The sequence below is a fragment of the Oryzias latipes genome, chromosome 8, assembly GCF_002234675.1.
Source record: "Oryzias latipes chromosome 8, ASM223467v1".
Classification (NCBI taxonomy): Eukaryota; Metazoa; Chordata; class Actinopteri; order Beloniformes; family Adrianichthyidae; genus Oryzias; species Oryzias latipes.
Window position 1 is genome coordinate 7142678 of NC_019866.2, and position 144179 is coordinate 7286856.

Genomic DNA, 144179 nt, shown 5'->3' on the forward strand with positions numbered 1-144179 from the left:
GGTTATCGGTTGAAGAATTCCTAGAGTCCACAGCGGAGCTAATGCTTTGGTGTGAAAGGGTTCAAACAAAAAGGTCACGTGATCAGTCAGAATATATGATGTTGGAATAAAAAATCTGATGTCACATTCCCATAAATTATACATCCTCAGGAAAGAAAAAAGGGTTAATCTCTCTTCTTTTTCTGAAAAAACAAAACGCTTAACACGAAGCATCTATTAACTCGTAAGGCAATACTAAAACTCCTCGCAAACCTCCTGCAGGCTAATGTTTTCATCAGCGTGTGCTCTCTTCCTTAAAGCAGCACTGACCTTTATCATCACACCTTCATTCTGCCCAAAGAACCTGTATTTCCGTGAGTGCTTTGGACAAATTAGCAGCTCTACTGGAGCGGTAGACTTAGTCTTCTATTGCTCAAGGGCACTTCAACGATAAACACAGAAAAAGTAAATCCTATCTGCCAGATAGATTTTTTTTGTGTGTGTGAGTATAATCCTGCGTTTGAAGGCTGTCAGAATTCAGATTTGCAACATAATTGTTTGTGTCTCTGTAACTTTTCTGCCACTTTTAACTATTTAACTTTTTAACTTTTGAGTAGCATGTCAGGTACAGAGAATGCAAATTGAAAGTTTTTATTTCTAAAAGTTGAACACTGAAATCCCCAAAGGCTTCCGGAAAACAAAATCTTCAACAAAAGTGCCTAAAAATCAGAGCAGATTCATTTGTTCAGAGAGAAATTGACTCAAGTACAATTAGGGTGAAAGTCTGAGATTTTAAAGCATATTTTTGGAGGCATGCTTTGACCGTTTCTCTTTCCATCTTGTCAAAAAGGTTTATGCCAGCAGATTTGACAGAAAGAGTAAGTAGGGCTTCTAAAGCTGTCATTTCAGGGAGAGAAATTACTGCGGTGTGCCAGTTGTTGATGGTTAAATCTGCCCTGCTGGAGCACACTTGCAAAATTAACTTGGTCAAATCTATTTCACTAAGAAAGAAAAGAAAAAATCTTCAGGTGCATAAACATAAAATATAATTATTTTTCTTCTATAGAAAAACATTAAATAAAATATCAATATTTTTAGATGTCTTTTATTTATTCACTTTTTCCCATATTTTCTACCTATGCATGATCAGTGTTGTGCATCTTACTTCCAAACTGTACCAGATTACAGATTACTTTATACTTTGTGAGAGGCTGAGCAGAAGGACTAGGCTGAAAATTGGTTTTAAATGAATATTTGATCAATTTCTGATTAGCAAAATCAGAGGTGACAATTACATTGTCAAAAAAAAAAAAAGATGGATTCATGTTTATCCTGTTATGTGGCTTGACCAAGGATTTGTATTTATTGCTGTCGAGTAAAGATTTTTCAAAATGAAGTATTATAAAGTATAAACTTTAATGGATGTAATGTAAATGTATTGACTGCATATGCTAACTGGACTAAGAAACATCTCCAGCTGGCTCCAATAAGCCAAAATCCCATAGACGTCTTTTGATAAATACACAGCCATTATTCAGTCATTCTATTTGTTAGATTAGAATAACTTTTTTTAACATGTTCTTACTAGTCCTATTTTTTTTTACCCGCAGTGCAAGTTATAAATGGGCCAATCAGATACCTCAACAACAGTATGTGGTGCCTGCTGGCCCCCTCGTCCAACAGATTCCCCAGAGCCCGCTTTCAAGTGGGAGGGGAGTGGACTTGCAACACGCTCACTCCCGATTGGCAAGAGGGGTTGCCATAGAAACATTGACTCAGGCCAACTCAGAACAATCACTACTGATAACATCTGGGTCCAACATGGCGGCGTCCGTATCGTGACAAAATAGCGACTTAATTGACTTGATTTCGCTGGAATCCATGGGTGATGTCACACTCACTCGATCCAGTTCTCAAATTCTGTTAATGTGTAAACTTGAAAAATACACTGACAAACAGTGTTGCATTAAGCTGAATTTTTGAATTTCTGATTTATTACTGAATTGTGATATAGTCTTCCCAGACTTGTGCAGGTCAACAATTTTGTCTCTGGTTTCCTCAGACAGCTCTTTGGTCTTGGTCATAGTTTGGAGTGTGACTGTTTGAGGCTGTGGACAGGTGTCTTTAATATAGATAACCCGTTCAAACAGGTGCCATTAATACAGGTAACGAGTAGAGGACAGAGGATCCTCTTACAGAAGAACTTACAGGTCTGTGACAGCCAGAAATCTTACTTGTTTGTAGGTGACCAAATACTTATTTTCCATCATAATTTACAAATAAATTCTTTAACAGTCAGACAATTTGATTTTCTGGATTTTTTTCTCCTTTTGTCTCTCATTGTTGAGGTTTACATTTAGTTTTACATTTAGTTTAGTTTATTTTTCCACAATGTGTCAAAATCAACAAATCCCCTCATAATACAAAATGTGGAAAAAATGGACATCCCTGAAGCAGCTGCTTATTATTAGGGGTCCAGCATTGAAACCAGCATAAAAGTACAGAAGATGAGTGGCGTAAGAAAAAAAAAAGAAAATAAAAGAAAAAGAAAATAATTACAAAAATAAAATACAATAATAATATGAGAAAATAATGGTAATATAATGGAAAGTGTTATACAATAGGGACAATGGATTTGAACAACATAAACTTTGGCGTGTGGCCATATAAGTGTCAACAAACAGAGAGAAATCACAAAACATTAATAGGTGGTTTCGGTCGGAGCAGCATTTGTACAGTATGATGACAATAGTAGTAATTTTAGTTCCCTTTTAAACATGTATATTGTAGCAGACTGTTTAATGTCATTGTCTAATGTATTCCAAATTTTCGGACCTCTAGTACAGACAGAGAAGCTTGTACATTGCAACTTTCTGTTTTTGCCTTTTAGCATATGCTTTCCCCTGGTGTCATGGTGATAAGAGGGCGAGGAAAGTGGTATGAGGTCACACAAACGACTGTTTAGTTTATGAACAACACTGTACATTGTGCATGCGTTATGATACGTGTTAAGTTCCGGTAACTTAAGGAGGCTGTATCTGTGAAAGAGTGGATCTGTAGGAGAATTTGGCGTGGACCAGGTTATTGCTCTTATTGCTTTTTTTTGTGTAATCAGGAGTTTTGCGGTGTAGGTAGAGTATGAGTTATTCCATATGATGTTACAGTAATTCAGGTGAGGCTCAAACAGGGATCTGTACAATGTTAGCAATGCATCTGATGGGAGCATGTGTCGAATCTTGTAGAATAAACCAACAAATTTGGATAATTTTTTTACAAGTTCATCTATGTGTTTTTTAAAATTTATAAATTGATCTATATGGATTCCAAGAAATTTTATTGAGTCCACCTGTTGTAGAGATCGTCCATCTATATTTATGTTTAACTTCCTGTAGGTGGATTTGTGTCTGGATGTGTGGAATATGATAAAAAAAGGTTTTGCTAGTGTTTAATGACAATTTATTGCATTTGAACCAAGTATCTACTTTTACTAGTTGTTCATTTAAGAGTTTTTCTAATAGGTCTATATTTCTATGTGCCAGAAATAAACTAGTATCTTCTGCAAAAAGTATTTTGTGGATGGCGCCGGAACAGTAAACAAAATCATTTTTCACCGTTTACCGATAATTCAAACTACACGCACAGGCAAAGGCCCAGCAGAGGATGTACTTTCTGCGGCAGTTGAAGAAAGCCAAGCTGCCGGCCCAGATGAGGGTGCAGTTCTACAAGGCCATCATAGAATCCATCATCACCTCCTCCATCACAGTGTGGTACGCCGAAGCTACAACCAGGGACAGAACTGACTGCACAGACTGCAGCGTGTTGTGCGCTCAGCTGAGAAGGTGATTGGCTGCAGCCTTCCATCTGTCCAGGACCTATACGCCTCCAGAACCCGGGGACATGCAGGTTGGATAGTGGCCGACCCTTCTCACCCTGGACATGGTCTACTTGAACGACTCCCTTCGGACAGGAGGCTAAGGTCCATCAGGACCAGAACCTCACGACACAAGAAAAGTTTCTTTCCCTCTGCAGTCCTACTCATGAACACTTTTTAACTCCTCCCCCCTTAAACCTTTTCACCTATATGTCCATTTACCAGTCACCTGCACCTTGATCATCCTCAGTTTGCACTGTTTGCACAATTTATTTCTATTTATTGTACTGAACATTGTCATTTTTTTCCTTACTGTTGTTTTTATGTCACACATTAGCACCGCAGCAAATTCCTATTCTGTGAAACTGCTCTGTTCACTAAAAATGGCAATAAATACTCCTTGAATCCTTGTATCTTTTTAAGTAGAAGAACTTGCACAATTGGTGGCTGACTTATTACTGTTTTTGCCCCACTGAAGAGTTTGATCATAGTTTTTCTAGATTTTTCCTTTTTCAGTTCTCCGCCACCTCTGGGGTGTTTGCCATTTTCCGAAATTTAAACTTGACTGTTGTCGTTGGACACAGTTGGAGAGGCAGACTGGGCTTCAGTGTATTTCTGAGATTTTTTAAAAATCTGTATGTTGAGGCTGTTTTTGGCAGCTGATTTTTCCTCACATTTTATGCCAAACTTTGGGCAGATCAGTGTATTGTGTTTGACAAACAAACGTGCTTTGAATCATGCAATGTGGGGAGGGCAGAGAATGGGAGAAGAACTTGATTCCAGGCCAAAAGCTTTTATCATTTAAATTTGCGTATTGTTGATTCTCACAAGATTTTACATAAAAAAAGTCTGTTAATTAGGAGCATAAATTTATGAGAATTTCAACTCATCATTTTTTTAGGGTTGTTTCTTTAAATGATGCATTTGCACCTTTTTTCCTTCACCTGAGAACATACAGAGTAACATACAGAATGATCAATCTGCTGGTCCTCAGGAGAACAGAAGCACTAAAGAAAATAAGAACTCATACACCGTATCATAAATCTTAGGATGCATTTGTCTCAAATCAAATCCTGTTTACAGCTCATCCACCACTTCCTTCATATATCCAGTTATTCCCCTCCTGAGCTGGTGTTACAGTGGGTGTTAGATTATAGTACACAAGCGCAAGGGACATGTGGGAAGTTGCCACAAAGCACAAGTGAGAATCAAATTAAAGCAGAAAAAGTGAAAACTGCGCTCCATCTCAACTGTTTTTTTGTGTTGGACAAATAACATTTTTTTTTCAAACCATCTGTAAATGTCACATAGAAGGGAAAAAAACATTAGTTTCCAGCTTTAAACTATAATTTTTGAACCTGTTTGTCAGAAAATACGTAAAAAAAAATGTGTGTTGTTCAGCTGACATAAATTTCTGTCAGTCACAAAAGAATTTTACACATTTATATTTTGCACAGTTTTTTGTTACAATTGTGCACAGAGTGATGAGTAAAATTCATCATAGTTGCACAATTTGTAAGCACATGTCATTTTTTCCTTGCTCCAACTGAGGGGTACAGTACAGTCAAATGGAATTGACTCGACTTGGTAGAAGCTAGCTTGTGATTGGAAGTCTTTTTGACTGCATCATAAAAAGGCAAACATAAGAGAGCACAAAAGGAAAAGAAAATAACAAAGTTTGCCAGACATTGGTCATTTACTACCCCAGTGGTTCTCAAACTTTTTCTCTTGTTCCCCCCTTTGGAGGAGGAAAAATGTTCATTCCCCCCACCACGAGAAAACTGACAAAATAAGCCAAATATGTTAAACTTTAATAATATATCAAAATCTTAAACATTCCTGCTGCTATTAAAGTTGATATCAAATCAATTTTTATTTCTTTATTTTAAAATAATAATCAATCAGGCAAATAATCAAGAAAATGGTACAGTTCAATTTGAAGCTACACAGGTGCTGAGAGGCAGAAAAAAATGAAGACGTCCAAACATTAACCCCCCCCCCCCCCCCCCCCAACACACACTGTACCACTGAACCACTGTCCCCGATGAAATTAATGTCTTTTTACCAAGATAATCTGTGGTTTTTAACCATGTTACTGTTACTCCCAGTACTATATCAATTTTTGATACTTACCTGCGTCCTGTATCCCTAGTATTTCAGAAAAGAAAACAATCAAATTAGTTAAAGTATGGCGATTTGTAAACATTTTGTGCAATTTTGAAAGTCATTAGTTTTATTTATTTGTTATATATTTATAATGTATCATCATGTATTATTCATTTATTATATTTATGTATTTTTTTTTAATTCAGATGATTGTCATTAAGCTATAAGTTGTTGAGTAAGTTACCAATCTATTTCCTCATTTATGGTTAGGGATAAAATGACATCATTGAAGGCCTTGTCTGATCAACTCTGATTTCTGCCTTTGAAGACGTGACAATGTGCTTTTGCTTTCATAAGATCCTGCTGACAGCAATGTCCCAGATTGTTAGAAATTATTTAATTTAGATACCACCACTTGAAATTATCGGTGTCATGCCCTTCACTGCTACAACCTTAGTAAACACAAATCCATGTCCAAAACATATTTGTTTTTCATTTATTTTGTTTTTTTTTAATCGTTTAACACTGGAGATGTCTGTAATGAGACCTACTAAGACACGCTCTTTGATGTACTGCAACTCTTTGACTCTTTAAGCAATTATTGTAAATCTTCAGATTTTTTAAAAGGGAGAAAAGCGTCTTTGTATAATGACTTTGTGCCTACTTACACACAATAGCGAAAAGCAGTTTATTTGAGACAGAATCAGCTGACGCAGGATGATTGCGTAAGCATTTCACTACTTTAATGTGTTGCATATCAGCGCATAGCTGCTTTTCTCTGCTACAGAATCCGCTGGAATTACATCAATTGCGTAAACATTCGGAAAGTTACACTAGTCAATATATCCAGTATTATAGAGTTAACTAAGAGGTACCATAATTTAGCATAAAATGAAAGTTTAATCTCTTTAGCCAAGTAGAAACGTACACATTTGCAGCCATTATGTCTGTTGCAGCATGACCAAAAAGGAATACAGGACAGCTTGTGATTATTACCACTGGTTTCTGTGTGCTCATTTCCAAGACAGAAGACTGTGTTTATAGGTGCCCAACAGGGCTTGAAATTAGCACCTGCCCATCCTCTGTGGCAAAAAATAATAATAATTGCACAGAAGAGTGTCATCAAGTTACCTGCCAACTTGGCAAGTAATCAATTACACAAATTAGAAATGTGTACAGTTTGATTGGCGATGCTGTCCGAACAGATTCTGCAAGTGTTTTGCTGGAAAAGCTATGTATTCCCGGCTTTTATGTCAGTCCAGAGTGCTGCGAAAGCAGCAGGTGATGGCTTCACAGCATGATTACAATGTAGTGGCGCATGAAAATGTATGCATCCCTCATACAGCACCTTCAGGTCATTTGAAATGGAGAATTCTCTGCAGCCACGGTATGAAAGTCTAATGAAATTGATTAGATCTAAAAAGGGCGTGACTGTGTGAGAATAAAACCAGTTATTGAGTTTTTTTTTTTTTTTTGCTCCTCTCAAGGAATAGAAGTGTCTTTTTTCCCTTTCTATTTGGCTATTGGACTACAGGCTCAGATTTCAGATGTAATTACTCATTGGTTTCCTGGTGCAACCTTGAAGAAATAACTCAGCGCTTGTTCTATGTTTCAACCCGCAGGTCTGAATAGGTAGTCAGTAATGCATGTGTCATATCATGAAACATACTATTTCTCTCTTGTTGGTTTTATGTTCAAATGTAAAAAGGACACATATAAAAACTATAATTAAAACAGGATCTGTTCTTTTCCCAGACAGAAGCAGCTGAGTCTTATTTTCTCAGCACGCTGACCTGAAACCACAACTTAACTGCCCAATGATGTTCCATTCATATCGTTTTGTGGAGGGTCAACTTCAACAAGGTCCCTTGAACAGTTAGGTTTGTTGTTGATAATTAACACAAACACTTTGACTGAAGTCATCCCTTGCTGGTTCAGGTCCACGGGGATCTTCTTACTGATTGTCAGAATAAAAACTGGCCAGTTATCCCTAATTATTCTCTGTAATTATAGTAAAAAATGTCCTGAAGTGTTCTACATTTAATTTTGAACTAAAAACTTAAAAACCTTTGCTCTTGCTTGAGTTTTTTACTTCAACAATTTGGAGATTAAAAACAGTGTTCGGAAATGTGAATTCACACCTTTTGCCCCCTTTTTTCCACAGAGTTCAGTGAACCCTCGACAGCTTTCTTAGTAGTAAAGTGAACATAAAAGTTGCCATCTTGTTATTTTTAAGTCAAGTTCTTGTTTGGATTGGATTCAAGGGCAATAACATAGTTGTTTAATTTTCTAATAGGAGACACAAAAGCTGTTTTGTTCGACAAGAAAGAAAAAAAAAGTTCACCTCTTGTAAAATGCTCGGAAGGATTTTTGTCTTCCATTGATAAGAAATTGTTCAGCTTTGTCTCCAGACAGTCCTAAAACACTTTGAAAACTATAAAAAGGTTGCTACAAGAGTTTTAATAATTAGCTGTATTTTCTTCCAGGTATGATTTCTTTTCTTTCAACATATAACAAAAAACAAAAGTTAATGTTCCCATGTAGGGCCTTCATGAGAGGTTTCTTTCTCCTTGAAGCTTATAGTTTTCTGTTGTTAGTATTTTTCACTCAGACTGCAACTGTCCTCATGGTTCATCTTCATTTTAGAGATAGAATGAGAGACTAAGTCTTCAACTATTAGACTACTTTTTTGGTGGTTTTCTTTGTATTCTTTGAGTTGCAGGCCTTCTCTCTACCTTAAAGACTAGACCTAAAGCCAGCTCATAGTTCCTACACAGACCCAAGTAACCCTGAGCAAAATCTTAATTTATCTTGTGATGGACCAGAATTTTTGAGGAATGACCCGAGGTGCACTTTTCACGTCTCCTTACTCTGGCCTTTGTGCTCTTGATATATGAGCATGTATATGCCATCATTCCTGCCTCTTTTTGGTTCACATAGAAAGTATTTCTAGCATAATGCCTTTTCCGTCTTGCCCTCTAACTCCCCAACTGTCCAAGACAGACGCCTCCCTAAGTCACAAGTCACCCTGGGATGAAATTGGATTAAAGTGTCGATCCCTCTGCTGGTTTCCTTAGGTAAGCCGTTTTTCTAATAAATGACACATTATGAATTTAATTATAGTTGACTGAATTGAACTACATGGATTTTCAGCAGTTTGATTTGGACCACATTTCATTGGACTTGTATTGAGCTTGTTTACTATGGCTGTAAAGTACCCAGAGCTAAATTAATTGAATCGAATCAAACTTAATTAAACTTCCTAATGTCTTTTAGCCAAGAAGGCAATTGCAAAGGGGAACACAAACTGTACTTTGTGAAAAATAAAAAAAACAAAAATTAAACTTTGGTGTGACAGGCATCGTTTTCTACTTCAACCAATTACTTCTTTTTGAGATACAGTCAAGAACTACTGAATATTTGTCTGTTCTGATTAACGAATTTAAAATCAAGTCACTGCTGACTTTGCCTAGCCCTGAAGCAAAGGAAAAGAAACATTCCTTAAAGAATCCAAAGGAGGTGGCAATGTCATACTCTAGGAAATGTCTAAAGAAATGTAAAAACGCCCAAAAAGTTCCAAAAGTAAACATGTAAAGAACATAAGGAAATAAGGACCAAACACATATGTAATGTACTAATGAAGGAAAACCAAAAGGCAGCAGGTGTGGTTAAGAACCATGGGCAGGTGTGAGCAATTATCCGAGATTAACAGAATCCAATTAACTAACATGGATGACCTTTTATGGCATACACAGAAATATCAAAATAAACAAAAACCAGAATGAAAAAAAAAAATCAAAGCAGAACCAATCATTTTGCAGTAACAAGACAGTAGTTTAAAAGTCTATGCAAAAATAAGCTTTATTTTACAAAAGAATAGAACAAAACAAAACAAAGAGACTAGCATCTCTCCATTTGAAATATTTTTAATTTAGTTCAAATTTATTTACATTGTATGTTAAAAAAAATGCTGTCACCAAGTGATGCACAAAAACTGAATTCATAGCACAATGATTAAAGAAAACAGTCCAAAAAAAATGTTATACTGTTGTATATTTAAGTTTATATTTAAATATATGTGTTGTATTATTACATACATTTTCATGTTGCATTAGACTGTCAGAGTTAAAGTTAAGTGATTACTGTATTTAATGTTTTCAGAAGTTTCTATGTTTCTGATTTTCCATGTTTCTTGTGTGGTAGATGAGGCAGGACGCAAATGCGATTGGCAAGATGCTGATGCACAAGAACCCATTAGTGTTTGAATTGACATTGTTTATACAGATTTAAAAATACAAAAAACACACACACTGAAGGGTGGAGCGCACTGTGGTGTGGTGGTCTGACCTCACCACGAGAAGATTGAATTCCTGTGTGGAGTTTGCTTGTTTTCCGTGCGTGTGGGTTTCTCCAGGTAGAATAAAAACATGGTTGATCGATGACTTAAAACTGACCCTTGGGAGTGACTGCATGGTTATTTGTCTTGTTACACAGCTGGTCCAGGTTGTAAATTTGCAGGGATAGGCTCCAGCAACCCTCTTGACCCTACACAGGACAAAGCGGCTATTTTCAAATCCAAGTGAAACAAACAGAAATAAAATCGACTCAGTCTCCAATATTTTAAAGCTTGTTTTTCTTTTTAAATAAATAAATCATGGATAGGTTAACACAGCTGATTAAAACTTCCTGATGGGTATTCAATTAATTACCTAATCGTTTCAGGGATGTATTCATAGATGCATGAAAGTGCATGCAAATGTGCCAATTAGCTTATAAGCATCCCCAGGCCTAGAGCTGAAAGGGAAATTACACGAATAATTAAAATGGAAGAAATCAATTCTTTTAATGACAAGATAAAGGATTAGAATGATAAAACCAAAGCAGATGCCATTACAGAAGCAAATAAATACATACACTGAAACCAACATCTTTACCAAGAATTCGTAAATGATTGAAAAATACGAACTTTTCTGGACTGGAATTGATTTTTTCTCAGTGTGGATGTTCAGTTGGACACGACTTTATCTGTTTCTAAAGAGAATATGACCATAGTATCGATAAAGTCAACACAATTCTCATATTTAAAAAGAAAAAGAAATCTTTAAGGATACATTCAAAGACAAACCGTGGATATTTGACACTCTTGGACTGTTGAACATATCTGAGTAGATATTTGTGGGGGGGAAACAACGTCTTTCACATGAGCAGTCCTCTGTTCAGTTAGAAACTGTTTTGATGCTATCCTCTGATTACGCAGCTTGGTTCCGCTGAGGAACAACTGGGTCGCAGGGGAAAAGCGAGAACAGGTGGATCTAATTGCCTTAATCACATCCTGTTTTTGCTGCAAGGAACCACAATGAACAGTTTGAATGTTCACTATAATCTTTTTTAACATTTCTGCCAGAAAGAGTGATGTTTATCCATATAAAAAACAAATTGATCTCATATCTGGAGCTGAAGCCTATTATTACAGTATCAATGATGCCATTTAGGTGTCCCTGTATGCAAGCATGTTCAATTCCAGGAAATTTTCACGGTGGTTGCTATGAAACCAAACTTTAATGACGTTAATTAGTGTCACCAAAGACGCATATTCCTTCAGATGCTGCTTTTTCAACAGTTTTGAAATAGCAGGGAAGTTGCCAAAAAACATGGAGACCATTAACTTCCTGATTTCAAAAATGAAACTCTGTCACTAAAACCAAAATAAGTCCAATACGTTTGTCTTGTGAGCCAACATATTAGCCCAGTAAATTTAATTTTGAGCAACAAATATGCACTTTCTTGAAATTAAAGAAATTAAAAAGTCAGGTCCACTAAGCTGGCAAAACATCCTGAAGAAGAAAGGGAAGCTTTCTGCTCACTTAGCTGTTTCCCAAATATTTGGTGGATGTTTAGAGGAATTGAAGTTGATTTGGGTACTGAATGGATTAATGGGCATGAAGGAATGTACAATTCTTGTGTGTGAGATAGTGTGTTGTGAAGTATTCATAGGCTAATGTAAGTTGCATGCACTCATAACGTACGGATCATGCAGTCACACGGTACTCCATACTCTGATCAGTAAGGTACTGGCTACTTTCTGACCATGAGAAATCAGAATCAGAATCCTTTAGTATTATTGTACACAAGAGGCTTGTTACAGCGAAATTACTGGTGCTCTCCAGCTGCTAGAGCAAAATAAAATAAAGTTACATGCATGTTAGAATAAAATAGATAATAGAAAATATGTGGAACTATGGATATATACATTTTTACAACTTACCGGTACATACATGTATGGCACGTAACGTTTATTGCACTTGCATACTGTTACATATTGCGCATGATTGGTATACAGATGTTACCGTGTTTTTATTTTTGATGTTAACATTTTGTTCAGGATGTCTTTTAGTCTATTGTTGGGTGCCTTGTGTGATCTGTACCGCCGTCCTGACGGTAGCAATGCTAGATGCATTGTGTGACCCTCCATTGAGACATCTGACATTTGGGTTGTTTGGGGGGGGGTGCTGCTGTCCTGGAGAGGATCCAACATGCACTTCTGGATTTTAGGGCTGAAGTTCTTTTAATTAAGGATGTTGCAGCATAATCATATGATACAAAATTATTGATGTTTAATTACTATTACGAGTAAAATCAGATTGTGTTGGACTTACAGAAAGTGAGTGGCTTACAGGTGGATTTACTAATAATGACATCATGAGACACATTTACCTGCAGCTGTTGTGATTCCTAAAAATCCAGACAATTCAGTGGTTTCACTGCGATATAAAAATGTATTCCCCTAAGAGCTAAATATGGCTTTTCTTAGGTCTGCTTCATATATAAATCATCACAAATGATTGCATAGGCTAACTATTTTAAGCATTTTACTACAATGTGTAATGCGGTAAGAGCTTCTGGAAAGGCTGGCCTTGGACTCATAATTTATTTACACAAAGTGCTCCTTCTTTGTAAGAAAGCTTTTCTAGTAAGGAAGGCACAACGTATCCAAATATAAATAAAAAGAGACATAAAAAAAAGCCATACGTGAGTGTAAAATGTATGTGTTTGAGGTTGGGTGATTGTATAACCAATTGTTAAAAATGACTAATGCTGGCTGGCTTTATAAAGACATAATAATAATAATAATAAAAATAATAATAATAATAATAAGTAAGGTAAAATTGAAATAGAGGCTAATTATTGCTATTTAGCCACAAAACAAACAGGAGAACAATAAAAATCTAGTGTTTAACTTTTGTAGTTTAGCAATGAAATAAAGTAAATTTTATAATTAAATAAATAATCATTAACCTACACAGTGTTGTTAGTTTTATTTGTCCATGTTTTCATTAATTAGGTGAATTGATGTTTTTTTTATTCCTTGACCCTAACCATAAACCGCCCTGTTGCATAATCACTTAGCTTTTGGACATTATCGGGACATTTGACCTGTAATTGTGGTCGAGTTCAGTTTGCATGTCTAATGAGCCTCTGTCTGTTTGCTTGTGCTGCCCCCCTCCCCCCATCAATTAGGTTTTTGCCTTTTTTGCTCTTAATATACTGTTACTTTTCTACCTTTTTGTGTCTCTGTGGTAGGCCGTGAGCCATAACAGTGGGTTTCTGATTTGGTTAAATGGTTGAGTATGGTAAAAGTTGTGTGTGTTTTTTTAGGTTTGTTTTGGTAAAGCCTTAAGCTATGTTCACACCGCCCTCAGAGACGCACATTCACACAACCACTTCCAATGAAAAGTCTATGTAAATGCGCGTTTTGGCCTTCTGTGTTCAAAGCTCTGGTTACAACGCAAGTTTCTACTGGCTCTATGTACAACACACGCAGCCACTGAGTGTGCGTTGAAAATGATTTGACCGCACGCAAATGTGTAAAGACCTACTGGATGCCTGTTGAATGCCCACACAAACTCTGATTATCCAACTTCCTCATTTCTAACTGTCAAGCTTGAACATGAAAGGAAAAATCTGTATGACATTCATGCATCTAATCTACTTCATTCTTACTTACTCGTGCATGTTGTATAAGTGTTTGCAATAACCTTTCTCCGGCAGCATGCCCGAAGAAAAAATGCACATTTTCACCCTTTGGGCTCACAGAGCAGTCTACGACCTTGATGTTTCCTGCAGGCCACCTCCATACCCCATACGGGTCATGGGTTTGCCCATTTTTTGCCCAGACAACCCATTTCTGTCCAGGGCAGTTTGGGCTAAGGCTTTAGGTATTAACTCCTTAAGGGTTCAGGTCCAAAATTCTAAAACAAACTCAATGAAAGTCTATTGGGAGTTTCTAATGAAGGTAACTGTCTAATTGTGTGTCCGTTCAGTTTTATCTGCGCAAATTTTCAAGAGTCTTTGAAGTGTGAATTAAAAATGTCTGAAAGTCATAAAAAACACTAAAGCCGTTCAACTTGTTATTTTGATCAGGGTTTTTCTTGCATATTCAGATCTGCATCCAATCTTCTAAATATCCATATTATCTCACAGCTGACACATTCACAGACAGTTTAAATTATTTTCATCCTCTTCCAGCTCTATCCCGCTTAGTAGACATTTGGGCCTTAGCTTATCCCAGTGTGCATTCAGCAAAAGGTGAGGTTTAGCGCTTCAGAGGTCACCAAACCATTACGGAACTAATACATACAGACACACAAACACCTTCACACTCACACCCTTGCCTACAGGCAATTTGAAGATTCTTTAACCTGAATTGAGTCTCTTCAGACTGTGGTTGGAAACCAAAGAACACACAGGACATAAAAGCTGTTTGTCTCATGCAAGAACAAATGAAACTCGATGTATTCTTTCACTCTAACACTTGGTATCTCATCCATTACACATTGATTGAGGAAAAACGGTTCTGTAGGTAATAACATTTTCCCTGCATCGATTCTCTGAATTGTGCATTTTTGAATTTTATAGCTGAATGGAAACTCTGTCCTCTATTATTAAAAAAAGATGAACCAAATGTTGGGATCCCTGGCAAAGAAGATGCATGAGGTAATGAATTTATTCACAGCAACCAATAGAAACTATATCCGTGTAATTCAGATGTCTCTGCATAGCAAGGAAGTAAAATGAAAAAAGCTTAATTTCAGTCACAATGCATACTAAAACACCATTTTTTGGTCTGATGCATCTCATTCTCTATTCAGCGTGAATACTGTTGTCAAGTAGAATGCAGAGGTGACTCAGTCCAAATGATCTTTTCTTGCCTCACATAATTCCTCAAAATGACTCGTCGTTGCAGGATAAGCATATTCTCTGAGCCCATTGTGGAGATGCAGAGAGAACAGTGTCTTAAATGTCAAATGATTATCTGAGTCAGTTTTTATACCAGTGCAGAAAAGAATGTGCTCAGTCACATTACTGTGCATGTCAGCTTTTGTTTTTTTTTTTGTTTGTCTGTGGAGTTCTCCTGTTAAAACAGCCCAGTTAGAGGCAGGAGGGATATGCATGGGCATGCAAAGCAACAACGATGGAGAAAAAAATAAAATGCATGTTCGCAGATGCAACATTTGCAGTTGTCTTGCATCCCTGAGTCTTATTTTGAATGTTGATATTTTAAATGTTAGCCTACAAAACGTTGTTAGGTCCAAAACTGGCCATGCCTGCAGGGAGTTTCCCCTAAAAAATGGCTGAATAAGACTGATTTAGAAAATTAAAAAAAACTATATTGATATTTAGAAAGAACAGAAAAACAAAGAGCAGTCACTTTAACATTGCAAGGACAAAGTAGTGTTTTTTTTAAATAGTTTTATCCAATATTTTTTATTGTTAAAATGTTCTCTAAACCTTTGACCTGCTGTCATCAAAAAGAATGAAGAGGAATTTGTTTATGGAACTCAGCTTCATCAACAGCTGCATCATGGATCAAATCAAATAATGGTACGATTCCAAAGATGGCATCTATGTTGATCTGTGCAGCTGCTTTATTCATGCATTTTTTTATTTATATTCACATCCCTACTACTGTGAAATGACCACATATGGAACTTTGCATGCTAAAATACAAGAAAAAAAGGAGCTGTTACTATAAACATCTTGTAGTTGATCTATCTTTTTTGGAGCCAACAAATATCATTGGAATCAAACAGACAAAACCCCATTCAGTCTTGGAAACAAAAAAAAAAAAAAAAAAATATATATATATATATATATTTATTTTTTTTTTCAACATCCCCTCAGAAAGCATGTAACTAGCAGGGCAATCAGGGGCCCCCATCCACTTTTTACTCTCTGAGCGCAGTAGAGTGTGGTGGTACACATCCGCGCCTCATCCAGAAAACCAGAAGTGTCTCTGCAATCAGAAACTCGCCTCTTTGTAAAATGGAAAAAAAAAAAAAAAGATTGTAGGGCCTTTAAGAACATTGTTGCGGTCAATTCCCCTCCTGGACAAAAGCACAAACAAAGTGTGACAGAAGACAACATCACTTTGTGTGACGTTATCATTTGAGATATTTAAGTGAGGCAAACAAAACAGCCATGGGACATTGTAGATGATCAGTTCTCACTCTGAATAAAATCTGGATCATTGCAGATTCAGGGTTCATTTGGCCTCGCATTTTACATGATAAAAAAGATTGTTTTTGTAAAAAAATAAACTTTTCAATCAATAAATGTATCAGTGATGGTTTAAAAACACATTTTAGTGTGTTTCTAACCCACAACTACACAGGAGGAGATATATTTTTTTATCACTATAAGTAATGTTTTTTATATGGCATAGCTCCAGCTTTTATCCTGAATCAGCATGGCGACACTAAAAAGAATTGAACTTCCATGACTGTGCAGAAAAGAAAAAGTGGGAATTAAAGCATTGCTCTGCAACGTAACAAAGTCCACAATATATTCTACACTTTTAATACGATATATTCATATTATAAAAATCAATAAAGTTGCCAGATGAATAATTTATTGTTAGTACTTTAATAAAGCACACCCACGCATCTTATGGAGAAGGGAAGCTTTCAGAGCTTTTGAACAGACTCATACAAAAGATTATTTTCAGATAAGGAATTAGATCATCTCCAACATTCTCTTCAGCCAATTTGGATCATGACAGAACGTTACACAATTATAAACTGAATTAATTGCTTTAAATATTTTATGTTAAGTATGCTTATGTATTTTTTTGAGACATCCAGACGCCAGTTTTTCTTTCACCCCTGTTCTGTGGTTTTTATGTTAAGTATTTGGCAGTGTCTTTAAAAAAAAATTTCTTTCTTATCCACTATGACTTGGATTTTATTGGTATATCATAAACATTTTTATATGGTAGAAGCTGTTTGGGCCAGGGTTTCAGTGTTCATTTTCCTGTGGTCACATAGTCCTAATTAAATCACTATACCTGTTGCTTGTTAAGACATTTCCTGTCTGTATTTAAGCCTCTGAACTTCATTTAACTGTTTCGATTCGGTATTATTTTCCTGTTGTTCATTTTTACGTTTCACCAAATCTTCTTTTGCTTAACTTGATTTATAGGATCTGATTTTTTTTTTCCTCCCACAAGATTCTGCTTGTTTGTTTTTTTTTTATCTACCAGCTTGTAATTTCCTGTCTTGGGTTCTTGTAGGTTTTAAAATCCCACAAAAAGCACAAAAGTACCTCATCCATAAAGGAAAAATATTGAAATGTGAAGAAAATCCAAAGATTATTTATTCTTGTGTTGTTTATAATTGCCTTAATTGCTTTTTTATCTTCTGTTCTTTCTGTTATCTTGAGATAGCCACAGCTAACATACCTTCCTGGTTAGCTGGTAAGCCCTTTCTATCCCATTGTAAAGACAAGTCACATTAAGGTGAATCCTTTCTGAGCAAGGCTTAACTTATTTTCTTAACCTGGACCTCTTTCACCATTTCAGCATCAAGGCGTGACTATGACGGATTTCAAACTCCCTCAGACAGCTCGAACAGATACACCTGTTAAGGGGATGAGAGATGTCAAGCTAGTTCCTCAGACTTTATGCTTGGAACCACCTGAGCATTACACCAAAAGAAATAGGACCTGATGCCAACAAGACTGAGATGAATTGCTTTGTGCAAGGAACTGATTTGAGTAGAATCTAGAGCTTGGCCTTACAGTTTCTAATGCCTCTGAAATCATTTTATGGGCCTGCCATAGTAGCTGTTGTCCAGAATCCAAGTCAAATGACCAATTTGGACCTCCGCTTTCATTTTTAGCATGTGACGTCGTATTTTTCTAGTTTGACTTGAGCTACATCCTTACTCAGCTATCGTACTTGAAAAAACACCTTATGGCAATATTATGTCTCCATGGCAACTATTGAATGAACTACCTTGAACTGCCTGGTATTACCAAGTGATGGCAACAACAGGATGAAAGAACGTGAGAAACTGGAGAAATACCAAGGACTCAAGGAGGAACTAAAGGAAGCCAGGAAAGTGAGATCGGAGCAGTAACTGCTCCAAACTGGAGGAGTGGCAACAGGAGATCTCTGAGAAAAAAACGCAGAAATCTCATCCCAGAAATGCACAGTTATAAGAACAGCAAAGATGGTGCCCAAGACCCTCAACCTGCAGGCATTTGGCAAAGGACCAAAGCTTGTGTGAGAAACACCAGCAGAGGGTGAGAAAATTATATTGTTTTATAATGATGATAAATCAAAAGGAAGTAGGGGTGATAGAAATAGTGACTAATTGTAATTATTGATTGAAATAAGATTAATTAATTGAAAAACGTTTAAGAGCACATTTGATTGAGAAGCTTTATTTTTTATCAGGTAGCAGAGTTGCCTGTTTTTTCTCTCCTGTATGCATTAGCAATAAGTTGATTAAAGACATTGATTCAATTGATTTTTATATATTTTAATAAATATCAAGGAGGTCAAAACATTAACTTTATTTGCTATTTTATTAATTAACAAAATCCCCCTCCAATTTACTCTTGATCTATAGTAAAAGCTTTCACAGTGGTATCTTAATTATGATTCTGCCATTTTTAGGCAAAAAAAAAAAAAATTAAAAAAAAAATAAAATTGTTTCTAGGACATAGTTTCTGCAGAGCAGCAGGAGTTCATCAGAAATTTGCCTCTGAGTTGTAGGTGGGACAATTGGTGCAGAGCAACATCGCCTACACTTCCTATTATCTATTTATTTTTGTGCTCGCCCACTAGTTTACAGTCCCCCAAACGCCCAACTGCATGTTTTTGTCTGCTCCTGATTCACCATGATTTAAATACAGAAGTACTCAGAAATGCAGTTTTAATCCTAGTTTTCTTTATGTATGCCCAATGCTACAAGAACATGTTAAAAGTATTTTCATTTTTCATTGGAATGGATCTTCAGGACCTATTGGATCAACTTGTTGTATAACAATTTTACAACAAAAGCTTATCGGTACACAAAGAATCAAGTTGTTTTCAGGGAAACTGCTATCTGTTTCTTATCTGATTTTTCTCAGGTCAGAGAGAAACTTTAAAGCACAGTCAAAGGTCAGACCTATATTTACTGTCTACAGCTTGAAGCGATGAAATGCTGACAGACATTTATTGAAGGTCAAGCTTCTCCCCTTCAGGTTAAATGTTGTTATGGAAAGTGATGTGACTGATACCACAAGGTTCAGCATTGATGACAAGTGCAAAAATGTTTTGAGGTGCAAAGTTTGTGGTGTTAAACCTGTCTTTTCTTGCTTTAGCCTTAAACTGGGTTCTTCTATGCTTAGCCTTAAACTGGGTTCTTCTATGCTTTCTTTTTTTCCTATGTGCTTTGTTTTCATTTTGGAATGTTAAGCGTCATCAGAAGACATGATCAAATGTTTCCCTGATGCATCTCTTTTCTATCTTTTTTTCCTTTTCTTTAAAAATAAGTCAGAGGGATGGATAATGGACCCAAATCCTTCTAGGTAGCCAACATGTAATTCACAGTTCTACAGAAACTAAAATAAAGTTGCAAAACAAATTTAATAGATCAGTAAATGAACATATTTTTTCAGATACATTTGTATTTATTTACTTGCACAACATTTTGGAAGGGATTAATGTTATTCATCCTTAAAAATAAACTAAAGAGGACTTGAATATCTTATATAACCTATATACAAATTTCCTTTCTCTGCAAATTCTTCTTTTATCACTCGGAACCTCATTTGCATTTTTAAAGGAAATGCACTGATCCAGCCTGTTGCCTGTTCAAGAGAGTCCTCACCTCTGATTTGAATCGTAAGCAAATTCATAAAAGGACAAGGGGAGAGTAATTAAAGCCGAAGAGCTTTTTATCTTCCAACAGAATATGAGCAGTGCACTTTTCTTCTTCAGCGAGTTCCCATTTGTACTCACCCATGATCAAGAAGGAAACAGGCTGGCTCGTTTGAGCTAGAAGCAAAAGTTTTGTGAACAAGTCATATGGAATGTGTTTGCACGTCTTTTGTTTTCTGGTGTATGCAGACTCTTTGATTTGCTCTCACTTTTACATCCTAATGAGCTGTGGAGTTTTCCCGCTCTCCAAGTGGAATGCTGAGCAGTTCCTTCTTTCTTCACTGGCAGCAGTGTTGACTAGTGGTCCCTGTGACCTGCGTCTGCACATCATTCATTTGAAGGATCATTCACTTACCCTGCATTGGCAATCACCGGGGCTTTCCTCTTGAGCTCCCTGGCTGCTTATTAATGAGCTGGTTCTGGGTCTCTTTGGTTCCAGAATCATCAATCAGCAAAAATCTCCTTTAACAAGTGTAAGGAGTCTCAGCCCATCAACCGAGGGGCTCCCACAGATCACAGGCTCCAACACACTCAGAAATCATGATGGATGGACTGTAGCTGCATGGCGGTTTATACATGGGAATAAATGTCCATTTAAACAAGTTGGAGAGAGCTTTTGAATTGGAGCCTCAAGTGGTCTGAAGGGCAGCAAAACTGATTTAGATCCTATTTGTTTTTTTATAACATAACAGATCATATTTAAGCTTAACCTGAAAGATACGCAGCCCCTGAAGGGACATAGAAGTAAGAAAAAAGAAATTTCTGGCTTCTCGTGCGCACGAGAAGATATCTGGTGCATAACAGAAAGTGAGCATGTGCACAAGAACTCATCCGCAGTGCACCAGTTTGCAGCAGAGGATATGGACTTTATTACCTTTCTGAAAATGTATAATACTTTTGACAATGTCAAGGATAAGCTGCAGAAATCTTCTCTTGAAGCTCCAAAGTCTCAGCTTTATCTTGCGATTACAATCCTGCTACTGTTAAAATCACCCTCATCTTTATTTATAAAGCGCTTGAACACAAATAAACGTTGAAACGAAGGGCTGTGCGTTAAGGCTAAGCATAATAAAAACAAACCTAATAAATAAGTGAATACAATTTTAAAAGAATTAAAGGTAAAACATAAAACTTAACATTTAAAATAATAAAGCAAAATGTCATGTGTGACCAAATGGTTGGCAATAAAAATTAGTCTCGAGATAAGTTTTAGAAGACGCTTTTCCATCACACAAATCCCGCTTTAAAAACCACTGATTTGACTTCAGAAATGCAAACGGTGGCTCGCTTGAGAGCAGTAAAACAAACCACATCACTTTAGACCTTGTCTTATGTGACGCAGGGTAAGCAAAGCTGCAATGTCTTTGTAGGCGAGTCCGCACCAGATACGTTCGTGTGCGCACACGAAAGCAGTACTTTTTTTTTCTTTTTTAACTTCAATGTTGTTATTTTTTTTTAAGGGGAGTGGGGTGATATTAATTTTCCTTTTTAACCACCTTTCTGTTTTTTTTGCATTGGTTTCAAAAAGTTTATACATTCTAAAGAACTCCTATTTCCTTTTCTGGTCAAAGCTTTTATTGAGGTTATTTTTTCACAGCCAAACATGATTTTAATAGACACTGAATTCTGCTTGTATTGTTTGATGCAAATAAAGATGTGACTCACTTTTTTTACAGCAAACTCTTGCCAAGGTCAAACACATCCTGATCAGCAAAACTGATTTATGGGAAATCCAACTTTTATTAAAGCCATCGTACATAAAGTCAAGCACCTAAAACCTCCACAAACTTATTTTAAAATGAGAAAAACTTGATGTAAATATTTTTTGGTAAAGAGCCACCATTACGCATGTTCAGCTGATTAATAAATCAAATAGGCCATGGTGTTACTCCTTTCAAGCAGTACACTGGACACACTTATACATTTCACTAAGTGATGCTGTGGGCTGTACTTCCATCATGTGGCTTCTTTTCTGAGCCCAGATTTTTATCATGTCAATGTCAGGGGTGTTCAAACGTTTTACCTTGGTGAATCAGATTTAGCGGTACCTTTCAGCAGGACACGTTTTAACTTTATAATCTTTCCAAGAAAGTACACTTGGCCAGAACACCTTGTACCACTTGAGTAAAGTCTTTCAATCCCCCCAAAATGTCTCCTTGTTTCTGTTATCTTTCAATTTTTAGTCTGTCAGTCAACAGTACCGTTTTTTTTTTTAACTTTACTTATGTATTGTAGTTAACTGTGTTCAGTATCTTTATTGCATTTGGTTACTTTACAATGTCTATTATTGAGGCTACTAAATCGGACAAATCCAGTAAAAAACAAAAAAAAAAAACAACAACATTTAATCGTTTCTGAATTTTATTTTTCCCAGTTTTCCAGCAACGATTATTTTCTCCCAGTTTTAATTTCAAATAAAGCTTGTTTTCTGACCTTTGTCAAGAAAGTAATAGAATACTCATCTTATTTATCTTATTTTTTTTTATATTTTTACTTTCTTATTTTATTACTTCTACATCTTAGACTGTTTACGAGTGTTTTCTCACCCTTGGCTGGGGTATTAGTGTTCGGGCTCCCAGAGATTTTGGCCATGCTTGTCCTCTGGCATCTCATGTTCCGGGTCCTCCAGGCTGCCGGGCTTGGTGTACCCATGCTGGGTGCACTGGACCTGGGGGTTGGGGGTCTCTGGGGTGGGAGGTGCTTGGGATGAGTTGTGCTTGTGCTGCTTAGATGCTGACACTCCGGCCAACAGGAGGACAGGGAGGACAGGGAGGATAGCGCCTTCTGGGTTCTCTTTTCTTTGGCTCTGTCATTTCTCTTTTACTTGTGCTTGTTTTTGTGTATTTTATTATAAGGTGCTTATTTCATTATTTTATTACATGTGTGGGGATTGGTTTTATTGTATTCTTGTTTGTTCTTTATGGAAAGCACTTTGAGCTGTCTTTTTGACATGAAAGGCGCTTCATAAATAAAATTAATTTGAATTTGATTATTTTTTAGTTACAAACAAAAAGAATGATTAAAACATAGTACATTAATTGCTATGTACTTTAAGAAAAAGTTCTTTTTTCTTCTGAAAACCAGTCAGTAAACATCTGTATTGAAGTCCCGTTGTGAGTTTCATCCCCGCCAAGTCAGCTTTATGTACTCAATGTGTTAATTAAACTAGCTGCTTGAACTTTGATCTCTGGAGCAGATCTCATTTTGGAGTCTGCTACGGATGCTCTCCTCCTCTCAGTCAATCACCCGTATCCAATTAGACACTGAGTTTGACAAAAGCTAAGGAACTTTGGTGTTTCCTCCCGTCAGACACTTTAAAGTTGGAGCTCTGCAGACAACCGCCTAATGCTATCTGCCATGTCCAGCGGAAAAGTGTCTTCTTCTCCAAACTTTGTGATAATGATGACAGGAAGTGTGTTTATGTGCAGTAAAGCAATTGTTCTTCTGGTAAACTCCACTTTTTTTCCACTTTTGTTTCTTTAAAGTGACATTCACAAAAAGTGTAAGATGAAGTGTTTCAGTAATGTCGTAAATCTCTTAAAGACCCACTCCTATCATCTTTTCATCTATTTTAACAGCGTTCCAAGTGGTCTTTTAATTATGATTATGCCGCTTGTAGCAAAAACAACCTGTGTCGTTTTCTAGGACACAATCTTTTCAGAGGGGCAGGAGTTCATTAGAAATTTGCCTCTGAGTTGTCGGGGGCATTGTTAGCGCAGAGCAACTCCGTCCCCCTTTCCCTCCCCATTTCTTTTTTCGGGTAAAAAGTTAAAGATAACATCTATATATCTCTTATTAGAATTGCAACCCGCTACAGCACATACAGTAGGTGTTGGTTCCAAGAGTACCAGGCTGCAGACGGTAACATCCCGTACCGGACGTCTTTGACCAGAAAACGTTTTTTTTTTTCTACTGGGAACCCAAACAGTTCCAGTTTTAGGCTTTATCTAAAGCTTTTTTTTTTTTTTTTTACAATTCTGAGCACTTTTGGGGTATAGTGTTAGGGTTATAGAATAGAATAGAATAGAATAGAATAGAATAGAATAGAATAGAATAGAATAGAATAGAACAGAATGTGCATTGATCCTGAAGGAAATTCCTTCATCGTGAGGTATTCAGAATTCTCAAAAAGCATTAAAAAATAGTGCAAACAAAACAGTCAGCAGTGGCTCCAACTATCAATTAATCAATTGATTAATGACGGCTCGCGTGTTTACTTACCTACATTTGTCTTTTTCATTTAGAGAAGAATTTTTAAATAATTGCTTACCCTATTTCAGTTCAGATCTACTAACAAAGTAAAACGCAGTTTGGTTCATTTCAGAGGTTTAGCTGCAAATATACAGTTTGAGCATCAAGCAAACAGGTAACAAACATAAACAGGTAGCAAACATCCTGTAGTGTTTTAGATTTGCTGGAAATACTGATGTGTTCTCCAAACAAGAAAGTTCAGTTATTGAGTAGAATGATGCACCAGAAGTAATTTTACATACATTTAAAAGACACACCTGATTTAACATAATGAGTAGAGTGTGTGTAATGTTTTCTTTAATTCCTCCTCCTGCTGTTCAGTCATCCGACTCACAGCCGCAAATCAATGAGTTTCAGAGGCTCTTCGCCTTCATTTCCCTTCAGACAAACCATGCAAGTAGATTGCACTGAAGGCTGCAAAACCAGCACTATAAACACACAGTTGTCGACTTTGCTGAGACAAGTTAGAGCATCCTCATGGTCAGTGCTTTGCTGTTGAAGTTCAAATGCATTTAAAAAGGCTTTAAAAAGTGCACTTAACAGAAAGAGGGAAGTAGTTAGTTCACTCCTTTTGCATTTGCTTTAAAGTTTTATATTATTGAGCTGTTTAATTTCTCAGAACTAAAAATTCATTCAACTCCATCAATAACCCGCGGCAGAAAACAGATGGGATTTTCCTGGAAATGGAGTTGTGCTCACTCTTTAAGTCAGCACACGACCTCATTGATCAGTCAGGAAACATGTGCGGTCTTGTGCTCAATAGCAACACAAAAATGAAATTTATTTTTTTTACACATCTGGACAAAATCACACATGACTGAACCAAAGTCACAGTTACTGAGGCTTGTCTGTGGAGAGGAACCTTTGCCAGATAAATCTTCCAGTCTTGTCACGCCTGTAGGCTCAAGCAAAGGAATTAGAATCCACTTCGGCTTTGACCTTTCATTTGACTCACACTTTCTGAACGCTGCCTTATTTTGGGTAAAGCTCCCTATGAAAATGGTCGGAACAACCCAATATTTGTCCCTTTTTTTGGTATTCATCATCATCTTAAAAAACATGATCTTAATCAATAAGTCCCCTTGGTACCCATGGAGAAGTGGCAGTGTAGTTTAGAAAGTAAAAGCCTGAAAGCGATCTAATCCATCACTAAGTACTCTCTGTTAATACCACCTTAACGGCATTAAAAAGTATGACGAGCCGTGCATGGAGCACATCTGCTGGATGGAGCATTTTTATCTAAATGAATCTGACAAGCATGACCAAGATGAAAGGAGATCACATGACTCCCTGGAAATGTTGACATGAATGCAAAACATGCATGCTTTCCTGCCAGGGTATTTCATACTCAGTCTGTAATTAACTGAGCTGTTAGAAGTTCAAACAGTGGTTTCTTTTACTCACTTCTAACATATTTCATACTGTTAATGTTTTTTCTTATTGTTGCATAAAATAATATGGTATAATACAATAAAATGTATTTGGGCGTGGGAGCTATAATAAACTAACTTTTCTACCCCCATCACTGATGTTTTTTTTATTTTTAATGTCAGCATTGAATATTCATCATAGGCGTCAGATTGTTTGCTTTAATTGAAGTGGAAGGGGCTGTACCAGAATGTCTTTGGGACCCTTCATCATACACTGAAAAGGAATATAAATGTCTGAAAAGACGTTGGCTTAAAATTAAATTGCTGGAATATTTAGGTCCCTCCTATGGCTTCAAAAACGAGAACCAATTTTCTATTCTTTGCTAAGAACAGATGACAAACGTAAATGTTGTTACATAAAACGATAATTTAAATATGTCACTTTTTTGCAATGAAAAATCTTAAATTTCTGTATGTTAGTGGCTTACAAGTTTCCTGGGATCTTTCGTTTTATATGCAGCAATTACTCCTTTAGCCTCATCCCTGGGTAATAATAGATTTATAAAAAAGGATTGTTTATCACATTGATCACACAGACATGAATCAGAATTTTAATGACTAATGTTAACCAGGACTTTCTCGAATAGACTAGTTTTTTACTTTTTTAATAAATAAATGTGTTTTTAAAAGGGCCTGTCATGTAGTTTTACTGGTCAATGTAGCATTAGCATTAGCAGGAAGATGCAATTACCCCAAATTTTCTTTAAGATATGCTGCCAAACACGAGGGACATGAAACACTGAATGGACGGAACAGGCTTTTACATGGTTAGTTAAAAAACTCTATTTTTATGAGTCACCATATTGATACAAATTGGAAGCCGAGTGATTTAAGATCTAGAGAAGATAAAGAAAGAATGTTGACATGACAGGTCAGAAAAAAATAGAGGAAAATCTTTAAATAATTTTCTAGACTGATTTTCTAGGGAAAAGAAAGAAATTAGACTTTCACAGTGATAGTAAGAATAGTAAGGAGATAGGAAGAAAGTTGTTTGTTAAATGTTTAAAGTCCCCCTCAGATGAAAATAGTGTTTTTTGTTTTGTTTCTAACATGTACATGTGACATTTATCTTACAAAATAATTTCATTTTTGCAATTTTGAGTATTTTTCCTTTTAAATCACTCTCAATCAAATTGTCGCGAAGACGCTCCGTTTGAATTAATGAGCTGTTGTGATGTCACAACGGCCCAGTAGTGCATGCTCATTGCACAAGCTCCTTGATCTGTCCCGTCCTGCATGCACAAGCTCAGGTGCGAGAGAAGAGAAGATGGCACATTGCTGCATTCCCTGCACATATTTTCAGTGCGTCCAAGGCTGGAATTTTATTGTTGGTTGCAGGTATTTAAAATCAAACTTAAAATTAAAGTCCCAAATGTGTTCTCTGCATTTGTGTTCTCATTCTGACCGAGTTTGAAGGCTTGCTGTCCCACAGTAACCCTTGTGCTATCCTAGGCCCTTTAAAGTTGGGAGTGGGGTCATCTAGACCCCACAACATAGTGTGCTAAACCTTTTTTCTTAAATGATTTGTGATCCTCACTGGTGTCCATGGATTACATGAAATCCTCTTCACATTTATCCACCTTTGTCATGGTAGGGATAACATGTCAATGAAAGGATCGGGTCATCTGGACCCCATAAGATAGCACAAGGGTTAACCAGAGAGTGTAGGAATAAAAGCAAAATAAAATTAGGAGACACTTTTTAATATTGCTTCGACGAAAATAAGAAAAATATTATAAAGCTCAGGAGGCCCGAGCTGGCTGGCTTTCCATTTCGCAGAGGGTCTCTGTCTGGCAAAGTGGTCGCGATTGCTCCAGTTACATGGGCCCTGCGACAGACTGTCTAGGGTGTACCTGCCTTCCCCCAAAAGTTAGGATGGGCGCTGCTAGAAAATTTAGTTCTGACGGTTCAGCTGGGTACCAAATTGCGCCGTGCCACTGAAACCGCACTGCTGCCAGATCTTCACACTGCGCTTGTCTCTCAAATCGCTCAAATCGCTGGACCTCAGATTGCATCTATACCACTGACTTAACACTGAAACTGTCCGCTGCTGCCACACAAATCGCGTTCGATGTGAAAGCATCTTAACCCTAACCCATAATGCCAAACTTAACCCTTCTTCTGGGTCCTTCATGCAGCCAAGAAAAAAGTACAGCTTTGGCCGCACGTATTTGGAAAATTACGTGTGAATAGACACTTTCTTTATGGCATTTCATTTTATTTGCTGTGCAGTTTAATTCAGCAATCTGCATGTGCTAGTATCAAATCAATTCTAATTATAAACTCCCTTTAATTATAATGCAATTCAAAGCATTTTTTACATGGGCTTATTTTATTACACAGCAGGGTCTGGTACACACATTTTTTTGTCATTCTGCACATTTTTCAAAAAGTATTGATTTGGAACCAAAAATATGCCAATTTTCTATATCACTAAAGATACAATTTTGTGATTGGAGACTATCAGGCGGTGTTGATTATGCCCCCCCCCCCTTTTGTCGAGTTGTTCACTCATGCCAGACACAGCTTACAGAAATGGGGGATCAAGGGCGGGGCTACTCAGCACAGCACTAAGGGCCACGCCCTTGTAGAGTAAATTTTAGAAACAGCGGCTTCAGATAGACATGAAATATGGCTTTTTTAGACATAGAGGTTGTGGGATTTCGGTAAAAAACTTCATAATCATAATTAAAACACCACTGAAAACGTTTTTATTGATAAAAAAAAAGGCTTATGGGGACTTTAAACCAGAGGAATGTCAGAACTCAATGTTGGAAAAATCCAACATCCAAAATAAATATCTCATGACCATTATTTTGAAAAACTTTGAGTTTTTGAGCCACATGATACATTTTTTTTTGTTTATCTCTCTTAAGCGTCTGCTGTTGCTTTACGCAGCTGTTTGTTTTTGGACCACTGTCTTGAACTCTTTGTTTATCAGTATCTTGGGGCCGTTAGTGACAAGGACGGTCCATGTCACCTTGGCGGGATCATAACTTGACATGGCAGGTGGCTTGTTATAGAAAAATGTCTTTGACAAAGGAGTGATCATGATGCAAAGTTTTCAGCTTTCCATTTTGACAGGAACCTTTGACATGATCGATGGGATAAATACACAATTCGTTTCCGCATTATTATTCTGTTGTGATTCATTGATGTCACTTTAAGAAAAATGACATTGTGCTCCTCACCCTTTCAGCTGAAATGACTAAAATAAAAACCCCATGCAAAAATAAAAGAGGGAAGTGAACAAGAATTGATCTCAAACTTGCCTTTTTCCAGTCCGGGGCCTCTCCCACTCCTCTCCTTAGCCATCATTTTTGAACCTTGTTACTTTGCACGGAAATATGTCTGTGTTTTGATACAGCCAGAGCAGGATACTTTTAAGCGTCTCTGAGGCAACAGGAGCTTTTAAAAAGTCAGCCGGTCATGCCAGTGATGGAGAGCAGACTGAAAATGAGCACTTACACATTTCATTTCATCAGAGACTGAGGGTTTTTTCTTGAGGGGGCCTAGTGGCACTCAGTGGTATTGCAAACAAATCTCCTTGTCCACTGGCTTCATTTGAGGAAAATAGAGACAAAAAATAGAGTATTTTTCCCAATTAACATGGATAATCAATTTTCAACATAATATAATGCAGTTTACATAATTTATACATGGGCATTTTTTGCATGGATAACCTTCATTTCATTCTTTTATGTTAGAACGTGTTCTTTCAAGAAAAGAAAAAAAGGTTTTATGCCAACTTTCAAGGCCTAATTGTGTTTTTTTTTTCAAACAATTACAAGGTATGCAAACAAATCATACTTCATAAAAAAGAAAAAAAGTTAACTCTTATCTGATCTTATGTGCACCCTTGACTTTATTTCACAGTACTTTTTCCGAAAGCAGATAACATAGCATTAGGAAATGAATAAAAAACACAATATTGTGCTCTTGTTTGTTTTTGATGCACTTGAACATCAACTGTTGATTCTTCTAAAGGTATTCTCAATATTTAAACTCTTATTAGACACAGAAGTGCTACAATATGCAGTATAAAAACATGTCGGTAAATAGCTAAATGAACTTAAACCCTGACAGCTCTCAGAAAACTGTGAAATGCATTTATAAAAGTAACAAATGGAGTCTGAATGACAGTAACAATATGATAAAAAAAAAAGAAAAAAAAGAAATTTACACTTTTACACAAATTCCAAAATCTTAAGGCGGTTGAAATATTAAGTTAAACGACCCAGTTAAATAATAACAAAGTGCTTACATGGAAAATCCACAACAGGCTCATGATTTGCCATAAATGGAAAATAACAGCATCATAACAGTCTGACTTAATGTTACGATGTCACAAATATTTCAAAATTGATTCCTAATTGTTTCTTGTTACACCTGCAGCAAAATCTTCATGAACTTTGTAATAGATATATTTGAAATCTCAGTCCCCTATTACTTTATTTTGTGACTGGTATACTTTATGTTCAGTTTAGATGGAAATGGTAATAAATTTAGAATTATCTGAAGCAGCTCAGTTTAAGCATGAACCATTTGAACAAAAAAGCCATTTTCCAACAGCTTACATGTGAATAAATCTAACTCTACTGAAAGGAAAACTCCAAAATGAAGACTTGTTGACAATTGGAGATAAATTGAGCCTGTTTTTCTACAATGGCGGCCTGTGTTTTCCTTTCTTTACTTTTTGACTGCAAGGTTTGTCTTTCCCAAAAACCTTAATAGATTTTACGAGAAAACCCTAAAAAAAGAATAAAACAACTCTACATGTCAGTTTGGCCATCGAAAAGTCTTTTCTTTCCTATTTAGCCTCCATTTAGATAGATGTGATGAAACATCATGAGCCTGGTTGGAGTAAAAAATAAAAAAGTTACAAAAACAAACAAACATATCAAGATATACAAAATCACAGCCAGTAAGTCAGAAGATTCAGTGTCACATTCTCAATTTTAACTCTAGCATGTTTAATAATTATCTGTGTATTTAGCTTTCATAATTTACAAAAAAGGTTCAACAGCCTAAGCGGATAAAAATAACATATAACCTCTCAGCAAACGACAAGGCCCATCTGGATAACAAACTACCTTCTGTTATTTATTAGTTTACATATTATGCAATATAATACACTGGAAGAAAGAAAACCAAAACAAAACACAGTTGTTAATTGCAAGAAATAAATGATTTCTTTTGAAAATGTACATAAAAGCTGCCGTAGACAGATCGGAATATGTATTGAATACATTCATCCATCGGGCTCCCCTGCAGGGTAGAACAGCTGTACCTGAAATCAACAATTGACAAAGAACAGCTGCCTTCCCTTTGAAATACTCAAGATTAATAGTAGGCTTTTATGTCATATCCTGTGTTTGGATACTTTCAAACTATCTTGTGAGGAAAGGTCTGAAAAAAACAAAATGCAAGTAAATCTGTGTGAGTCCCCCTTTTTGTTTGTGTGATCTTCAGATCTTGCAGGGATTTTGTAAACATTTCAGTTATTCTCTACTTTGGTTCTAGAAAACAGTTTGTGCAACCGTCGGAACAGATGCTCACCACTGCATGATTTATGCTGCACTTTAGTCAGCAGGAAGTCCATCAGGATCCATCCGGTGAAGTACGCACAGTGTGATTCAGGGGTCTTAGAACCGAATCCGTTTGAATCGTGTCAAACCGTTAACAAAACAAAAGGACACACAACAGGTGGCGACGGTTTAAAATGACAAATGTTGCGACAGGTTTAAAATAGACTCGCCCTTCCACAGCAAACAAACAAGATAACCTATATGAACAGCGCTCTGTTTGATAAACCTGATTCATCCATTAACAATTCACCATTTACACAGCAAACATTTCAAATATAGAAAGCCATATCTGTACATAGTTATGAATTAAATATATGCAAGGGGGAGGGAAAAAGTGTTTTGTTGAAATGGGTCCAGATAGTTCTCAAAAAATATTGAGGTGCCAGTATCTTCGTAGAGTAGTTCCATTGTACACAACAGCAAATCCACTGTCACAGGACTTGGCCATGCGATACCCAAAACCTATTATCCATATAACATATATTTATATATATATTATTATTATTATTATTATTTCTCAACAAATTTCTCCTGGTGAATTCTTTACACTATGTGAAAAATTCAAAGAATCTTCACCCCATTTTCTTCACAGTCAAGAGAGAATGCGATACGCGCGAGTGACTAGCTGATTATAACATGAAAGTATCCACTGATTTAGTTGTCAGAGATGAGGTTCATGTGTCATTTCAACAAAATAAAAGTCCATTTTAAAAACACCTAAATGGGTTATGATTTATTTTGAGCTGAAACTCCTTTCCAGTAGTCTAAAATGTCATGCAGGTCCTCGTCCTTTGCAAACTGGACTTTCTTTCGCAGTGCATGGCCAGCAGCCATGTACTCCTCATCTTTATGGCGTTTTCGGTGGAGTCTGAAGCGCTCCCAGATGCTGTGTGAGGGTTTGCAGTAGTATTCAGGACTGGAGGAGTAGCTTAGATTGTGATACTGAGACGGCATTTGGGAAAATGCTAAGTCTCTGGAGCGGGAGTGAGTGAGAGGATCCAATAACTTGTGGCTGTCGGGGCCTTCCAGTTCTTCTATCTGAGCATCGGGGTATGAGTGCCTGTGCTCACCGTACTGGCGGATCTTCTCTGCCTCAGCCCTGAGGATGGCAGCAGCTGGTGTTACAGTGAGGATGGTCTCTCCAGTTGGGGAAGCTTTTTCTATGTACTTGGATTCAGAGCGATAAGGCCTTGGACTTCTCATGGGTCCTCCTGTGGCAGTGCTGGGTCTCTTAGGAGAGACATCGGAACTTCGATGCCTCTGCAGAGAGTGGTGGTAGCTATCTTTATAAACTGGGGATAAAAGACCAGATTTATTCTGAGGGTGCTCTGATATTAGGACAAGTTGAGGTTCTGCGGTAGACACAGCTCCAGATTTAACCCCCTGAAATGAAGTGGATTCAGACTTAAGGGCATCTATGCAGTTGTTAATGATCTGATTGACTTTATCTACCTCTTTTGCAATTGTTGAAATTTCAGCTACTGATCCTTGACTGTTCCCGGCCATTCCCAGATCACACTCTCTACGCTCGTGGTGATCCATACTTCTGACATCCATGTAGTTTCCCTTGATCATTTTCGGAGTCTCACTTATCTCCTGGAATTTATACTGCTCCATTTCACCAGTAGATGGTAAGTATGGCATTCTTCCCATGCTTTCCCCGGCCAATAACTGCTTTTGCGACATTCGAGAAATAGTCCCACCTTCCAGTTCTTGACCATACTTTAGTTCCATTATATTTTTCTTTAGGCTGCCTTCTTTTTTGTGCTTTTCTTCTTGCTGGCGCTTTCTTCGCAGGCAGTAATAAACAACCCCAAGAAAAATGACCATACTAAAGAGGCAACCTAAAATTGTCATAATGTAGTGAGTAGCAGTTGCAGGATTTACAATTCTTTCTTTTCCATTCCGAGGGTTTGTAGAAACAATTAGGCAGGTGTGATTGTGTCTTAGAGAATTGCGTATTGAAACGATGCAGTATGTGTAGTTTATGTGTGGTTTCAGGTTTTTTAGCTCAATGTCCTCCTTTTTGTCTTTCAGGTTTTGAATATCTGTGAAAAAGCTGTTGTTGTACAGAGCCAGGATGTACATCTTTTTGTATGGATCAGGAATCTGAATAGTAATTGTTGCCCCTGCTTTTGTTATTTCCTTCAGTTCCATCTTAAGTTTTCCTTGCACCTCGTTTTCCGTGGTACTAACAGTAATGTCCTCTGGTTCGGTGCCTGACGGACATTCATCCATCCCACAAAGCGTTGAGTCGGGTGGCATTGTTGTGGACTCGATAGAAATAGAGATGAATGGTGTCACATAGTCATCGGTACACACAGTTTTCAGCATGTGGAGGGCATTTCGGTACGTTGGGTTGTTGGGATTCTGGCTCAGTAAACTGTATCCTGAGACGCCAGGTGGGGAGTCGCACACCATTCGCTCGTTGGTACGGTTTGGGAAAATTGAGAGCCATTTCACAAATCCCAGTAACTCACAGGAGCAGTTGAAAGGGTTGGTGTACAGCTCACAGGTGGTTAGTTTAGTTAAACTGGTAAAGGTGGACCCATCCAACTGCTGGATGCGATTCATGGAGAGATCGATGTTCTCGATGTTTGGGCACTCCCAAAAGGCATTAGGTGTCACAGTCTCAATCAGGTTTGCCTGGAGGTAGAGGTACTGCAGCTTTCCCAGACCCCGGAGAATCCCCTCTGTCAGGTTCCGTAGCTTGTTGAAGCCCATTTGAAGTACTTGTAGGTTAAACTGAGCAGAGAAGGCCCCATCCTCTATGTAGGAAATTTCATTCTTGGTCAAGTTCAGGTAGGTTAAGTTGGCAAAGCGGCTAAGGGCAGAATAATGGATACTTTTTATTTTGTTTTCGTTAAGACGAAGGTCTACGATGGTGCTGTTGATATGCTGTGGGATGGCCTCAAATGGTGGTTGGTTTTGGCTACAAATTGCAAGCCAGACAAAGCCCTTTTCTCCCTCGATTAACCAGCAGTCTCCATTCACTCTCCCAACATGAGTCAGATATACAATAGTTACAGACCAAAACAAGGCACTCATCACCATGCCTGAGCTGCAGGCCATCGGTGCGTCTTTGAAAGTCATGTGCAGGGCCAAAAAGTGTCAAAGGAGGGCAATGCCACTGTTTCAAAACCTTTTAAGGGTCCTTGTCAAAAAATCAGCTGGATGTTCAGCTGCTCTCAGGGCCAGAAACAGTCCTTTTATTTGTCGCTGCTGCATTGATGGATGATTGAGGATGTATATAGTCCTGAAGCATCAACAGATAAATGTGGGGTATCTCTTCTTGGTTTGTTTCATTGAGACTTGTGGCAATGTTCAAAAACAGATTCTTCCACTTTAGCTTGTGCCTTTTTTCCCTTTAGAAGTAGACCTCATCAAACAGCATCATCTTGGTGATTCTGTCAGTTCCCTCCTCACTGTGACTCATGTGCACAGAAGATCAACCTGAAACACAGAAACAAGACAAAATCAATCTTAAGCGCAAAGCTGATGTTAGATGCAGCTTAAGCACATACATTTTGCTGAAATTGTAGATTTTCCGATTTGGATTTATTTTAAATCCTTTACGTTTTTGCCTCACCGGTTGGTTGTTCACGGTTTAAAAGATGTGTGAACTCCCAGTAGTATTTAGGTACTTAAAAAAACTGCTTGCCAATTACAACTGAACAGGTAATGGGAAGGAGGCTCTTTGTTTTCACATCATTAACCTGAAGACTTCCAGAGGAGAGAACAATGTTGAGAAACAGCATTAAAATCACATGTACCGCATCTTGCTAAGTGACAGTCAGATTAATATATTTAGCATCCTCTTTCTATAAAAGGAAACAATTTGTGTTCATTGCACAGCATCAATAAAGCAGAAATTCTATAGAATGTAAGGGAAAGAGACAAAAAAAGGTTACAAAATGGTGAAAAAGTGCAAACTGAAACTATTTAGTGTGGTTTATGTGATAAAAACCACTACAGCAGTATTAAAAGATAAATTGGTGTATATAGAAAAGCATCCAACTGTGATGTAGACCTGCTCTTGTCTGTTCTTTTCAAGTTATCTCAAAAGAGATCACTGAATGTTCTTACAAGAAACTAACAAGCTGCAAATAATAATAAATAAATAAACTATTAAATCTACAATTTAGCCCATTACAACTCCAACTTATTTTTATTTGGTATTATTACTGCACTACAAAAAACAGACTATCTTCTGCAGCCGTGGATTATACATCACTATGTGGTGTTTAAATTTGACTAACATGCTTTATTTTTGCTTTAAGGAAGTTGCTGTGGGGAGATTTGTGCTCCAATGCAAATTTCCTGATTCCTAACATGATATATACATGGGAAGGTGTGTCCAAACTTTTGGTCTGTACTGTATAACAGTCCACATAGTTTTAAACTTCACGACTCAAGTGTTGCTATAGAGAGAGGTTGGAAATTACTGCTTGGTGCCCATGGTATGCCATTGGACAGTTGTTAAGAATAACAAGACATTTCAATCTGGCAAATAAATTTGATATGCACCAAAGAGGCGCCTTCACGTAAATACTGTGTGGATATGTTTACAGAAAAGACATTTTGTTCTAATGCTAGAAGGATGTTTTACATGAATGATCTGGGTCTCTGCGACGCTTGGCGCTCATGTCATCCAAGCACTAAGGGGTTCACCTTTTTTTCTCCAGTTCACCATTCACAATCTCGTTTAGATTATTTATTAGTCAGTAACTCCCTTTTGAAAGAAATTAAAAGTTCCAACATTCATCCAATTATTATCAGTGACCATGCACCAGTTTCTGTTACTATTTCAAGGGAAGTACCCAGACCCTCGGGTTCAACCTGGAGGTTTAATACGTCTCTGTTAAAAGACCAGGAATTTATTGAATTCTTTAAAAAAGAGTGGGCAACCTTCTTAGAATTCAACGATACTTCTGAAATATCACCAAGTATTCTTTGGGAAGCAGCAAAAGCAGTCATGAGAGGGAAAATCATCTCTTATTCAACGCATAAAAAACGCAAGGAGAAAGCAGATTTATTAGAATTAGGAAATAAAATAAAAACTCTGGAGACTGCTTATGCTGCTTCTGCACAGGAACACATACTGGGCGACATGAAAAATTTAAAGCTGCAGTTAAATGACATCATCAATAAACAAACACAATTCCAGATACAAAGGCTTCGACTGGAAAGATATGAAAACTCAAATAAATCTGGCAAATTTCTAGCTAATCAGCTTAAAATTAATAAAGAAAAATCAACAATCACTTCGATTATGGACCAAACAGGGAATGTCACCCATGACCCGGTAAAAATTAATAATGCGTTTAAAGACTTTTATCAAAACTTATACACTCCACAGATCAATCCATCAGAACAAAGCATCAACTCATTTCTCAACAATATAAACCTGCCCAAGTTAAACGAAGATCAAATCACAAATTTAGACTCTCCGCTCTCGTTGTCTGAGCTTCATGAAGCTCTGTTACTTATGCCTAATGGTAAAGCACCAGGACCTGACGGCTTTCCTGCAGAGTTTTATAAGGAATTCTGGGAACAACTGGCACCAACGTTTTATAAAACGGTAAAATTTATCAATGAAAGCCAATCTCTACCACCTAACATGAACTCTGCCAACATTATCCTTCTTCTAAAACCAGACAAAGACCCCACGAGTCCTTCAAGCTATCGCCCCATTTCTTTAATTAATGCAGATGTAAAAATTATCTGCAAAGCACTAGCACAGAGAATAGAAAAAGTCACTCCTCACATAATTGACTTTGATCAAACTGGATTCATCAAAGGCAGACACTCGGATGACAATGTCCGCAGACTCGTTAACATAATAGACTTTGCCACCATCAAAAACCAGGAAATGACTATACTATCACTGGATGCTGAAAAAGCCTTTGATAGAGTAAATTGGAAGTTCCTCATTGCTGCCCTCCATAAGTTTGGGTTTGGAGAATCATTCATCAATTGGATCAAAATATTATATCACAACCCCAATGCATCAGTTAGAACTAATAAACAGACTTCCAACAGGTTTTTTCTTGGAAGAGGAACTAGACAGGGTTGCCCACTCTCCCCCTCTCTTTTTGCAATATTTATCGAGCCTCTAGCTGCAGCAATAAGACAGAACGAGAGTATTAAAGGAATTAAAACCAAACACAGCCATCATAAAATTAGTCTCTATGCAGATGACATATTACTGTTTTTAAGTAATATACATTCTGTAAATGAAACGGCAACAATCATTAATGAATTCTCTTCTATATCAGACTATTCCATTAATTGGAATAAATCTGTTTTATTACCACTGAACAGTAATGCGGAGCAAGGACTCACAATACCAGTTAAATCAGGCAATATAAAATATCTAGGTATTTATTTTTCCCCCAAAATATCAGAACTGGTGCTGCTAAACTACACCCCATTACTGAAAAACATACAGGACGATCTAACACGCTGGACCAACCTGCCTTTGTCCCTTATGGGCAAGGTAGCCACGGTTAAAATGAAAATCTTACCCAAAGTTAATTATCTCTTCTCAATGATTCCCACACAACCGCCATTAAAATGGTTCAAAACATTAGACTCATCCATATCAAGCTTTCTATGGAACAATAAACCTGCAAGAATTAGTCTAAAAACTTTAAAATCTGCAAAAAGCTGTGGAGGATTAGAATTACCTAACTTCCACAATTACTTTCTTGCAAATAGATTACAATACATCTTAAAATGGTTAAAAAATAATCCCGAAACCAACTCATGGTTAGACTTGGAACAGGCGTTATGTGGAAAGATCAACCTGTCAGATCTTCCATTTATTAGTCAAATAGTTAAAAAACAGGATTGTTTCAAAAGTATTAATATAAATGCCACTTTAACAGCCTGGTGGGAATTTCTCAAAATATCAAAATCATCAATTCAACCGTGCAAAATGACACCCATCTGGAACAACCCAGACATCCTCATAAACAAAAAAATTATCCACTTCCCAGCTTGGCAAGCAGGGGGCATAAAACAACTAGAGCACATAATTATTGATAGAAGATTCATAACTCCCCAGGAACTTCAAGACAAACATGGAATATATAACTTCTTGGAATATCAGCAACTTAAATCAATTATTACTAAAAAGTTTAAATACAGAGACAACGATTTAGAGCTACCAGATGTAGTTACGACTCTGATCAATTTCTCAATGAATAAAACTCTCTCCAAAATATACAAACTTTTATGTAATTTAGATAACAATATTTCACTTCCGACAACAAAATGGGATGCGGATTTGAGCATCAGCACAGATGAAAGTTTTTGGTCAGAACTTTGTCTAAACACCTTCAAAATGACAAAAAATCCAAATCTGCAGCTAATCCATTTCAAAACTCTTCACAGAATTTACTACACTGGACAGAGGATGTTCAAGATGGGTCTCAGTAACTCAGACATTTGTCAGCACTGTGACAGTAATCTACCCGACAATTACATGCATGCACTATGGTTCTGCACGCCTGTCCAGGCTCTCTGGCAGCAGGTATGTGCCGATCTATCAGTCTGGCTTAAGGTTTCAATCACAGCTTCACCGTCACTTTGTGTGCTTGGTGACATGAGTGCCATCGATGTAGAAGGAGGATTAGGCTCTATCATTTTCATAACTCTTTGCATTGCTAAAAAAACTATTTTAATAAATTGGAAAAGCAAAAAAAATATAAATATAAGTCAACACAGAAATCTGCTGCTTGATCATATCAGCTTGGAAAAAATGTCAGCCCAAAGTTCAACTAACTTTGAAAGAATTCGGTCTCTCTGGTCTCCCATAGCTAACTCCGTGACTTAGGGGGTGGGGGGGGCATGGTCGTCGCTGCTCCTTGCCCTTCTGCCGTGGGCCGGGGTGGGGGTCGGGGCCTCCGGTGCCTGGCCGGGGGTGGTGGGGGCTCCGTTGGTCGGGGGGTCGGGTCCGGCGCCTGGGTGGGGCGGCCTGGGGCGCTGCGTGGTCCTCTGGGCTTGGGTGTGGGGGTGCGTGGTGGGGGGGTGGGGTGGTGGTCTGGCTTGGCTTGGGGGGGTGGTCCCTTTGCCTGTGCTGGGGGGGGTTGGCGGGGGGCGCTGCTCAGGGGGGGGGCCCAGCGGCGCTGGATGGGCTTCCCGTCTACACCTGGGGCTGGGATCGGCCCTTCCCTGGCTCTGGGGCGGGACGGGACAACCCTCTTGGGGCCCCCGGTCGCTCTGGGTGTCATCCGCTTCGGCTGCGGGGTCTGGGGGTGGGGTGGGGTGGGGGTCTTGTCGGCCCTGTCCTGTGGGGGGGCATTCTGGGGGAGGGGGGGGGGGGCACTATTGGTACGGGGCAGGGGGGGTTGACGGGTCGGGGTCTCCGCTGAGGCCATCGGCGGTTTCCCCGGCCGGTTGGCTGCCTCGGTCCCGTCGAGGCCTGACCAGAGCTCTTCTAGGGCCGGCGTTTGGGGGTGGGGGCCTGGGCTTGCTCCGGAGGGGGCCGGCGCTTTCTGGCTCCCCTCTCTCTGTGTGGGGGTGGTGGTGCTGGGCCTGGGGTGTCTGCGCCTCCGGGGGTGGGGCCCCGGGGCTGGGTGGGCCTGGCCCCCTTGCTGGGGGGGGGCGGGGGACGGCTGTTTGACCACCGGGGGACAGTCTATCATCTGTCCCCAACTTACCCCCTTCCTCATATAACCTCATAATAGGGTGAGGGGGTGGGGGGCTTAGCCTGCGATGAGCCTTGGGGGGGGGGTTTACTAGGCAGTGACCCCCCTCCTGTGGTTGCCGTATGGAGTGGGCCCCCCCTCTTTCGGTTTTATTTGCACCTTAGACATGCAGGGCCCTTGGTAGGGGGGGTGCTTGGACATCACTGCCAGCAAGCAGCGGATGTCCTCCTAGCACCCTACCCGCCAATTTTAACCGCACCTTAGACATTTAGGGCCCCTTGGTGGGGAGGGTGAGGGGACGTCACTGTGAGTAATCAGGAGACGTCCCCTTAGTGCCCTACCCGCCAATTTTAACCGCACCCCCCTTAGTACACACACCCCTCCCCCCTCAATATACACATCCCAACATAAACACACACACATGCACACACACACTCTCTCAAACACACACACACGCACACACATTTTGCAAGGAAGGTGGGACCTAGGACCATCTGTCCCCTGCCTCTTCCCTGGTGGGGGGTACGGGCCCCTTTGCAACGGCGGCTGTGTCCCCGGGGTGCCGGCTTCCTGGGCCCGGCGGTGCTCTCTCCGCGCGGTGGGGGGGTTCACATTACATCTGAGCCGGGGGTGTTCGTGTCCCTGGGGGGTGGGTTCTGGTCCTTGCTCCTGAGTGCTGGGCCCCGCCAAATTTCCAACTGTGGCCGAGCCTGGTCGGGCCATATTTACAACACCCCTTGTGGGCCCTCTTTTTTCCCCGGGGTTCCCCCCTTCTGGGCGGGGGCGGCGGGCCCCTGCCTTGCTCCTCCCTGGACCAACCGTGGGCCGGGCGGATGGCTGCCTGGAGTGCGGAGTGGGTCTCCCTTGGGGGGTCCTGGCTCGTACCTGGGGTTGGGGCGGGGGGATGCCCGGAACTCCTGGGTGGTGGTGGGGTGCTCGTCTGGGGCTGTGGGCGTCCTTCTCCGGTGGGGCCCTGCGTTGGGTTCTCCCGGCGCGGTGGGGGGGCTGCTCTCCTGGTTGGGCTGGGGCGGCGCCCTCTTTCCCTCCGTGCCTCCCTGCTCTCTGGCTCTGGGGGCCTTGCGGCGGCCCTGCTGGCCCTGGCCTGGGTGGCGGGCTTGGTCGCCCGGGCGGCGGTTGTTCCCTGCCGGTTCCCGTGTGGGGTCTTGGGGTGGGGATGGCTGGGCACTCTCCCTCCTTCTTTTCACGTTCCACCATCCATTTTAGAAGAACATAAACACTCACCTGAGCACAGGTGTTAGCTCAACAGACTGAATGACTGAAATATTTCACACTAGTTGGTTTTAAGGCATAAGTATGCGTGTGAACACTATCTGTTTTGTGTACATGTCGACAGGTGGACATTTTTGCAACTAACAGGTGTGTTTATAACATTTGAGTGTGTGTGTGGACAGGCTCCGCCCTTTTTTTTTTTTTTGTTTGTTTTTTTTTACATTTGAACCTTACCATAATGATTAACAACCAGTAAACTTGTTGCTTTATGCTGCTTCATGGTCTTATCCCCCTTCCCCTCCTATTATCACCCCCTACCCCCCCTCTCTCTAACGTCCCTCTCTCTTCTTCCCCTCTTTCCTTTTCCGTCCGGTCCAACACCAAAGATTTTCAGACATGTTTGAAATTAATAAAGTTTGGCCTCAATTACAAAAGGGGTTTATTCAGACATACCTTTGGTTTGTCTGAAGATTAATAACCCCTCTTGTTAAAGTAAAATATGTCCAACCCAAGAGGCCCTCAGCTCTCATCTGTCTGCCTAGCTGTTGGACAGGACAAGTTAAAAAAAAAAAAAAAAAAAAAAAAAAAAAAAAATAGAAGGATGTTTTACCTCAAAGCTTTTCAAAATAAAAGACCACAGCGTACTGACTGGTTTCAATGTTGAGATCATTGACAGCGAACCTTTCATTTTTAAATAAGATCTTTCAGAAGCAGCCATACTCTGAAAGGTTTATAATGTTTAATGGTTTAGTGCAACAAATAGAGATTTAATATATGAATAAAAATAGATTAAACAGACCATGACTCGTTAAGGAACTTACATGAAGTCTCTTTACTGTGAGAAAATCTTAGGTAAACATAAGAAGATGTTAATTTGATATTAGGACCTGACTCACAACAGGGGTAATCACACTGCTAGAGGAGAATAAATGTGACAGTTGATGGCAGAGAGAATATACTTCAAATGGAAACTAGAGTTGCCACAGAGAATCTAAAGACCACTCCTGCTGTCATATGACCTTTGTGTGAGTTTAGCACATTACAGTCTCACTCGTGTTGTGGTTTTGCCCGACTCTGTCTCAGATAAGGCAGTGTTTGTTTCTGCCTTGGAGTCTAATCCTCAATTTGCAGTCCTTGTTTGTTCATTAGCAGGATCAACCTCTGACCACCAACAGCTCTGTGGTCAGCAAACAGATGAAGACAATGACAGAGATTTTTCACGCCCACACTTTTTGAATTTGGACAGTTATGTTTGTATGGCACACAAGTTTTTTACTTTTATCATTTGTCATATGGATGTTGCCCGACCTGGTATTTGTTTTTTTTATTGTTGCTGAATAGCAAAGAACATTTTTGGAGTAAAAAATAAAAAAAAAGAGAAAAGAAAAGAAAGAAATGCGTGGCCATTCTAGTGCATGTTATCCACTTCCAGTCATTCAGCTCTGAATCATAGCCAACAAAAAACAGGGATAATGCCATATGCTGATAAAATTACTCTTGAACATGGGTTTTATAATTTCAGGCTTTGCATGCTTCACATAGATCTTAGTTTGCCTTGAGGGTGAGATTATTTGCCCATTCAGACTTATAGAGCCGTTTTCGTGCTCATTACTCTGTACATCCATTATAAACAGGGAAACTGATGTGTATATTGACAACTCAAACAGCTTCTAAGCTACCCACTGTTAATATTTAGTTTATAAAAGTATGTATGTTTTGGAAAAACTAATAATTCATTTCTCAGTTTTGATCAGGGTTAATCCGGTTCAAAACCGTGCAGCTATGGCCTTCGTGAACGCACATACTTGTTCAAATCAAAGTGCAACAAAATGTAGTTTAGAAATGTAAACAAGAAGTTGTTTTGATGGACAGAAGTGCAGTTCTCCTTGGTGCACACTGCGCGAATAAATGATCTGCAACAAAGCTTAGATAATCAAGTAAAAGCTCTGGTCAGCCTTTAAAGCATAGATAAAGTGCGAGGAATAAATGCTGTGTTGAGCACTGCAACAGAATGCCAAAGGCTGTCATTACAAAACCACCTTCATGATTACAAAAGAGCAGTGGCAGAGGAGCACTAAAGAAAAGAACAGTCTCAAAGCCCTGGGAGGAAAGAGGTTCCAAATCAAATGTTCCATGAAATGAATATGAAAAAAATACCGCTCTGCAGAATATCCATACAGGCGAGAGATCTTTAAGAGGAGAAAACGGTCTTCTTAGTTTTCCGTCTATGACCTTTATTGCAAATACCACACGGCAGAGACTGGGCCCATCTGACCTGGCCTCTGCTCACTCACAGCGTGACATCGGTGTAAGATGCTTTTAGCCATTAAATGGAAACTTAAGCTTGGCCTGAAAGGTCCAACCAAATTAGAATTGTCTTTCTTATCCATACTAAAGATGGCTTACAGAAAAGGCCCTTTTTTTGCTGGTCATAATGGCTTGCAATTAATTATTGAAAGAACTGTTTTTGCACTTGGGTCCCAGTGAATTCAGAGCAAGTGCCAACAAAAACAACGCCTGCAGTGTTAAGTTGTTGTGGGATAAACACAGCAGCCAGCTACATTAAAATTAATTTTCAAGAGTTTCACTTTCATGCAAATCACACCATACTGTAAAGTCAGATCTCAAAGTTAGCCTAGGGCAGTCTTTGTACGTGTTGCCATGTGAAAGCTTAGGTCTTTTTTTCCACAACAGAAACTCTTTCAATAACGGCAGCAATCTGTACGGTCCAGTGCTGGGCCTCTGCGGAGCCGTCCAGAACACCTAAGGCATCGGAGCTGGGTGCACACCCCTATCAGGCGCAGACAGCCCCTGCATGGACTGTTTTCCATTTATGCTTTATGAGTTGGGCAATTATAGTTTTTCCTTTGTTGCGGCTAAACTTTTAAAACCATTCTCTTAAAACAAGGATTAAAACATATTTTGGAGGTTTCATTGAGCCCTTTCCAACTTTCAAACATGAAAACTCCTATCTTAAGCATTTTGGAGAAACTTGCTAAATTTTCCTTGGGAACAAAATAAGTAGAACTTCTCGTAAAGTTGAGTACAGAAAAATGTTTATCAATGGCTTGTCTCTTTGCACAAAAACTTAAAGAGTGGCTTCTATGGCTCATATTCTCAGGGGTGCTGCTCCACTGACAGAGCCAGTGCTTCAAGGCAATTGTTGACTGACTCTCCAGAAGGCCACAGGGAAAAAAGCGGATCAAAAAATGTTGCCCATTTTTCCCAACAAAGAGTTCAGTGTTGTCTGTCAGTCACTCCCCTTTATTGAGTGAAGTTGTCCAAATTGAGGCACTTAGATTCAAAACAAGACAGTTTTAAATAACTACTTTAATCAAAAGATTTCTGAGCAGGTTAAAGCACCTCTGTTGGGTTGTGCTTTGAGATTGTTGAGCTGCCTTCTTCTCAGACGATCCTCCTAATCCAAACCAATAAATGCTCTTCATTTAACGTCCTTTGAAATGCGAGCATTTCCGAGACTTGGAGGGGTAAAAAAAAGAAGTAAAAAATGGGGGACTTAGAATACGAGAACAAATTGAGTTAAAATGGAGCGGCTACTCTTGGGGACAGAAATGCAGCATTCATAGAGGAACTAGACCGAAGTGGGTCTAGAGAAAAAAAGGGGGTCATGCAGTTTGAAGTTACAAAAGAGGACATTAACCTCATTTATTAATTATTATGGGAATAATGTTTGGAAAATAATTGATGGGTCGATTAAAGACCTACTTCTTGGGGTTCCATCGTGAAGAATTGTTTGTTTCTATGAGTTGCAAGTAAATATAGTTATTTTTTGTTTGTAGGTGAGAAATTACTATCTCTAAACACATTCACTGTTCTTTTTTTTTTCATTTTACATGATTTAATTAAAGCTCTACAACGCATTTTAAGTGATAGAGTCAGAAGAAACTTCCACTTCATCCAAAATAATTTTGGGAAAGGATTGTCTTGGAAAAGGAAAATGCAGGGCCTTGAGGAATGACTTTGTGATGAAATGGGAATAATGGGAGTCATATATCTTATCTTATCTTGCACTGGGAAAGGTTTCAAGGTAATGCTGGTTGAAAAGTCAGTGTTGTGGTGGATTTCCTATAGGTCAGCAAAATTATTTTATTTCCTTGCAAATCAAACTAATTCAATGCCACAAGAAATTGATCATAAACACCAAAAGGACACTTTTCATCGGAGTGGGTCTTTAAGAATCTTTTCTTTACTTGTCCTCCTTTGGCATTTTATTGGCCACTGTTGAATTTTGCCTGGATCTTTTACTTTCAATGAAAAACATGCTGTTTCCAAACTAAAATTTTTTAACAAGATAAATTTATTTGCAGAATATAACAAATGTAAACACTCTTTGATGTTATTTGTGCACATAAAAAAAAAGAAAAATCAATTCTGGTTTGATTAAAGCAAGCCGTTGAAAACTATTAAAATCCCCTGCCTTAAGGCAGAATTTTCCAGCTGACTTTCAATTGAAGTTTGCGATACCCCAAGCAGTAAAGTCAAAAGAAAAAGCGGGAATATGGCTAAACTTTTACTCTTGATAATTTCCTTTAATCCAGCCTTGCAAGCTTCTGAATGTTTTGCAGACATGAACATTTTATAAATAATCATACTGTTGCCAATTAGCGCTATTCCCTGCTAAGCAGCTTCAAATTTAGCACTGGAAAAAGAAAGTAATGCTGAAGTGTCGATTGATGTTAATTAATGCTGATGAAAGTTTAGTGCTAAATGTCAAAAAACAGTAGTTTCTCAGATGATTAAAACCTTAAGTGCAGAGGTTTGGCTGATGTACGTGTATCCTCTGGTACTTTAGACTTAAAACCACCTCTTCATCTACTTTTGCTCCCTCATCACTTAGTATTCCACACAGGTGACTTGGTAAAACTTTAAATGACTTGCTGGCCTGCCTTCTCTTGTAAATTCCCTGAATCTTTCACTATTGTTCTATAGTGTATCAAGATCCTTCAGCCGACTTACGGCCTTCTATGATTTAAGCTGAGCAAAGAAATCTCATTACAAACTAGAAGCTCTATGGCGGGTGACACCTCTTACAGAGATAAGTTATAAGGAAAAACATGTAATTACAGTAAAGCAATGAAATACCACAAAAAAATTGCAGGAAAAAAACAAAACAAAATTGTTTCAGGACCCACTCCAATGAAAAATGTGTTTTTATGGCATTCTTCTAATGATGGAGGACATATATTTAGAAAATTAAGCTCAGAATTGAAACAATTGTGTTTAAAAAACAAAGATTATTTGTGATTTAGATGCCGGCACCTGTTGCTCTACAACCCATCACCATTGAGTCGATACACGAGTACCTCGGAGTCTTTGCACAATGAATGTTCAACTACTTTTTATGCTCTTTTTCTTGTTTTCTATTGGTATATTCTAACACTCATTTATTCTTTTAATGTGTGTTTTAAGCTACTGAGTGAGTGGTCTGATAGAGCAATAGACTGTCTTGTAATTTCCCCAAAGGTCCATAAAGTATTTATCTATCTAGCAATCTATTGCTAGAAAATAAACCGGGTTGGCCCCCTGCTCTGCTTCGCTCTGCAACAAAAGGGGAAGAAGGAGCGGAGTTGCTCAGCACCAACAGTCCCCCCCACAACTCAGAGGCAAATTTTTAATGATCTACTAACACTGAGCAGAAACTATGAGCTAGAAAATGACAGGATTTTTTTCATTTTAGCTATAATGGCATATTAATGAATAAAAACTTCTGGGAATGCTTTTAAAATAGATCAAAAGATGATGGGAGTGGGATTTAAAGAATGTTGAATTTTCACGATACTCTATAGCCTTTTCTTATAAGTATGCAGTGATCTGTGTAAAATTGACTAACACAACCATGCCTTTCAAACAATCCACCTGAGAAAGTATCCAACTGTAAATAGTTAATTCAATTTAATCAGGATTAAACGTGATTTATTATTAAAAAAAAAAAAAAACACCTGCAGGTGTAAATTAAATTTTCCAAGCCATCAAGTGACCATCAACTTGTCAGATTTTTTTCTTTCTTGCCCTCTGAGCCAGAGCGTCTGCCAGCGGCGGTTCTGCACCTGCTGACTCATAGCATTTCCGTATGAATCAGGTGCTCCTGCTCTGCCCTCAACACAGCTGAAAGTTTCAGAAATTTCACAGCCGAGGAGGTTTTAAATGAACCAGAAAAAATGTGGAGGGCTTAACTCCATAATAATTTTAATATCTGATGGCTGGCAAAATGATAAAGTTCACACATATGCTGACAAAACCAGCGATAAGACAACCATCCTTATCTTTGTCAATTTATATGCCATGCTTTGCCAAGGTATCACCACCAATTAACCTTCACAAAGACACTGGAGCTAATTCAATTACACTGGACTGCAGGACTGTGTGTCTGACTGACAGTTCATCCTGCCTGTGTGTTCTGATTGACAGGCTGCGAACAGGAGCGTTCCCTGTGCTGAATGTTTATATCTGTCTGACCCAATAAGACTATCTGACACATTTAGGAAGTGGGTGTTATCGCTTTGAGATTGCCTTGCCAAAGACAATGCGAGATAGCTTTAACTTGAATAAATTACATGGAAATGGGCCGCTTTGTTCTCCTGAAAATTTTGCAGTTTTCCTTTTTTTGGGAGATAAAATTACGTAACAGACTCTGGAGATTTTCTCAGCTAAAACGGTTTTTCGGCAGGTGGTAACAGGAAAAAGTATGTTTATTCGGCCAGCAATCAAAAAGACTGTGATCTGATTTTATTACTTTTTTCTTCTATATTCACCTGACATCACAAAAGGCTGCTGCAGCTAGAGAAAGTGACGGGAGGTGTCTGCGCTCGCGAAGATGTTAGGAGGGTCGGGCTGATGCTGTTGCCATTTAATCCATCCACACCGAGTGCAGGACTGAAGGGTAACAGCGGGGTGGGAAATAGAAACAACCTCCTTGTGTGATAGCTTTGCTGCCAAAATGAAATAGTCTCTTCTTTGAAAAGAAAAGTTATTGTTCCTGACAGAGCAAATTCACTCAGGCTTAATATGAGGCAGAAGATGCAACGGAGGGCTTGTTCTTGACTATCAGGGGAGTGAAAGGTATATCGCTGCTCCGCAGAAAGCCAAGTGTGGACTTCAAGGAGATCTCAACACAACATGACAGGTGTACTGCTGAGAGGGCTTTTATTCTTGTTAATCTAAAGGCTGTGCAGGCTAAAGGCCAACCAACTGATGGACATCAATGATGGTAAATAGAGGAAAGATCGGCAAGCTCTAGCATTTTTAAATGAAATTTGAAGAAACACATTTTGCCCTTTCATTCAACAGAAAAAAAGCAAGTTCCTGAGTTCTTTGTTAAATACATTTGGTTTTGCTTTAACGGCAAAAAAAAGCTCCCTTTTGTACTATGGCTAAACAAATCTGTTCATAGCAATTAAAGGAGAGGTACTCCACCCAGGTCTTATGGCCACTTTTAAATCCAACTTTAATCCTTTATGTATCAGTTTTTTTTTTCACCTCACATTTTTAAATCTTTCCTTGATATGGAGCCAAAACACACAGAATGGTATTGTGGTGTTTGTTTTTACAGGGTAAATGCAGTTTTTTCTCACTATGTCACGATTCACCTTTTGTGATTTTGCAGATTTTTTTTTTGCCATTTTGCATGCTTTTCTCTTCTCTTTTAGATAAAACACTGTGTTTTGCGTCCTGATTGGCCCTTGCAAGCAGATCATTAACCAGATCTTTGTTTTCGTTCTACAATACTGGATTTACTTTTTTATTTTATTTTACAAAGGTTTGAATTTTGCTAGTTTAAGCTAGAGAGAAAAGTGTGAAAATGGTAATTTCTCCTTGAGAAAAGTTTATAAAGTGTGTAGTCAGGCGTTTCACAGCCTTATAACATCCCTAACCCTACTTCATGGGTTATTTTTAGAACGTAACTCCTGCAACAAACGAGGGAACACTGTGCGTTCAGGGGTTTAATTACTATAGATACAATCATTTAACATTTTCTTATGGCTATATATATTTTAGGTAGCATGTTAAATCAATTGTTATGTCATACCCACAATGAAGGGCCAATTTCATGCTATGATGAGCCTTTCAGAGTTAACTATAGTCATATATCTGATGATACTTTGGCACACTAAATTAGAATTTCTTTATATAATATGAGTTGTTTTCTTGAGCTCATTTTCCTACCCGTAAGTAAGAGGACTCGATCTCTGAGGCACCGCCTTTCGCTTCTTGCGGGTGCCGCCCATTTCATGACGTCAACCTGGAGTCGGCCTCTGCAGTGTGTCACCCACAAAAACAAACAGCATCCAAACTTTTGCATAGATGGATGTTTATATTCTGGAGCCTTACAAAAAGTGTTTTGCCGATCACCGCTGGCTCTGTGGAGGAAGTGGGTGTGTGTTTTAGCCAGGGGGTGGTGCTGGCAGGGCAGACTCTTCCTGGAAGGGGTTGTTCCCCTTTCAGGAAGGGGCTGATGCTCATGGAGCAGGGTTGGAGAGGAATGCTTAGAAATGCAAGAATAGAGCAAAATACTCCTTTGGGGTTGTTTTTTGTTTGTTTGTGAAGAATTAACAATATAATACACTTTAAAGCCCAAAAATTTGATTTTGCATGATATAGGCCCTTTAACCTTTAAATGGAACCAGACTTAGTGGAGCAAATGACTTGTAAATCGATTGATTTAGGGTCTTCAACTTTGTTCTAGCTTTTCTAGAACCATAACAGTAGAATAACCCAAGGATCAAGATTAATCAAAATGCAAATTCTAGTCCATTTTCAGTAATGTTCCTTCCGAAAGAAAGAACCTCAGTTTTGAAATTGATTGTTCCATCACCCTAATGATCAAAGCATAAAATTGAGGCATACTGTTAATTTTTTTCCTTACATCTCTGAAGGTAATGCCCCTTTGAGGCGAATGTTTAATATTTCACAAAATTCATCTATTGTTCACCAACATTTGACCCTTGCACTCCAAATAAAGTGCTTGAAACGTAGCTGAGTTGACAAAGTTTTCCTTTTTACAGTTATGAAAGAGATTTGTTCGAAAGACTTCGGACTTCCCGTTTTTTACATTCAGTGAAACCTAAAACATGATGCAACGTTGAAAAATCTGGACAGCTTCCTTACTTGTGCAATTTGTCAAGTCTGAGTTTGTTTTTTGTTTTTTTAGATTCCTTTATGTCATGACTTTCAAAAAAAAAATGCATCAACCAGTGAGAACATTAACTACCACAGCACCCCAAAATTGATCACAACCTCTGTTTTAAACATACAAGAATCTCTCACTGAGTAATACATAAAAATATAAAGTCAATAAATGTCATCTGTGCAGTGGCCTTCAGGGGATTTGTAGCAGCTTTGACTATAATTCTTGGTGCAAAGTTGAGAGGCCATATAGGCAGATCTATCAAAAAGTGAGTAGATCCTTTATGTCACGCAATTAATCATTTGCTCAAATGTTTTTCTACCTTCACTGTGGCCTGTTGAAAAGACAGACAATAGACAAAAGATAATATTCCCCTGTCCACACACCGTCGAATGAATTCATATTTCTGTTCCAATTCCCAGTTTGAAAGGGACTTCTGTGAAGTATAATCAAAGCTGGAGGTTGTTAAAACACTCATGTAATTCCAGCCTTTAATAATGCAAAGTGTTTCATCACTGCTGTGTCCTAATCAGAATGGGAAAAGGCAGAGAGAACTATTTGAAAAAGAAATTCAGTTCTAATGGATCACAGATGCACGGCATTGATGTGTTACATTTTATAAGAAAGCAGATAAATGAGTGCGACTATTTATTAGAGTAGCATGATATCGAGCTTGAAAGGGGCACGTATTCAGAAGCTAACGGAATATTGTGAATGAGAGGAAATATGACAGATTCAGCTCATCAAGGCCAATGGGTTCAGCTGTGTTTTGGTTATGAAGCCAACACGCCTTCCTGCAAAGTCAATCAGCATCTTTTGTCAGATGCTCGTTCACATGACATGCACCTGATCCAACTCCATGCTGCTGTAAAACCCACAAAAACACCTAAAAGCAAGTCAACTCAGAGTAAAGTATGTAGTACTACTGCAGTCCTTTCAAATGAGATAATCATGTCTTGCTTGAAATCATGTTGGGTTAGTTTTTATATCTTTTAAGGTTAGCTTTAAACATATTTTCCCCCCGATTAGTTTCTTAATTTTTCTTATTTGAATTGAGATCAAACTATTTTTTCGTTTTGTTTTATGACTAAGATCAAATGTGTTAGTTTGCAAGGAAAATAAAAGTTGAGTTTCAATTATTTTACACTTGGATTGAAGAAACAGGTAAATGCACACAAAGTTGTCCATCAGCGAAGGAATTATAGGGTATTTTCAGTCCGCTAAATTGGTCTTTCTTATGTTTTTTGTTCAAAGATGAATATATTTGTGTATTTCATTTTTAATGTATTTTTCTGAAAAACGAAAAATATATATAGAAAATCATGGTCAAACAAAATAAATGCAGATGAAGAGGTTCTTCTTTCTTAGTATAAGGCAGATTTGAACATTTATGTATTTTTCTGGGGGGAAAAAACTAAGTTGTAAAAAGCTGTAGAGACCACAAGGGGCAGTACAGTATGGTCAAACTTCCTGGCACCCATGAGTCTGTCTCTACTGTGTAAAGGAAATACCACCATGACTTCTGTAGCTTCTCAAGATGTATGTTAAGTAGATTTTTGTCTAAAAATCAGTGACGTTTTTCATTCTAAAACTTCCCCAAGGTAGCTGTGGATGCAGTTTATTTTTTTCACAAACCCAACACAAACAAGAAAATAAGGTTTTTTAGAGTGCTCTAAAGCACAAAAAGTAGCTTGATAAAAAAATTAAAAATAATAAAAAGGAAATTGGCATAAAGCTATGCCTGATCACAAGCAAATACTTTTCTGGTGATGAATAAAGAAAGTCAAAAAAGCCTTCCTCCCACCTGTTGGTTCTCTGAAAATAGAACAGCAAACCCATCAAACTGCATGAAAACAGATTCTGTTGTTGCGTCATCCATCAGTAAAGACATCAGAAAAAAGTTTTAATTACCAGTCTGGAAAAGAGTAAAAGCAGTTAAAGCAGTAAAATGCATCCTCTATCGGTAGATTTATTCAATGTATGTTGAATTGCATTGGTTTAAATGGTTAAAGGGATTATTTATTAATTTAAAAAGAGAAAAAAAGTTAATCAATGTCATTAAGTACAAAGGGAATAATGACATTTTCCTTTAAAAGAAAAGTCTTGTTAGCCTAGAGGCAATTCCTTCCTATTTTCTGATTTGAATTCTGAAATGAATCTGTAATAGAATCAAACAGTAAACAAAAACAGGGCAGCTACATTCGGATAGACTTTGACTTTGCAGTGACTTTGACAGCTGATAAATCACCGGTCCAGTTTTGCAGTGTAATAACTGCCTCAAATTGAGTAAGTTTTCAAAGCATGCGAGACGAGACATTCTTTATGAAGCTTCCACCACAATCCTGACAAATTACCACCCAACGTGGACAGTCAGGCACTGATACTAATCTTTAAACCTGTTGAGATGCAATTATCAGCTTCAGTGCAATCTTTCAAAGGAAGTCAAGCGGCACAACAATAATGAAAAACACATCAATTTTGATGGAAGGGTCACTTCCTGTTAAACACAAATGCCCAAAGAAAGCAGGTTTTGATTAAAGTTTGAAGAAAATACACTTTTTTCTCCTCAGTTATTGGAGAATGAGGGTGGCATAACAAAGCACATAAGCTAATGAAACGAGCCCGAGCAAATGGTTTCTCTAATGATGCTGTGACAGTTTTCTCATTTGAGCAGACTGCTGTCTCGTCTTCTTGTCTTCCTGACCAAAGAGAGGCTCCCGATGGAACTAAGTGTCATTGAAAGACAGCATACCTGGCATTTTTCATTTCACTGCATTATAAAGAGAGAGTGATAAAATATTTACTTGCATCTGGATGACGGGGACAGATGATTACATGCTAATGTCTTGGTTGTTCATTCACTGGCAGTAAAACTTTCCGTATAAAAAGGAAATACTTGTATTATGTAAAGAAATAAAATGGGAAGCAAAACATGGTGGGCAGCTTTTAGAGGTGCAAACAAAAGCAGATGGTCAGAGATCCTTCTTTAAAGCTGAGTGGCTCGGGTTTTTAATCCTGTTCTGTAGGCGATAAACCAAAGCCTCGCTTAGCTCTTCTTTTTATGTCTGCACCACTATACCAGCTGTGCAGCACTGTGCTTTCAGGTGGTCTCTAACAGCCATCCGCGGCAACGCATCAATTCTAAAACCTCCGTTCATTTTTTCCCCCGCATAAATGCAAGGAAAATGAAGATTAGGAATATTTGTTTTACAGACAATAGTCTTGCATCTTTTATTTAACCTTAAAGGTTTTATCTTGACTACACAGCAGTGAAGAAATTTGAAATTCTATTCACTTTGCAGAGCAGAGATTGAATCTGCGATTTAACTGGCTGAAAGAAGGACAAAACTTGAGCCTGAGGAGGGTTTTGATTCACTTTTACATCTTAAATTTCGACTGAGACAAGAAACACTGGCTGTGTTGCATCGCTGAAGAAATGGCATGTAATAAGAGGGAAACACTGAGCTGTCAGGATATGAGAGAAGGATCCTGTCACAAGGAGAAAGGTGCCACAGTGTTTTATCAGTGGCATAGAAAAAAGTCATTAGGAGGTGTGTAGGCAATGGCCGAAAGCTGTCTGTCATAACAGTGGTGCCATGTTTAAACTCTGTTTATTTCTTCATGATTGGTTTTCATTTTAAAGCAAGAGCCTGGTGTCCAGAGACTTTGTTTTCTAAAAAAAAAATATATTTTTTTTTTGCAAAGGGAAGCAGAAAAAGATCGATGTAAAAACTTTTTTTTTGTTTGATTTTTACAGAGGCCCTGACGGGACATAGACGTAAAAAAAAAAAAAAAAAAAAAAAAAAAAAAAAAAGGACTAGTCTGGTGCGCACCAAATACGAGGAACCAGTACTATTTCTTTTTACTTCTAGTTTCTAGTGCCCACCCGATACTATGTCAGAGCTACCAATACTATTTTATCATTTTTGTTTTTTGCTCTGTGTGCCTTTAGGGCTCCGTAGTCTTTGGTAAATCTCTTCACTGTACATCCATCTTCCAAGCATTAATCAACCCTTAGTCTGGGGCCTTATTGGGCTCTTTATCCTACTTTACAATTTGCTCTGATAAATTAACTTTGAAAATGTTTTTTATGGCAGTGCTTGATTTCCATCTTTTTAGTACAATACCAGCTTCTTTGTTAAAGATCATTTTCATTATATTGTACAATAAGTCAAAAATGAACCTGAAACTGTTCAACAAACACAATTCCGAGTTGTAAATATCATTTTTAACTGCAAAAATTTACATTCTTTATGTTTTCCATAACAAAGAACTAATGTGTAAAAACAAATTAAAAGGTATACAACCAGAAAACAAGGCAAAGACAAAGTCAAAACATTGCAAAAAATGTGGAAAATAAACAGGCAAGGCTCCACTAAACTATACATTGTTCGAAAGACTTATTTTATTTATTATTTATTATGTCTCATACCTTGACTTTGTTTTAAATAAGAAAAATTTCAAACAAATTTTTTTTTTTAAACGTGTTGAATGAAAGCAGTGCAAATGGGGGGGTCAATCATATGTCATAATAAACAACCGACGTGATTGGCAAACACACTGGAGAGTTCAGTGACTACTGAGGGTTAGTTGAAATTTAAATTTAAATTTAAATGCAACTTTAAGGTGTTTTACCAAATTGTGTATTTTATTAAAATAGTTTTATAAGTTCATTCATAAGGAAACAGAAAATTTAAACAAAAGTTGGCAATTTGTCATTATCAGTAGTAAAAACTGACCAAATTCAGAAGGAAAGTAAAAACTCTTACTATTTCACTTTACTTTACAGTTAAATTCTACAAAAAATATACTTTCAGCATCTAAAGAGTAATGCATTTCAGTGCCAAGTGTTTAGCCTTGTTTCCCCTTTTGAAAAGTGGTTTAAAGGCTGATCCTCTTAGACCACTTCTTGTCTTCTTTTAAAGGGATTTTTTTTTTTTTTTGCTGATTGAGTTTTGGGTTCTTTATTTAACTAATTATTAAGTTGGAATGCATTTGCTTTTCTAACTCGGTGAATAAAGTCGGGTGTATTGATTTTTTAAAGTCCTCAGGTTTGTTTTGCAGAATCCGCCACAGACCCAACTGTGGAGTGAAATTTCCTTTGCACAGCAACCTCCCCTCCCACAACATGTGGCTGACTCCGATTTTGGTTTCATTTTTATCCTATCTGCTCCAAGACAAATTATAAAATGGAGAACAAATGTGTTCCTTCAATTGTGTAGCAAATCTAGGATCTTTGCCATTTTGACAAAATGCAAGATTAAGAGTTTTATCAGACAAAAAAAAGACGTTTTAAATTTACCCCTTTTTTAAAGTTGCTTTTGTACTTATTCTTCTGATAAACGTGTTTTAAGCTAGACGTTTGAAAAAGAATCTAAAACATTAAAGAGATTCATGCATATGTAGGGGCAATTTTCTTTGCTAATTTACTATAAAAAAAGTTAAGAAATAAATCTGACAGGTTTAACTCGTCATTTAAATTCAGTCTCACTCCACGTACCATATGCAGATGAGCAATTCAGTATTTTAATTATGCAGTGTTGTTATGGAAAATGCAGATTTTCTGTTATGTGTCGGAAAAAAGTTTAAATTGCATTACCAGCAGGATAACATAAGCATAGGTGCCACACTTCATTTAAATGTAAAACTGTCATGCTGGTCACATGATGGAGCATGGGCCAAAGTGACATTGATGCATTTAGTGAGGGGATAATGAGGAGGGTTACATTGTTTTGATGTGGAAGTAGCCCCTGTAATTGCTGACCAGAGAACGTTTTAGAATCATTTCATGTGACTAATTTAAGACTCCCTCAGGGATCCATGTCTCTTACAAGCTAATCCATGATGCTCTTTAAAGTAATCCATTCAAATAAGTCTTCCCCAGTATCATCGATTAAGACTCCTGGTTGATGGAGAAGCTTGGAATATGCAGCACGATGAGACTAAAGCTGCAGCAGGTTTTTGTGATCAACTTTGAAACCATTGCTTTTATTTCGAATTTTGGAGTTATAACTAAAAACATTAAGTTGGGAAAGTAACAGGAAAAGCTAACACTAACAGTTTTACTATTGTGGAAACAACAAATCATTTTCATATGTTGCATACAAATGTCAAACACAGTGTTTTATTTGAGAAGAAATATACATGTAGTCAACTCCCTCAGTTCCTGTATGTAAAGGGGAAGACGTAGACAAAAAAAATCATTGAAAAGCTATTTTGCTGTTAAAAACATGACAAATGCAATATTGAAACCACAGGGCACCTCCCCTCTGTTCGGTGTTTAATTATGGACGACCCAAGTCACTAGTGAGTCATCCAAGTGGAAAGGTTATGCAGGTTATGAGAAATGATTGCAAGAAAATGAATCATTGATAATTACTAGGGTCACATTATTTCTGTTAGGGCTACTTTATTTAGTAGTAGCGATTGCTTAGTGTGAACTCTGGTTGGTATCCCTGCACATCAGTCAGTGAAAGGACAAATTCCTTTGATTTACTACAAAGGAAATGTTGGATAATCAAAAATATCGGGTCACTTAATGAAAAGCAAAACTCAAGACCGTTGATTGAAAATTCAATTTCCAATTTAACGTCAAGCAAATTAAACACAAAGTGGGTGAAAATAGTCCAAACTCTTTTTTACATTTTCTGCCTCTGCTTGGAATTGAAAACTGGACTGAAATGGTCTGAACTTGTTGAATTTAGATTTTTTTGCAACTTTTTATGTAGCAAAAAAAGAAAAATAAAGATTATATACATCATTGCCAATGTCTTTAATTTAACTTATATTTTGTTACTGATAACTCTGGACCTTGTATCTCCTAAATGTTATTATTATTATGCTGCTTATAACTTTTGCACCTGACTGTTTACATATATTGCATTTTACAACACTAAGTTACTTTGCTGCACCTGTAACTTTAGATTTTAAATAGTTAAAACTCTAAAGCAGAGGTGGGCACTGAGGGGCTGCATTCCTGCATGTTTTCCAACATACCCTGCTCTGGCATGTTCTGATTGGCTGGACACACCTGAACCAGGTAATCAGCCATGAGTAGGGCAAGACTATCTGGAAATCATGCAGACACACCTGCCCTCGATGCCTGGAATTTCCCACCCCTATCTAAGGTCATTGTTTTGTGTTATATTTCAACTATATTTACAGTATGTGATGTGTGTTGTAGATCTCTTGGCCATCCTTAATATAGAGATTTTGATCTCAATGGGTTTTACCTGGTTATATAAAGGTTAAATAAAATTCAAACAAAATTAAAAAATAAATACTGGAAAAACATATGAACCAAATGAAACAAACTGAGACATGCTAAATCGTTTCTAGCTGTCACACATCTTAGTGTGTGGAATTTCCACCAAATATTTGACCCACTCCAAGGGGGCAGTTAGCTGCAAGCACAGCTGCACTCTGAAACCATTTGTTGATTTACTCCACCAATTAAACCCTTCATACTGAGCAGGGAGCCATTGGGTTCCACTTTTACAGTCTGCGGTGTGGCTCGACCCACAACTTTCCAGTCATAACTAGGCCACTGAGTAGTTGTAGACCTTGTTGCAGCCTCTATGTATCCACTGACGGATATCCATGCTGTCCACTCTCAGGATGACATGTCCTCTGAGTGACTCGGCACTGTACTGTTCTTTGTCTTGTGTATTGACCAGTGGATTAGCGGTGTGATCCTCTTAGGGGGCGTTTGCTCATGCAGGGCCTCGGCTAAGTCAACACACACGCACAGCTGCACCAAAACACCTGCACCAACCTCTGTAATCTGGGCTGCAATCCTCGGTGGGAGAAAGCATCCCCGGTGGCCTCCAGCCGTTCAGATGTCCCCTGACTTCTCTGTTAAACTCTGAAAGAACAGTAAAGGACAATGTAAAGATTAGAAATAGAAAATAACGACATGTATTTTTTTTTCCTTTTTTCATAGTCACATAGATTCAGATTAATAATCACAGAACGTTGTTTTCGATATTGATCAAGTTTCCACAGTAGTTAAAACAATTCCTTTTCTAATCTGCCCTTTAAACTAATTTCCCCAAATTTCTCCACAAATGCAAGAACTATCGACTTGTGTTTGTAGAAGTTATGTTTAAGGTCACCATGATATAATTTTAACCACAGAGGTCAAACTGAATGGTATAAATTCTCATCTTCAAAGAGGATTCTCTGAAAAGAATTCAGCTGTTTTTTTCCCTTTTTTCTCTTTTATTTCAAAAATGAGAACCACTTCATTAACCTTTTCTAACAAGCACAAGCAAATGAAATCCTCAGTTTCTTGTCTTGCCAAAGTTAGTTTTACTAATTAATCAAACATGAGCCTTTCTCCAGCTCTCTATCATCTTAATGACTCCCCTTAAAGTGGGTGAGATTTCAAAATCTGCACACCAGAGGCTTTCCTTGGCAACATCCTTCATGCATTTTTATGGAAGTTGTAAAAACGACTAAGAGACGCATTGCACAAAGAGAGATGGATGTTCTGCATTCGTACCAATAAGTTTTAATAGAGAGGAAGTGTGATGTCTTCATTGTTTGCACATGGTTTATTTTTTTCTTGAGTTTCTTTGTACGATCTTTACAGAGTGCAGCAATAAAAGGCTACAACCTTTCCTCCTTCACACCTAATGCTGCAGCATCCTGCTTGACAGGCATAAACTTCTCCAATAACGAGTAATGGAAGTCAGCAAAAAAGGCACATTTTTCGCAAAATCAAACAACATATGATGTGATTCCTGAAGGCTGCCATTTGCATTTTGGTGAAAGGGCCGATAGTTAAAGTGGCCCAAGGCAGCTGCCTTTTGGCAAACCCGTGACAGCAAAACTCAGCGGAACCAAGTGAAAAGGGGAGTTTGAGAGAGTTCAGCTATATTCTTTTAATTACTCATCATAAAGACTCCATTTAGCAGTTCAATGGCTCATTTCACGACGTTGAACAGGCATGGGGAGCTCTCCGTCCTTGGCAGGGTCAATCCTGCAGCTGCCCCTGCTGACATGCTCCAAACAAGAGAGATCTTTTCTTTTTTTTAACCAGCACATCCCTCTGGAATTTTCTCTCAGAGCACATCCATGTATTTGGACTTAATGTCACTTCTTGGTGTTTTCAGGTCAAAGAGGTAATGTCATTCCTTATTTTGATGGAATTTTCTATTTAAACATTTTTTTTGAACTTTTTAAATCAGTTTTAAACACATCTAGGTTAAATAACTGAAAACTGACCACATGTTAAACTGGATGACAGACAACAAAGTTTTTAAATCAAGAATGTGAATTTTGATTGGAAAATGAAAACACTTTCCTCTATTTTTAATTTTCCCAAATAAATAAAAAACAATCACATTTGCTGACGACGTGGTTCTTTTCATACAACAAAAGGAAGTTATTTTATATGAAAAGTGAGTCATCAAATTGCAAACAAACCTAAAAGATTCTAAAATAAAATAAAAATATAAATAAAAAAACCTTGACTAGTTAATTAGAATTGTTGTCAAACTTCAAATTCCTGTCTTTGCAGTTGCCAGAAGATCTATGTTAAATATTTTCTGCAGATTATTTTAGTGCAAAATGTCACTTTGGTAATGAAGGAAGAACCTTTTGCAGAAACATTTGATGAAAAAAGTATATTTAGTTTTCCAAATCTGAACAAGCAGCAGAGAAAAATGTGAAATGCCTGGCATGGTGCCCAAAACCTTCTACTTAAAAGATTGTATTAATCTATCATTCCCTCCACCACCACCCTTACCTTGACTCTACCACTTTATACCTGGTGGGAAAGTGGCAACTGCAGTTCAGTTACTGTTGAATTTACTACTGAGCCTTTATCAACTGAATTTCTCAAATAACTAATGAATGTTTTGTACTATCCTCAGTCAGCAACATACCTAATCTTAAAAACTGGTAGGGATATTATTTTGACAACTGCACAAATCACTTTTGCAATGTTGGATCTGTGTGAAGGGATTTCCCTGGCTGGGACAGTCGAATGCATCATCTGCCCTTGTAATACAAAGACTTTTATTATCCCCAGGAGGAGGCAACAACAAGCCTACATTAGTTAAGCTGCAGAGGTCAAGTTTCCTTCCTCTGCTAACTGTTGTCCTGCAACATTATTGATTCTGGACGCAGTGGATGGCTCACAGTGTAAACAGTACTGGAGGTAAAAATAAGGAGGAACTCTTCAGTTCTTTTAAGTATAAATCTATAAGATGTGTTAACTTAAATGCACTTGACATTTTGTGATATTACCAAAAGAAGGGTCTTTGGTTTTACACATAAATATAGTCTTTAATTGAAAGATAAATTAAAGATCCACTACCATTATGTTTTGATCTATTTTTAAAAGCATTCCCATTGGACTTTTTGTGGTAATTATAATGTTTTTAGCTCAAAGAAAAAATAGTTTTCGTTGTCTTGGAAATAGTTTCTGCAATCATCTGTTAACACACTCTCTTGCTAGCTTACAGCCCCTTACACCCACGACCTACCTACCCACCCATTGCCAGTGCAACAAAGCGAGTGATATTGGGGCTATCCAGACATACATTTTTGAGCCGGATGCCAGATCAGACGAGAAAAACAAAGATTGGATCCAGTAGTCTTCAAGTGGATTAATCGGAATGGAGTGGAGCAGGGAGCTTGTGACATTATTTGTGACATCACAACTACAATCTTTCTTAAATTACATTTTTTCATCTCTTACTGATTCACAACAACTTGTGTAAAGAAATACTCAGATATGCAATTTTGAGCTTTTTTTATATTTTTTTATTTATATCTAAGTGGGTCTTTATTATGATGCAAATTTCATGATCAAATTTTTTATTTACATCTTCAAATCCTTGTACTTTCACAAAATGACCTACAAAGCAACAACCTCAAGTGATTTCTTCTGAAACAAAGAGTATGTAAAAATACTGAATATTTTATACTTCATTTCCAAGAAGAAGAGGCTATTTAATATGGAATAGTTACAACGCTTTCTAGTGCATTGTCTTCCAGAAAAAAAATCGTGTTGCAGCCAAATCCTTCTCATCTTTTGTGTGGCTTTCCATGATACATAATAAATGTCAGGAAGGGTCAGGCTGCAGGAGGGGTGACGGTGCTGGTGGGGTGGAGAGGCAAACCTGCAGCAAAATCGAGGAGCTGATTTCTGGCACACATCCACGCTTTTACCCAGAGTGCTGAAAGGCTGAGCATTTGACTGATTTTTCTCATCTGCTGAGCTGCACAGGAAAGAAGGACGAAAATAGCTCACCAACGTCCACAGGTTGACACAGATGCTTGGAATTTAAATCACTGCCAAGTGGATCTGTCCCATTTCAACTTTTTACAAGGAAGGAACTCGTAAATTTATAGGTTTATTGTTGTATAACAAAAAGCAACACAGATAAGAAAAACTGATAAAACCTTACAAAACATTTTGAATGCTTACGGCGTGTTATATTTTCCTGTTTCATGAAAAGTTTTCTATTAAAAAGGATGCAAACTAAAAAAAAGGAACATTTTTGAACAAATGCAACTTAAGAAAGTCACAACAGTTTTTTGATGAGTTAATTTTTTCTGTTTTGGCAGCTTAGAAGCTGCTTTGAAGCTTCTTTGATTCCAAAAGGATCCCCAAAGAGTAGCTCCAACTTTCCGAAAAACCTTTAATTATGAAAAAGGTTTAAATATACTGACTGCTGCCTCATGGTGAAATGATTTCAGCTCTCCCTCCACTCCTTGGGGGAGTCATCTCGTGTTGTGCTACAGCAATAGGCACCAGGTGTTATCTAGAAGTGCTCACAATGTGAAAAAATTGTTTTTTTAAATGTTTTGACCTTGGTATTGTGAGCGCTCCAAGGCTGATACCAGCCTTCTTTGGTTTTGAACAGAAATTCAAATGGTGACTTTGAAGAAAAAAAAAATAGGAAGAGGTTTGTGAAAGCCAGCATTGACTCTCCCATTGTGAATTCTAACATCTGTTTTACAAAACCCAAAATAAAGGTACTGAATTGCTGGATATCTTGAAACGTAGTGAGTTCAATGCTAAGACAAGATAGACTAAAATGTTGCTTTTTATCTTTTAAATCAAAGTGTTTTAAAATCCTACAGGATGGCGAGGTTTTGCAGGCGGCCATATTTCTTGTTTTGCACATCAGTGATCAGCAGCTCTGAGGAAGAATGCTGGTTTCTTCACCTAAAGCCATGAGAGCTGGGGCGGAACAGGGCGCGCAAATCACAACAAATCTTTGCAGCCGGCTGTGGTCACAAGAAGCAGACGGGCGTGGAGAGATCAGCGCACTGCTGAAAGACTCTGCTCTCTAACGATCCGCTCAGTTTGTAGGCTGAGTCATAAACGCTTTAAGGCGGGTCTGTTTTGTTAAGCTTGCTGACTCAACGGTGTGCCTGATGAAAACAAAAACTGAAATCACATCCTTATTTTCTTCTGGACGTAAAACTAAAATGATTTACCAACTGAAAAAGCAGCAACTGAAGCTATAGTCGTTTTGTCTGCCAGAACCTAAAATACGTACTGTAGGTCACTAACCTTATTCAGGCTTGGCACGGGCCTGCATGTAGGAGGCTGAAGTGGGCATCTAATTTTTCCTTTTTTTTAGCATCTAGTTTCCTTTAACTTTTGAAGTTAATGTTTATTGTCATCCCTTTGTAAATATCTGCAGCTGCTTTTAACTTTATTTGCACAGTTGATTTTGTGTAGGAACCTTAAAAATGTGATGTAGATTTTCCTTTAATCCATTCCTACGTTGGCCCTGAAGTGCAAATCACATCAACCAATCGCTCAACGCTACAAAAAATTAAAATCCCAACAACAATTAAATGCAGCTTTCTTTTATTTCAAAGTTGAAGGCTCCTCTTCTGTTTCATCACTGGTTCTATTTGCAAAAACAAAACTTTCCAAATATGTTAGTTTTTTGCTAACTTTGCTAGCTTGGGTGGTTTCAAATCACTGTAAGAAGGGGAGTGGATGTATTTTCGACACCTGGTCGAGTGACTTGATGTGCGTCACAGTTCGATTTCCAAAATAAAACTTCCTTCAGAATCATGTAATTTGTAATCAAATGTAGATCGTGTTATTTCTCTTTGTGGATCGGTACCAACTGTTCCACAAACCTGTAAGAGTCTATGGCCTGGGGGTCGGGGACCACTGCTGTGGAGGAGAGTTTTAAATAAAGCACTACACACTTCTTGCACTTACGGTTCGTGCTCACACAAATCCTGAGACACTCAGCCTGTGGCATGATAGCAAATGCTGAAATTCTAAAAATAAAAGTAAATATTTACTGTCTGATAGAAAAGGTTCACGATGTTGATGTATTTATACTTTATCTGCATAAAATGAACACTATATTTATTCTTATTTTTGTAAAATCAAAATACTTATTTACTTGATTATGTCATATAGATATTAGAAAAAACACTTTTTTTAGACACTGATGACATTTAATCTAGAGTTGCACAGTATATCTACACAGTTTAACTTATAAAGGTGAGGAGGAATTACTTGTTGATGGATGAATCCCCTGACCAACTCAAATGGAACACAAGAAGCCATTGCTTGCAGGACTGTTCCTTTCATTGATTTTGATTTTTCCATGTAAAATCCAGAAGTTGTTGTGTTGATTTATTGCTAAAAAGCTTTGCTCTCTAATTCTTAGCCAAACTAAAAGATCCCCCTGCTGTTGACCCTTCATTTCAGAGGTGCGTTGGTGATCTCAGCTTAAAGCCGTTCTGCGATCTTTGAATGGACCAGACCCTCCGGTGCAAAAGCTGCAAACCTATTAAGCGAAACAAACGGAGGCATTTTCACTCTGCATTCATTAAATGCCTGAAACTGTGTTTTACTGCGAGCTCTTGCACACATGTATGTGACTAAACCTTAATGTACTCTCATGTCTGTTATGGCTCCTCTGAAGTATTCCTCAGGAACTCTTTGTAAATTCAAACACCGGTCGATTGAGTGACATGAGCGGAAATCTGTTATTATCCAGAATAAGTGGGGTAGAATGACAAGCCTGACAAGTATATTAGGAGCTCTGTTTATATTTATGCTACTGCCCGTATTGCTTTCACCAGACTTTCTCCAGGGCATGACCTGCAAAACAGGCTGTTTTGTGTTGGTACTCCAGAAGCGCTTAAGAAGAGCAGTGAGGGTCATGTGAAGAACAGACTAATGCACCCAGGCTCCTTCCAGAGACAGAAAAGATTCTGCATTAGGACACTTGTAGATTTACAACACACTCTTTCCTTTGTAGCTCTAATGATATTCAGAAATTTGAAAAGTCAAAACAGCTGCAGGAGATTCTCCAGACACAACAAGACTGGACAAGAGCTACTTCAGCCCCAATTTTTGTCTTTGAAATTCTCAAGGGCCAACATTTGTGGCATCTGAGACATTGAACGCCCACTCTGATGGAAATCCTGTTTTTGGTGTTTTTTAACATGTTTTTGCTGCATTTTTTTGATAATGGAAAAATGTTAAGAAAATGAAGTTTAAAATTGCATTTCTAGGTATTTATTTATTCAAATCACTCTGAATAAAAAAAAATAGATGGAAAAATTTGTGAAGTAGAAGCCACAATGAATACTGATGCATCCACGAATGTCTTTGTTTTCCTCGTCTGAGCTGGAATCCAGCTCTTTACTGTACAGCTGGATGGCTCCTATTTCGCTCACCATTTTTGTTACATCGGTAATGTTTGGTTAGGGGTGTGAGGGGCTAGTGGGAGAGCTTGTAAACAGATGGGGGACAGGAAGTGGGGGCCGGGTTACTCTTCACAAACTGTCCCGCCCACAACTCAGAAGCAAAGGAACTACTGCGAATCGTCAGATACGAAAACCCCAGATTCATTTTTTATTTGGGGCTAAAAACGGATCTGTGATGGTCCTGTTCTGTACCTTACTGGGAGAAAAGCTGCTGCTTCAGAATCCTCATGCACTTCTCAGAATACCCGCTTGCTCAATAAAAATCTCTACCAAAAATTATTTACATATTTACATTAAATTTTTAAAGCTCAAAGTGTTTATAAAACATAATGTCTTATTATTTTAATTTCTAAATATTCCAAATCTAGGTGTGGTTAAAACCTACAGTATATTAATATCTAAATTAATATTTTGAGGGTTGGCCCTTCAAAGTATTTTTCTGTAATTGTCAATTGAGAATTCTGTAGAAGCCAGAATCTGCCATTACTCATTTAAGAACACTAAAACACAAAAACTTTAATCAATGAAATAGGCCAACATATTTTTCTGTACACAGTTTTAAAGGCACACCCTCAAGTCTGGCTTGGCCAATTTCAGGTAATGTGACAGCCTTTAAAGACAGACTTTTCAAAGAATAAAAAGCGTAAGGCCTTTATAAAGGGAAGTTTGCAGTTTAATTGATGGGATCAGAGGAGACTTAGAGGACCGCGAGATGTTAAAACCCTGGATGCTGCATCCTTGGGAACCCTTCAGGCTTCAGAGCTGTTTGCAGAGGTTGTCAAGTTGACAGAGTGCTGTGAAATCCTCTTATTTAAGTTCATTATTATGCACGAGTCAGCTCCGATTGAAAGATTCACTAAAGCTTGAGTGCCTAAAGTACATCTAAAAAAAAAAAAATGAAAAGACCAAACATGAGATGGCGAACAAAGGGATTTATTTGCTGCCATGTGATGGATATCTGGGGCATCATCTGAAAGCAAAAAATGTTTTTTCCTCCTTTTTAGCACACAAAGCACACAAGGGGAATTGTGGGGCCGTGGGGCTGCACTTTACAAATGTTAACACTGAAACCTGTGAGGCTGCAAAGCAGCATGCTTCACCTTCGACGTAGAGAGTGCGAAAGAGGCTCATGGGGTCACGTCTCTTTGTCTCAGCTGAACAATTTGGAGAAAGACGCTCAAGTTCCTTTCTGCGTTCATTATTTAGAACAAGCAGCCTGCAGCTCAACAACCTGCTTTACTTTCTCTTGTCCATTCATATATTCAACACTGATAAATGTTCGGAATTAATTTGCCTCTGCAGACACGATCCCTGCAACTGTTCATTAACCCACTCATGAATATGGAATCATTCAGACCTCATTGGCTCTTTTTACAGTAATGTGAGCAGCGAAGCTTCTGGAAAAACAAAAAAGCCTTTCAAGACTACAGTGAGCCTTACTTTCCAGGTGAGAGCACTTTATTTTCCCTGCTTCCCTCTGCAGCAGGCCCACTCAATAAATCACAGAGCAAAAGCTGCCTCTACTTTGCACCAAAGACGCCAATGTCACTGGCTCGCAGGATGAATCGTCATGATTCAGCAAGTGTTGGCCGAAAGAGCTCTGGTTTTGTTTTCCATTTTAACAATTTTGCAAAACGTATAAAAGAAAATGGCCTCTTACTTTTCTGTGAAAAGCGCCATGGATAAAGTAATGCAGTCTTTTGAATGAGCTCAATTATTAACAAGGGAAATAAACAAACATCATCTATAATACAAAGAGTAGAAAGTAACTTGAGATACATGCATGTCCAGGTATTGTTGTCTGTTAGAGACCTGCTTACAAACTGGTTTTGCATTTCATGGTTCAATTTCCAATGTGCCATGGAGGATAAAATCATTTTATGTAACCGGAGTTATGCAAGCCGACCTGCATCGTTTCCAGAGTGTCGATGTCTCCGTCACACAGTAGTCATATTATTAATATTTCCTGAGAATGCTTTTAGGTTGACGCAATAAATGAACGCTTTGCACCCATTTGTCCCCCGTTTCCTCAATCAGCACTTATAGAATGAATACGGTAACAAGTGTCTGCACTAAAGGCATTTTCCTGTGCCTTTATATTGATGAGTGTTGCCAGCGTTGATTCATTTAAGAGTTTCAGTGGAGCCGCTAATGCACTTGGAAGCCTGATGAGGCTACAGGCATGCTTGGCCAAGTCTTTGGGAATTATCAATGCTAATAAAAAAAAGGTTTCAACTTCACATTCTGTTACTATCCTTCATATTTTTGCCTTATGAAAGAATGCTTGTTTTCCAATGTTTGAAAGGAAAAATGAAAATTTGTCAGCTATGGAAGCACGCTATAGCAACAGGAGGTCTAAATCAAGATGGCATGCTGTCTACTGTGATGGATTACCATTCTTGAGTAATTGGAAAACAATTAAGTCGAGACAATAACGCTATAGCGGCTTTCCAGCTGCCAGGGGAAGTGGATTCCTGCTTGTTTTTGCCAATCAAGGAAATCTTAATATTTCTGATTGTCTTGGACACATATTGTTCTTTTTCACCGGTGTCACAATACATTATGTTATGGTAGTATTTTAAGGGGTTGGCAATACAGTGGAGTGGATAAATGTTTGCTTTGTGAATAAAAGAAGAATGAGAGGAAGGTTGGTGTTGAAGGAGCAGCACCAGCTTCATCTTGACCGCAAATATTCCCAAACTATGCAAACTCAATGGAACAGTAGTCTAAAGACCCACATCTTTTGATCTATTCAAAGCCAAAAATCAAAAAAGTTGTGTCTTTCTTAAGACATAGTGTCTGCAGAACGGCTGTAGTCCATTGAAATTACACTTCACGTCCCGCCCGACCTTTGGCGCAGAATTACACCACCCCCTTCTCTTCCCTGTTCCTGAGAGCTCGGAGCAGGAAGGCCATTGATTTTCAACGGCACAAATGAACGCTTTTTCAACAATATTTTTACATTTGATCCTGATTCACAATGATTTAAATAAAGAAATACTCAGAAGATCAATTTTAAGCTTAATTTTCTCAATAAATTTCCTCCATCTTTAGAAAAATAAAACAAAAACATGTTAAATTTACCAAAAACACAGTTTTTTTGGAGTGGGTCTTTAAAATCCTCAGCATTTGCTGAGACAAAGTACATCAGGATATGAAATATTTTTAGAAATCATTTTTATAAATATAGTTCTCAGTGAAATAAACTTTTTTTTAAAGATTTTTTAGATCTCCAGTGTATCTTTTTCATCACACTCTGGAATTGACAAAAACACATCTTCTGATTTCTTTTACACTTTCATTGATTTCTTTTAGTGTGTCAGGCCACTATTGTTAAATATATCATTTTCTATCGTCTGCTTGGTGACTTTGGCTCTCTGACTGCTCCATGTACACTGAGGCCAATATCTTATTAGTAATGGGGAGCCACAGAGGCATTCACATTTCTTCCCCACTGCTTCTGTTTATCATCTCCTCTCAGTTTAATTGTCCCACAAAAGAAATTTGTATGAAAAAGTGCACAACATTTTCTTTACCTTTGGTGATGCAGAGTGGGGAGTTTCTGTGTTTTAAGGAGATTCCAAAGAAGTAAATGTTTAATATGTTCATCAGTCTAAAAAATATGTTTCTGCTTTGTTTATAAGTACATTACTGAGTAATAATATTTTATTAACTTGTTTTTGATTCTTTATTTTTACTGCTACCTTCTGCTGGGATAATGAAGACACCAGCACTCAGGATCTTGCCAAATAGTTCCTGCTGCATCAGTAACTTGATGCAAATCTTGGTGAGGAGCATCATGGGAGTTCTAGCTTTTTTCTTTTTTCTTTTTTTGCACCAAGCTGAAGAAACTTAATTCAATTCATCACCTCAATACCTAAAAAATTGTATTTTAATTTGTCAGCACATACTTTTAAAAGCTAAATGCATGTTATAACCTTTATTTTTTTGCCTTCCTCTTTTTTCTCGGGATTTGGTCCATGTCTAAGACTTCATTGCTGTTGCATTTAATAGCATCTGTCTGTGCTGTGTGTCACTGGCCTTTACTCTTTGCCTCCAGAACTCCTACGGGTTGAACACTGATGGAAAACCTGTCATTTTCTCCTCCTTCTAAACCTTTCAATGTCATTTATTCTCTTTGTTTTCATTCCATGCCATGTATTTACTTAATTCTTTAGTCCTGATTTTTAATCTTGGTGAAAAATATAAAAAATAAAAACCACATGGTGCTCTATTCACATTAGTTTAAACACTTTCAGAGAGCAGGTAAAAAGTTTAACATTTCAATTATTTGTAGAATGCCTGCGCATCAGAAAAGGAAATTGGGTATTATATGCAGAAATGCAGAACTGCTTGTGGGAATAACACTATAAGTTGATCCATGTTTAACCTTTACTCTCATTCCTTTTTATTCAGGGTAATTTTCTAACTCACATCCTCTTTTTTGCTGCTGCCTGAGGCTCCAGACCTATTAGCACGTTGAAATAGTTTGGCAAAATACTAATCTTATTCTGTGAATGTTTAGTCCAACTAAAGAGCCCCTCTGTTAAAATCCTTAGGTATCACAATGCTAAACAGTCTGGTAGTAATGCTGCTGTCTCATTTTCCTTTTGACCTGAGATCAATTTAAGAATGAAGCATGGCGGTTCGCATCAGAGATGTTGGGGAGATCTCATTTTACTGACTGCCGTCGAAAATGATTAAGTCTTCAGAAGAAAAAATCCTCCGGAGCCCGGAGCAGACACAGCAAAGCGAATTTACTTGACTGACTATTTTTGAATTACTTAACTATTAATTTGAATGGCAAACACTTCTGTTGCCTGAGGTTTAGGAGATCTCGTCTCAAGCAATGTAGTAAAACACCACCCCTCAGTCTAATGCTGAGGGAAGTGAACAGTCTGGCTGTGAAAACCACAGCATTCCCCTGTAAATACAAACTCTATAAATCTTTTATTTATTTTGAGTTTTTGATTCTTTTATTTGGGAAAGATTTATTTTCAATCTTGTCTTTTGAAGGCAGCATCTCTGCAAACACATTGATTTTGTGTTCATTAGCAAGGACGAAATATTTCTTTTTCAATTTCCAATTAGGAAGAAAACAATAGAACAATGAAAATGCCATTGGAAAATATTTTTAACCCAACTATGCAACATAGTTTTTTTCTCAAAGCAGAAATAAGTTCAAAACTGTCTTTATTAGAGAAACGATGAATGTCTTAAAATTTTGTGTGGACGAAAGAGGGGAAGGTTGGATTATTCAACTCTGAACAGAGTTTTTTTGTTACTATTTGTGTGTTGTTGACAGTTAAGAAAGGGTATGTGTCATGGTGCCTGGCAGACTCCTCCCCCTCCAGCCCTGCCTGCTCTTCTCCCTGATTGCCACCAGCTGACTTCATTCACCTCATTTGCCATGCTGCTTAAAAGGAGACCTCACTCATCAGTTCGACGCCAGTTCGTTGCCCATTATGGTGACTAAGCCTGGTTCACAGTCTAAGCTCTCATGCTCATGCCTTGCTCCCAGCCTTGCACTAACTCTTGCTCCTTTGTCTCAGGATACCCACATCTCACGAGTGACGTCAGCACTGCCTTCCACTCTGTGGCTCTTGGGATCATCTGAAGACCTCCCGGATCACACTCACCGCTTTAAGCCCTCCAGCCACGCCATCAGCCGCCGTCAAGACCGGACCTCATTCATCCACAACTACTACCAGCTTTGGAGAATCAATAAATCCTTTCTCACCAAATACTCACCTGTCTTTCCTCTGGGTTCCAGCATCTGGGTTCTCACGCCTTGAGCGCCATGACAGAACGAACTGGCCAAACTCCGGACCCAGCTGACCCAGAAGAACTTCGCTACGCCATCAATCAGCAGGGTATCGCCCTGGACTGCCAAACCGACGCCTTGTCGCAAGTGGCTTCTGCCCAGCAGGAACTTTTTCGGCGTTTGGATGGCTTAACGCAATCACTAATGGATCTCTCAGGTCAGATGGCTCCCCCCGCAGCAGCTCCCTCTGCTTCCGGTGTCGTCGCTGCTTCCGCGTCCGCTCCCTCGCCTGAAAACTTCCGCCCACAGCCCGAACCATATTACGGTGACGTCGAAGCCTGTGGGGGTTTCCTTCTCCAGTGTCGCCTGCTGTTTCAGCAAGCCCCAAGGTATTATAACTCCGATCTTGGCAAAATCACCTTGATCATAAATGCTCTCCGTAACAAAGCTCTGCAGTGGGCCCAGGCGTTTCTGGCCATACATCCTGTCGCACATCTAACTTATGATCGTTTCCTGGAGGAATTCAAGCTGGTGTTTGACCAACCTCGCAAACAGGAGGAAGCCGCACGTAAGCTCCTCGCCCTCAAACAGCATAACCGATCAGTCAGCGATCATGTCATTGATTTTAGGATACTGGCGGTGGAGGCAGGCTGGACAGACCCAGCATTACGAGGGGTCTTCTACCAATCTTTGAATGAAGCCATAAAAGACCACCTGTGCTCACAACCGGAAACCCATTCATTTGAGGAACTCGTCACTGCTGCCCTTCGCTCAGACACACGTTTACGTGAGCGACAACACGAGAGACCTCCGCCTACTCGCAAGAACTCATCTACTCCTGTTCAAGGTACTACATCACACGTTCCACCAGTGATTCCAGCTGAACCCCCCCACAGCCAATTGGACGAACCAATGCAAATCGGCCATTCTAAGCTCTCTGCAGAGGAAAGACGGCGCCGACGGGCCGAGGGGGCGTGTTTTTACTGTGGACAGTCAGGACACCAGGTACACCAGTGCAGTTTACGTTTAAACTCGCAAACCCCCCCGCTAGAAGACAGGCCACGGGCAGGTACCTTCAGGTCATGCCCTAAAGACTTTCTTCAAATCCCTGTCAAGCTATGTCATGCCTCTGAAACTTTGGACCTCCACGCCTTAATTGACTCTGGTGCAGAACAAAACCTTATTGACCATAGTATTGTTTCTCGTCTGTTTTTGCCCACTGAACTTCTTCCTTCGCCGGTTAAAGCGGCTGGGTTGGGAGGTCAGCAGCTTTCTATCATTACGCATAGCACCAAACCTATTCTACTGGTTTCTTCCGGAAATCATAGGGAATTCACCCGGTTCTTCGTTACTCGTACCCCCCAAAATCCTGTGGTGCTGGGGTTTTCCTGGCTCCAACGTCACAACCCACAGTTTGATTGGGTGCGTCGTCGTATCACTGGTTGGAGCGAGTTTTGTCTCGCTAACTGCCTGCAATCTGCTATTCCGCCTGTCAGCTCTTCCCCGTCTAGCTCCCCGGAAGAAATTGATCTCTCTAAAGTACCTAGTTGTTATCACGACCTCCGCGCTGTCTTTAGCAAAACTAAGGCCGGCACCTTACCCCCGCACCGGCCTTACGATTGTTCCATCACGCTACTCGATGGTGCACCTCTCCCTAAAGGCAGACTGTTTAATCTTTCCGGTCCTGAGAAAGTAGCTATGGAGAGTTACATCCAGGAGGCGCTTTCTTCTGGACACATCCGTCCCTCGTCCTCACCAGTCGGGGCGGGGTTTTTCTTCGTTGAGAAGAAGGATAAAACCCTCAGACCCTGCATTGACTATAGAGAACTTAATCAGATCACTGTTAAGGATAAATACTCTCTCCCTCTGATTAGTTCTGTTTTTGATTCCATTCAGGAAGCTCGCATCTTCTCTAAACTAGATCTGCGCAACGCTTACCACCTCGTTCGAGTTAAGGAAGGTGACGAGTGGAAAACTGCCTTCAATACCCCTCTTGGCCACTATGAATATCTGGTTATGCCATTTGGGTTGACCAACGCTCCTGCCGTCTTTCAACGTCTCGTTAATGACGTTCTTCGGGACTTCATCAACCGGTTTGTTTTTGTATACCTCGACGATATCCTTATCTACTCCAAAAACCCTGAGCAACATCCTGAACATGTTCGGCAGGTTCTACAACGTTTATCTGAGAATCATCTCTTCGTCAAAGCAGAGAAATGTCAATTCCATGCCACAGTAATCCCCTTCTTGGGTTATATATTTGAGGCAGGCAGCATCCGTCCTGACCCGGTAAAGATCGAAGCTGTCTCCAAATGGGAACCCCCTAACTCCCGAAAGAAACTCCAACAGTTTTTGGGGTTCGCCAATTTTTACAGGCGGTTCATCCGTAATTACAGTGCCATTGCCGCCCCCCTGACTAAACTCACCTCCATTGCTCGGGCTTATCATTGGGATTCCTCTGCTCAAAAAGCCTTCGACACCCTCAAAAGTCTCTTTGTCTCCGCTCCCATCCTGATTCAGCCCGATCCCACCAGACAATTTGTAGTCGAAGTTGACGCCTCCGACTCTGGCGTAGGGGCCGTCCTGTCCCAACGTGCGGAGACATCTGGCAAGCTCAAGCCCTGCGCCTACTACTCCAAGAAACTTACTCCCGCGGAGCGCAACTACGACGTGGGCAACCGTGAGCTCCTGGCTATTAAGTTAGCACTCGAAGAGTGGCGTCATTGGCTGGAGGGTGCGGTCCACCCATTCATTGTCTGGACTGATCACAAGAACCTCTCATACCTCCGTTCCGCCAAGCGTTTAAATTCTCGTCAGGCCCGCTGGTGTCTATTTTTTGACCGGTTCAACTTCACTATAACATACAGACCTGGAAGCCGCAATATCAAGCCGGACGCCCTTTCCCGGAAATACAGCTCTTCTGACGACCAGGATAACACTATGGCCACCATCATACCTCCCACCTGCATCAATGGAAGCCTCACCTGGGATATCGAAAATAAAGTCCTCCAGGCACAAGGTGAGGATCCTGGTCACCCGGTTCCCCCTGACGGCACTCTTTATGTTCCCCGGTCTCTCAGGTCCGACGCTATCACATGGGCCCATGCCTCACGCATTGCCTGCCACGGAGGAGTCACCAGGACCATCAACCTCCTCCGTCGGCGGTTCTTTTGGCCTACTATGAGGAAGGACGTGAAGGAGTACGTTGCCGCCTGCACCACCTGCGCACGCTCAAAGTCCTCGAACTCACCTCCTTCTGGCCTTCTGCATCCTCCGTCCATTCCCTGCCGCCCTTGGTCCCACATTGCTCTGGACTTTGTCACTGGTCTCCCACCTTCACTGGGTAACACTGTCATTCTCACAGTCATCGATCGATTCTCTAAATTTGTCCACTTCATTCCGCTCCCACAGTTACCCTCAGCCACAGAAACCACAGAGATCCTCACCCAGCACGTGTTCCGTCACCACGGGATCCCGGCTGATATCATCTCTGACCGGGGCCCTCAGTTTATCTCCCAGGTGTGGAAGGCCTTCTGTGGTGCTCTGGGAGCCACCATAAGCCTCACATCTGGGTACCATCCTCAATCGAATGGCCAAGCAGAGAGGGCAAATCAAGAACTTGAAACCATGCTCCGTTGTCTCGCCGACCAGAACTCATCCGACTGGTCCAGGTACCTCTTTTGGGCAGAATACGCCCACAACACTCACCCATCCTCTGCTACAGGATTGTCCCCGTTCGAGGCTGCTCTAGGCTACGCACCACCTCTGTTCCCTTCACACGAGCTGGATCTCGCTGTTCCCTCTGTGCAAGAACACCTCAGCCGCTGCCAGGACACATGGCATCGTACCAGGGCAGCACTGCAACGTACCAGGGAGAACAACTGCCGTTCAGCTAACCGTCACCGGGTGGAGGGACCCACCTATCATCCTGGGCAAAAGGTCTGGCTCTCCTCTCGCAATATTCCCATTCATGCCACTTCTCGCAAGCTTGCCCCCCGTTTCATAGGTCCATACACCATCGACAAAATCATCAATCCCGCCTGTGTTCGCCTCCGACTCCCAGCTGCCCTCAAAATTCATCCTTCGTTCCATGTCTCGCAAATAAAGCCTGTGATGGACAGCACTCTGTGCCCGCCGTCCGCTTCCCCTCCGCCCGCCCGGCTCATTGACGGCGCCCCGGCTTATACCGTCAGCCGGATTTTGGACATCCGTCGCCGGGGTCGTGGCCATCAATACCTCGTGGACTGGGAGGGTTATGGTCCGGAAGAACGCTCATGGGTCTCCCGTTCTTTGATTCTGGACCCTACCCTCATCTCTGACTTTTTCCGTTCGCACCCGGATCGGCGCCCCGGACCGCCTGGAGGCGGTCGTTGAGGGGGGGGTACTGTCATGGTGCCTGGCAGACTCCTCCCCCTCCAGCCCTGCCTGCTCTTCTCCCTGATTGCCACCAGCTGACTTCACTCACCTCATTTGCCATGCTGCTTAAAAGGAGACCTCACTCATCAGTTCGACGCCAGTTCGTTGCCCATTATGGTGACTAAGCCTGGTTCACAGTCTAAGCTCTCATGCTCATGCCTTGCTCCCAGCCTTGCACTAACTCTTGCTCCTTTGTCTCAGGATACCCACATCTCACGAGTGACGTCAGCACTGCCTTCCACTCTGTGGCTCTTGGGATCATCTGAAGACCTCCCGGATCACACTCACCGCTTTAAGCCCTCCAGCCACGCCATCAGCCGCCGTCAAGACCGGACCTCATTCATCCACAACTACTACCAGCTTTGGAGAATCAATAAATCCTTTCTCACCAAATACTCACCTGTCTTTCCTCTGGGTTCTCACGCCTTGAGCGCCATGACAGTATGAAGAAAACTACTTTTCAAGTTAAAGACCCACTCCAATGAAAATTGTTTTTTTTTTAACGTGTTCCTCTAGCATTTTTCTCATGATATTTACAAAGAAAATTACGATTAGAACAAGATTTCGGGGTATTTCTTTGTTCAATTCATTGTGAATCAGGAGCAGATGAAAAAATTTAGAAAAAGCTTGTAGCAGTGACATAGGTGATACAGTTGGTGGGGTACTCCATGCCGATACATCCACTTGCAGACAAATAGATCCACGTATGTGTTCGTAATGTGAGGTTGGGGTTGTGAGAGGCTGTAAACTAGCAGGAGAGCATGTAAACAGATGAATGACAGGAAATGGGGGCGGGGTTGCTCCTCAATAATGGTCCCACCCACAAATAAAAGGCACATTTCTAATAAACTACTGCCGCTCTGCAGAAACTGTCCTAGAAAACAACACAGTTTTTTTTTTGGGCTAAAAACTGCATAATCATAATCACTGGGAATGCTTTTACAACAGTTCAAAAGCTGATTGGAGTGGAACTTTAAAGTCAATATAATATACACTATATCAACATTTATTAACTTCTATTTTAGTTTCAATTGTTAAATAATACTTTTAAAGCAAATCAGAAAAGGATAAATGTAAACCTGTCAAAATCTAGAACAAGAAATGATCACAACCAAAGTTTTCTTTTAAGCAGGAGCTTCCTCTGTAGAGAAAACTAAAGCAATTCTATGAATTTAATGATGTTTTTATGGTACAGTTCCACAGAAAAACGTTGAAGGGTGAACATGCACATTTTATTGACATCTGTCATTGCAAGGTAAAGCTGAACGCACCATTACCACCAGCTTCTCCCGGTTGAAAGCTCTCAATTGTAGCAGTGAAGTCTCTTGATTTTACTCCACAGTCACATTAGGAAAGTCTGATAACGTGAAATGTTCTTCTCAACACCCCATTAGTAAAAGTTATCTCTTTACAGCCACCAACTTTTGCACAAAAGCCTGGGAGCTTTTAGTTAGAAAAGCAGTAATTCATTCTTTGCACATTTGTTTCTCTTCACTGTTCTTCTTATTCTCAGTTAGTCATTTGTCTCCATGCGATATGTCACTCATTCAATGCTACACCTGCCACCCAGTTTCAATATGTGCTTTTACTGTTAAAAAAAGTAGGAAGTAAAGTTAGAAATATTTAGCTATGAATCATCAGTGAATCATCCTGATTTACTCTTTAAAGCCTGAATCAACAATATCATATTTAGATTGTATAAATTATTCACACAGAAACAAATCACTTCTCATTAGAATGCAGTGCTAAGCTTCACATGTGCAGAGAACTCACCATGGAACAGCTTTGCCTCACTTGCAGTCAATTTGAACTCTGACCCCCTGGATGGGCTTGACTACTCTGTCCTGACTCGGCCCTTTTAAAGCCCAGACGTGTTTCGAGTGGATTTATATCATGTTTTAAAATAGACTAGGGTTTTTTCAGGTCAAAGTGATATAAGCCAAGCGATGTTGTTTTTGCCTACACTGAGCGTGGACAAATTATTCAACTGTACGTGGTGACAGTTGACGAGAATATTTTTGAGTGCACTTAAAAGTGGAAGTGAGGAGGTATTTGTCTTTGCTTCTGGGGAATCCAAATGTTTTCTTTTGTCCGCGCTGCATCATTTATGAAAGCTGAAAGTCGAGGCACAGATTGTGCTCACCTAAGTGTGATTTGCAGCACATCGCTCATGCCTCCTTGCCATATGTCATTCTACCTGGCTGCACACCAGGCAGCTAAAAGCCTGCATGCTTGCATCATCGTTCTGCTGGGAGGAGATGTTTGCCAAAATGGCCCTAACCGTCTGATCTGGAAAACCTCTGTAGGGCTGAAAAACACCAGCAAGGTTACTGCTGAATATGGATTCGACTGCAGTTAAATACTAAATGAGGAAGCGACTGTATTGCATTCGCAATGTATGCCGCTTGTTGTTTGAAAGGAAAGGCGGGGAACTTTTCATGTTTTTCGGCTAAAACATATCAACTCTTATTAGTTCAAAAGCAAAAATGTGATATTTTATATTGAAAAAACATGTCACTCCAATGAAATTTGTGTTTTTGATGTTTTTTAACTCGTTTTTCTGATATTTATCACATAATGGAGGACATATATTAAGAAAATTAAGCTTAAGATATTATTTCTGAGTATTTCTCTATTCAAAGAATTGAAACAGCTTATAGGTGAGACGTAAGGCCTACTACGGTAAGCCGCAAGCTCTGTGCCCCATTATATTGTGATGCATACACTTGTAGATAACTAGATCCATGTACGTTTTCCTCGTTTGCTGTCAGCTGACATCTGGCTCAAGTATGGCTGGTCAGCTCTTATATTGCTCGCCATTTGTTGCACTGGTAATGTTAGGTTGGAGTTGTGGGAGGATGTAAGCTAGCGGGAGAGCATGCAAACAGATGGATGATGGGAAGGGGACAGGCTTTCTCCACTCCAACAGTCCTGCCCAAAACTCAGAGGTAAATTTCGAATAAACTCCTGCCGTTCTGCAGAAACTATGTCCTAAAAAATCAACTTTTAAAAAATTTTTATTTTGGCTAAAAACAGCATAATCATAATTAAAAGACCACTGGGAACACTTTTCAGATAGATTAAAAGATTATCGGAGTGGGACTTCAATCAAATAACAATAAACAGGTAGAATTTCCCCTGCAATTTCCTCTAAAGTGGGATTCAACATACAGATTACAAAGGTGGGATGTGCAGAATCGCTCCTGCTTCAATGGTTAGGCACTTGGCTGGTGCCACTCAGGTTTGAAACACAACATACTGATAATTGTTTGCAAAGATAGGTTGAGTCTAAAACCCCCCTGCTGACCTGTAACACAAAGGCTTAACAATGTGAGCTGTGCTGGACTTCCTTTAAAGGTAATTATGTTACACTGCCAATTGCGGGGCGGAGGGTTCAGTAATTGCACTTCACCGCACAAACCTGAGTGGAGTGAGCGTTTCTGAGCAGCTCCCACAGGACTAAGTTAGCGATGTGCTTGGCTGAGCATGTGCAGATTTCACTGAGTAGAAATGCAGAAATGGGTGGCAGAGTTCCCATTAAAAGGCCTCTGTCTGATCATAGTTACCCATTGCACGCAAATTTCATCACCATGGCAACTTTTAATCAGCATGTTCAATCGGTGAAGTTGGACCTAATGACTGCTTTAGAACAATGGATCAGGCAATAGTTGTCAAAGACTGCAATATTCCTCCGTCTGCAACGCGCTCGCACTTCTCTAATGACTGGTCCTTCATTACGTGATGTCCCATTCATGTAGTCAGTAACTTAATCTAAATTGTGCACAAAAAGGGAAGGATTATTGCTCCTAATTGCTTTAAACATTGAGCAAAAGTGGAATTTGCTCTAGAAAATAGTTGTGACTAAACTCAGCAACGTCAGATTTCTAAAGATAACCTTTAGAAATCAAATCTTTCTTAAATATTATTATATTTCAAGGTTGCAACTCATGATATGAGATGTAAAATTGTATTAAAAAAAATATATATATATATTTAAATACGTACACATATTATTTATACAAAAGTGTATTTGTTGTTCACCTTTCAGCATATGCCTTCAGGGGTCGCCCAGCACTGTTGTTTTAAATAAAAAAAATGTATTTGTTAAAACCTAAAATGTTGTTAATGATGTATAAATATTTTAATAACTGACTTCAAGAAATCAATCAATTGAAACCTAAGTGAACCAACTTATTTCCATACAACTAAATCCTACCAGCTGAACAGAAAAGATTAAAAAAAGAACAAACTGTGAAGTGAATGCCCCATTTCTCAGTATACTGTCATATTGTCCAAGCATGTGCAACATGGCTGTTAACTCACGCTTGATGGAAGCTCGCAAGCCAACACAACCTTAGCTAAAACATCTGCTACAGTGCATTGTGGGATTGTGCTGAATAACGGCACAAATTGTCAGAACAGTCAAGCCTTCTCTGCTAACCAGTGCAACACAAAGCATTCTTCAAATAGGAAGTACACCCAAAGGAATATGTGCAAGAAACACACGGAAGGGAGTACTTTCACACCAAGCAGGCACAGACTACAGCGTCTTCCAGAAAGACAAGAACTGATATTAGGTTGAGTGAGTGGAGCAGCTGATCTGTGGGAAGAGGTCTGTCCTTTCCAAGAAAACCCAAGCAACACTTTACCTCAGTATATCTTTCCTTTTGCATTAAGCGGTTGAGCTGACAAGATGTCAGACAAAAAATGATTGGTGTAAGTCACTCATCACCTGACACACGTCTGTCAAGGTAATGCACTGAAAGAGCTCAAGGGAAGTAGGACACGCAGAGATGTCCTGCACTGAGGCTCGTGATTGACTCAGGCCCTGGCACTCGGGAAGGTGAGGCACATCTGTCAGGGACAAAAAAAAAACTTCCACACTTTAGCGACGGTTGGAAGCTCTCTCTTCAGTGCTTGAGCTGTGTCATCATGCAGGGCTGTCTCAGACCCAAAAAAGCATCAGAGGGCAGGCGTGTTATCGCAATATGCAGGTGTGCTTTAACATACAGAGGCTTAAACCCCAGCAGAAGTACAGTGCAACAAGTGAATGCTTCCTCTGAGCCACAGAGCAGACATGCTGCTCGTCGATAATCATAAAAAGACTCCTGCTATTGTCACTAAGTTATGAAGATTTGGAGAATCTGCGTGTACAGTGAGAAATGCTTCGTAATATTTTATTCCTGCATCAAAAATAACACGCTTTGCTCATTTAAAATACATTAAAAGTGACCTTAACGTCATCAAAGTACCGTTTTCTGTCATCTTTGTAAAACATTTCTTGTCTTTTTAGCGACATACAGCCCCAATTTCTCATTCAGAGTTGGCACCACAGCTAAGAATGTATCACATTTTAAATAACAGTGTATTGTGGCGTGTATGAAAATGGAAAATGTTGCCTTCTGCAAAGGTTTCTAAAAGGGCCTGTCTGCGTTGGCACACAAACGACATTCCTTTCTCTGAAGCCTCACCAGGTAATTTTCTTGACTAACTAAACCTGTGACAAAAGAGAAATAACCAAAAGGACAATATATATGTATATATATATATATATATATATATATTTAAACCTGAAGAAAATAGATGGAATGAAAAAGCAGTGTGTCTGAGAGCACAAAAGTGCCAAATGGAACAATCATGTCTGTCGGCAGAATGATGGTCATTTTGCACACAGTGCTGCACCTGCATCATATCTGTATCCCTGCAAAGTCAAAGCAGACCTGTGGTCAAGTGACCTGGGTGACACAAAAAGGTGTAAGAGTTTTCTTTAAACTCTAGAGTTACTGCTGCACCTCATGTTTTATTAGTTACACTAACCAAACTCATAGTGCTGCATGTTTTTAGCATGTCAACGGTTAGGATCAGCCGGAAAAAAAAGGGCATTGAGGAAGAGACAACAACTACCGGTAACTGCTCATCTCCCAGAGCCCTCTACTCTCCCCCAGCATATTGCAGTTAGCAAGAAACTTGTAAATATATGGGGTTATGCATTAAAGACCCACTCTGACAACCTTTTGAACTATTTTAAAAGCAGTGGTCTTTTAATTATGGTTATGTCGTTTTTAACCCAAATCAAAAACCCTGAGTTGCTTATTTGGACATGATTTCTCCAAATTGGTAACAGTTCATTAGTGAGTTGTGAGTGGGTTTGTTGATGCAAAGCAACCCCACCCCCTTCCCCTTCCCCGCTATTGAGAGCAAGAGAGAAACCAGAGAGCTGGTGGTAACAATTATGGTCTTTTTAGAATTTTTTCATCTGCTCCTGATTCATTTTAATTGCATATAAATATGCAATTAAAATCTTAATTTTATTCATCATGAGAAAAGTGCCACAAAACATGATAAAAACCACCAAAAAGACAATTTTTCATCAGAGTGGGTCTTCAAGCGTAACCGTTTCTCTCCTTTTTCATGCCATGCAGCAAAAAGCAGTGATTTGAAGGCATCCTGAGAAGAGAACAAATCCTTTAGCCTTTAAACTAAAACCACTCAATGAAAGAATGCTAAGAAGCAAAAAATGTCATTAAGATGAATTGTTATCTTTCTCAATCAAAAAGAGACAAGCATAAAAGGAGATTAATCTAAAAATTCTAGTTTGTTGAGTTTAAGCCTGAGTTGAACAAATGTATTACTCTGCATTTTGCTGTATATTCAATTAAAACTGATCACGTATCTATTGTTTATCCTGTCACTCTGTTAACTACTCATTCATTCTTTAACAAAAGGTTTACATACCCAACAACTATGTAATTCTCTATTTATATGCTATCCAAAAAACCAAAGCAACCTTTAGTGTACCTCTTTGTAAAATGTTACCCAGTAATCACATCTCTGACTGAAAAGGATCAGCATGCAGTTCACACAGCTGCTTTCACAGCACAACTTGACTGTGACCTTTTGACTTGTTGAGCTTCTCTGACTTCAGGCCTCGGCCGCCATGATTTTAATGTCTCCAACAGTCTGACAGTCTTTTCGGAGCAAGAAAGATGTTGTAACTTTGTGGCAACTTTTGCCTTAGAGAGCCCATATTTATTGGGGAAGACTTAGTGGACAATCTGAATAGGTCTAACTAGTTATTTATGTAAACATTTTTTTGTCCTTTTTCAGGAGACTCTGTGTTATTTCAAGTAAAAAAACCACATCACACATTTTTTCATGTCATGTCTCTTCTTCTCTGGTTTAATAAACAAAGCGAGTCAGAGCGCCCGTGGTTTGGCGCTGAGATCCAACAGCCTGAAGGCTGAGGAGACTGAGGTTTAAACTACATCTTGAACAACACCTGCTAAGCTTCACGCACTCGCAAAGCCCCCACAGCACTCAAACACAACACCCCTCAAATGGGGCTCAGCCAGCAGCCTTTGTGCTCGTACTTTGCCACAATGCTTGGCTTTCTTTCAAAGTTTGGACAGCGATTGTGAGCATGCTGCATGTAAGGAAATCCCAGGCTGTTCAGGATCATGAAGACACAATACAGAGATTGAGCTGCGCTGTTCAAAATCAGATTCCCCCTCTAATCCCCAACATTGATACGAGGCTCAGGGAGATTTACACGTTTCTCCCAAATGCTCTGCTGGAAACTCAAACTATAGAAATTTTACTTTTTTAGTATCACTCTGCTTTATTGGTTGTTTATTTCTATCTGCACTTATAATAGAAATATTAATTGTCCAATTGGCTTCTATTTAATGAGAGAATTTTGTAAAACAGATACATTTCTATGTAAGCATTTTGAGGAAGTCTGCCCCATGTTGCAAAAGCCTGACCGTAGCTTTTTAGTTCAATGTTTGTGTTTCATAGTGAAATAATTGGTTCTATTAAGTAAAGAAAAAGTTTTTTTTTTTTTTTAATGTTTTTTTTAAGCTTGAAAGCTCTAAACAGTGGTATTTTTCCTTCAGTTGCTGTGATTTGCACTGTAAAGTCCCATCTTCACAGTCGGTTTCTTCCGCTCGGAGTCGATGTTGACAATCAACGTTTAGCCCTTCAGCACTCCATTCTTCACCATTGTCACTTAATTCTACTAACGCTGAAATCCAGGCAAACACATTTTGCGCATGCCAAGTGTAATTAGGTGGGCTGAAGGCAGGCGAACATGAAAAGACCTCCATGTTTTGAAGTTTCTCATGACCTAGATGTATGTTTGCACAAAGCAGGAGATAAAAGCCCCCCATGCTTGTGTGAGTGCAGCAAAGTGGGAGGAGGAGCGGCCGGACGGAGTGGCATTATGTGCTTGACGTTTGACTCGGCGGGTGCCTTAAATTAATTTACAGAATGGAATTTATGAAGAGGGCAATGAAACTGGATGTATTAACTATGGGTACAATGATCACTGTCATACTTTTAGCATTTTTATATATCTAAAAATGCTTAGCTGTTTAAAAAAGAAAAAAAAAGCTGCAGATAAACTTGTATTTGCCTCAAATTGTTAGAGTAAAATCTGAGCAGATGACAGCTGTCCAGGAAAGCTCAGGCGGGGGGTTGAGAAGAAGTCGATGGGATTACCTGAGGGGATTAGGAACTGTAAGTACAATAACAATATGGCTCCAATGGGACACAATTACTCTGCCATGTTTGAGACAAGCCGATAAAGGCAGAGAGTGGGGGTGTTCAGACTATGTCTCTGTCATATTTGAAATGGATTAATCCTAGGGGCTAAAACGCAAAATGAATTTTCTAATAGGTAATGGATTTTTTTCAACAGGAAAAGTTTTACTAAATAAACTCCTTCCAATAGAACCATGTCGTAGTTTTATATAACAAGTTTTTTTGTTCAAAATGTACTTTTTTTCCACCAGTCTCCTTAAGGCAATGCACCTTAAAATCAGCTCACCCCTGAGAATGTGACCAGCCCTCCGATGGAATGAGTTTATCTCGTTCTCCAGTCCACTAGACTCTCATCAACTTCGTCTTGAAAACATGCACATTTTGAACGGCGATCTGTAAGCGGACACTTTCTTTTCCACGATGAAAGCTTTTGTGATCGTCCACGAATGCTGCAAAGCGGCATATCATTTCCAGAGGCCAGCAGAAACACAATCAGTGTCCAAAAAGATAAATAACTCCCAGCCAGAGCACCAGAACTTAACTTCAAACTAGCCCTGATCCACTGCATTGGGGTCCATGATTTATTATTTAAAAAAAGGGCTGGGACGACAAATACATTTTTTTTTCTATACTATAGCATAAAGAGCTGTGCATTATTCTAATGGTTAAGATATTGATTTATCTGCCAACAATGGGATGTTCACTCTCCTTTTTTGTAATTTATTATTTAATTACTTACATTTCAGGCAAACTGCCAGCTGAAAATATTGAAGTTTTATAATATATATACAAGGTTATTCTAATGATATATATATATATATATATATATATACATACATACAGTATATACCGTATGTATATTGCTGTGGTTTCTTTATGTGATATAACTGAGTCAAATCCAGCTTCTGTTGTTATCCAACTTACAATAAGCTTTAACTAACAGTGTTATAATCTATCTGTGATGCAGATGAGTTTTTGACTCTTGTTTAAAATCAATCATTGCTTCTTTTTGTCAGTCTATCGTCATATTTTCTTGAAAAAGTATGTTTTTAACCAAAAAGAGATTTAAAAAAATTAATAAAACTGGACACGCACATTGAAAATGCTGCATAATTATTAAAATAGTGTATGAAATTGTTACAAAATTCAACCAAATCAGTTTAAGAAGAATGCAAAAATCAATGTTTGTTGTGTTTCTTCTATTTATTTACATATTTGGATTTTGATTCTGATATGGAAGGCAAATTATTGTTAAAATAAAAGTGACGTTGTAAAAAATAAAAAAAATTAATGGAATAAAATCTTAAAATGCATTAGTTTACTTCAAAATATTGCACCTTCTGCATCCCAACTACCAGCAATATGGTCCATTTAGATGCAGGTTCCTCCAATTTCACAAAATGTCTTATTTCTGCATGAAAACCAGCAGAAGGAGGATGTTTGCATTGGAATCTGCTGTCAGTGGGGTATGGCGAGAAAGAGATGAGGTTGAATAGGAGCAGACAGATAGCTTAGCAAGGGGAGCAGGAGAAAGGAGAAGAAAAACACGGGCTGAAAACAAAGGTGAGAGCAGAGACGAAGAGCGGGGCCGATGGGGAGAAGCCAAACAGATGAGGACAGTGAGTGCTGCCAGCTTGTGCATGTGTGTGATTGCTGGAGGATAATATGGCCACAGCGGTGGAACACACATCTCACATCACACTCAACAGGTGGGTCAACAAGGGGCATCTCAAACAGGCAGACAGGAGCTTATCTTAATTCTGAGCAAGAGAAAATCCAAGATCCCATCCACACAGGCTCTGTAATCGATGCTGACAGGCAATTCAGAGGGAAGCTCACAGCTTGAAAGAGTGCTGGGGCATTTGTGTGGCCTCCGTTGCTCCACTCCATGCGATCAAAGGGTTGAAGATATCTCGCACATGTCAAGATAGATACATATTTTAAGCACAAAGGTGGAAATAATAATGCATTAGATTCAAGTTTTGTTAGCTAGTGAGGAATGAGACTGAACCTTATTTTACCAGAGAATGCTCTTTCACTACACTTTTCTAGAACTGGCTTTAGATTGTTGAATTGGAAACACTTAGGGATGCAAACTGACTCGTTTGTACTCTTTTGCCTCTGAACTTTGACCAATTTCATGTTTTTCTTTTCTTTAAATTCTTCACAGTCTCTAGATGAATTGCAGCAGCTAAAGATCTGGTAGAGAAATGACAGGGGAGATCGCTTTCCTGCATGGTTTGCATTCTTTCAGTCGCTCCTTGTTAGATTCAGAAATTCAAATCCTGCTCTATGGGGGTTCAAAGCCCTCAGCGACCAACATCCTAAAAAGACAAAAATCAAAAAAAACTCTCATATAACCCCGACTGAGCACCATCTTCTTAGATCGCAGGTTTCTAAAAAGGAAATGGAAAGCAGAGTCATCAGCTGAAATGCTGCTCTATTGTTGAAGCTCTCAGCTTGGATTCAGGAGGCAATCACCTTCCTTTCTTGTTAGAGCATACAGTCAGGGCAGACACTCAGCCTTAACTAAGCCTCCCTGAGCATTGATTCCTGCAGGACGTCCCATTTTGTGGACATCTACTCTTTTGTAGCACTTTTACCTTTTATTGCTGCCATTAAACCAATGTTTTCTAATGTATTAATACATTTATTGATTTAGCCTTTCTGGTTGGAAGGACTTCTGCCTACATTTGTTTATGGATGTGGTGTCTTCATCTTTCAAATCTGTTTCCAAATCAGATCGTTGAATTTAAATTTAGAGGTATGTCAATAGAATGAATTTAATTAAAAAACTGTTTTATATATATATATATATATATATATATATATATATATATATATATATATATATTTTTTTTTTTAATTAAAGTCACATTTTCAGTCTATCAATCGTTCTAAAGATGGGACTCATCCGATTTGACCATTTCAAACCAATACTGCTGTTTTGGTGAAAGTCAAAGAAACAAAAGCCAAAAGTTGGGAACCCGAAAATGCCGGAGTGTGTATGTGGATCAGTGGGAAGTGTGAAGGCTGATGGCTCTGTTATCTAGAGCACATTAAAAAGAGAAGAGGAGCTCTGTCTCGCTGCTCCATTAAAGCAACCATTGGCATCTCTTCAGTTCTGTGAAAATGACTTGTTATGTAATTTCATAACTGCCAGTTTTTGCACATTTGATTGCTGAAAAGATCCAACAAGAGGTAGACAAAAGTTAAATATGCTAACTGAAAACGGATGTAAAACTAGATTTGTTTTTACTGATTAATCTCTTAAATATCTTACAATGAAAAATATTGCAATTAGTGTTTTTAGGGGGAAGCATAACAACAATTAACTGGTCATGCATTCATCCTTTTGCATATTGTCTTTTTGTTTTACTTAGAATTTCTTTAAAATGAAAAACGGATGTATAAATGCACTATTGTACAAAAAAAAAACTAAAAATTAAGTGAAACAAGCGGAATAACTGTGGTTACTCTAATTAAAGCATTTCAGTCCTTTAGGGAACAAAAACAACAAAAATAAATATTAGTTTGCTGTATCCTTAGAGGCAAAGATGCATCTTTTGTATTTTGCAGCATAATTAGTCCCAGGTTTTATGCAATATGTTCCTTATATGGGATATTCTTGAAACTTTTTTTTATGTCTCTCTTTTATTGTGGGGGGGCTTGTTGGAATGATCAGAACAGTAAAAATTGTTTATTTAATTATTTTGTTTGATACTTTTTTTTGCCTTTGCGTGGCCGTTTCAGTAAGACTTGGCTAGTATGGGCACTGTACAGATTAACCAAGACAGTAGTACAGTCCCGACTACAACTCGAAGGAACATTTTAATGAAATACTGCCACTCTGCAGAAAACTGCAGTTTTTCTTAAGTTTCTTTATTTTGGCTAAAAATAAATAAAAGGAACGCTACAAATGCTTTTTAAAAAGCTCAGAAGATTATCAGAGTGGGTCTTTAAAATAGAGCAAAATTAATGTGAACCTGACAATAAGTTATATTTGGAAAAAAGCATTTGTTTTCAGTTTTATTCTTCCTGTGGACCAAAACATGTTAAACTTTTAATAAAACAACTTCCAAATCTTTATACATTTGGTATATGCATTTGACAACCATTTTTATATGGTACTTTTTCCATTTTTCACAGAGGTATTGATGACACAAAGAAAAGGAACATGATGTGACAAAGGCCTTTTCCCCTCAGTCTGAGTCCTCTGAGAGAACATTGTGGTTACACTGAATGTCTCTTACAACGCTGGGTCACCAGAAAGTCCCATATATGGACAGGCTAGCATTTCTGCAGTACATGTGCATGCAAATGAGTATCAGGACCATTTATTTAACTTTTCCGAAGTAAAAAACAAAAATTCATAGATGGAATAAAAATGATAAAACAAAAGATTACATCCAGACCCCCAGATAAAAAAAGCTACATGATTTTTTTGATTTTTTTTTTCAAGTAGCTAAAAGTAAAAAAGATCTACGGTGTTAAAATAATTAAATTACAAGTGATGGTTGTGATAGCTGTTACATTTTAATTTCAGAGGGATCACAAAAGCCTTTTCATTACCATAATCATTGAAAGGAGAAAAAAAAGAGACAGGGTTTGAAACGATCAGAGTGGCATTCTGGCCTCTGAGTTCAGCATTAATGCATAAACGCATCAAACAGATGGTACGTAAAAATGAAACTCATTTCAGATTAAAGAAGCTTCTGAAGCCGAGTAGACAAGCTGTTGCTCATCTGATTATTTTTTTTCTCCTCTCCAATAAACCCGCAAGTTTGTACTTTTGACAGCTTAAGATGAAACGTGTCATGAAATATGGAGACATAATAAGTTCAAAATAACCTTAAAGATTTATTTCCCCGGAAGAGTCAGTTTTGAGTCAATAAACTAATACTTTATCTTCCGTTTTACACAGTTTTCAGTCTGAGCTGCAGGGATGACAGCCAAGTTTGCTAACAGAGTCTAAGTTCAGTCTATCAGCTTTTAGTGATGAATGTTTTTCAGATACAACATCTTTAAAATCATCTGTGTGCACGCAGCCAACTATGCTTCATTTTTGTGCAGTAATACCGGGTACCAATTCACCTGGGGACATTAAATTCCACTCCGATCATCTTTTGGTGTATTTGTTCAGAGTGTTTTTTTTTTAATTATAATTATGCAGTTTTTAGGCAAAATCAACCAACCAGTGTTACTGTTTAGGACATAGTTTCTGCAGAGCGGCAATAGTTCAGAAGGGATTAACCTCTGGGTTGTGGGTGGGACATTCAGAACAGAGTAAGCCTATGCTCATTTCCCATCATCCATCTGTTTCCACAGTCTCCTGCTAGCTTACAGCCTCTCACAACCCCTACGTAACATTACTGGTGCAACAAAAAAGGAAAATGAGTAATATAAACGTCAAGCAACGGTATGTTCTGTAATGCCTGGACTGTTCACAGAGAAACTCCTAGATATAAAGAGACGACCATGATTATTTTAGTTGATCATGTGTGTAATTAACACACATCTGGAACACAAGATCAAAAGTCATTTTCAACCAGGAGATGACTCTGTTTTTAAGAACAAAGATTGCAGATCTCTGGAGAAAAGGAACCATCTCATTACAGAATGGAAGCTCACTCTCTTGGAATGTTTTATATATTTGAAATCGTATTAATTTGTCACCATTTATTGGAAATGTCTATCTATTTCTATGTATTTAAAATGCATGTATTTGAATTTCTCATTTTCACTGTTTAATATTTTTATTTTGAGGGATTTATACACAATACAGTTCAATTTTCAAGCTTTCCAGTCTATGTACATGTCTGAGGCAGATGCAAGCTCAGATGAGGAAAACGAACATGGATCTAGTTTTCAACAAGTGGATGCATCGGAAGGGAGCGAAACCGACTGTGGCACATTGTTACAGCTTTGGCCGTATTTGGTTTTGTTCATTCTGTTTGTTCTGTGTTTTGTGTATTTTTTTGTATCAGAGTGGGAATTCATTGTTTTTGTGGATCTTTGTGTCTGTCTGTGTCTAATTATTTTCAGGTGTGGTGCATGAAGGCGTGGCTTCCGTTTGGACCCTAGCTGATGGAGGCAGCCTGTAAAACCACCATTTGGACCTCCAGCCTGGGAGAAGGGAGCTTGGCTGCATCATGTCTCCACTGCAGCTTGGCGCTCTTCTCCACTTGTTTTGTTGTGTTGTACATTCTTGCTTGTTGTAGTTTTTTGTGGTACTTTGTAGGTTGTTTTGTAGTTTTGTGTTCAGGCCCACTCTGTTTAGTCTTTTGTTTAGTGAAGTTTTGTAGTGGTGAATTGCCATTTTCTTTAGTACTCCTTTTCTCCTGTTTACGTTAGTCCAGGGAGGTTAGTGTTTCTTTGTTATCCATTTTCTTTTGGTTCAGGTAAGATTGTTTTCTGGGCTTAGATAGGTTGGAGTTTTCGTTACAATGGCCTTGGTTCAACCTGAAGCCTTTTTGCTTCATTAATTTGTGAAATAACTTTGTTATTTGTATGGAGACATTCTTTTGGTGTTTTTGTTTAAGTTTTGTGGCAAACTCAAATTCTTTTATGTTACGCTCCTACAAGTATCCCTAGACCCAATAAGGGGTGTAACACACGTACATCACTGCTACAGACTATTTTTCAGCATCATTTCTTTTCATCTGCCCTTAATTCTTAACGATTTGAATGAAGAAATACTAAGGACAGCCATTTTAAACTTAATTTTCTTAATAGTTTTCTCTTCATCCTGAGATAAAATGCCACAAGAACACATTAAAAAGATTAAACATTAAAAGAGAAAAAGATTTTGCAGCACATTGACTTAGGAAAGAGTGATCTGAGTTATTATAAGATGGTGGTCAGTCGAGTTATGAGAGTTATTGCATTTTTCCTAATGTAAAGAAAAAAACAGTGTTAGGCTTTGGGTGTCCAACAGTTCTTCCTGACCAGATCAATTCGGAATAGTGAAACTCTTAAAACAGCAGCAATAATTAAAAGTGAAAGACCTGAAATGTTTCAATTAAAGTACAGTGACGGTGACATGTGGAATAAGCATTTAGCCTTGTAAATCAGATTAGACAGAAAAGGATACATTTAGTCAAGCCTGAATCATTAATAACAAGGTACAGGGCCTCTGCAGCGTCCTCCTGGACGTGTCGGAAGTAAATTTGTACGCTGTTCAGAACGGATTATACTTTTTAATCAGGCTTGTATCTTCCAAAACCATCAAGGAAAATTAATTGAAATTTCGGCCTCTTCACTGCTTTGATTAAGATAGTTTTGATGGACCGAACTTTCACTTTGCATGAATCGAGGCCGTCACTTTCATTCCATAAACCTAGAAGTGTTAACTCTTGTTTTTAATAACATAAATGATAAATTTGATTAAATAGATTAGAAACTTTGTTTTTTTTCCAAGACTTTTGGCTTTTTTATGTTCAACCTGAGTAATTTGATACAGTATAATCACATAGATGATTTTCAAAGTAATAACAGGAAAAAAATTGCTTGTCATCATGTTGAAACTGACATTAGTGCAACATAACAGATGTAGCTCTTTGAAAACTTCCCTGGAGGAGGGACTGTAGGCACCGAGCAGAGGATCTGACAGAGGGAATGAGCCTGCGGCAGCCCGAAGTTTGAGCAGGCACAGCCGCGGGGCTAATAGGCACCCAGACCCTCAAGGGAGATCCCGTTCTCAAATAAAACGTTCAGTATTCCAATAAATTCTTGCATTTATTTCGAAGCAACAAGAAGTCCCAAAATTCTAAGAATCAAAGGCTGAGGGGCTGTTTTGGAGTGGCAATCTATTTTTTTTCCTTTTTATAGACGCAAATAAACATCTTAGCTGTAGCTCAGCTCATTGCTATTTTTTTCATATGGTTTCTCCACATTTTGCATTTGCAACATTGCATAATGTAACAATTGCAACTACTGTTCTTTAGTTAGCTATTCCTACCTATAACAGGTGATCCCACTCATCAAAATCAACCACTGTGAGCTTAGGAGTCATGCAAGACTCTTCATCTTTCGTGGATGTAGCATGAAAATAAATAAACCAATGAGTTATTTGTTCATGTTAGAGATTTCCAAGTGTCTCTCTTAGAGAGTTAAGTCATTGTGGTCACAAATACAAATCTTTGTCCGTAAATTCAGGATAAATGTCGAAGCTTATCAATCATTAAAATTAATGTTTTATCATCACAAATTGTCTTTATTTATTCTACTTTTGGGGAACAACTCTAACGAATTTGGAATTTCTGCATGATAATAAATCATACAAAAGAGACATTTTTAGTTAGACCGAACAATGATGTCCTTTAAGTAAAAATGAGAGTAAATAAATAATCCCAAATAAGTCTCAAGCCTAGATTTTGGGGTCAAGACTGAAGGGGGACTCAAATCCAAGTCCTCATTGGTAATATTTAGGAGTATCAAAGTCTGCTGTAATGCAAAGGATTCAACAGAAAACTGCTTTTTAAAGTTTTTATCTTTTATACTTGTTCTATCACTTGACAACAAAGTTTACACACTACACTATTGGCCAGAAATCTAACACACAAATACTTTAAATAAATATTGTGATAGATATCAATACAGATTTAAGATACATGAATCATGTTCATGTAATTGTAATATTTCTGAATTTCTTTACTATTAAAATAGAGTTTGACCATCCAGTTTAACTCTTTTTAAACAGGTACAGCCATGTGTTGTATCCATTTTACACCGTTTGCCTCCTAAAGTGAAAGACGTTATGTTTGAGATCAGGTATCTAAATATCAGCGCACTACTTAACTGTTATTTATGGTTATTTCTGATGATTAAACTAAAAGTAATGTGTTTACTTTCATATGCATGAATGTCCGATGTAATTTCATTGCCCTACATGTAATCACACAGGTGAGATGTTGCCTTGTCAACATATAGGGAACATTTGGAAGTTCCAAAATTTGGAGGGAAAAAATGTAGCTTTTATGTCTCCATGTCTAAACTGTATTTAAAATTGTTGCAACAATTGTCTTCATGCAAAACTGCACACCTACAGCCGGCCAGCCTCCCACTCTAATCCAGTCAAAGACAGTGAGCAGATGAGTAAGTCGTACTAAAACAGAGGACTAAGTGTTAGCCCACAGCAGACCAGAATATCAGCTATCATTTTTCTTTTTTTTTTATGAAATTGTCAAGCTGCTTGAGCTTGAATTCCCAAAAGTTGCTTTGCTCCAGGTCTACATGGATGCTCCCAGCAGTTTTGGCAGGAGGTTGCAGATGTGAGGATCACTGGCTCTTGCATTTTGCCTAAAGACTTTGAGCTGAATCTAAATTCAGACAAGTCATGGAAAGCATCCAGATTTTCATTTCTACTTCTTCTTTGTTATTTTGTTTCTCTGTGTCTTTGTTACTCAAAGCAGAAAGCTGCTTTGTTTGGTGTTCAGATGTCTCAATAAGGACATTAATGATTATGTAAATCTGCACCGAACTATAATTTGGTGGCAGCCAGTCAAAGTCTCCAAATTGCCAACAAAAGGAACCTTAGTACTGCCATGGTTTTATCCTATATAAAAAGGAACTAAGAAGATATCAATTCAAAAATGTTTGTCCCAACAAATACAAAGATCTTTATTTTTGATGGACATCCAATTGGAGCTCTTCAGAGTCCTGAGAGTCTGCTAAAGCATTTCTAAGATATTCCATTTTATTTTCTTGACATTTTAATAATTACTACACTTAAATGCATGCATTTATTTTATTGTGAATCTTTTCAAAGGATGTAACATGATAAAAATGAATTTAAAGAACCACTCCGATCAACTTTTGATATATTGTAAAAGCGTTTCTAGTGGTCTTTTAATGATGACTATGCCATTTTTAGACAAAATTAAAAAAACAAAAAAAAGTCATTTTCTAGGACATCGTTTCTGCAGAACAGCAAAAGTTCATTAGAAATTCACACCTGAGTATAGGGGACGGAACTGTTGACACAGAGTAAGTCCGCCCCTCTTCTCCTCCTCGTTACTAAGAGTTCTCTGTTTATCTGCTCTTCCGCTCAGCATATTTTCTTTGACATAATTAAGCTTTTTTTCAATCTGCTTTTTTTTACAATTTTTTTCATTTAATTTTTTCAGAAATGCAATTTTGAGCCTATTTTTTTAAATATATATGTCCTCCATCATCAGAAAAATGCCACAAAATTATGTTAAAAATACCAAAAACTCTTTTTTTATTGGTGTGGGTCTTTAAATTATTGGCACCTATGCTATTGTAGTGTCAAAACGTTGCTTATTTATGAATTAATACCAAGTTAAGGACATATTTTGCAAAAAGAAAACAGCAATGATGCTCAATTCAGGTTTGATGATCCAATCAGATGCAGCCCAGCAGGTTTGCCATCGTCTCACACGTGAGTGTAGCTGTCTCCAAACAGAAAATGTACCCCCCCACACACACACACACGCCCATCTGCAGAGGTGTGTGTGTGTGTGTACCATCAAGCCTCTTTAGCTTAAGGACCATTTAAACCACAATTAATTAATCAGTACTGTGCAAGCTCACTGTAACCTTTTTTTCTGATTATCCAATAGGAGGTATAACGTTAATTTAAGGTCAAATCCATATATTTAATGAAGGTAAATCAATGATTTTGTTAAAGGGGTCAAAAAAAATGAAGAGCTGACTTCATATCCCCTTAGATGCAGACCAGTAAATGCAACATTTTTAAAATAAATTTAACTTGAAGAGAAGTTTGAAAGAATAAAACATGTGCAGAAAACTAAGTGACAAAGTCAGCCCATAGGTTTCTATTTTTTAAAAAAAGCCTCTACTTTTAAATCCACAATTGCTTTGTGCGTCATTCTTTTTTACTTTTCATGTTGTGAAATGCTGCAGTTTCTTCTTTAGAGACATGCTCTGTATACCCTTCCTTTGCAAAAGCATCAAATCAAATGACAGATTTACCTGTACTGCATACAGAGAAGCACCTTGACAATAAAGAAGGACATACATTAAAGGGAATCATTGGGTGTCGCAGTAAAGATAGGCAGTTAAAAAAACTTGTCTGACCCTGTAAATCGGTTTAAGATTTTAACATAGTAAATGAAACAAGTAAATTAGTTATTAATTAATTATTATTAGGACAAAAATCACTGGAAAGAAAAAAAAATTTCCGCTTTCTTTTAATTTAAACTTTGCATATTCATCACATCTCAGGAGGTTTATGCTGCTTGTATTCGTTGCACAAAGCTTTACACAGATTCCAAATGCTCTCACTAAAGAAGTGGGAAAGATTAATTGGCACACTGGCTTTACACATAATCTCCATATTTAGTAAAGGAATAACACCTCACAGGCCCAACAATCTGGCACCCCAGATTCCTCCTCTCTGTGCGCTCTGGTCTCACAGTGGGTGATCACCAGTCTGAGCTGATTCGGCCTGAAAGGCAGCGCTGTTTAATGAGCAATGGAGGGCATGAGAGATGAAACAACAGGTGGAGTGTCAGATTGATGCTCTGCAGCTGGGGATGGACCACTTTTCTTGCCAGCTGTCCGCCTGCATAATAATCATTAAAACAGCATATTTGCAAAGTGTTCATACTATCATTGAAGTCGTAGAAGATCTTCGTTTTCTGGCTGTTGTTTGGAGATATCAGCTTTAGGCATGACACTTAAAATAAAATAAAAAGATTGTTCTCCTTTAACACAATTTGTTGTACTTTTGTCAAACAAAACTTCTTTCTGGTAGTTCTTAAACAATAATTATACTAATAAAAGCTCTGCTTTTGTTCAGTTTAATTATGAGAAAAGTTTTTAAATGAGCAAACGGCTTTAATTTTAAAAGAAACCTAAAAATATATTTGGATTGTAAATCAAACTCAAATGAAATCAATATTTTAACACTGATACTAATATATATGTTGAAATTCTCCTGATTATTTGCTGTTAGCAAGAATAAAAAAATCACCAAAAACTTTGAATAATGCTCTTTATTGCTACATATCAGACCTCTCAAAATGGAGTAAAAGAAAAAAAAATCCCCCGACTTCATTCACTAAATATAGATTTTGTTTTCCTTTTCATCCAGTTTGATGTGAGCTAGTGTTATTATTGCTTGAAAGGTCCAATACACAGCCGTTATTTGTCACCCTGCAACCAATCTTCTCCGATAGAGAGGCTTTTATTTTTTCAAATGCGCAAAAATAGAAACATAAGTCACTCAGTGGGATTCTTCACAAACAATATGCACTGTGGTTAATTCATCATGCCCATAGAAAAGTTGTGTAGCACTTACAGTAGAGCCATTTCAAGCCAACCTCATTGGATCGGGGGGGGGAAAAATCAGCGTTCCTTGAATCATTTGCATCATATTAAAGCCTCCTAAACAGTACGTCAAGTATTAGTGTTATTGTACACAGAGGCCTGCTCGTAGTGTGAACACTGGCACATTTTTATAAGTAGATGTTAGTATGTTTGTTCCAAGTTTGGAAGCAGTTTCTATGGTAACATGGCCCTGTCTGCACTCACTCACTGTTAATGTTCTGATTTGTCCCTGTTTCTTTAAAGAAAAGAAAGTCCAGTTAGGGCTTGTTTTGGTCTGAGTTTAACTCATCTGCTTAGTTATGTGACAAACAGTTTTAATTATTTTGAACAATATTTTCAACACCTGTTACATAAACCTCATGAGGGGACACGTTTTGAGTAATCATGAAGTCTGTCCTCGATTATTCACAGAGGTTACTCTTGTAACTTCTCAGGGCAGCAAGCAAGGTCACATGCAGGGTTTAAAGTCCAGACAAAAACTGGAAATTATTGATGAGTATAAGTCACCCTATAATTTACAGCCTCTCCTTCTAAAGCTGGTCAGCAGAGCACGTTCTACTTTACCAAAAGCACCTTGGAATCTTAGTTTTCTGTTTTAAAATCCACCTTTTTTTCTCTAATTCAAGATGTTTTTTTTTCAAAAACCAATGCTGCCACAGTTATTTCATAAAAGTCTTCCTTTATAATGGCTCAAGCAAGAGACTTTACTATAAAAACAAGAAATGTTTCAGTTTTAGCGCTTCAATGTCATACCCTTATATATGGCTATTATTTTCCGATGGCTCCAATATTGCTCGACATTTTTGTTGCACCGCTAGTGTTAGGTTAGGGTTGTGAGGGGCTGTAAGCAGGAGGGAATGTAATCAAAGAGATGATGGGAAATGAGGGCAGGCTTACTCTGGGCCAACATTCCTGCCCACAACTGGGAGCGTTTTTACAATAGATCAAAGCAGGATTGGAGTGGGACTTTAGTAAATATTTATGGTCTGTTAAAAATAATAATAATAATAAAAATAATAAAACTGGTTACACGATTTCTTTAAAATCTTTTTTCTTCATTAATTTGTAAAGAGGGCACAAAGCTGAGCAAATTAGTTATGTACTAAACGTCTGATCAGTGTTCTGTCAATGATGGCCTCTCCGCTCATGTTAACAAAGACAATGTTTCTTAACTGCATGTACAGTAAGCATTGTTTCCCCTAACCTTGCTGCGTGGGTCAACTACATGTCGCTGCCTTTGCCACCATCCATCAAGCATTTACAAGCAAACATCCCCCAGTACGGCTTCTATAGCTCAACGAAAGCAATTGACTTGCTCAAGTCATTCATCAAAGATTTCTACAATGTCTGATGTGAGGAGGAAGATTAAGAAGTGACCTTCACACAGCATCAGAGTGTATATTAGTTCTGGAAGCCATCATCTGGTTTCCCACCATTTTAGGTGGAAAGGATTATAAAAATGTTGCACTGTTGGCCAACTGGATGTACAGAGAAGCAGCTCCATGATTATTAAACTCAGGAAAGAAATGTTATCAAGCATAGCTGAATCAAAGCAGGTGTGAGAGTCATTCTTGTAAGAAAGAATAATTCTGTTTGTGTTCTTCTAATTTCCTCAACTGTTTTACATTTCTGGCATTTTGATCCCTTAAAGCTGCAGATGAAGTGTTAACTTTATTTGATCCTATTTCTTTTTTGCAGAATGAATGTGTTGCTTGATGTGAAGCTATTGCCTCGCCACCTTTGGCAAAGGAAAATTAACAAGGAATTATTCATTTTTATTTACCTGGGTAAATCCAGGCTTTTGTTTTGTGGAATTTCTACAGTCAGAGCTGTAAAATTGTAACCAAACAAAAAGTATATTGATGCTGACTTCAATGGATTGACTCCTCTTTTAGCATATTCAGACAAATAACTTTTGGGGGACAAAGTCAGAAATAGGGGCACATAGCTGGAAGCAGTGTGGCAGATTAAAAGTAGAAAACTGAGCTCCCTTGTGCCTCATTTTAGCTTTTATGTTCTGCATGAATTAATATGAAAGGTGGGCAGCTTGAGGTTAGTCCATTAAGTTACCTTGACTCACAAGATTAAAAGTATTTGGGGTAGTTTTTTGCCACATTCAGCGCTGAACGATTACCAAACAAGATTTTGTGCAAAAATGAACATGAGGAAACGTCTTTATGTGATTGAATAAAATAGCAAAACTCATTTTTTCTTGATAATGGAAAGCTAAAAAGTTGTCCAAACACTGCCCAGGCAGGAAGCAGCACCACCAAGTTGCTTGCTGGCAATGAAAGGAATATAAAACATTTGAGGTCCAGGAGAACCAATCTCAAGCTTCTTAAAATCATACACTTGAAAGCATTATCATAAAATAACCTCTTCTGACCTTAAATGCTTTCATTCAGCACATGGGGTGCTATGAATATGCTAATTTTGCCCCCTTACAAACCATTTCTAAATCCGCAGTGAGTGGTTAGGACCAGCTCGCTTGATTGAACAAGACTGGAACCAGGTTGATCAGATGGGCCAAACGTATCCTCATATTTTGTTTATATTTACGGCACATGATTACATAAAAAAGGGTTTTGAGAGAAGGTGTTTACTGGGTTAATTCCCTCAACTGCACTGTTGCAGCTAAAACAGCTGAGCACGGGCTACAGTTACTTAACATTCATGGGGGAGGAAGGCCGTGTTTTGATTGCCATCATGCCACTTACAGCATTTATTCGCCATGATGAAAGGCATTATGGAGCAATATCATATCCATCATCTTTAAAGGCTGCATCTTTCAGTTTTCGAATTTGCAGGAAACTACAAAATGCTTAATCATGTCGCATTATCACTCCACTAATCAGTTGCATCTTCCCGTAAACTGTAGCTGCACCAACTGGCTTTGCTGTGACAGACTAGTCGCTCTGAATCTCAAATCCATTTCTTCTGCGGTGCACTTTAAGAGCCTTGGACCTAACAAACTCACTCCTGGCTTTCTGCATTTCCCAAAGGAGCCAATTAACGTGTTTGGTGTCCTGTTTTATTTCTGCCTGCACTGATTGAGAGCGTGTCCTGATGCGCTGTGCACATGAACATGTCTTTGTGTCACAGAACAGAGTACAAAGCCTTCAGTCAGCCAGTCACCCGTCATTACAATGATGGCTATTAGACATAGCACCCAGGATTTTAATTATGATGAAAATCTCGTTAAGCTCCAGTGCGTTCTCTTCTGTGCGGAATTTGATATATCTTTTCGATTTAATTCAAAAATGCTTTATCGATTGCTGAAGCAACATGAGAACTAAAACTCCAAATGATATGTTCACTCACACCTGATGGTGCATTTCACACTCAGTCTGTTCCATAGTCCTTAAACAGCTTTAATGCTTTGATTGATCAGGTGAACTGTGTTGCTGTTCAAGCTCAAGGGTGCTCCAGAAAATCGCTGTAGAGATGTGTCCCTGTAGGTGCAGATGATGAGGATTTATGAAGGCATTGTTCCTCGCCACCATAAATCTGCTGCCTTTCTTCTGTAGGATCTAGTCTGCAGCTCAATGAACTTTGTCAGATTTCCATGCAAAAGGGAACAAGCCTTTGATTGTACACACATGATCCCACTTTGTTTTCATTCTTTTTCAGCATGCAGTAATAGACAAACTAATGCCTGTATCTGCAACCCACATAAGTACCCTAATGACAGCTAATTATACAGTCTATAACCGCTGTTCTCCTGTGATTGACAAATTATACGTGGCTTTGTATTGAGAGCAGATGTTTGACGGACCTGTAATTTTATTTTGTCAAAACGAGAACTGGCACGATTTGCAATAACATTGTTTCATGGAAGAAATTATTTCTTTGCTTTACATACATAGTTAATATTCAGTTGTTATGGATTTAATTATTTACTACTGAATATTGTGTGCTTTAGAAGGACAACTTGACTTTTTTACACACCACAGAAGTTGGCATTTGCCATGATCTTCATGACTTTTTAATAGATGTTGAGGTGCTCAAATGTTTGTACCACATTCTTTTTTTTGCTAAATGAGGGCTGAGCATTTGTTTTTGTGCCACTGCTTTGTGTGCCTAATTACAATGCATTTGCTTATTTTTTGGTACAGTGCACAATGCACAAAGGAAAAATCCTCAGAGCCTCTGCAGCCTCGCAGGTTTGAGCCGGCTCCGTGTTTATAAGCATCTAAAAAGGCTGCTTTGCTGGGAATTCTGATGCTGAGAAGTTTTCCGGCTTGTCCTGCACCTTTCCTGCAACACACTTGTGCAGCGTGTGCTTTCATGATCAAATGTTTCAAAAGCTTTAACCAACATTGATCATCACTTGACATTTGAAACGCACTTCCTGAACGCAGCTTTGATAGAATTGTTGTACGCTCACTCCAGTGGGATCTTATGTATAGGATATTCATCATCCAGTGCAGGTGCCTGCATGTATACAGCCATGCAAGCCATCATCTAATTACTTTGCAGCGAAGATGGCAAATAAGAGGGAGAGTAATGTTCAATGCACCTCACTCTGCCATTTCAGGATGCTTGTTTACTGAGGGGTTTCGTGCATCATAAGGCAGCCAGCAGGTGGCTGAGGAAACTACACAAATGTTTCAGACTTTCTGCAAAAGATTCATTGCTGTTTACGTCTAAATGAGTGATGAATCTCCACACTTTCGAGTGAGTCCCGACATTCACAGGTTGATCCCCACAATCAGTCAGAGGAAAAGCCTGCTGCTTGTATTCCTCTAAACGAAATTCTTAACATTTTTTTTTTGTTTCCTGCATGAAATCCAGCAAAAAAAAAGGTAATCATCTATTTTTCTTCCCAGCTTTAATTAGCAATAATAGAATTGAAAAAAATATTTTTAAAAAAAGATGCCAAGTAATTTTCCTTGAGACATGCCTGAGATGTAAAGAACAAGTGTTGACACTTTTTATAAAGTCCTCTTAGTAAATTCAAACATCTCACTCAGATGAGTGAGATTGTATACCAAAAAGGGCTCCTGTAACTGCAGGTAGTGACTCAGAAGGTAAGCATTCAAGGTGATGTTCTCTTGTTTTGTAGGCTTTTTTTTTTTTTTTGGAGATCTCATCTCTGCTAATGTGCATCTTTCACCCATTGTCTAAAGTAAATGTGCTTAGGGGCAGCTGCATTCGAAAGGACAGCGGGTTTTGTATTTATAGCCTTATCTGCTCATTACAGACTTTGTCCGATGTCGAAAAATTCTCCACCGACGGTTTACGGTTACAGAATGCTAAACAACTGGAAATAATGTTTCCTTTCAAAAGGCTCTTTTTTGGAGCTGTCATTGGTTTATAGTTTCTGATGTCTAAGCAAGACCAACTTACAGTCACAATTTTATGATATTATTGATTTTTTTAAGAAAATATATTTTTAATCTGACGAGAAGTATAAAATGATCATAAGAACAAAGAAAGATTGTATAAAAGCATCCGATCAGTACTGTGACAGCGTTTGAAACCTTTCCTTTCAAATTTACACTCAATTCAACTAATAAAGTTAATATAAACAAAATAGGGCTGCATGGTGGGGCAGTGGTTAGCGCTCTCGCCTCACAACTGTGGTCTGAACCCCGGCCGGGACTTTTCTGTATGGTGTTCTTTCCATGCATGTATGGGTTTCCTCCATGGACTCCGGCTTCCTTCGACAGTCCAAAAACATGGTTCATTGGTTAATTGGTGTCCCTATAGGTGTGCATGTGGGAGTGATTGTATGCCCTGAGACAGACGACCTGTCCAGGGTGTACCCCACCTTTGCCTAACAGTAACTGAGACCAGCTCTGGCATTAAAAAAATGGATAAACAAGATGACCCGTGCAAGAAAAGTATGCCAAATAATGGACATATGAAAATAAAAGAAGAATGTTTTTGTAAAATGTAGTCGTGTACCTGCTTCTGACTTTCAATCAGTTTGAAATTTGCAATGAAATTACATATTTAAAGCACATAATGTGCCCATTAGACTGACTAAATGATTTGTTTAACCCCTTCATGCCTGATCTTATATGTAATTATACAAAAAATATTGTTAGGTGTTTTTTCCTCTCACGGTTGATACTAAAGTAAAGTAGATTTCTGGATTAATAAAGTGTGAAGGTTTTAAATTGCATCCTATAAGACATTTAAGTGATTTTGATTTTACCAGAATGAAGTGTTGGCTTTACCATTTTAAAGATTAATTAAAATTCTATTGTTGTAAATAATTATTGTCCTTTATATTTTATTTTCTCAGTAAATCGCATATAAAGTACTTTCATCAGATGTGAATTAAACGTGTATAACTGCTCTCTAAATGCAGCTTAATAATCAATGTATTGTTTGCTTTAAAAAAAGAAAACGTTCCTTATATGAAATTTTAGTGGAAAATGTTTCAATAAAATGCAAAACATGCGTGGAACCATAGACGTTTACAGTCAGATTTAATATTCAACCTCCACTTGGACATTTTTGTCATTCTTTGATTTTTTTTCTCCTTTGTGGCTGACCCTTTCTTTCACCAAACACATCATATTTTCACTTTACTCAAATGACCGCGTTTCACGTGGGACTCCTGCAGCTGAGGTGATGCAACAGCTCTCTTAAAATGACACCCACTACTCACAGCACAATAAGTTTTAATGATTGTTGAGAGCTGTGGCACTAAATTAGGGCCTGCTGTTGTGCCATATGTTTCACAGCCTTGCCTACAAACCCTGCCTGCTTCCTTTGATTACATTTTACACTGTATTAACTGTGCAATGTTATTGTCAGACTAATTTCAAAATTCTTACCATGATAAATATTTTTTTTTAAAAAGCATTTGTTGCCTACTCTTTGCTAAATGCAATGAATATTAAATGAGGGTTTATTAAAATTAATTGTCTAATTTTTAACCTCATTTCAAAATGAATGAGGGAAAAAAAGGGCTTAAAAGGAGAAAACATGTAAAGATGTGTAAAGCTGTTGACATTACAAAGCAAGTTTCAGCTCAGATAAACAGAAATATGATCAGCAAACACTTTAGGATGCATCAGTTCACGTCATCTAGAGTAAAAAACTGTGCAAAACTGTAACACACATTGCCATTTCCATTTAGAAAGGTTAGTCACATTTCCAAAACCACTGTCCCCCCCCAGGATATCTGTCTCTCTCAAATAGCAATTTATTGAACAGGGCAGCCTCGTCTTTTCTGCTCCTCATGGCCATGAGAAGCTGTAATTCTCTCTCTGTATCCTCAGCACGATCTCTTTCTCTCCTCCACAAAGAGGCAAGCTAGGGCAGCTTGCATACAAAACAGCTGACTCAATCATCCAGCTGTATGATCAAGATAAGGGAGACTGCGGGGGGGGGAGCAGGAAAAGGGAGATGTGAAAGCAGACGAGAGAAATCTTCAGCAAAAGCAGCAGAACGAAGATGTTTTTCAGCGCTCCTAACTTTTGACATCAACAGTCTGAAGAGGAAACATGGTGACTCACGCGGAGGCTGAACGTCTCCATGAAATTCTGAAAATCAGCGGAAACATCAACAAGTATGACGATAACTGCAGTGTCAGTGGCCAAAAAGCAAACCCAGTGACCGATCCTTCAATGAACAGGAGGCTTTATAGTATAGAAGATATAGATTTGTAAGCTGAATTTCTATTAGTTCTCAAGAAACTGCAAGCATTTGGGCTGTTGTGTATCAGTAGGTTCAAATTACACAATCTTTTGGCTTTTTGGGAACCTTTAGACTTTACTGGACCCCAGGCACTACCAGAGTATAGACCACAGAGCTGATCAAACATTCTCCAAGCCTTGTGCAATTCAAATGAATCCACACGTCCGACATCCAGTGTATAGGATGGATTCCTTAGACAGATGGCAGAAACGCAGCAAAATCCCCAGCTAATCTGAGTGAGACAGTACAAGGCTAAATACAGTACAGAGTAATAACAGCATTTCTGTATCTTTAAGCCATATAATACTTATGTATTTCCCTAAATATGACTGTTTGACAGTGTTAGTCATTTATCTCACTATCAGTTCTGTATTATGAAAGGTAAAAGTCCAATGTTCAGCACAAGCGAGCTCCTGAAACAGCCCATCCGACATAAAGTTGCCGGTCCCGGAGCTGTCCGTGGTGCTGAACGGAGCAAATCGGCAGAGAAGCAGCTCTGTCGGCTTTGAGACGGATTTTCAAGCCTTTCTGATTCAATGTAAGTGCAGAAAATACTCAAATTAGCACATGCAAAAGAAAAGGGAACGTAACATACCTGAAAGACAAAGCAACAAAATAACTCCCAAACTAATGCGAAATAATAGCGGCTTCAGCGTGCGGGCGAACAAGTTGAGCTGCGTATTTTCAAATAGGCATGCACGAGTTTCCACGCAGGAAACGCACAGACGTTCAAGCACCGCTGTTGGGTCAAATCACAACAATTCTTAGGTATGACCAAACGGAAAGGCACGAGACATGACCAGCACGCGGTCAGTGACATTGGGACTTGCATGGAAGAATTCAACAGCTTACCTGCTTCACGATAGCAGGAGCTGACAGCTCACTGGATGTGAAGACGTGTCTAAAAGAAACATGTCAAAGGAGGAATCCAAATGTTCAAGAGGACGCGCCTGTGTGCAGCCTCAGAGATCCACAAAGCGGAGTGATTTGGTTCAGGGCTGAGCTCCTCGCGCTGCTCGTCTTCTCTGTATTCTGAGGAGACCAAGAGTCCTGCTTTTGGGTCTTTCTGTCGCACCGAGAGCTGACACCAGCGTTTAACCGCAATCAAAGGAGGCGTGTAGGAAGGCAGGTTTTTCACGGTATCAGGAGGGGGAATAACTGCGAGAGCAGCTCATCTTCATCCTTCAGACACGTCGAGGCAAAGTTTAAATCTCATAATAAGATTGTTTGTGACCGCAAGGCTATAAATGGTGGTTGGTTTAAGACGGGATGTCGGGAGGGTCACCGCAACTCTCGAGGTAAAAACAGGAATAAGAAAAAAAAACTCACGTAATTTAAGCCTATTAAAAAAATGTATAATTGACGTCACTTGGGCTTTGAGCTTGAGCTGCACATCTTTAAACAAACTTTCCCTCTGAGCATGGGCTCCTCCTCGCTTGAAATGATTTCAACTGCCCAATTTCACACTCTGGTTGGGGGTATGCTTAATTCTGTCCTGCATGAAAGGAGATCATCTTCCTTCTCAAAGAAAAAAAAGAGAAGATCAACTAATGCAACCAGCAGGGGGCCTGCTCATAATGAAAACCCTGCCTAATATGATCATTTATCACCATTTGGTGGCCAAACTTAAAATATATATATATATATAAATGGAACATGTGATCACAGAGGCTATAAATCAAACTATGTAAGAGCCACTTGGGCTTTTTTCACATGTTCCTTGAAATTTATAGGATTATGTGCTCTGGTAGAGTAGAATCACAAAATCAAGGAGACCATTGGAGAAGTGAAAAATGGTTCCATCAGGATGATGGTGGGTTATACATTTACTGTTATCTGAGTGAAGAATATAATGAGCATTATACTTCACAGAGGAAGCAAAGTTTTGTCTTTCAAGGGAATAAATCAATTACGAGTACTCATTGTTGGTTGATTACTAAGCATTTAGAAATATGGGCTCACCTCTTCAAACAAGTACGTGAAAACCGAAACTTTTATAAACTCTGGGGTGAAATAATCCCATTTTCAACTGTTTGATTTTATTTTTCTTTTATTTATGGAATTCAAATGATGCCAAAAACGTATTTATTCACAGTAGAGATGTGTAAAATATGGATGTGTATCAAAAAAAAATCAATCGAGCAGTGGGGATAACATTGGTTGTAAATCACAGATACAAACAAGATTATGTTGATAAAAAAGTATAAAATAGATCAGGAGGTACAGTAAATAATAACTTCCTGTTTCCTCTTCCTGTTGTACATTTTGTTCACATGTAATGTAGGCAAAAAGATATCCAATCCCAACCTTTTTTTCTACCAAGTCGGGTCAATTACAACCAGGTGAAGGTGAGCCACTCTGAGGGATATGTGTTGTGTCCACAAAAACATATGATAACCATTTTTTCCCTAAACAATGCCTGAATTAGTTAATACAACACATTTTTTCTCCAAAGCATGCAGTCTAAAATATCTAAAATATTTTTTTTAATAAAGCTGTTATATTAAAGATATTTTGTTGTTCAAATGAAAAGTGCCACTAAGAAAAAAAAGTTTCTTTGTCAAGAAGCATTTTTATTTATAATTTTAAATCCCAAATTGTATCCATTTAGATGTGGACTGTATTGAATGACTACAAAGTTGGTTGAATCTTTTATGTATTGATTTCTGGACCATGTATCAAGAGGTGTATCGAATCATGTGAGAGGGTGTGATACACACTCATAGTTCACATGGATAATAACAAAATTGTCAACAGTAATTGTGCCTAATGAATAAAATAAAAAACAAAAAGGACCTAGAAAATAGAAGCAGACATTTCTGTGTTAAAAAAGCTGTGGCTGAATGTGCTCTGCATCTCTGGGTCACTCAGATTGCCTGTCTCTGTGTAAATGCAGACCCGCATTTAATTTATGGAGAGTGCAGCCTGATGTCCTCTGTAATGACGTAGTCTGGGGGATGACCCCAGCAGGCCGGGAAGCGGCAGCCAGGATGCAGATGCTCTTCTCAGAGAGGGACTAAGTGGTTGTTTGAGGACTTGGCACAGACACAGCAATTCCTGGTGTCATTGCAGCAGCCATGTTGGAGCTGTAAAATGTAAAAAATGGACAGCTTGGCTTAGAAAGACTCATCCAGGCAGCTGCATCTGGGAGAAACGAACACTCTGTATAATGCCTCCTAACATCTTTACTATTCCTGACGCATAAGATAAAGTACTGTTGGCTTGAAGGTTTTCACTGCGACAGAACACAGAACTAAACATTAAAAAAAAGCAGTACTTCAAAGGTCAGCACCTTCAAGTGGAGCGGATAATAAAGCTTAAAACTCTGTGATTTGTCAGTTTTGGCTGACTTGTCACTTGCATTAACTTGCCAACAAATCTTTGCCAATACAAATGTCAAAATAAGGTGAAAAACAGAAGCAAATATAGAACTCTCTAAATGTTTTAAATGTTTTTTTCTTTCTTTCAGTGGCTGAAATAAAAATGGACTGAAAAAGAAAAATAGAAGTTGTTCCCTAAATAAATAACAGTAGTGATGGGTGCGCAATTTGTCAACTGAAACTATAACTTGTGATTAGTCAGTTCATTAAGACAGAAGTTAGTGAGACTATAAAATATATCAACAGGTCACTTTTACATGTTTTTTTTTACCTTGCGCTAAAATTAAATTAAAGTTTTTGTTTTTTTGTTTTTGCTTTGCAGTAAGAGAAGTATTATTTTTGTCAAAAACCTTTAAATAAAGATATTTGAAAGCAAAAAAAAAACTTTGATAAAACCTGTAAAATGACCACTGTCAGGTGATTGTGAGATATAATTACTATGAATTTGTTGATTACTCTGCGTTATCTTTTAAAGTTCCACTTTAATCTCTTTTGATCTATTTTAAAAGCATTCCCAGTGGTGTTTTTATTATCATTAGGACATTTCTAGGCAAAATTTAAAAATCATGTGTCATTTTCCAGGACATTAGGACATTTCTAGAAACAGTAGTCCATCAGAGATTCACTTCTGTGTTTCAGGCCGGTCTGTGACCCTTCTCTTATTTCCCATCAACCCTTTGTTTACACCCTCCACTATCTCACAGCCTCCCCCTGTACAGTTTTATATGTCCACTATCATGAGAAAAATTCCACAAGAACATGTTAAAAACACATAAAAACACAATTTTACTATAGTCTGGATAAAGCTTGTACAGCCAACCCGTGTAATCTCAAACATGTCTAGTGAATATTCCACAGTTTGAAGTTGTGTTTTGCATCTCCTGCCTCAAACTTGCTTAAAACTGTTGTTTCTGTTATGTTTGAATATCAAAAACTCCACATGATTTCCGAACGCTGCCCACCTGAACTAGTCATTGTGTTTGAGCATTTAGGAGTCATGAGTTCAACCCAGTCACGGCTGCTCAACCCTGTGAGCCACAGTCCCCCCCAGATGTGAGAGTCTGTCCATGTGGGCAGAGAACTGTTCAAAATAGGTTTTTCTGTGCAGCTGGGCTTTTGCTGATTCAATAATTCCAGTCAGTGCTGTGCAGAGGAACTCAGATTTTTATCCACCCTAAAAGCCTGCAGAGAAATCAAAGGAAGTACTCTGAATAAAAAAGTAAAGAATTCAATACAAATTAAAGCCGCGTATGCTGGGCAGAGGCTACCTAACCCCACCCTTGCTGACCCCTTTTGACCTGCCCTCACTGCTATACGCCCCCTGTGCCCCTCCAACCCTGGTCAGCTCTGAAATCCTCAAAAGTAAATTTTTGAATTTCCCAATATGTCTGCTTGAGCCAAGGATTCGTGTTTAAGTTTCCCAATACTCTAGTAAAACAGTGTGTGTGCAACCGGGAAACACCACTTTTGCGGGCTCACCACACTAACGCAAAAGTCAAAATCTACAACTTCTCAATCCAACGTTTTTCCCAAGTAGCTTCCCAATGATGCTCGGGGAGTTATATGGTAATAGATTTAAACCCTTGGGAGGAGTTAACATTAGTAGAAGGTGCCAAAGGGGATTTTCTGTTTCTCAAGACGGTAGCCTCTTCCTGAAATCAAAGGTCAACAAAACTTCAGTTGTGGTTGTGAACTTAAATTGTGCCTGTGTGTCAAATTTCATGAAGATTTCCCAAACAAAAGGTAACTTTACCCATATTGTGCAAAAATGTGAAAATTGCCAAATTTCACACTTTGCCAAAAAAAAAAAATTAATGCGAAGCCTTGGGTCCCTTGGCCATCGCATTCAAATTTTAAAACTTCCTTTGGATTTACAATACACGCACATGTGTTTAAGTTTTGTTACTTGATTTTGAACTACGTCTTTTGAGCTCTCTGAGAGATTATGGTCCCATTACTAGTGTGATGTCATTTTCATTTATTTATTTATTTCATTTATTTATTAACTTTTTGGGGAAAGGGGTAGTTCACTATACCCAAATTCCCTTTTTCTGGGTATGGTGAGTGGAAATTTTGATGAATTTTTGAGTATGTGACACTAGCATGGTCCTTGCTGTCCAGGACTGCTGTAGTCATGACGATTGGTGAGGCATCATGATGGGAAAAATTCAAGTTTACAGTTTTGTTAAACTAAGACCAAGAGAATCAGCAGTTACAATCGGACAACTATTAGTTGTTGTTGTTTAGAAACTATTATTGTTCCTTTTTCTTTGGGCAAAGTGACCACACGAAAAAACACAAAAATATACTGTGAGTTCACTTGCATCTTGAGATGACATGAAATCTGGACTAAAAGTTCAATTTATGGAAGTTAGACAAATTTAAAAATCCCTCTTTTTTAACGGGTAATCTGAAACACAAACCACAGATTTGTCTAGAAACACTTCAAAGAAACGGACCTGCAATTGTGTCGTAATTTCCTTTTTTGACATTGTTCCAGACGTTTTGTGTCCTGTAGTGCCAGTTATGTTTATTGGCAATCTGCACGAGCCGTTTAACATTTGCAAAAAACAAATGTACCTAGAAACATCGTATAGGAAAGAAATTGAAAACTGACAGTTTAAAAAATTATTTACAGTTATGCATAAAGTCACTTAAAAAAAGCACATATCTGCAAATAAAGAGGTTCTCTTGCTAACTGTGAGTAATGTGGTAATCTTAGTTGACCTGCTCTTCCTCATCTCATCTGCTGGCATCATTGTCAGGCCCAATGAGGGACAGATCAATGCTCAAACAGCAAGAGAATACATTTTATAAGCAACAAGAATAAAAATGTAAACACATAAATATTTATTCTGCAAAACCTATTTTTGTTCTATATGGTAGAAACTATTACATTTTTATAGTTCACCACCATGTGGTTAAGTTGCAGAAATTACCAAGTAATGCATAAAAAAAGAATATGACATGAATAAATTAAGTTAAAGCAGTCTCAGTGGAAAAGAGAGGTGGACAGATGTATTTATACCCTTCATTTACTGGTTAAATCAATTTGGTGGTGAGGCAATTAAAACGAGTTGCAAGCATTTCTGATTTTAGGTAGGCAGGTTTACCTTACTGCCTGAAAGCAGGAAAAATATTCACAGCCACTTCACTGTGATAACATTATGTAAAGAGCAGTTTATTCATCTGCAGAGGGACAATTGAAGCTTGAAGCAGCAAATCTCCCCAAATGACAAATAACAAGTTGGTTAGAATCACAATGCAGATGGAAAATATGTAAAGGTAGATTAAAACTTATTTACCACTTAAAAAAAGCTGATTTTTTGCAAACTATGCACATGTTTTGCTCCATCAGAGATATGGAAAGCTGAACTCAAAATATTTTGATGCCTTTTATCAAACCCCCCTTTTGTGATTGTCATCCAACAACAATGGCACACTAGAGGAGTGGGGGACACTAAAGTTGCCAATTTGAAAAGGTTGCACATGAAATGGCACTGATGTTTTGCTGTTTCAGTCGCTCTTCTCTCTGCCCTCATCCGTGTTTGCAGCCAACAAACGCACAGATGGGATGAAGCAGAATGGGAGAGCATCAGGAGTATGATAAAGATACACGTTTTAATAGGCTTTACACACAATTTCGGCATTGTGCTTACTTGAAAAAGTTGCATTTAATATGAAAAAAATTACGAGGAATGATAACTAAAAAAGGGCAATCTTAGATTATTGTATGTTGTGTTTTGTTTGACCTTAACCTGCGGTGCAAATACCCCCATTTGTCATCTAATAGCAATGTAGAAACTGTTTATGGTGGTTTTGAAGAAAAACTTATTTCCTGGATTTGATGACAATAATGGAGGTTTATTAAGTGTCATAAAATGCAGAAGTAAATATGCCTCACATCTGTTCATAATGAGCAGAGGGGAGTAGGTGAGTGAAACAGAAACAGAAGAACAAATGAAAGTGATATATGCAGGCAGAGGTTTAACCTGAGCTGCACTAAATAAAAGAATGCATTGAACAAACTCCCTCTCAGTAATCCTTTGCATAATCATTAGGTAAGGCACTGAGTGGGACTGGGTTACACAGATCCCTAGCCATTAGTCATTGTGGGAGTGCCATTTGCATTAATTTTAATATTTTAGCACGGGCATCATATACAATTTGGAGAGTTTTTAACAAAACTGATTTAAGGAGGGACTCTTCAAATCCTCAGAGGTTTGATGCGATGCAGCTCCACAGGTCTGAAATGCCTTTCGTTCTGCTGAAATATCCATCACCAGTGGACTAAGACAAGCAGACGGATTGGAGATTTTATCTTCTTATCTGTGGGTCGGCAGGGAAAGTGAAATGTCTCCTCAGCCAAAGTATTACTGTCAATGGTGTTTATTGTCTCTCTGGTTTGCCTGTGTCTGGACTCGTCATCCTGCAGTCAAGGTGTCAAACTTAGCCCATAATTTCCCCAAGAGCTAGAAACCAAGAATCATGGGTGGGTCGCCCGCTCTGTAATATGGGGAAAATTACATCCCCTGCTCTGTGCCCCTCCTCCTGTGTGTTCCCCGTGAAGCCGACTGACAGCTGGGGCACTGGGAGAGATGTAGAGCTCACAGTGAAGAGCAGAGCGTGGGCAAGCTCAGCCAACACTCAGCAACGAGGACGGCTGAAGCCCAACGGTGGCTGCCTCCGTGTGACCGGTGGGATAAACACACCACCTACACTGAAAGCTTTACAAAGGAGACACGGCTATTCCAACAGCTGTGACATGCAGCCTGCACCCTGTGACTCTAGAATGAACAAGCTTTATTTATGGTTTTGATGCAAGACAGGCGGAAAATACCTGGTGCTGGTGCTTTCAGTTCTCCCATCTGAGCTACTCTGGTTTAGGGTTGGAGCCCTCCCTCATACCACCAAGGGAGCAGGTCTTTAAATAGTGTCCAGCTCATATATACTTGCAGGAATTTTGCACTGATCCTGCTTTTAAGTGATATGCAAAACATTTATAATTAAAAATGTGAAAGTGCCTGCACCAGATGTTTTCATCTTTATTTTTGCTGCTTCCTCTCTGTGCATTAGCTAAATTGGAAATGGGGCCATATCTAAGTTTGAGCGATTTTAAAGAAAATTGCACACAATTCATAAAATCTGCTCAGCCTCAATTTATCCAGCTTCTATGAGCACAATAACTTCAGAAGCAGATTAATTTAACCAAAATGTTGTATCAAAGCAGTGTTTTTGCTTTCTGCCGCAGCTCCAGCTTTGATTCTTATGGTTTTATCTTAACAACCGACCAAACAAAAACTTTAAATTAAAGGCGTACCCAATGTGTACATAAAAGTTGTTTATGCAAGAACAGCAATGCAGATGCCACACAAACTTTACAGTGCCCTTTTATTTGAATTATTCAAATGTAAAGCTCTGGATGCAGCACAGCCTCCTCCTAGAGCCTTTTATTAACAAGCTTGGCTGCACGCCTGTAAAACCATGAGATCCTCTGACTCAATGCCATCGTTTATACAGTCAGCAATCCTCTCACCTGTCTGCACACATACTGGCAGCCGCTTCATGCCCCAGAGGGGCAAAAAAAACCTGTTAATTATTCATCTTGTGGAACTGATGCCTTCTTTTATCACACAAAATGTCTTTAGAAATTACCAGACAGACCAGAAATGTATACCAATACTGATGCAACAGAGAGGAAAACCTCTCAATCATGACAGATGTGCTGCCAAGTCAGGTTCCTCGACAGTAATTATGGGAGCTAATATACGGACAAGACAGGGTGATACGGGCAGGTACTTTATGTCAGACCCATAGCTTCCAAAGAAATGCTGCCTTTGTGCAGAATTTTAAAAATGCTGACACTTAAACTATGAGCTTTCTGCCTTTAAAATACATTTGGAACACATGAAAAACTGTACGGCGCAGTTCATTAGTGCCACGGCCATTATTCAGCGTTGGTGCTGGTAAAGAATCGGCCGGCGAGCAAAATCCGTCTATTCATGCATTGATGGATTTACATGAGATCCAAAAGGAGGGGGGGGAGCAGACGCTCTATTCAGGCCCTGAAAGGCTGCGGCCGCATGAATAACAACAGGAAACAAGTGTGCATGCTCCAACTTACTTGTGATGCAGACTCTCTGGCCAATTAACCTTAAAATCAAATCTTTGGATTGAAACAATAGATGGAGGAAACAATCACATAAAAAAAAAGCTTAATCGTGGTACTGGGAAGCAAATGCATAAAATAAGTTGGCTTCATTTAAATGCCTCTGCACCAAATATTTATTAAGGCACTTGAACTGCAGATGTAATTGGGCCACATTTCACCAGTTTCATTAAAAAGCTGCAACGGTTTAAATTGTCAGCTCAGATTTTTGTGCTACAAAAGAGCAGGATTGAAAAACTAAAAATAAAATGCCGCTCGAGATAAATATTCAAGCTTCAGAGATGTCAATGTTGGGGCATTTCTTGAACAAACTCAATGTAACAGCAGGGACGTCTCACAAAAGGACATAAATCAAACAAAGACAGAAGAATAAAACCTTTTTTTTAACCCTAAATTATTTCAGTATATGTAAAATAGACAGAAATAACAAACATGACTGTGATAATTTATGCACATATGCTGATGAGACATTCCTCGTCCTACACAGTTTTGTTTCCTCATTCACAACATCTGACTCATGATGTAAACAGATTGATAGCAGGTCAGAGGCCAGTGAAGTGGACTACATGTGGAGCATCCCCAAACCTCCCTCTTGCTGTGATTTCACGCAGAGTTAGTACACTGTGGCTGCTGTTTGTGCGTCTGTCTGCAGGCAGTTTGCAATGAGGCGCCCACCAGTCTGCGTCTGATAGACTGCAGCCAGGGAGGCTGTGCCTTCCAGTGCCCCATCCATAAGAGAGCTGAGGCCAGCAGGCAGCCCACACAGATGCTGTGCATACTGACAAAAGGACTTCCGCCCACACTATGCAGTCTAAATGAATCCCCAGCTCATGTAATGATGAAAAGAGCTCAGCAGATTGTGAAGTGTATGATCAGTGGAGGCTGGGAAATGTTTAGACAAATACTTATCTCACTTTCTAGAAAACTTTTCATTACTGCACCACAGAGGATCTTGAATGGAAAAAAAAGAGAAAGAGGAGGGTTAAAGGTTCTGGGCTGGACGGGGATTTCTGACAGAGAAGGCAGAGAAAAGGAGGCTTTTGATCAACTCGAACTAAACGCTTGTTGTTCTTTTGAACAATGTTTTTTTTTCTACAAAGGTGAGAGGTGGGCAAGAGAAGTGCACTCACACACGGCAGGCACATGCCCAGCTATTATTGCAGGTGGCGTTATTGAAGTCATAAAGCAATAAAAGCAAGACTCTCTCACACACAGAAAAGTACACAGTTCCACACACTTTTCAGAGGACCTGACAGTCACAGCAGATTTTTATGAAGCCTTTTAAGCACAAAAAAAATCCCCTATAAGCCTATTAGCTTGACATGGTAATTATTTCTCATTAGCACACATTTTGCTTGAACTTATGGGACATTTTTCAAATATGCTACTGCTCTATTAAAAAAAACATCTTAAAACAGGTTTAAAATAATAAGAAATGGCAGAACAGTTACAGGAAAGGCTCATCTGCATTCAGCATTGTGCCATGCCGTTGTGTGTTTCTTATCCGAGCCTTTTTATGCAAAGAATACAAGTGTGGAAAACAGCTTTTATCAGTCTCAACAGGGAAAGGTGGAGATGTGTGGTCTCAGTACCCCTGCAGAAATACGTTTTCATCTAAAGAAGTTGGATGGCCTCAGAACTGTGGTGCCACTACATAAAACTTAAAGCATGTGAATGAACTGAATAATCAAAAAGTGATGGATATATATTGTAAATCTTAATGAGTGTCATGAACTTTTAACAGACCCAAACTGAGCGAATAGGATGCAGCTGCTTACGATGAAGTGTAATAATGAACAAAGTGAAGTCATGCATGAGCTTTGTGCAGCACAAACTGCTAATTGTCATCTGGTCACCACAAGGGTGTTCAAATATTGAGATGGCAGTGAAAGCACCGTGGGCCTTGTAGATAGTTCCAGTTACGGATCTGCGAATGAAGCATGAAGGACGTTTTAGTCATAAAAAAATGGAGTGTTATTGCTAAGAGATATCTGGACTGACCCAAAAAGATTAAAGTTGTACTTCTCTCTTCTTTGGAATCCAAAGGTGGACTTTCCTGAACTGTTTCTGTAAGATAAAATAATTGCTTTTATCTTTGAAATTTACAATTAACAAGATTTGAAGAAAACTATCGGAGTATGACTTTGTAACATCTTCCTTTAGTTTGGCACATTTCCTACATATTCATATTTAAGCACACAGATATAAAAAAATTCTGGACTGTGGTCAGCCAAGCAGATCACAGAGGGGAAGTATGACAGCACACAGATGAGTTCTGTGTCTTTTTCTACTGAGAACATTTATTAAAGTAACCCCACAACTTCTTAGAATTATCAAGTTTTAAAAAAAATACTGTTGTGTAGGACAACTATTATTTCTCCTTCTAACAGGATACTTGGGAAGAATAGTTAGAAACTGCCTTTAACTCTTCATTAAATCCATAATCTTTAACCGATTTATCCAAATGCTTGATTTATGTACGATCCTGACTTTCCACATACTTCCAAACTTTATGAAAAGCTTTCCGGACCTGAGCAATGTGCGTACTTTCTGTCTTTGGCAGATTTTGTGAATGAGCCCCACCCATCTTTTTGAGGTTTTTGATCGACGATCAGCCACAACGTTCCCAGGAAGTCATCGACCACGTCAAGCTTCCACAAGGGCTAATTTCCTTGCGGACGTGGCTGTCCTGAGAACCAGCTTCTCAATTTCAATCACAAACCAGTAACCCGTTTTATGGATTCTCCAGCGCTGAATCTAATCAGCAGAAGAACGCTTGGAGAATCAGAAAAGATGCCTAATTAGTTGTCAACTGAGTCACTATTTTTATTTTAGATCGAGGCATTAATCAAAGCGAGCATACACCACAGAAGCTGTCGAGGACAGCACACTCAGACACTGACATTTACACACACATGGCTTCCGCGAAGCTCCGTTTCTTCTCAAAAGTTAAAAGCAGCTTCTAACTATCCTTCACAATACTCATACCGGGCAGCAGTGGATGCAGTTTATTTTTGTACTCTAGGAAAACGCAGTGGTGGATGTTTTGTTTGTTCTCTTTACTTTGCAAGGAAAATCTTTGTATACAGACCACAGTATGAAATCAGGTTTTCCACAAAGCAGATTCTTCCTAAAGGTTTTAATTATGGTCTGCCGAAAAAAGGAGTTGCGTCTGTTGTTTTACAAGAAATAATAAAAACAAACATCTGTGCATAATCAAATACATTTGGAGAGAAAAAATAAATGTATGACTCCTAAATTTACCTGGAATCAAAGATGTATACAAATAGCTTAATAGTAATGTATAATAATAAAAAAAAAGCACAGCATAGCAATAAAAATGCAGATTTTCAGTTTTCACCAAAGCTATGTTTTGTGTGTAACTTTAGTTCAATAAATAAAAGCATCCCCTATATAAAATAATACATCAGCAGTGGGCCAAGTATTTTTTTTATTTGTGTCAAATACACAGCGTTTACAAAGAGGAAATTGTTTTGTCTGAACCTGGAGAGTAAATAACCTCCCTCCGTCTGTTTTTTTACATATTTGCCCTCCTTTATCTGTGTCTGTGTGCATTGAGAAGATGGTGGCCTCCATCCCCATATAGTGAGTTTATTAAAAGCTACCTGATGTTTGGCTTTAGTCTTTAGTCTTAGTGCAGACTTGGCCACTGCTCAAGATAGAACAAATAGTAGTTTTTAAAACCAATGCAAACATGATTGCAGAGCAAAGCTATCCATGAATTAAGTTAGAAAACCTTAAAATAACTTGACTTGGCCTCATTAAAGAAACTCAAGTTTGACATTTCTTTTGCAAATGGTGTCCTCCTAAAGTTCCTAAGATCCTTCCTTAAACTCTCCTGCATCACTCTAGATCTAGAGTGGCTAAACAGTACTAAAACATTAAACCTGCTCAACAAATGTTCTATGTTGCATCTTAAAGTTTAATCAAAAACACAGAGAAGCACTCTCAGGCCTCACACCTCTCAGAAAATTTAAATAGTTTAGTTGTTTTTCTTGCTGAATTTTTTTTTATTACATAACATGTTCACGCCACTGAAGTGAAACCGTCTACATGCTCGTTTCACAGCAGTACAGCTGATATTTATTTTGAACAGAAAGTCGACGAATGAGGATCATTGTGCATCTCTTTTATAGAGCTGCACTCAGAGGAGGAAGACTTTGAATGAACTCCCTGCATCAATGGTGATTCCCTTCAAGGAGACTGTATAGAAGGTACCGGAGTTATATATCAGAAAGCCTTTTCTTCCAAAGTATGCTAAGAATTCTTGAACATTTAGGAAAAAAAACCTTCATTATCTGATTGTATTTAGAGTGGCAGGAAGGGTTGCAAATGCTCCTGCATGTTTTATTTTCAAAGGCATAAAAAACACAAATCAGCCCAAATCAGCAGCTGGTGTTATAATGTGATCTCCTAATTATTATGCTGTTGCCAAAAGATAGTATTAAAAAAATGTGTTTTGTTTTTTATATCAGTTACTTCTTTAAGTCAAGTCCAAGAACCACTGGAAAGGAAAGGTATGTTAATTTTGGTAAAATACACTGGCTGTCAGAGAAAACAGCTAATGAGGAAGTTTTTGTGTAAGAGTGTGGTGTGTTTAATTCTGCATAAGCTTGGTCTCGCACATCCAAGCCCATGAGCCCCAGAGACAGTGCAACGTGTCGGAATAGGGGCCGAAAACAGCTCCTGCCTAGTTTCCGGCCTGCAGCTCATGTGTGAGGCGTGCGGCATATGGGGGCATTCATCTGAAAAGCCCATCGGCTCTCTCAGCAAGACAGCATAAGACACTCTTCTGCTCTTCACGTACCGAGCCAAATCATTCATCTTTCATCTTAATGACTCCAAAGAAAACTTAATCAGCTTGGAAATGTGATTGTCCACCACAAACTTCACTGTGGGTGCAGCTTTGGTTTGTACTTTCACCTCCTAATGAGAAGTTTGAAAATCCCAGGTAAGGCTCTTCTGCAAAAAGTTTAATTTTTCATCCATGTGCATGAGTAGCTTTCTCCTGGTTTATCAGTTTTGTGTTACAGTCCAGAAAAATACTGTGTATTCAGAAACTTTGCACTTTTAACAGTTATATTGGTGTAACAGTTCTTTCAGATAAGTTATCCACAAGTTCTTAACTACTCACTATTTAGTGTACTATAATAGGGTGCTCTCTATATGGAAAATTCCAAGAAGTCTGGTGTGCATTTATGCTCACTAGTTGGGCGAATATGGAAAAAAAATGCATTGTATTTTAACAATTTGTCATTTGATACATGTTTACATTTATTTTTTTATAAATCGTCAAAGTTTTTATCATCAAAACACAGTGATAGCCTTTGTAAAATGTTCATATTTATCAGGTTTTTACTTCAGCAAGTGGGTGACGTCATATTTCTCATTTGCAAAGAAAGAAAAGTAGTGAGCATGACCATGTCCAAATTCTTTAACTACTCACTATATAATGCATTATATAGTGCGATCACCATTTTGCAGCGCTGTCCGAATGTTTGGTTATCTAATATAACATAATGCAGGAGCCATCAAAGCAGGCTTTGTAAGGTTGATGACTCTTATGTGTAATAAAACAATAGTAAGCCTTAGAACCAGTGACCAGTAGGCTATAGTTATGACTTTTGATCCCATATGAACTTTGCTTTTCTTCTTAAACTTTTTTAACATTTACACATGAGCCGTACCATTACACAACAGGAGGGGGCCAAAAGCCAGGCCTCAGAAAACATTTTCCCATTTGTTTTTTATAGACATCCCCATCCTACCTTGTGGAGATAACCTGGACCAGCCGTCAAATTAGTAGGTTAAAGCACTGCAATAGAAGAAACTTTACACCTTCTCCGAGGCAACAAGTCCTCTATAATAAAAGATAAACCAAGTCCAGTTTACTGTTTTTTACCCAATTGCATTAATAATTTCTACCTGAAGAGATGAGAATCTAATCAAACAGGATCTGGGGGTTTTTATACCAATGATAAACTGCTATAACAGTATTGTTTGGAAAGACCAGACTGACGGAGAGCTCAAAAGCTAGCTTCAAACATGCTCAACAGAGGCTGATTTACAACCCAGTGGATGCAAGATTCCTTTTTTTCATGACAAAACACATTATACTTCACACAAAATCTCAGCTGCACTCAAACTCATATGTTTGAGCCTCTCTGCAACATAAAGCACGGTAGAAGTTGTAAATGTTCCAAAAATCTTTTTTTTAATTATTATTATTGCCTTTGTCTTTTGAACAAAGCTCTGCTTAACTAGAAGAAAACTGAAGGGGAATCAGTGCCTGACATGCTTTTACTATAAGTAACTCAATCATGAGCTAAACTAAATTTAATAACTTTCAGATGTGATACCTGTAACTCATTGGCTTCATTAAATTGTTAGTCATTTCGTCATTTAGACACTAATCATGTTTATACCCTCTGGTTCCACCAAGCACCATTCAGACACTGTTGTGAGGATGATGAAAGGAGGAAGAGAGCCACTTCTTGGAGCCTATGGTCATTTAAGTTCTTGAACTATTGGGCATAAGTTATTGCTAAACAATGGTCTTTCATAACCTCTATTACTATAAATCTGAAATAGCAAAACTTGCTACATTTGTTTACTTTTCATTAAATATTTAGATCATGATTTGGCAACTGTGCATGGCACAGCCCTGCAAAATTGAATTGGGTTTGTTGAAAATACATCACAGGTCCCATTAGGGTAAGACGCTAAAATGCATGAACTTTTACCAACAAACGTACACGTCCATGCTGAATAAATCACAGAGATCATCCGGTAAAAGAGCCAGGTGACCTCCAAATGTCCTTTTTTACACATTTTTTGGACAGGTGAGGACACCAACTCGATAGTTTGTCTTAAGCATGTACCTCCTTTAAATTTTTTATTTATGTTAGTAATTTGTTACAGATCGGTACTAATAGGAGCCGCTTTTCCCCATGTCAGAATCAGCTGATTCACATTGATCACATGAACAGTAAAGTAGATATGATATGACAAAGAGCGTGTGTGATGTCACCTGTCACATCTCAGATGTTAAAGGGTTATTGAGAAGACAAAAGCAGCTTTTTATTCAATGCCTTTGACCAATTATTCTTTTAGCTTATTTAAAAGGACTGAATATAAAAACGATTTGACCCAGTGTGAAGCAAATCAAGGCTTTGGGATGCCAAGCGTGTTCTCTGCTGAAATCATCTTCAGTAACTCAACAAATGAGAAAACACTCTTAGACTTCAAAGCTTATTTATATTGGCTACATTTATGGTTATTCTTATTTCTATCTGTATCACATTTTTATTGAGTGCAGGAAATGTATGTGAGTTTAGCAACTGGATGTCTTTTGGTCTTTTACTATCAGGCCTGATACCATATGAATTGACACTTTGAAAGCAAAAGTGACTTTGCTTCATTGCGTTGGTTGTGACTTCATTTCTTCAATGACTTCTCCGGCAGCAGACTTGTGTGACCCTGCCGTGCCCCCACACTGACAGCCGTCACTGGACTGGGACAGATGTGTTTTTAGTGATCCCTCCTTGCTTGTCTGAGGCGTTGCACCATAGAACTTTTAAGTGACTAAAGCGTCAGGCAGCTTGGAGGGGGTCAGGGAGGAGCAATGACAGCCCCGCTGACTGACTGCCAGAGATGAAGGCATCTGTTTGTTGCCCACCCCAAAGGTATAACTGAACACCTGTGTGCGCTTCACAACCTTAATGTGTGTCGGTGGGCCGACTGTGTATCTGTTGAATACCACATTCAGGCCAAGGGCAAACAACACGTGTTCACATACAAAATGAGAAGCAGGCTGCTAATGATACACATAACGCCAGGCAAACAACAACCTCTATTTTAGAAATAACTGCTTTTTAATCAACATTTCCTTTTTTATCACTCATCACCTGAGCAAAGACAACAACTGTGGACATAAGTAAGCTAATTTTATTTCTAAATAAATAGTGGCTGATGGGTAATGATAGCTATTTGGGCTATTTTCCGTTTACAGAGGATACTTGCACATCTTACAAGCAATGTGACTTGATGACACTGTGGGAACAGATGTGTTGGAATGAACTTACAGAGAACTCTGATGTGAGCAACATGGTTTTTCATTACTTTTCTGTCATTTCGTTGAGTGCAAAGCCATCAGCTATACAGCAAGAGGTTCAAAGCCCAAGATCAGACCGTTGAAAGTCTTCACGTGGTTAGACAGCGTGTACTATGTTGCACAGTAACACCCAAGCATTGATTGTTATGTAAATGACTTGGTCTCCTCACGGGGTTTCCTGATTTCAATTTCAATTACACCCATTTTTTCCTGGAATTTACCTTCTTTTTTTTTTTTTTCTATTGTTTTCTTTTCTTCTTCTTTTTTTTTTTTTTTTTTTTTTTTTCATCAGTTCCATAAGAGTCTGGATATTAAATTAAAGTCCAAATGGAAGTTTCTGGGGAGGTTTTAAATTGTTTGGCTGTGCTAAGTCACAGCAAATAATAGACTTTTCATTAAGGGATTTATAAATCCAGAGAGCAGAGCAGCAAGTTGCCAGTAAGCCTTTTCTTTTTCAGGCAGACACTGAGCCAACATCAACTACTGGGGGGCAGTTTCCAATTGTTTAGTAGCACAAGTATTCAAATATTGCATTAAACTGACATTTGCCAAACAGAAAAAAAATATTCAAAACATAAACATTCAGTAAAGAGCATAAACAATATTTGATGGTCTTTCCGCAGGCAAGTAAATCACTGTCACGCACTTGACTGTCACCACGAATTAAGCCTGTCATGTGATAAATACTGAAAGACACTAACTGTTACCAAAATAGTTGATTAGATTTAATCAACTATTTTGGTAACAAATAGGACATTGCAGTGTTTGAAGATTTCAGTATCTCTTCGACTGGTGCAATGTCAATGGGGATGGACAAAGTAAAGCTTTTATGCTCAAATCAACATGTTGAGTGGGCATGACTGCAAGTATCTGAGTAGAAAGTTGATTTCCATCAAATGAGAGACAAATCAATCATGATTACATATCAATGCTTTGGGCAACATTCAGTACAAACCATTTGGCACTTCTTTCTCACCAAAAAAAACACAAATCAGTGTGATATGTACCAACTTTAGAGTCACCTTCAATTCAGTATCCAGTAATGTGATTTATGAGTCACACAGTCCATTCCAATGAAATTTAAACAAGCCGGCAAGGAGACATTACACTGGCCTCCTCAAGGTTACGTGCTTCAGTTGTGACTTTTCATTAACTGAATGAACATACTTCGGGGTTTTGTACTCAACATTTGTGCGCGTCATTTCTGCCATGAATCATGTGAGTGACAGAGTTGAACATTCAAGATTCAAAGAGCAATGAAGGTACCACATAATGGAATGATCTTTGTAACAGACTCAAGGAAATCACTTACACAGGATTGATGAGAAGAAAGGAATCAGTAAAATACTGCTTTTATTCCTATCTTCCCACAACAGTAAATCTCAGTTTACCACCAAAGATTTTGTGGTTTGGGTCTTGCAGTTGAGTGAGATTGGTATTAAACATGGCTTTTAAACTGTGATTGATATTATGACAATGGTGTGGAGTTGGCTCGTCATCCGAAAGTGCAAGTAAGTTCCAGTGGGATGTATTATGGTTGGATATTTTAAGAACAGACTCCTTGTGTACTCAAAGATAACCATATATGTTGAAGTAAGTCTTTTGTGTTCTCTATGATGTTATGATCCAAAAAAGATGCTGAAACGTCTTCAGAATCTCAACTCAAATTGTTCCACAGAAAGCCATAACATTATTTAGGAAAAAAAAAAATTCAGGGCAAAACCAGAACTGAAACCATTATACCTGATATTAGTTTAAATAAATACATTTTATTTATTCGTTCCATGCTGGAGAACAACTGCCGGTGAGGGTTTTCAACAACTCTGATTTAAAAATTTGGGGATTTTTTTTTTTTTTTTCCCAGGACTTTTCCTATAGGTGCTTTCTCCAAAGAAACTTCATGAAAAAAATGGATGGAGTTTATTTTTTTTCTCATTAAAAATACCTTAGACGGATGCCTGAGAGCACAGAAGAAGGATCTTAAGATGCAGTAAGGATGGTGATGAAGGAGAAAAATGTTCTCAATAACATTTTTAAGATATCCGACATGGTAGGACGTTGCCCTCCAGTCAGATGACTGCTGATCCCCAGAGAGTCCAGGTGCTGAAGTATCCTTGAGCAAAACACTGAACCTAATGTTGTCATGTTGTGTCCACTCGTGTTATTATTGAAACAAATGCAGTTGCTACTATGAACAATGTGCACAAACATGTGATGAAAGCCCTTTATGAGAAAAGAGGAAAAAAAAACTGGGAAATCTGTTGTGTGAACCAAATTAGATTACAGATATGGCTGTATAAGAGTGGGCTTTAGCATTTTTTTTTAAGAATGGAAATAAAACAACACTGTACTACTGAAAATGTAGTTTTGTGTTTTTCTCTAATATTGTGATCTCAGTTCAAAAGTTAAATCTTAAGTAAGTAAAACATTAATTCTGTTTTAAGAAAAATTGTCTTATGTTCTGTCTTCCAAAAAAAATAATCTATTTATGGCCAATTTTAAATAGCAAAAAAATCTAACAAAATATGTCTTTTTGGCAAGTTTTTTTTAAATAAGAAATCTTGATAAGACATTTTTTCTTAATTCATTTATATGATTATTTTATTTGCATTATTATTATTATTATTTTTGCTTATTTGAATAACATTTTTCAAATAAAAAACGTGACTCATTTTTAAGGTATCTGTTTTTGCAGTGCAGAAATCCAGGCCCCACAGAGATGCTATCAACTTCCCACATTTTGTGATAGTCTTGTGAATGTCCTCAGCATCAAGGAAACTAAGAGAGTAATGAGACACCTTTTGAAAGTTCAGCCAAGACATCAAACAGAGAAATAATTTTAAAACCTGGATATCTTCGCTTTCTGATTAGAAGGAACCTCCTGCAATTTCACTGAGCCTGCCATTCAATATGGATATTGTTCAGTTTAAAGCACAGAGCCAGAAGGCTCTTTCATTTATAACCCAGGCAGGTCCTCATTCAGACCAGGGATCCAGCCACCCTTTTCCACAGCAGAGGTACCTATTAACCTTTTATATTACTGAGTGTATATATAAGAGTTGGAGTCCCAGAAATCATTAATAAGTTGCACTTCAGTGGCAGATCTGAGACCCTGCAATCATGCGTGTGCACACAGGTCGACGTCATCAGGCTCCCTCATCTGCATACAATCAAATGGTGCAGTGAGCCATTAAGGAGTGAGCGTGATGAAGAAGTCTCTGGTGGTTTGACGACTAAAACGGGGGAGGAAAATAAATAAATAAAACTTTGCTTTTAAAATCAAAGTAAGATAATTTCCTCATAAAAGAAAAAGAGATTCATTATTCTGATGAGAAACAGCTGGTGTTCCTCTAATTAGGTGGTGAATTTACATTATTAGTAAATTTGCTGCTGGCAGTGTTTTTTTTTTTTTTCTCTTCATGTGCACAAGTTGAAAAAGTAGATTGGGGTTTGACAAGCGCTTTTCAGAACCATTCAGAACAGCCGACAGATGTAGTCTTGGCAGAAGTTTGAAAATTCAGCATAATGTGTTTGCAGGAAAAAACAACAACCAGTAAGTATATATAAAAATAAGAAAACTGGCACATCAACGTGGCAGATGGAGTTAAAAAATATGACATATGACTGCTCTTTTCACAAACTCAAGACAGTTTTTTAAATCAATAAATCATCAAAGTTTTTTTTTTGCACAGATGGCATTTTCCTTCCACTCAGAGAGAAGATGTATATCTAAAATGAAACCCAAAAGTTTAATGTCATCACATGCATCAATGCTTCACTCGTGTGGGAGGATTGGCTCCTTTGCTAATAGTACAGTAATGTGGAAGCAAGTGATCAACGCAGAGGCTAAAGAAAAATGAGACCTCGAGACCTCTTCACTGTAAGAATTTGTGATTTAAAAGTCAAAAAGACATCTTTCTTCTGGGAGGATGTCACAAAGTTGAGAAGTGTGCTGAATGAAAAGACATTTAAAATTATAATTGTATCTTTCAAACAGCGTTGTTGTCATTCAAAGTCGTCTTTATGATAAACTCTACTCAATTAGCATTCACCCTGTGCAACACAGCGATAAGCACATTTCTCCACATGTTTAATATGTCAGAATGGGATTGTCACAGCTCATTGTGATGTCTTATCAGATGCTCAGTGAGCAGAAAAATGTTGGTCTTTGGAGTGTTTGTGTTTGACCTTTCAAAGCTGAAAACAAGAGCAGAGGGTAAATGTTGGCGAAAACAAACATTGTACCACTTGTGAGTTTTGGTTCAAAAGTTTACAAAATTGAAAATGTGACTTTCAGTGCCATTTAGAATGATAGTTTTTATTTATTTATCTACATTGTAAAATAACAGCATCTTACAAGCTCGAACAAATTCTCACACACATGTAGCAGAAACTATTTCCTGAGGAATACATATCACATTTCCTTTTTGGCTCTTGTGTTTGGAAGCTCTCTTGGGTAGGAACAAGGTCGTTTGTTGGAAAATGCTTACCAAGAATTTTACATTCCATCAGGGGATTTAGAGGCATATAAGCCTTAACACACATAAACTGTGTGACTGCACCTCCAGAAAACAGACTGTACATTTTTGAAAGTAAAAAGAACTACTATCTCTTAGGTTCTGTAGAAGAGGTGTTTAACGCAACAACAGTTCTTTCAATTTCACTTGGGCCAACCAGCAAATGGAAGGCTTCCTTGGTTTCATATTGTAGTGATTATCTTTCCTACAGCACCAATTGCTCTGCTCTCCACTGCCTGTAGCCTTCACTGACCACATTATTAGTTGGGACCATGTGCTTAATCTGTTTATTGATCTGGGATGTCTCATCCTGGATCGTGAATCCCTCGCTTGCTAGTCTTCGGCCTCCTTCTCTGTGGCTAGTGTACAGTCTAAGGTTGCTGGAATTGGGATGGAACCCTCCATGTAAGGTGAGGAGCTTTCATCTAGGGTCTGTATCTCTTCCCTTGGTCCTTCTATTATTCCTATGGGGTATCTAATCACTGGAAGTGCATACCTGCTTATTGTCTGGGTTTTGTTCTCACCATTGATGTGCCTTCCCAGGACAGCTTCGTTGTTGGTGGTATTTGGCTGTTGCAGCTTTTTTGTTGCTTGTTCCAGGTTGTGGTATACCAGGTTTTGTAACTGTCCTCAATGTCTGCTATCATTCCTTCTGGGAGTGAAACCTCTTCTGTGTGAACTACCTCGTCTCTCTTTGTCACCACTTGACTGCATTTCTCAAGTCTAAATGACATGCCAATGTCAGTACTGTAGATCCTCACTACAGTACTGACATTAGCTCTTAGCCAAAACCTTAATGTCATCCATACAGAGGAGATAATTGATAGTGGCCCTATTCCTGTGTCGATATCCAGTCTTGGTGATTATTTGGCTGAGGGGTTCAGACATTCAGAACAACAGTAGTATCTCCTCGGTATGTGCCACATTTGATGGACAGTTGTGCAAAGGGGTTACCATTGGCTTCAGGTGGTTCACCAAAACCTCACTGAGTTTGAAGGCTCTCAGAATCCTGTTAAGGTTGTACAGCTCCAAGCATTCATTGATCCATGTGGTTGGCATTGAGTCTTGGAATCAATCCAGGTTGTGCACGGGTTGGTTTGTCGCAATCTGCAGTCTTGAGCAACTGTTCTGTCAACAGTGAGGTGGTGTTTGGCTCCTCTAGGATCTCTACCAGTGCCCTTCTGTGCGTTTCTCATGCATTGATCAATGTCTCTCAGCGGTTGGTTCATAACTAATACAGTGTTTGTGTGATCATAAAACCTTGTCTGATTCTGACAGCATGTTTCTGAATTATGAAAATTAATGAGGACTGTTTGAATTACCCCAAATTTTCTACACAATAAGTCAAATGTGGTCAAATTAATTTGCATTATGTTGAATATCTACAAATAAATTGAACTACTTTGATGTATTTATAATTAAAGCCTAATTTGATCCTTTAGTTTTTATGTTTTCTGAGTGTGACTTTAGCTTAATTTATGGTCAATAAAAGTCCAATAATAAGTCCATAAAATGTATTGTCTGCTATCTCTCAATTGCTGTATTATTTATTTTTTATTTACAACTCTTTGTTGACATTATAACTGACAAAGAAAACATATTTTTTTCGTTTGAATATAAAGAAATATTGTTGCAACCCATTCGTTATTTTTGACTATTTAGGTCTTTATTTGAGACAATAATAAGTTCTTTAACTTTTCAGTAGAGTAAAATATATTTGCATAATAAGCTAATAATATCCTTTGGAAGGTTTTTGATACACTGAGTATATCATTTATGTAAATGTTAAAGAGTAACAGACACAGAATTAATCCTTGCGGGACACCACAAACAAATTCCCTGGTACACAATGTAAATGTGTCTAGCTTAACAAATTATTTTCTTACACCGCAAGATGAGCTATTTACCTAACGTAAAGCTACTCATCTCATACCAATCTTTCCTTTCCCTAAAATGTCAACATTTTACCATTAAAAGCATTTTAAAGAATGTAAAAAACTTTTGAAAGGAGGTTTATAGTTTGTAAATACATGTTTGTCTCCATTTATATTTTGTCAAATGTCATTAATGTACCATTTAAAATTTTAATTGGGGTTTAAAAAATCTGTTAAAAAATAACAATAGTCATCACAGAGCATCACAATAATTAATTGTAGTGTTTTTCTATTGTTTTGTAAAATTCTTAAAGGACTGAAAGGAACTGAAAGCAAAATTCTGCAAAAACTTAAAATTAAACTGAAACTTGTGATCGAGTCAGAAAAACATGTGGCAGAAGGACAATGAATTATGACAAACAGGATGGTGTGACATGCAAACTGTTAAGATTTTGCCCTTTGGTTTGGTTTGTTATATTTTATTAAATCTTGGAATCTTCCGTTTTCAAAATTATTTTGTCCCTGTCATTGTCTAACCTGGATTCTTTTAGTAATTGTCCACAGCTGTCTTCATTTAAGCAATTAACATCAGTGAATTTAAGTGTCTGGTTTTCAGGTCACCTTATTTGCTGCTCCTTTAGTTTATGGTTTTGTGATGTCTAAGTCTATTATTTAAATGTTCAAGTTGTTTTAGTCACAAGTTTGGTTTCCTGCATTTTGAGTCCTCACACCAGAAGTTTGTTGTACAAAGATTAACCACCATGGACCCAAATATGTTGGCTAAACAAAAATCAACTGCTGTTATAAGGAACAAAATATATAAGAGAGCAGAGAAAAACATAAACTGGGAGGAAAAAAAATCAAAACACAGAAAAATGAAGGAACTCCAGATACTCATGAAAACAACAAAGAAACTTAAATAGAAACAATATATATATATATATATATATATATATATATATATATATATATATATATATATATATATATATATATATATATATATATATATATATATATATATATATATATTAAAAATGGGAATAAAATAAGTGACCTCAATTTGTTTTTGTTGTTAAAATTTTGAACAATGAGTTGGTAAGAGTAAGGATTATTTCAAATTAAAATTATTTTTGAATAATATGCAGGTTAATAAGATAAATAGTTTTTGTGTTTCTGTTGCAGAATGTTCATTCTTTTTGTAATTTGTGTTTTATTATTTATGGTGTTAATTATTTTTCCACTGATATGTACCAAGTACATTTTATTTCCACAAATAGGCTCATCACTCCTGCAGGGATTTTCAGGCCGAAAGTAGCATGATCAAACATCCTGTGAGCAGAACAGCATGTATGTAACTAAGAGACACATGTATTTAGTTACACTATGATGAGTCTGAATTGCGCCTGTATTCTTTTAACACTTTTATTTCAAATCTCCTGTCTATTGATTGTTCCATGTGTATCGTGTCCCTGATAAGGAAAGATGTCGAAATGTTATTAAAATTAACACACAGCTGCTAAATTATGTATGTCTGTTCAACTGTTAGATTCATTAGTGCTGTTAAGTGACGTTAATGATTTCGGTCTCTGGCAGTTAAATTCTTAATGCTGTGTTTTAAAGCGCAGAAAACCCTGCAGGCGGAATGATGAGATTCCTGCCTGCTGATGCACTACCTGTGATGTGTTGGGTTTTGTGTGTAGCGAACGGCAAAGCCTTCGTTGTGACAAATAATGGAAGCAAACTTTCATTGTTCCTTTCTGGTGATAAAGCCCTTCTATTAAATTTGCTGAAGAAAGGGCCCATCCACGGATATTAAGTTAAAAATACTTACTTGACAACAGATCAGTTGATAGATTGGGTGCTGATACTGTGATTCACAACCGAAGGACATCTTTTATTCATTCCAAAAGAAAATATGCATCTCAGGTAATTACAACTTAAAAAAACTTGAAACTGTGTTAAATATTACAAAACCATGCTCACTTTTTTCTTTTAGCCTCCTAATTTTAAACACATCAATACGTAACCATTTGGCTATGACTGTATTGCCTAACCATTGAAACTGGGACATCATTCTCAGTGCTTTTTTATTTTTTAAAAGCCAAATATGATGTCACTGATCTCCTGAATTAAAAAACAAATAAAAATAAACATTTTACGAAGACTTTTTTTGAATCCACTGTGTTCTAATGATGAAAAATGTAAGGCAAGGCAAGGCAAGTTTATTTGTATAGCACAATTTGTACACAAAGTAATTCAAGGTGCTTCACAAAACAGAAAAATGCATTAAAATCACAATACATCATAGAAATAATCAACATAAAATTTACTTTAAAAGAAAAGGAGAAAAAAAAAAAAAGATTTAAAAAGAAAGGAAGGAAGGAAAGGTGCAGATAGGACCTTTCAGTCACATACACGGCTAAACAGAAATGTTTTAAGTCTAGATTTGAACATGAACACAGAAGAGGCCTGTCTTACGCCTTCGGGGAGGCTGTTCCAGATTTTAGCTGCAGAATATTGAAACGCTGATTCCCCTTGTTTAGTTCTGACTCTGGGAATCAACAGGAGGCCGGTCCCTGAGGTCCTCAGAGTACGAGATGGTTCATATGGCACTAAAATGTCAGAGATGTACTTTGGTGCGTGGCCATGGAGAGACTTGTACACAAGCAGAGCTGCTTTGAAGTCTATTCTTTGAGGTACAGGGAGCCAGTGCAAAGACCTGAGCACAGGACTAATGTGATCATACTTCCTGGTTTTGGTCAGGACTCGAGCAGCAGCATTCTGGATGTACTGAAGCTGTTTTACAGCTCGTTTGGACAGGCCGGTGAGCAGGCCGTTACAGTAGTCTAACCTACTGGAGAAAAATGCATGCATAAGTATCTCCAGGTCTCGCTTTGAGATTATGTTTTTGATTTTGGCAATGTTTTTCAGGTGGTAAAATGCCGCTGATGTTACTGACTTGATATGGCTGTTAAAGTTCAGGTCAGAGTCCATGATTACCCCTAGATTTCTGACTTGATTTGAGGGTTTAAGAGACAGAGAATGAAGGTAGCTGCTGACAATTTCTCTTTGTTTCTGTGGGCCAAAAACAATAACTTCGGTCTTGTCTGAGTTTAGCTGGAGAAAGTTGTTCTGCATCCACGCGCTGATCTGTTGGAGGCAGTGGTTGAGAGAATCCACCGGCCCATATTCACCTGTTGTCAGTGACACATAGATCTGAGTATCATCTGCATAGTTGTGATAAGATATGTTATTACTGCGTATTAACTGCCCTAGTGGCAGCATGTAGAGGTTGAACAGAAGGGGTCCCAGGATCGATCCCTGGGGCACACCACAATTCAAGCCCATGTAGTCTGAGACACAACTCCCAATTTCAACAAAATATTTCCTGTCTTCTAGATAAGACTTGAGCCAACTTAGGGCAGATCCAGATCCTTTTGCACAGTCTTGGAGTCTGTGCAAAAGGATCCCATGATCAACAGTATCAAAGGCAGCGCTCAGGTCTAGCAGGATTAAGACAGAGACTTTTCCATCATCAGTGTTCAGGCGGATGTCATTGGTTACCTTGATAAGAGCAGTTTCTGTGCTATGATGGGGTCTAAAACCTGACTGGAAAACATCAAACGAATTGTTTAATAAGAGAAAGTCAGTGAGCTATTGGTAGACAACTTTTTCAAGGACTTTTCCTAAAAATGGCAGATTAGAGATAGGTCTGTAATTATTTAGTACAGTGGGATCAAGACCGCTCTTTTTCAGGAGGGGTTTAATGACTGCAGTTTTTAAGGCCTCTGGAAATATTCCAGATTGAAGAGACATGTTAACTATTTGAGTAATTGATGGCAACACACTGTTCAAGACAGACTTTAGAAATCTAGTGGGTAACACATCAAGGCAGCATGTAGATGAGCTCAGACGGGTGATGGTCTCTTGGACAGTTTGGTCAGTGACAGGTATAAAGTGAGTCAGCCTAGAGTGAGTAGGTGGCCGTTCGATAGTTATATGTGTTGTGGAGTTGATGGCTTTTTTAATGCCCTGAACCTTGTCATTGAAAAATACTGCTAACTCATTACATTTAGGTGTACAAACCAATTCTATTGGTAGCTGGGTTGGAGGGTTAGTTAATCTGTTAACTGTTGTGAACAGGATACGAGAGTTGCTGCTGCAACTTCCAATTATTTCAGAGAAGTACCTTTCCCTTGTTCTGCATAAGATCTGGTTATAAGCGTACAACTCCGCCTTATATATTCCATAATGAACCTGGAGTTTTGACTTGCGCCACTTTCGCTCGGCTCTGCGGCACTGTTGTTTCTGTGCCCTGACTAGATCATCATTCCTCCAGGGAGCTTTCTGTCTATGTTTTCTCAATTGAACTTTCATAGGGGCAATGGCATCCAGAACATTCAAGATGCTAGAAGTAACAGAATTCATCATTTCATCAACATTGGCACCAGAGACGTTTTCAGGGTTTATCATTTCTACAAACTGTGCCCTAGTGCTCTCATTTATTTGTCTCCTTTGGACAACTGCAGGGCCAGGCGGTGGTTTGGGAGCAACAGACAGGTCAAAGAATACACAGAAATGATCAGAGAGGGCGACATCAACCACACTGACATTGTAAATAGTAACCCCCCTTGTGATGAGCAGGTCCAGAGTGTGCCCTCTGCTGTGGGTGGGGCAACTCACATGCTGAATTAGACTAAAGGTTTCAAGGACAGCATTGAGCTCTTTTGCATTTCTGTCATTGACATTATCAACATGAACATTAAAATCACCTGTAATGACTAGACCATCAAAGTCTGTGCACACAACTGAGAGCATTTCAGTGAAATCATAAATAAAACTTTGGCTGTGCTGAGGAGGTTTGTACATAACTATGCAGAGTAAGGGAGGAGTTTGTTTTAACTCAATCTTAAAGGACACATACTCAAATGATGAAAACACACCAAATGATAGTCTGCGGGTTGCAATATTATCTCTAAACAGTGCAGAAACGCCTCCACCCTTTTTATTTTCTCGTATTTCCGATTCATGTTTGTAGTTGGGGGGAGTTGATTCGACTAGAACTATGTTTCCTGTGTTTTTGTCAAGCCATGTTTCAGTTAAAAACATAAAATCAAGATTAAAAGAAGAGATGAGATTATTGATTAAAAATGATTTGTTGCATAAAGATCTGACATTGAGTGCAGCAAGTTTGAGATTAGTTTCCTTGGGACTGGTCAAAACCTTCTTGCAAGGGATGTGAACTAGATTTCTTTGATTGGACAGTCTAACTGCCCTTTTTTGCATTCTACGTGGTGCAACTACAGGTATAGCACCAGAAGGAAGCTGTTCATCACAGGGCCCCAGTTTGACATAACCTTTCCTAGGACACTGGGGGCCCGTTTCATCCTAGCTCCGGGGAATAGTACGTCTAGAGGCGCGCAGGAGAGGTTGAGTTGAGGGTAGTTTGGGTGATGGACCGGGAGGAGTGGGAGCTGGACGGGATTTGGGTGAACGACGGTGGGGGCGTGTTGGAGTATACACATTTTTATTCAATGAAAGATTTCTCAAATGCAAAGGATTGTGATCTACATACTCCGTTCTAGTGGGCATCGCTGCACACTATGTTTTCACAGAGCACTAGATTTTGGAATTGTAGATTCGGACAGTGCTTTAAAATGGTGAACGCCTTATATAGAGCACTAAGAAGTGAAAGAATTCAGACTCAACCATTGTTTTTGGATTTTTTGATTGTCCTCATCATATTTAACTATATGGTGGCCGAGATCCGACATTGCAGAAAAAAAAGAACCGTGCAAACAAAAAAAAAGAAACTGTAAATAAAAAAAACACCACTGTGAATAAAAAAAGAAGTGAAGTTGCAAATAAAAAAGCCAAAACAGAAGTGGATTATCTGAGATTGTTTTTGCCCCTAAGGCGTGTATAACAATAGTTGTTTGGATGACTGTAAGCTGGCTTTTTTACTTGTAGCTGGTTTGTTTTATTTTGTAGCATCAGGAGTATTTCTTTTTATTTGTAGCATTTCTTTTATTTGCAACATCATTTCTTTTTACTTGCAGAGGTTTTTTTTTTCTGTTTGCAGTTACTTATTTTTTGGTGCGATGGCGCAACTTGGCCACTGTAGGAAATATCTCATCCACATATTTAGCTGAGTCATACTTTCCACTTTAACATGAAAAATAGGGCACGGTATTTAGGTTTTCTTTAAATCCTTCTTGGACTTATCAAATTCACCAACCTCATCCTTCATTACACACTTCACTTCATCACGTCCCTCTCCCTCCCCTCCACTCTGGCCTCTTTGATCAACTCTGCTCCCATCTGGTCTAAGGCCTTTCAGCTTTTCATAACCCAAGCTTTCACTCGGCTGTCCCCAGGACATTTTAAATCACTATCAATTGGTACACATGTATTGTCTTCGACTTGGCAGATTTTTTTGTTTTCCAACAGTCTTCTTGCACCAAATGATTCCAAGGCTACACTATGCTTAAGAGTTCTCCAAGGTGAATGCTCTTTTAAGCCTTGTGCTATCCTAGGCACTTTGACATTGGGAGTGAGGTCATCTAGACCCACTAGACTAGACAGTGCGCTGAACTTTTTTTTTTTCAATGATTTGTAATCTTCACTGGTTTCCATGGATTACATGAAATCTTTCATGCCATAAAGAAACATTTTTCAACGCCAAAACCCAACATTGCTCAGCGGCCCAAATTCAAAGCCCTTCGAAGCATTGTTTCTACCCCTCTATTCGCCAGACTGAAAGTGCATGCAGGTTTCCGGGTCACAGATATTAAAGTTTCAGGAAATGCCTTCATCAATCTGTGTAATCGTATACAGTAATATTCCACTTATGAAGCACCAAACTTTACCACAAATTCAACCCAAACAGGCAAGATAACAGTGAAGGCTGTGTTATTGTTTTTTATCCCCTACAGGAGATTTTAAAAGAAAAAAAAATACTTTTTGCTTTTCCAATAGACTGCATGCAATTTCGAGATTATTAAGAGGTTACTTTAGGCTTCCCCTGCACACAGTAAAGAAAATCCCTGCCTGGGTTAAGTTAGAGACAAGACAACTTTCAGCTGGATGACTTTATATGATATCTGTGACTTTGGCAGGTTTGTAAACCTAAATATGGTAGTTTTATGAGGCTAAGGAGACATTCTGTGTACTGTATTCATCCTTAAGTTGTTTATTAATTTTTGTATTTGCAAACATGTACAAAATCTGAAGAAAATAGTTATTTATTTAGTAAACTACTATATAAGACAGATCTTAGACAAAATGATAAAAAAGCTACAGCAGAGAAAGCACAAGTCTATATAAAAAAAGTACAATACAGTATAAATTAATAAATACATACATAAATACAATAATTCATTAAATAAAACAAATCAATAAAATAAAATAAAAAATAAAACAAGATCATTGTTGCGAAAATATTGACACCATGACTAATTGAACTTGAAATGTATTATTTTGTTTAAATCAAGGGATCTTAAATGCAAACCCAGGTTTATTTCCATTTTCTACTTTTGTTAAATCCTTGCTGAACTCTTTAAAATAAGAGTAGATTAAAGTTGTTGTGCTTGCATTTTTAATTATAACCAGTCTGCAAATCCATGTAACTCAGCCATCTTTTTGGTATTTGCAGAACAATCCCAGTTTTATCAAAAAAAAAAAAGACAGTTTTTAGATAACTGGCAAACGTGTTTAAACATGTACAGAATTTTAAATAACTAGGATAGTTTCAAAAATATTGTCTTTTTTAAAAAAAAAATGCTTTTATCTATTCATTTTAATAATAACACTTTACCTTTTTTCTTATGACTTTATTTTTTTCCCTAACTAAATCTTTAAATGTAAGGTTTTCAACAAAAAAATAATATTTTGCTGAATCTTTCATAGATTCCTCGTGTTAAAATTTAACGAAATCCTAAATGAAGGGGTAAAAAAAGTAAATATTTAATTTACATTTAAATGAAGGAATTTCCAAACTAAATATTTTACCAGCTGGAAATCTTAGATGTTGTCCCCACCACCACCACCTCCACCACTAAGTTTTATGCACTCACAGCCATCCGTTATAACCTTTCACTTCTCAAAAGGAGTGGAATTTATACTGAAGGGTAGACTAGATACAAGATGGATCAAGCATTCATAAAGCAATTCAGATAAAAGAACATCTCATATTACATCCCACCACATTTGAGAGAAATGCAGTTTAGAAACACGTCCAAGTAATTCTTTTTTCCAGGTCTTTGATTCATGTAGGAGCTTTTGCAGTGAAGTCAATTCTGACCTGAAAGAAATAGGCTGCATCCTTTCACTCAATAACACGCCGCTTTGAGATTTGGAGCTGCCTCAGACATTTCCGAGCAACAGAATTTAATTAAAAACACTTATGAGCTGTTTTTCTGCTGATGGTTTTATTCCATGGCAGTTAGAAGAACTAAGCCGCTTTACTAACCACACAGTTTTGCGTTGGAAATATCCAGTAATGAATACACACATAAAAAACCTTTGCATTAGAGACAAAATATTGGAACAAAGCTCAGGCTTTATGTGAAGTAAGTTCATCAATGTTTGTTTTATGCACCATCCATTCACAGCACTGACAGCAAACAGGAGAACAATCAAATAAAATCCTTCTAAATGTATTTGGTTAATTTCAATTTACATAATCTAGTTTCTTGGTGGTTATTCTCATTGTTACTAATATTAACATTCTGCACCACCTTTTTTTTTAATCCAAACTTTTTTTTTCCCAGAGTTTGAACCATCACTTTTAAAAATGTCATTGGTTATGAAGGCTCAACGTCAGACACCATTGTTCTTCTACAGCAGGTGAGGAATTGAAGCTTTTGTTTTGTGAAATGAGCATGGCTTTTTTTAATGTGGTGGAACAGATGGAGCCACAGACTGAATATTTATGTCCAGGCTGTGTCTATCAGCTCAGGCCAGAAATTTAAAAGAGCACGGGTCACTATAAGTTTTCCCTTTAGGCGGAGGAGAATTTCGACATTTGTCTGAGAAGTTCTTTTCTTTTTTTTTTAAGTTGCACGGGTAGGTCAAAAATGTGATTCGCAGTTAATGGTTTAGTCATCACATCTTATTCTGCAATGCTTTTGATGTCTGCTGTTGTGAAGTTAGGTTTTACCACAGCTATAGCGCTTGAGCAGAGGTCATGTTTTCTTTCCATCCCAGAGAGAACTTTATTGACAACAGATAAATAGTTGCTTATGGATGATATACTGTAAAACCTGAACCCCACCACTGATGTTTTCACAAGAAAAGTGATGTTTTAGGTTACTGTACCATAATTTAACAAAATACATTATTTGATGCAGATATAGTTTTCATTTCACATTCCAATAATCCAACAGATTTTCTCTACAGAGAAGAAGGGTCAAAGTGCAGGGGTGCCCAGTTTAGCTTAGTCTGTTTAGTTTAGTTTCGCAATCAGCTATTGTATTTTATGACTGATTTTAAGTTTTTGTATAGTGGCCTGTATAAAACCATTGAGACGACTGTGTTTTGACATTGGGCTATATAAATTAAATTAAATTAAATTAAATTAAATTAAATTAAATTAAATTAAATTAAATTAAATTAAATTAAATTAAATTAAATTAAATTAAATTAAATTAAATTAAATAACTGCACGGTGGCGCAGTGGTTAGCGCTTTTGCCTCACAGCAAGAAGGCCCCCGGTTCAAGTCCCGGCTGGGGGAACTGAACCAGAACATCAGTGGGGGGCCTTTCTGTGTGGAGTTTGCATGTTCTCCCCGTGCATGTGTGGGTTCTCTCCGGGGTCTCCGGCTTCCTCCCACCGTCCAAAAACATGCTTCATAGGTTAATTGGTTAATTTAAATTGTCCCTAGGTGTGAGTGTGAGAGTGAATGGGTGTGTGATTGAGGACATTCTACCCTGCGACAGACTGGCGAACTGTCCAGGATGTCCCCTGCCTTCACCCACAAGTGGCCGGGATAGGCCCCGGCAACCCCGTGACCCCGAAAGGGAAAAAAAACGGAATAGAAAAAAAAATGAATGAATTGAATTAAATTAAATTGAATTGAATTGAATTGAACAGATTATACCTCAATTCAGTCCAGACTCAGTTTTAGGAATGACTTAATTTTTCCTGGATTGATATCAGTGAAATGCAGCAGGGTTTGTGACTGGTGAGGCACTGACTACTTTTAAAATGGCCATGCACTTCTTCTTTTGGACACAAATCTACTTTGGTTTTAGAAGCATTTCAAATTTTGTTTTTCAAGCAAATTTTGTCCTTTAGCTCCATCTTAATCTTTTTTTTTCCTTAAATCTTGATTGACAATTAAATATGTGAACACATTTGAGTGCAATTTAAATAGAATTGGGTAAGAACCTATATTTTCTCTGGTCAGTCAAAACGAAAATAGTTATAATCAGCTCCTTTTGAACTTTATTAGCAACCACCGAAGAACAAATAGGAGCTCACATGTTCACGGTTGCGGCAGAGCTACTGCCTGCCTCTCCCCATGTCTTTTCAATGCAGCTTTATGTCAGATTCGAACACTAAATAAGTGCTATTTGTATGTAAAATTAATTAACTGTTATAAGGAAAATAAGGACATACAATAAAAGGAATTAAAACATTTTTACGAAACCCTACATTGGTAATATACACAGAAATAACAAAAGGCTACTTGTTTTGTTTTTTTGTTTTTCTACCAAAGTAAAGGTCATTTTATTGTGAAAGAGACAGCAAGAAAAAAATTGCAGTCTATATCAACATGTCATTTCTCTGCCATCCTTTGTTACAAATACTGCAGTCAACAATATAGCAGCAGATGCACAAAAGACTGTTTCCACACGTCCTTCTCACCTCTTGTGAAGATAAATAACGTCGTCTTTTATACATGCTCTGAGATGAAATCAAGGCAACGCTGCTATTATGTAATGATGAAATGCTGTGCATCTGCCCACACAGGGTAAACACAATTCACTTGTCATGAACACAGCAAAATCATTTAGTATAAAGCAACATTCTCAGAAGAGCACTGGTATGCACGAAGCACCCATTTAGCCGCCTTTTTGCAGCTTAAAGTTGGATCTAAATGCATGCAGCTAATTAACAGAGGCCGCACGCGGGGAGTTAACTCAACAGCAATACCTGTATTTTTGCTGGCTTCACTGATGAAACTGCATCTTGACAACTTTATGTCTTACCAGTATTTGTTTTACTGTGCTTCTGGAATTTAGCCTAAGTCCCAGAACTGTATTAAAACCAGGTTTAACCCTTGCAGTATGGTTTCGCAATAGCTATGAATTTTTAAAAATCTTTTGTATACTCAACAACAAAAAACAAATTTAGAACTTTGGAAAGAATTTGCTTAAAGACACACTGCAATCATCTTTTAATGTATTGTAAAAGTGTTCCTAATGGTCTTTCATATATTATTTTACCATTTTCAGGCCAAATAAAAAAATCTGTCACTTTTTCAGGACATAGCTTTTCTAAAGCAGCAGTAGTTCATTGGAAATTCACCTGAGTTGTGTAGGACCATTGGTGTGAAGCAGCCCTACCCCCCTTCCCTTCCCATTATTGAGAGCTCTCTGTTTACATGCTCTCCTGCTAGTTTACAGCCCATCACATCCCCAACCTAACTTTACAGGTGCCACAATATTGCAGTTATCCAGCTGTACAGTTTGGAGCTAGCTCGTACAAGGAAGACAGAAACATAGACAGATCTAGTCGTCTACAAGTGGATACATCAGAATGGAGCAGGAAGCTCCGCACATTTTCTTTTTATTTGACTTTTGAATTTGAATTTGAAATGGTTTATTTCAAGCAATCAAATAAGAATAATACACAAAAACAATACATCCATCAATTATACATTCATACAATGACGAATCAAACTTTGGATAATTAGACATATTAATAAATATTGCTTGAAAGGGAGTGGAAGGAAGCAAATTTACATAATCCCACCCCTGTTCTACTGTAACCATTTTATTACATGATTTATCATTATCCGGTTCCAAGCTTTTATCAGACAGAATTAAGAATCCTGAAATATCAATAAAGCACATGACAAAGATGAATTCCTTAAATTATTATGTAAAAAACTACTTTTAGAAATCAACATGGCAAATGCAGATAATTTATCCAAAATGTATGCAGATTATGTTACTTATAAAGTCATGTATATGATTAATAAAATACTAGATCAGTAAAATAGAGTTTGAAAAATCTTCATAGCAAAATTTGATCTGGTATCAAAAGTTAAAATATGTGCAAAATTATGTTACATTTGGAAAAATCATGAAACAGTTTTTCTATTTTTGGAGCAAGTAAAGTAATATCATTAGAAACCAATCAATTTAACCATTTTCAATCATTGATTAAGCTTTTCTTTTTTTTTCTTTTTTAAAAAGGTAATGCTGTGAAGTAAAATAAAAAAGGGTCCATAATCTGTCGAATGACCAAGGTTGGTATTCCTTCTTCTGCTGATTAACAGCCATCCTTCTGGAAACAGATTTTAAAGATCTTTTCGAAGTTACGTCTGCAGATTTTCACAAATAAGCTCTTTTTAAACAGCATTTTATTATCTGGTCCTGATTTGCCACAATTTGAATAAAGAAACACACAATTTCAAGGTTAATTTTCTTAATGTATCTTCTCCATTAAAAAAAATAAGCCAGAAGAACATGTTAAGAACATCAGCTTCATCAAAGTGAGTTTCAGTTTGTGAATCAAAACCTTATCTTAGGCGCTGATGTGATGAATTGCAACTTTGTCACTGAGAGAAGTCCTATAATGTAAAAAGGCTTAGTAGAAAATATCAGGTTGATGTGTGACATTTAATATAAGGGTGTTTGAGTACAGCGTTGACTCTGGATGGTGGAAGGAGTTTGCAGACAGGAGAAAGTGAGTTTAATCCAGACATTGCTCACTCCGAGGATAAAACAGTCAAGCAGCAAGAAAAAAACCTCCAACAAATGTACACGTACCCAACTCATTTCACTTTTTATTAAATATAAATGTGTATTTCCAAGTAATAGGGTTTCTTCCTTTTTTCTCCATTCAGTCACGCTAACTGTAATGTTTTAACCATGTTTCGTGATATAATTTATAATGAATGAATGTTCTCTGAGGTATTCTTCAAACACATAAAAAAAATCACACAGAAGAAAAATACTAAATGATTTTATCGGAAGCTTAAAAGGTTTGACCATTTTACGGTTTTCATTAAAAATGTATGTATTTTATGGTAAAAGACAACACTTTACATAAAGTGAGAAGCCACAGAGTTCTGACATCTTGGATTAATTCTGATCCCAGTTTCTATATATGCAAAGAGATGTCAAGATCTTGACTGAATAAATCCTAACACTCGTAGTTTTCAGATGTTGTGTTTCAGGTTGTTTGTTTCACCCAGTGGGTTGCCTGTCTGAAGACAAAAGGGTGGTGAACTGTTTGTTTGCATCTTTTGTAAAACTGCTTTTACTTACCAAAGCCAAAGAATGGGGGGTGTCTTGTTCACTTTGCAGGTGAAGGTGTCACAGGGCTGAGATAGAAAACTTTCTACTACTAGAAAGCATCACATTGAGTTTAGTGGGTTCTCTGCATAAATATATGACTAGGCTAAAAAGTCACAAGATTATCTTCATTTCTTGAGCTATAACGACTAAGAACCTGTTTTAACCTGGACATTTTTGTTAACTTCGATCTGTTAACTAACATTTACTCTGATCTATCACCACATCCCTAGCAGTTCTGACATTCCTTATTTTTGCGGCTTTGTTGCGACTTGCAGTGATGATCTCTTGTTCGGGATCAAAGGCAACACAGATAAATGTGACTTGAGCTGGGAGGTCGTGCGGATGACAACTGCACAGACTTTGCCCACGCAAGTCGGATATCTTGAAAACATAAAGAGTGCTTTCAAAAATGAACACCATAGCAACAGGTTCCACCTCTCCTTACCTGTTCTTCCCACACATGACTCAGTCCCTCTAAATCCACACAACATAAATTCTGTATGCCAAGTTGATGCATCTAAAGAGGCTATATAAGGCTCATCTGATCTATATCATTTATGCCTTTTAAACCATTGAAAATTATTATTATTCCTTTGCTTTAGGTTGAGGCTTTGCACAAACCTTGCAGTAGGTCCTGCTCACCTGGAAATAGCAAATGGCACATCAGCAATGGGAAATTTGCAACCATATAAAAATACGCCAGCTCGTGAAGTTTAATTGGAACAATTTTCTTGATTTTGTGAACCCTGCAGGCCATTCAGACACAAGAGATTGAAGAAAAAAAAGGTTTCAAAGTTATTTTATTGAAAATGATACTCAGCTATTTCAAGTAAAATCATAAAAAAGGGAAATACTGATTGTGAAGCTATCCCAAAAAGAGCTAAAAGTTTCAAAGGTAAGCTACATAACCTAAAATAAATTCTTAAAAATTATAGAAATCTCAAACTAAATTGTAAATTATTTTTCACGAATTCCCAGAAACAGCTAATTTTTGTTTCCTGAAGGTAAAAATCTTAAACATAAGTTTTAAAAATCCTCACTATTGACCTCAATTTTCAACACATACAACTTTTCACAAAAAAAAAAGAAATGGAACTCTGGTAGTTTCAAATGTAAAATAAGTGGGAGGTTTGTGTCAAAATGACTCTATAAAGAGCATAAATATCTCACTATCCTGCCCGAACATTTAAATATATATTTGTATTCCTTATGTCCTTTTATGTCACAGGTGTTGCCATAACCTGTCAAAAAGTCCCCTTTGTTGTTGTCCTTTTATGTTTTTGGTTCATAAAAGCTCAGATCTTCACAGATCCAAATGACAGCAGGTACACATTTAAAAAGCTCAAATGTACCTTCACGTGGCGTGATGGTCTTTTAGTGGGTTTTTTTTCAAAGGCATTCAAATTCTCTCTGCAAGCACAGCCCCAGCTTCAACTATCTGGCACCCCACATGTTCCTTTTTTAAACAAAACTAATGACTTAGTTCCTATGGGAAACAGTATGCTCCCTGTTTAGCCAAGTGGTCAGTGAATGAGATCCGTTTTGCTTCAAATGAGGCTCCAAATCTTTTCTTTTAGTGTCAGAAACCGCATGTTGGCCGGACAAATTGCTTACATTAGATTGCTTCTTAAATCTCTGCAACTGAAAAATGCTCCATTGGAAGAACTATGACAAAAGGAAGATAACTCGCCACTTCCTGCTGCTGCTCACTTTGAAGATGCAACCCTGGAGCTCATTAAACACTCGAGTGACAAATGTGGCCGCACACCAGAGTAATGTAAGACCTTTTTATGCTTTTACCTTTGTGAAAAAGGAAAAATGGATTTACCCTGCAAGTTTTCAAACATGTAAAATGAATTTCTAATTACTGATCATTTAAAATCCACCACTTGTTACTTCAAATTAGCACTAATATGACAAGAAAGGTTTTCAAACTACTGATGTGAAAAGAAAATATCCACCTGAAATCAAAAGTGGTCTTTCTTCTTTTTTTTTTTTGGCACATAGTTTCAGGGTTATTGGTTAAAATGAGCAATTATGCCCTAAAGTGGAACCTTAACCATTTTCTTTGAGTTTATTTCATATACTGTGACAGTTTTCATTTGAATAAATTAATAACAAAAATGCCTTTCAGTGTGAAATAAATTAGAATGGGAGAAGGGTAGCACCAAAGGGTAGATAAGAACAGCCTCAGTCAAACATAATGTCCCAGCTCAGTGAGCATATTAAAGCGGCAGATTGTTGCAGTGTGCCTGTCAAGCCCTGGACACTGGATGCATTGAAAGAAACACATCCGTGAACATGCAGGCATTTGCCGTGAGACTCTTCAAAACAGATTGTGAAGTGAAGCAAACGCCACAGAGGCACTGAGGTGCACCTCCCAAACCTCGTCAGACACTAGCCTTTCGCCATTGACACACACAGAAACAGGCGCCGCACACACACGACTTTCTCTATTGATGCTCTGATGCTTTTTCAAATGAAGATAGGCAGTGTACCCAAACAGCTCCTGCCATGTTTTTCCATTCAGTGGAAAGCTGAGGGGAAAATTAAAGTCAGACCGGTTAATGGATTCCATGAATGTGGGCAAAGGCCTATTCAGGAACCTACATGAATGGAAATGTGTCATTGACTAAGTTCTGGATTAAGATGTAGGTGGATGTTACATACACATTTTTTATCCTTTGTAACAGATGAACTTG

General features: G+C 38.2%; 1 protein-coding gene and 1 long non-coding RNA gene across 2 annotated transcripts; one reads left to right on the forward strand and one right to left on the reverse strand.

Annotated features, from left to right (window-relative positions):
* Window positions 1-29688: 29688 nt before the first annotated feature.
* Window positions 29689-105314, reverse strand: elfn1 (extracellular leucine rich repeat and fibronectin type III domain containing 1). Its single transcript, XM_023957446.1, has 3 exons — window positions 104720-105314; window positions 58238-58327; window positions 29689-34887 (listed from the first exon to the last, which is right to left on the reverse strand). Exon 3 carries the CDS (start codon window positions 34525-34527, stop codon window positions 32161-32163), a length of 2367 nt encoding a protein of 788 aa, XP_023813214.1. The 5' UTR covers window positions 34528-34887; window positions 58238-58327; window positions 104720-105314; the 3' UTR covers window positions 29689-32160.
* LOC105357905 lies at window positions 75099-75748 on the forward strand. Its single transcript, XR_911706.3, has 2 exons — window positions 75099-75472; window positions 75557-75748. It is a non-coding gene; the product is annotated as an uncharacterized LOC105357905 (long non-coding RNA).
* Window positions 105315-144179: the final 38865 nt, after the last annotated feature.

What these genes read in the sequence shown, in the direction of transcription:
- elfn1 (XM_023957446.1), bottom strand. Translation starts at nt 34,527, where the DNA reads ATGACTTTCAAAGACGCACCGATGGCCTGCAGCTCAGGCATGGTGATG.